A 144,179-nucleotide genomic window follows, 5' to 3' on the forward strand; every position below is an offset into this window, starting at 1 on the left:
GAGAGAAAATTTCCCAGCTTGGGTCTGTCATTCTATGGGAGAAAGAAGGCCCTGATCTGCATTTGAGACAAAAGCAAAGATCTTTGCAGGTTTCAGTGTAGAGGTGGGATGTTTCATTCATCAGAGTTACAAAAGTACCAGCACATCGCTGGAGGTTCAGCTTGTCTGATGCAATTTGACAACACCACACCAGGCTTCGCTGCTCAGTCCTGAGACTTCACATCTTCACATTTCGTGCTACTCAGCCACAGATGACCCGCCCTGTGCTTCAACAGGAGGAATCCAAAAGGCAAGTTAACTGGCATTACCTTCCCTGGAGCCTCCAGGGAGCTGAGGTCTTCTAAGGCAGCTCGCTAAAGGAGCGGGTGCTGCCTGCTCCAGTGCCTCCACGGAGTGACATCAGCGAACACGGGAGCATGCTCATATATAACAGCAAAAATACAAGAAGCGGGCTGCTTGAGTACCATTGCAGCTAGTAATCATGGGCTATGATCCATCCAAGAGAGCCCTAAATCCTAGGGAAAAGAATGACAGCATCCCAGGAGGTTGTAAGAGTAAGGATTAGCAACTACCTTGCGAAATCTTAGTACCTATTGGACAATTTTTTTTTCTGCCTAAAGACTGTATAAATTGCAACTTTCCAATTGGATCTGTTTTAGTAAAGACTTTCTTTTTTTAAATTGGGAATGCAGCATCTTTTTTTAAAGTGTTCCCTAGGTGCTATACATCTACATGCGACCTGAATCAGCAGGATCTCTCAAGGGGGCGGGATTTGGGTGTACCTTCCTTCCATGCTCCATGCTCCATGCTCTCGGGTGACTCCAAAATAAAACCACGCGATTCACTCCAATTGAGTCTAACCATCTTGTTTATTTTCTTGCACATGTATAGCACAGCAGACAAAGGTTCCAGTTCAGAGGTAGCTTTTACAGTTCAACAAAACCCCGGAACCTGCCAGGATATCAATGGACACAGCAATACTGTCTGATCTATGCAAACCGAGAGTCCACTTCAGGTAATGCCGCTCATATAGCTGAGGTTTCACTACAGAGTGGACTGATGTGACCCCCATGACGCTTACATAAGGATGGGTTGCCCCATGCAAGAGAAGTCCCATTAAATCAGTTGGCATTTCCCTCCCTGCAGCTTACAAATAAGGCCCTACAGGGAGCTGGTTCCTCTAGGGCTGTATATTGGAGAGGAAGATCTTGCCTGCTCCGGTGCTTTCCAAGAAGTGACTCAACTAAAACTCGAGCATGCATGGATAAAACAAGAAAAAAAACATTAACGATCCCACAAGAGGCACTAGAGAACCATTTTAACAAGTAACCATAGGTCACATAAACACCGTGGGCCATGGAAAAAAAAAAATCCTTCTCCCCATCCTGGGATCCTGCCAGGGTCCGCAGGACTGAGTCCTAGAATGGAGTTTTCCCCCAGTCTTATTAGTGTACCAGGAAGGGAGGCTGCAGATAAAAGTCCCACTGTATAATTTGACAGCCGGATCCCTGGGCATTATTTGACATTTGTCGCCATTTCTTCCTTTGGGATCAGCAATAGCCATGTAACTGCGAGGAAGTCAAGAAAGAAAAAAAGAGCAAAGCAGAGAAAGAGTCTGCTTTATTTTCTATTTCTGTATTTATCTATTTAGATTTAGATTCTGGTTTTTTTTGCACTTTTTTTCAGTGCTTCAAAGCGGATTACATTCAGGTACTGTAGGTATTTCCCTGTCCCCAGAGGGCTCACAATCTAAAGTTTGCACCTGAAATGTACGGCAGGGTAAGCAGTGCAGACCAGTCATCTAAGAAAGAAAAATGACTTGGCGATACAAGACAAAACTACAGCACCGGTTCAGTAGAGAGCTGTAGTGCCAGAGATTGATAAGGGCGACAGAAAATAAAAGGGATGCAGATAGATCCACAAGCAGCTCATTACAGTGGGCATAATGACATCTTGTACGTCTGTTGCAAACATGGCTTAGACTTCTCCTTTTCAATTAAGGCTTCCCTGGATGCTTTTCTCTTTCTGTGAGTGCAGTGCCTTCTGCTTGAAAGGAAGGATGACCCTTATTTTCCTTGGGTTACTCAAGACAGGATGGTCCCAATTGTTGAAAGTTGTTGAACGCGCCGGGCCTTTCAGACGGGCGGAAAGTACACGTCTCCTCTTCCTCCTGTGATCTATGGTCAACAGCAAAGCCAGCGATGGGACTTTGATGTGTGCGGACACGTTGCACTGTGCTTTCTGGGCAGAAGAGAGAAAGCTTTAGTCAGCACAGAGGCGACCGTGCCGGGGAGAGGAGATCTGCAAGAACACATGAAACCTGCATTTAAAATTGTGTGTGTGTGTGCGTGTGCGCACGCGCGCGTACGTTTTTTGTGAAAATCCACCTTGGCCCCAGAGTGCAATAATGGAAATTGGAGAACTGAATGCATGCTGCAGGAAACAAGAATAAATGGAATAGAACAGCGTTATCTTTAAAATACCAAGCAAATTTGTCAGCTGGTGATCTAAGCAAGAGTCCGCCAAGCATGGTATAGGAGGCCTACGATCCTTTTGTTATCTCTCTGTCCTCAGATGAGCTTGAGCATGCCTTCTCTTTGAACTTCTAGCACATTTCAAACTCATCCGAGGAATGCACTGCACATTTTAATGTGGCGTGGGAGGCAGCAACCACCAGTTCAGCACAGAGCACAGGGTGGGAAATGCACAGACCCCGCTTTAAACTAAGATCCAGTGTGAGACGTGAAGATCGCATTTCAGCCGGTGCTTAGCACTCAGGAGCGCTAATGTACTAAAACACCTAAAGCCGCTCCTCCACCATCAGGAATTCCGAACAGTTCTACAATCCCTGATCTTCAGCAGCTTAGACTACTGCAACTCAATGTTATTAGGTCTCCCCAAATCCACCTTAAAACCGCTGCAGTTACTGCAGAATGCCGCTGCAAGAGTACTGACCGGAAATAAAAAATCGGATCACATCACCCCAATACTAAAAAGCCTACACTGGCTACCAATCATTCAAAGAATTGAATACAAAACCCTGACGATCATCCATGACGCTTTACACAATTCAGTTAACTCCGCAGTCAGTAAAATGTTCCACCCCCACAAACCTCAACGGAACACCAGAACTTCTGAAAAACGTCTACTCGAAATACCCACATATCCCATGGCTAAGCTTACTAACACCAGAAATAGAGCTCTCTCCATAGCGGGGCCTAAACTCTGGAACGCCCTACCATGCTACCTCACCACTATCATCGAAAATAAATCATTCAAAAAAGAACTGAAAACCTGGATCTTCAGCCAGACTTTCAATGATGATTTAAGCAATCCACAATTGTGATGCCTCATGCTTCCCATCCTTCTCCCCTCTTCTCTTCTCCGCTTACCTACCCCTTCCTCCTTCCATTACCTACCCCATCCCCCCCTCATTTCCTACTTTTCCCATTCAGACTTTCTTGTATTCAGAGCACGAGTTTGTACATACCTTCCTCGTTTTTCGTTTCTATTTTCTTTTTCGTTATTTGAATTAAATTATTTTTTAGTTATTCCTGTTACTTCCTTCTCCATATGCTAGTTGCATATACTTTTGTTTCTCAAATTGTTCTATGTATCATTGTTTCGTTCCAATGTAAACCGGGGTGAAGGCATGTGCTAAACCTCGGTATATATAAGCTTCAAATAAATAAATAAATAATCAGAACATTGGCAGCCTGATCACAGAAAGCTATTTATTTTATTTATTTATTTTATTTAACACCTTTATATACCGAGGTTCTGGTAACAATGTTACTAATCACTGCGGTTTACATACAACATTGCAATGACTTACAAATGTCTTACAGAGAACCAGGAATGAAGAACTAGGATATAACTCATTTTAAATAACTCATTGTGAATAAATCATTTTAAATAACAGAAATCTAAAATACAAGAGATAAGGTTCAAACATGTAAAAAGCGAACAAGCGTTGGCAAGAGAAATTGTTATTGCATCTAGGATTATAAGCAGTGGGAGACATAATGAGATGTCCAGGGTTGGAAGGTGCGAGTAAAATCAAACTATGATAACAAGGATGGGATTAACCTAAGAGACTGATTTACTAAAGGCATTTTCCTGTGCAAAATGTCTTAAGTATGTAAGGGCTTAAGCCTATTTGTCTCAGTACAAAGCAAATATACAGTGGTGTCGACAAATTCCCATTTCATTCAAAATAAGGTTCAATCTCAGAACGGATGCCCGTATCCATCAGAACAGGAATCCGGGCCTCTTGCCTACAACCGCTCTCTGCACGGCACACAAATTCAGTTTTCAGTGGCCCTCAGCTTTGCCACCAACCTTATTCAGAGCCCCTCTGGCCTTCGACTCCTTGACGCAAATGAGGGTTTCTGCAGCATTTTGCATGGAGCCCCTTTCCTCGTGTAAAATGAGAACCCAGATTTAGCAATTGTGGATACCACATCAAGGCCACTATTGATCTTCCACTTCTCTTAGGAATCAGGCGGAGGCGCTCCATCCAGCCACCACCAGCATGTTGAGCTCCCTCCCTTGCTCTTTCTTTCCTGGCCGTCACGTAGACAAATACGGGCAAACAGTAACCTAAATGCAAAGTGGACGCAGCCTTTGCTGCTGACCCTAGCTCTTCGTGCCACCTTTGTATCATGTGGTTATTTAAAATTAAGAAATGATAGTGCATTAATAATCTAGAGCTGATTGACAAACACAACCATGTTTATTCATTGCTTTCTATTATTTATGAGGCTGTTAATAATTAATTACAACATTATTGCAGAAGGACCACACGGCGACATGGGAAGGAGAGAATGCAGGACCGCTCAGAAGGGTGCGGAAAGCAGATTTATGTTACGCAGTTCTTTGCAGGGGAAAAGAAAGCAGCTTAAATTCAGCCAAATAAAAAAAAAAAACCAACAGAGCCGCGGTTCAGCTTTCTCGTTGATGAATGAAAAAGGTGCAGAGGTGGAGGTCACAGGGCCAGGCTCTCTGGAATCTGTCTGTCCGCACAAAGCTGGACAGGCAGCAGGCAGTCGGATGGAAGAGAGCTCTCACAGGAGTCAGTTGCCAGCTGCTGGAGACCCTGGTCCTTTCGGCAGACCAGCAAAGACGACCCTTCCTCTAGGCCTTTCCTCTCCCTGGTGGAACATCAGGCTCCTGCTTGGAGTCTCTCTGACACGGGTTGTGCAACAGTCGGCCTCAGCTTCTCTCTCTCTTACAGAGTTCCAAACTGTTATCAGTCTGCGCCCGCCTGGAACATGCCAAGTCATGCTAAGGGTTACCAACGTATTTGTTTCTATTTTGCAACCTCCTGATTGTAGGTGTGCCCGGCACAGCTGATCACATATATCTACAACTGACTGTATCACAACTCCTCTAGCGATATTCCCAGGTATGTTGGCCGCAGCGTTATCAGGAACTTCTGTAGCCACGTGATTATTATTTTATACCTAGGAAGCACTTTTAAACCAACATTGAAAATATGCCGTGATTTACTTGCACCAAACATACATGGAAATGGGAAAACAAATAAACGAGTAAGTCAGATTCGCTTGTGTGGTGATGCCATGCAAGAGCAGTGGGGAAGGGCGACACAGATTATCCAGAGAGGGAAGATGTGGTTTAACAAAAGAGCGAGGGCTCTGGATGCCTGTGAAATTTCAGCGCCTGCTGATTTCTGACTGTGCCTTTTCCCTTACAATTCCCATCAAGTAGATTCTTCTGCAAGGTAACTCCAGGCGTACTGAGATGTGACTCGAGTATTCTGTTAATTCACTAACAATTTGTTTTTCGGCTGGGGACGGGACTAATGCTGTTTCAGAGAAGGCTTCCTCCAGAAACTCTGAAATCCTTCAGCCAAGCTGAGTGTAGGAGGAACTGCACTGTGCCCTGAATCTTCCTGCCATGGTGACCTGAGATCATTGTTCAAGGTCATTGCAATTGGCCTCCTGCTTCTTGGCAATCACAGTCGATTGTTTACTAGAGAGGAAAAGGGAGGAAATGATCCTGGAATAAGAAAATGTTTCATGGCTGGAACTGGGGACTGAAAAATTCCCAGGACAGGGGCCCCCCCCACAGCTTCGTCAGAGCGGCCCGTCTTCCTGCCCCTGTCCCCTTCTGTAGGCGTGTGTGCACTTGTGGCTCTAGGAGTCAGCTAACAATCTGCAGATGTCACTTCAGTATATGACTGAAGGCCTGTCGGATGACATTTTCCAACCTAAGTGCTGTCAGGCCCTATTAAATGTATCAGCTGGGCCTACACCTACAAAATTACTATGTGAATTACTTCCTTTGCCAGATGAAGTTTAGAAGAAAACTCCTAAATCAATAGGGCTCAACCGGAACTTTGCATTCAAACGTCTTGCTATACAAGAAGAAATGATTTGCTGATGTAAGCACTGAGAAATTTACCTCTGCCTTGTGATATGCTAATAATAATTTGCACTAATCGGAGCCTTCCTCATCCAGACTAAATTCCAAAGTTACTTTATGAAGAGAGACAATTAACCACTGGAAGTGCAGAGAAACCTGAAAGCGAATAGAGCGATGGAGTTTTCAATGCCTAAACAGTTCGCATATGAGGCAGGATGAAGACCTGAGTTAATAGTTTCTGTCTAAGCAAGCCCACGCGCTGTGTCATTAGGGAGTGTTGTACGCTAGCAAGTATGTGCTAATAAACAAATCACGGATGGAGCAGTGCCAGAGTAGTGAGGACTCCATCAGGGATTCGCCTAATATCCCAAACACTTTCATCCTTCCCTGGCCATCTATCAGTTGGAATATATCTCCTCTCCCTTGCATAATCATCACTTGTATTCACTTCCAGGCAAGTGATAAAGAGGTTAGAGGTCAACTACAAGCCAGCAAATCTACCCAACTCTCCTCCCCCACAAAAACCTACATCCATATCAAGGGTTGCACTCCTGACTTGATGTCTCTCCTTGGTCTGGCATTTCCCAGCCTTTTCAAGCCCAAGCTACACCTACACTCACATAAATGCTGTGTGTCACCAAAGCTTCCATGGACAAAGAGAGGATTCTTATGGTCGAATGAACAGCTAGGGAAGCTTTGAAAGCCCCGTCAGTCTCTTTTCCAAATAATAACAAAAGATGAAGAGAGGAGGTGGAGACACGAATGAACCCATCACAATGGACCTGATCTCCCTCTAGGTACAATCACAGGAGAAGAGAGAAGTTGGCAGCCGGCTCAGTTAGTTACCTTGGCTGCCACATGTGACTGGCAGAGCTCATCTACTGCTGCTGCTCCCAAAATTCAGAGTAAGTCATAGCCAGTGCTCAGTGCAAGCCTTCCACGTCTCACTCAGCTGAGGATAGGACAAGAGGCTGGAGGACTCAAGGGAGGAAGCACTGAAGTGCTAGATATCCAAATATCTAGCTGATATCATCAATTGTTCCCTTACACAAGGATCATTCCCGGACGCGCTCAAATTGGCCACGCTCAAACCCATACTCAAAAAATCCAACCTGGACCCGGAAGACCTCAACAACTACCGTCCCATATCAAATCTCCCATTTGTATCTAAGATCATGGAGAAAATTGTAAATAAGCAACTTTCAAATTACCTAGAAGACCACAATATACTTCACACGTCACAATATGGTTTCCGAAAAGAACACAATACGGAAACCCTCCTCACCTCCCTCCTGGATCAACTATATATTGGTTTTGATAAAGGACAGTCATTTCTTTTAGCTCTCCTCGACATCTCTGCGGCTTTTGATACGGTAAATCATAACATCCTCCTAAACCGACTCTCAGACATAGGAATTACAGGTTCAGCCCTCAGATGGTTCGAATCTTTCCTCAGTAATAGAGGCTATAAGGTAAAAATTAAAAACATGGAATCACCTCATACTAATGCTCCTTTTGGCGTCCCCCAGGGCTCCTCCCTTTCACCCACCCTGTTTAATATCTACATTCTCCCCCTCTGCCACCTACTTTCAAACCTCAAACTCAAATTTTATATTTACGCAGATGACCTTCAAATTTTAATCCCTATATCCAAATCATTGGACTCAACACTCAGGTTATGGAACTCTCATCTACAAACTATAAACCACTACTTATCCAGCCTCAACCTTGTGCTCAACACTTCTAAAACCGAACTCTTGCTAATTACTCCAGAAGGTAGTCCCATACTTCTCCAATCACAAAATATTCCACATATATCACACGCCAGAGATCTTGGAGTCTTAATCGACAGTCACCTGAACCTAAAGCATTTTATAAAACACACTACTAAGGAGTGCTTTTACAAGTTACAAGTACTCAAAAAACTCAAACCGCTCCTATTCCACTACGATTTCAGATCCGTCCTCCAAGCTATTCTGTTCTCCAAGATCGACTATTGCAATTCCATTCTGCATGGTCTTCCAGCCTCTACTATTAAACCTCTCCAGCTGCTACAAAATGCAGCGGCAAGGATTTTGACAAATACCAATCGGAGAGAGCATATTTCTCCCATTCTAAAAGATCTCCACTGGCTCCCAGTAAATTTCCGGATCCTCCATAAATCTCTCACAATCATTCATAAAAATATCCACCATCAAACCCCGCTTGACCTGTCTCATTCTCTCAGACTGCACTCGACAGCCAGGCCTTTAAGGGATGCTTACAAGGGATCTTTACACGTTCCTACAATCAAATTAGTGCACCACGCATACCTCAGAGACCGGTCTTTTTCTACCGCAGGCCCTTCCATGTGGAACGCCATGCCTCCGGACCTCAGACTGGAGACTTGTCTAACAACTTTTAAAAAGAAACTAAAGACATGGCTGTTCAGCCAAGCCTTCCCCACTACAAACCCCATTGCCTGATCTAGAATTGTCCACCACACATCTCTGTAAACAAAACTCTCCAAATTTTTCATGCATAATATCCATTAAAGAGAGGTTGGCCCCTTGCCCCCTCTTCTGTATATAGTATTTATTCTATTTTATTTCATTTTATTTATATATTTATTACTCCGTTCACCCCTTCTTTATTTTCCTACTCCAAGTTAAGGCTTCCTTGTTATAATGTAACTGTATGCTCTGTATCTCTTGTTGATTGGTTAATTGTATATTCTGCTTAGTTCATTGTAAACCGAATTGATTTGATTTGTATCAAGAAAGTCGGTATATAAAAGCCTTAATAAAATAAATAAATAAAATAAAAGGGGGAAATTGAGGAGGTTCTGTTTGCACTGTGTGAGTGCTGCACAAAATAGGACCTGGCTGTCTATGCCCCGTATACTGTGCATTTATTGCCACACCCCATGGTTTAAGCTGCAGGTAGGAAGAAGAAGCAGGCATGAGTGTTCTCAGAAAGGAGCTCCGAAATGTTTAATTGCCACCGTTGGTGTCTCTTGTTGCTGTGAGGTCAAGATAGCAGAAGCAAGGTGCTGATCTGGATCTGAGTATCAGGCAGTGGTGACTTTTCCGTGGCATGCCTGATCAGATCTGAAGGCACACCAGTGTGCCATGGCTCATTTGTTGATAAACAAAGAGACAGGGTAGTCTACCCAAAGAGACGGTGTAGGCCAAGATAAGATCCCATAACAGAGATAGCAATTCACTAATTAGGTTAGGTTCCTAATATGGAACCTAACATCGTGCTGTAGTTACATAATGTTAGGTTCCATATTAGGAGCTTCCACCCAGGAAAACGATCTAGGCATCATTGTGGATAATACATTGAAATTGTTGACTCATTGTGCTATGGCAGTCAAAAAAACAAACAGAATTTTAGGAATTATTAGGAAGGGAATAGTGAATAAAACAGAAAATCTCTTAATGCCTCTGTATCGCTCCATGTTGACACAGCCCTTGAGTACTGTGCACAGTTCTGATTGCCACATCTCAAAAAATATATAGCTGCGATGGAGAAGGTACAGAGAAGGGCAACCAAAATGATTAAGGAGATAGAATGACTTCCCTGTGAGGAAAGGCTAAAGAGGTTAGGGCTGTTCAGCTTGGAGAAGAGACAGCTGAGGGGGGATATGTTAGAGGTCTTTACAATCATGAGAGGTTGAGAACAGGTAAATGTGAATTGGTTATTTACTCTTTCAGATAATAGAAGGACTAGGGGACGGGGTTCACTCCATGAAGTTAGCAAGTAGCACATTTAAGACTAATCGGAGAAAATTCTTTTTCACTCAATGCACAATAAAGCTCTGGAATTTGTTGCCAGAGGATGTGGTTAGTGCAGTTAGTTAGCTGGGTTTAAAAAAGGTTTGGATAAGTTCTGGAGAAGTCCATTAACTGCTATTAATCAAGTTGCCTTAGGGAATAGCCACTATTACTGGCACCAGTAGCAAGAGATCTACTTAGTGTTTGGGTACTTGCCAGGTATTTGTAGCCTGGATTGGCCACTGTTGGAAACAGGATGCTGGGCTCGATGGACCCTTGGTCTGACTCAGTATAGCATCTTCGTATGTTCTATAACCTTCAATAGTTGTTGGATCCTAGAAAGAGGCATTAGGAACATTTACGAGCTTACTAGGCGAATAAATTGAACTACTCTGCAGTAGAATTACAGGCTCATCATGCAGGGGGGATTTGTTCTAATCCAGTCCTACAAGAGATTACTTTGTGTCCGTACATCGTATGTGTTAGCAACATTGGACAGCTTACGAGGGAAATGTCTGTAAATGGTGTGTGAGAAATGTGTGAAAGATGATTCGGAAAACATAGCAACAACATATGACAAGCATGGCACAGCAACAGAAAGCCTTCATGCTGAGTGTGAGTCAAGAATTTGCCTGCAGTCATCTGCAGTGGATTCATGTATTGGCACCTATTCCAATCTCCTAAAAGTCGGAATGCCTCAAGTTTCGCTGGTAGCGAGGGTACACGCTATCCAGGACCCTCGTAGGAGTGGTGCCAAAGATACAGCTCTCTGTGGGGAGAGCTCCTCTCCTGGGTCCATAGCCATTCTCTGGCTCTCAAGCGATCTTTAATGGCCAGGGCTTGAGGAAGAAGTTCAGAAGTTGTGATTAGGGAGGTGCACTGGAAAAATCGCATTTCTTTTCTTTCCTATCTGGAAGGGTTCAGCTGCATTTTGTAATTTAATTTTGTCTCCTTTCATTACTTGTGTGCATGTAAATATTATCTTAACTGGATAAAAAAATGTAGGCATATCAAAGTAATGTGGAGGGATCAACAACTGTGTGCTCCCATCCATGAGGGATGTTCAAGCAGTTGTGGATGGGGTAGATCCCTTGGTGTCCATTGGTCGGCATTTGGGGTAATGTGGAGTTTTGTGGTGTTGTGTTGGGATGTGTTTTGGCTGTTCATTAAGGGGCAGATTTTCAAAGGGATATGCGTGTACCCCCCGAAAACCTGCCCCAAGCTCCGCCTGCGTGTGCCGAGCCCTTGTTGCATAGGCTGCCGGCGCGCGCAAAGCCCCGGGATGCGCGTAAGTCCCGGGGCTTTCCTGGGGGGGGGCGTGTCAGGGTGTGCTGTGGCCGACGCATCATCGAGGGCGTTACAGGGGTGGGGCCGTGGACGTGGTCCCAGCCCAGGGGCATGGCCGCGGCCTCCGGACCAGCCCCCGGACCGGAACATGGCGGGCTGGCAGCCGGCCTGGCGTGCATAAGTTACGCCTGCCTTGTGCAGGCGTAGCTTTTCCAACAAAGGTAGGGGGGTTTAGATAGGGCTGGGGGTGGGTTAGGTAGGGGAAGGTGCGGGAGGATGGAAGGAAAGTTCCCTCCGAGGCCGCTGATTTCGGAGCGGCCTCGGAGGGAACGGAGGCAGGCTGAGCGGCTCGGCACGCGCAGGCTGCTGATTTTGCGCATCCTTGCGCACGCCGACCCTGGATTTTAAAAGATACGCGCGGCTACGAAGCCACGCGTATCTATTAAAATCCGGGCATACCTTTGTTTGCGCCAGTCGCACGAACAAAAGTACGTGCGGGTGCAGTTTTTAAAATCTACCCCTAAGGAGTTTGGTGAGGGGGTTCCCTTAATTACAATAAGAAGTGATGATTGGTGGGTAGTGGCCTAAGAGAGTATAAATTCTGGGTCAGTCTGGCAAGGATTGCCATTTCCTGAGTATGGAGTGGAGGAGAAGAGGGACCTGTAGGTTACAGGAAGCCTGAAGTTGCCAACTTGTGGGCTTGGGCCCAACCACTACCACTGTCTCCTGCAGTATGCAGGGGCTTTTCCCAAGGGAAGAGGCCCGGGGCTGAGAATTAGGAGAAGAGGGAACTCTTCCATCAGAGGAAAAGGCCAGGAGCTAGGAAAACAAAACAGGGTTGTTCCTAAAAGAGGAGTACCCCAAAAGGCCCAGGGCATAGAGCGGACCAGAAAGCCCTCACAGCGACTGGAAGGGTGAATTCAGGATGGACCAAGGAGAGTAAAAGTGAGGGGGAATGAAGTAAGAGGCCCCCAAGAGTTAGGGACACCTGCAGGGTGGGGAAATTCTGGGTACTGGAATATTAAAGGATGTAAGCCCTGCATTCTGCTAGTGTTTGGAGAGACTTTTGGGAGGTGAGGAAGGGAGAAAACACTTTAAAGAGGGAGATGGTATTCCAAACAGGATACCGTATAATGTTCTTGTGGTTGAATGATGGTTAGCTTGACAGAGTATCTCATGAGCTCTGAGTAATTCAATATGTTCTGTATATCCTCTATCAGTTCTATGCATTCTTGCTGGCTGGACATTCCTGAAATAAAGTTGAGTGTTTGACTGGAACCGGAATGAATTTTGTGGGACCTCAAGAGTGGCCAGCATCTTCTACTCTAAAAAGGGACATGATTCATGGAAGGGAGGGCACTGTAGAGTTCCCTGACCAGTCTAAGTCACGTTACCATCTGCAGGACCCCCCTTTTTGAATCAACCAAATAAATTAGAGAGACTGATGGCTAGTAAAATCTGTCAGATCCTCTCGTTATTTTATGTCTCCTTGAGAGGGTCTACAGTATCGAAATGAAACAAAATGAATGCACCTGTGATTGGGTTGTTCCCCTCACTTTATGGAGTCCTGTTCCATTTTGCTTCCTCTCTCTAGTTTTGGAGCGGTGGAGCTCTTCCTCCTCACTCTGTGGCCTTCTGGTTTGCATTCATTTCCAGGATCACCAGATAGGACCAGTGAGCAGAGAGAAGGCACGCTGTGTTTTCTGCAGAACGGTTCTCCTTGGCGCATCTTTGATAGTGGATATCATGGTATGTGGACTTCTTTGTCAGAAATTTCCTGCTGTTACTTGAGTGGGTCGTGAGACATAACTCTCCTATTATGGATCTTGGGTATAGGAGGTATGTGTTGGTCTAAATTTCAAGACTTCTAGAGATGATGGGCTGCTCTCATGTAAGTGTTCCTTTTCCTGATGCCTTTCTAAATTGTGGTTTGGGAGAAGGTGTGACCTAATGGTTAGAGCAATGAGCTGAACATGAGGGAAACCAGGGTTCAAATGCTGTCCGTTTCCCCAGCTGGCACTCACCTGTGACACCGGGTAAGTCACTATCTCCCATTCCCTCAGTTACCCACTTATTTGCTGCTCATCCAATGAGCAAGAGTCTTCCTACAGCTTCTAGATGCAAAGGTTAGACCCAGCGGAGAGAAAAACATTTCTGCATTTATTTTGGCTTTTATAGGGCACCTTAAACCAGGGCCCCATACATCAAACTGCACCCAAGGGCAACGAATGCCCACACCAGAGAGCCCCCAGTCTAGGTGGGTACCTGCAGCAAGCAAAATAGAGTGACTTGCAGAGGTTCACGGAGAGCATCAGTAAATGGGGACTCTATAACCGCTCCCTTATCCACCACTATCTTATGCCCTCTTTGCAGGATGAACAAACAAAACACGACTCAGCATGCAAACATTAGGAGGGGAAGGTTGACTTTTTAAATAATCCTCTGAAAAGTAGCATAACTGATGGATTCCTCTTTTGTTTACAGTAAAAGAACGGGGACAGCTGAAGGCAATCTGCTGCCTGAGGCAAGCGGAGAGATGCACGCAGGTCAGATCACCTCTGGGAGTCTTGCCCTGTGGATGATTTGAAATGCTGGAGAAGTGGGCAGGCAGGGGGTCGGGAGTTCCCAGAGGTGTGGCAGATAAGACTGGCGGTGATATCTTTAGGAAACCGGCAGCCCTGCCACACTCCTGGGAACTCTTACCATCTGCTTCCCAGCCTTCTCCAGCACCTGCACCCTGGGGAGGTGGGAGATGGGTGAATGGGGAGGGTCTGTGCGTGACGCACTCTCTCAGGGCCGGTGCTTGACAAACTCTACAGTCTTGCGCCTGTCCCCGCTCACACAACACATCATTAAAAATTATGCATTAACAGATTTTACATGAAAAAAAGACATTCAAAGTACAGTCTTCTAATATAAAAATATTGCTTACAACAACATGGATATTATAGTTATATGCACTGCAGTAAAAACCCTACCCATGAACATGCAACACTGCAAACATTACACCAAGCCCTAAAATACCAATACATCTCCTATTAAAAAAAAACAGAACAAGACAGACTGCTAACGATCCCTACCCAGAAACTACACAGTAGCAGAACCCCTCACTTCTGTCACACACCAGAGCACAGACGGACCCTCACCAAATACAGACAAAAACTGAACTGGAAATCATAGAAAGCCAGACTCTGCATGCTGTGCAACAATGGAAAAACAGAAACCACCATTCCTTATACAATCAGGAAATATAAAATATCAATCATAATAGTAAAACCATACTAACAAAAATAAATAAATATTTCAATATACCCAACAAATAGAATAGCATTCTGTAATTAAATTCATATAAAAAATGTTTAAAACATTCCCAAAAACAAAATATTTCAAACAGCAGCAGACACATCAAATAACATCCAATAATTACAGCTAAGGATAAAAAAAAATTCCCAGCTTTCCATGCTTGGGAAGGTTTGATTTCCAGTCACCGTGACATTGGCCTGGATAAGTGGGGGAAATGGGTTACACACAAACTTTGCCCACTCTGTCTCATACACACACTTAATAAACACACGTGTGTATTCTCTCATTCGCATCTTTCTCATACACATGCACGCGCACTCTCTCGCAGGTCCCCTCGCTCCCCTCCTTTCCAGCCCCTTTCTCACCCCCTCCTTTCTTTCTCAATCACCCCACTTTCTCTTTCATCCTCCTCACGCACTCAGCCCCCTTCGCTTCCCTTCTCTCTCACACACTCACTTCCCCCTCCCCCCTGCTATACCATTCCATTCCTTCTCACTCGCCCCCACTCTCTTCCCATCCCTCACACCCTACCGACCGGGTCTCTTCTTCTTCTTCGTGCCTGCGGTGTTCCCATCATAATTCTGCTCCGGCCCAAGGTTTCTTTTTCAGCTCGCGGGGCCTGGGATCCCTGTGGCCGCGGGACACGTAATAATTTTGTGACACTGCCGTTCTTCCTGCCTGCCTGCGGGGACGTCGCAATTTCGCGCCGCCGCTGCTGGACTTCCTTTCTGCCCGTGGGATTAGGATCCCCCGCGGGCAGGTCACAAATCTCAGGTTGCCGCCACGGCTGCCTTCTTCCTCCTGCCCGCGGGCTCTCGTCATTTGGAACCGCGGGTGCTTGCATCTGCAGGCAGGGTGAGGTGGCCGCCACAGAGGTGGGGGGGTTAGCACTTTTTTGCCACCTCAGAATTTTGCCGCCCGAAGCCGCCGCCTCACCCTGCCTCATGATGGAATCGCCCCTGGTGAAGAAGAACTGAAATGCTGTGTTTATAGAACTGTTCCAAATGAGTTCGAATGAAGATTTAGAAAAGAGTTAAACGTATGACCGAGGGATGGGAGCTACGTGGCTGTACCACTGCTTCAGCTAGAGTTATATTTATGCCTAATGCAGGAGTAGGAATGCTGCAAACAGGCCTGGCTTTCAGGATATCCGCAATGAATATGCATGAGATGTATCTGCATACAATTGAGGCAGTCCATGCAAATCTAACTCGTGCATATTCATTGCGGATATCCTGACTTGTTTGCAGCACTTGAGGACTTGCTTACCCCTGTCCTGAAGGATCTCAAAGGGGCATCTATAGCAAGGTTAGGGGGGGGGGGCAACTCCAGTCCCTGAGAGCCATAAACAGGCCAGGTTTTCAGGATATCCGCAATGAATATGCATGAGGGAGATTTGCATACGCTGCTTCCAATTAATATTATTTAGGTTGTTCCAAAGATCTTTGGAGGATTATTTTAATTGAGTCATTCACATCATTTGTGTTTGCTTTATGTCAGCTGCTCCTTGGAAAGTCATCTTCCAGGTTTCCAAACCAATTTGGATGAATGAAGTTTTTTGTTCTTTTTTTTTTTGTGTTCATTTATTTATTTAAAAATTTTTCTATACCGTCGTTACGTTAAATAACCATCACAACTGTTTACAGAAGGGCACGATAAAGAGAAATATGGGTGGTATAGATTACAAATTACTCGTGTGCCATCATAGTACGATAACAATGTAAAATAATTAATTAAGTGTGTAAGTTAAACCTGATTGTTAGGAACAAATTAAGCAGTTTGATTTTAACATTAATATGCTTATGTAGGTTACTAAAAACTTCTAGCTTGGTGCATCCTTATCGCTCAACTATTTTTCTCCTTTTCTTTATCTTTATAAAATGCTTGTTTAAAAAGCCAGGTTTTCAGATTAGTTTTGCATAAATTCAGATTTCTCTGTAGTCTTATTTCGAGTGGCATAGTGTTCCAGAGTTCAGGACCAGCCAGGGACAGTGCTCTTTCCCTTACTTGCGTGAGATGTGCTGATTTGACAGAGGGGACAGTTAGTAGAGCTTTATTTGCAGATCTCAGGTTTCTTTGTGGTACGTGCACGTGCAGTTTCTATATTCTGAAAAGCCCATTTGGTACTAAAACAGCCTTTTGGGTAACCATTTAAAAAAGTTGGCCCAGGTGAGGCATGCGGCTGAGTCTATTGCTTGAGCATAGGGAAAGGCAATTTTCAAAGGCATCGCCAAGGGTAAAAAGCATCGCGGCTGGGTAAATGGTCAGTCTGAAAATGTCACCTCCCTGACATGCAGGTGAAAAGCGCGCGTGTTGTTCCACCAGGCGCCTGCTTCCGCCCGCATCCAAGCGGAGGGGGTTTCCTTGGGGAAAGGAGACCGCGCCCGTAATTCTGCTTTAACAAAACGATGCGTGCCGTTTCGGTCGGAAACAAAGTATCCGCAGAGTAATCAGGCGCACGGGTACTTTTTCCTTTGAAAATCGCCCCAGTTCAAAGTCCATGAAAATTTTCACTTTGAAAACCGTTGCAAAGTCTGTGGATAGAAAAAATATACTCAAACTATTTGCACCAACGCGAGGGGGGGTTGAAAACTGCCCTCTTTATCCTTTGCTATTGAAAATAGAGGGCAAACATTCCTAACTGCACTGCTACCAGCAGGCGCAGTCTTGGATGTGTTCGTCCCCACGAGCTGTTGGTTAGGAAGGAGAGGCGTTAATGAAAAGGAACGGGGCCGGGCTTCTTCTATCTATACCCTTCCAGCTCGTCGTTTTACTTCGCTATAAATTCACGGTGCATTCCTATCGGTCTGCCCAGCTGAAGCGTTCCTTCGGGCCGGTGACGACAGGCGCTGCTTGCAGAAATTCCACCTTGAGCCTGGGACTGGCCTGAAGCAAGCTCGCACCCGGACGTCCCCGCTGGGCTGCGGCCGAGCCGCGTTACAAGAGCCGTGCCGCCGGGCTAAGGAGTCATTCTCCTAGAACAACGCGGGCAAAAGAATAACGAGATGAAATAGTGAAACCCCCTTTCTCTCTCCCCCCGAAAATAAAGACATCGTAACGTTATAGTGACTGTACCTGGTGCGTACTGCGTGCAATGTCTCAAAGATATTCTGGGTGAGTGCTGCAATATCGCTTTCAAGTCTCTCTAAACTGCTTCTTTGTTACTTGCCGGTATGACTAGGAAGCTCCAGCATTTGGAAGAGCTTCACCAAATATCACGTGCAGCTGGCTCCACCACTTGCAAAGACCAGGCAGGGTAAGCTGGCAAAGTGTTAATTGATTTCCACTCGAAGGCTTCATAATTATTGTAAATGGGGAAATCTGCAAACTCATTTCTTCCTTATTCTTTCTGGCCTCTGGAAGTCAAATGGTGGGGGGGAAAACCCCCGAATAACATATAAATAAATATTCAGAAGAAAATCAGCATACATGGAAAGATATATTCATCATGACCTGAAAAAAAAAAAAGGCATTCATAGTGTGCACGGTAGGAGGCATCATGGGTGCTCTTTACATTCCTGTTCACCCAGATACCAATGGATCTCTTATTTGCTTCCAGGAGCCATCAGACCAAAACAGCTCTGCTTCTGCTTCAGGCTAGTGGAAGTCTCTGGCTGGTGCTACCACTGTTAACCCGCCATTGGATGCCCGTCCAATCCCCCGAACCTAATAGCCCCCTCAACATGCAGATGCTCCCTGTCTGAGGGAGTCTGCCTCCCCTTTGTAGAGAGTTAAGGTTTTTGTAGATTTCGGTCAAGCTTTGATAAGTTGTTCTCATTCTGGGGAACACCCTGTGCCTTGGGAAAGGATCAACCCCCTCTGATCCCGCGAGCAGGGGCTGGAGACCTGTGAGCAACCCCCTGTACTCCCTAGAGGAAGCAAGGCCAGTGACAGCACCACCCAGCGTGAGATATCCTGGATAGAGACTTTTGGATTTCTCCCCATTTTGTCCGTGTGGAGGTTTTTGTCCCGCCCTCTGCACAGCCCGGTGAAGGAGATAGAGAGCTGTGAGCTGAACTGGAACATCTGGCCTCTCTCCCCAAGAGGTCCTTCAGGGTTGTACCATCAAGCCTTGAGAGACTCCCAATCAGATCTCCACCCCAAAGGGATCGGGACACAGGCTGTGGGCGTCAGACTGACCTTTGGACTCAGGTAGGACTTTTTCATGGTGTGGGACCCCCCCACTAGGATTCTCCCTGTGCTGGGCTGTTGCACAGATGAGTAGGCAGTGGCACGGCCCCTCCCAGGAGCTGGAGAGATGGACACCAGCACCCCAGCAGAGACCCCGTGTAAATAGCCCAACTGTACAGTTTCAGCTGTTGAATCTTTGTGGGACAGTGATTGACCATTTGGAGTAAATCAATAAATGTGATTTGAACCCCCAGTCTGAACGATAAACACACATCAGGAGGGACAAACATCAGGAGGGACACTTCATCACCCAGTCCACGGAGGATTTCCTATTCTCCCACAGAAAAAGCCCACTCCCTAGGACAGTGATGGGTAACCTATGACACGCGTGTCAGAGGTGACACGCCGAGCCGTTTTTGCTGACACGCGTAGCGTTTTGGGACTATCGATTTTTTTTTTTTTTTTTTTATCGGCTGTGCCGAGCCTTTTTTTTTTTCGGCTGCGCCAACCCTATAAAATTAGTTTTTTAGTTTTTTAGTATCCCTCCAGCCCCCCCCCCCCCCAATGCCCCAGGGCGCAGGGAGGCGCATGCGGCGCAGCGACAGGCAGATAGGCAGGGCCGTGGTGAGGCTCATGTCATCACAGCCCAAACAAAAAGATCGTGTTGAACGCGCTGATGCTCCTCCTCCTTCCTGCCTGTGCGGCCCCGGAAGTAAACGTTGCCGGAGCCGCGTGGGCAGGAAGGAGGTGAAGCATCAGTGCGTGCAGAAGAGGAGCAGCGCTTGCACTTACGGGCCGCCGCGAATCTCAAATCGCAGCGGCCCGAGAAGAGGAAGAGGCCCGGTAGCAGGGCCGCTGCAGAGCCCATCCTGCGCGACCCGCGAAGAGGAGGCCCAGAGGTGAGAGAGAGGCTGAGGGTCTGTGTGTGTGTGCGCGCGTGTATGACATGAGTTGAGAGATTGTGTGTGAGAGTGAGGACCTGAATGTTTGCAGAGACTGCATGTGCTTGAGCAAGACAGCATGTGGGAGTGAGAGAGAGCCTGTGTGTGAGGGTCAGACAGCATGTGCCAGTGAGAGCTGTGTGTGTGTGGGTGTGAGAGAAATGCATGTGAGAATGAGAACCTGACTGTGTGTTTGAGGGAAGAAGATGGAGAGAAAAGAAACAGAAAAAAGACAATATAAAAGGAATTGGCAAAAAAAAAAAAATAAGAAAGGGAAGGTGGAAAAAATAAGAAAGGGAAGGTGGAAAAAAAAAAAAAGCCTGTGACCAATTAATTAGAAAACGAAGATCAGACAGCAAAGGTTAAAAAAAATATATATATTTTTAGTGATTGGCACATGTAATCTTTGGGAATGTGCAAGAATAGTAACATCCCCAATAGTCATGTGGCAGCAGTGACAGTGGCAGCAGAGGAATGAGAGAGGCTCTGAAGTTGCTGGCAAAAGAGAGGGGGGTCTGCCTTTAGTGTGTGCATGTGTATGAATGGGACTCTGCCTGGGGGTGTATGTGTGTGAATGCATAGGTGCCTGCCTGGGGGTCTGTGTGTGTGAGAATGAATTGCTGCCTGCTTGGAGGATGGAGCGGGAGTGGTGTGAAAATGACTGGGAGCCTGCCTGGGTGTATGTGTTTGTGTGTATGTGAGGGAGCCAGTGAGTGTGAGAGCATGAGTGTGTATGAGAAAATCCAGGGGAGTAAGAGTTTGTGTGGGGTGGGGGGTGGAGGGGGAGAGAGTGTTTTAATTGAAGATTTAGCCGACGAAATTCAGCAACAAAAAAGTCACTAAGCAGGCAAGGTAAAGAATTATGTGTTTTTGCTTTATTAATAAATACAGTACATATATAAAAATTATAACTTTGTTATTAATTAGAGCTACAAATATCACAATTATGGATTTTTCTAGAAGTGACACACCACCCGAGTTATGCTCGGTTTTTTTATGAATTTTGACACACTGAGCTCAAAAGGTTGGTCATCACTGCTCTAGGAAGTGCGGGAAGGACAGGAAAGATGGCAAGAGCAGCCCCGACTTATAAATACTTTTATGGCCCTAGGGGAACCACCAACACCCCAGCAAAGGGTTACATGCATTTTTTATATTTCCACTAATCAGGATGAAAGGAAGCACATTTGAGACAATTCAGAGATAACAGTCAGTTACTGCTCTGCCATTTGCTACAGACCGAGTAGGTAACCAAAGCGGGAAATCCTTCAGCATTCGATAATTTTTGTCTAGGCTTATCAGGCCTGCAGAGAGTTAGCGCAGACCTCGTAAAGGTTAGGTTGGAAGCAGCTGATAGATCCAGTGTCACAGAGGCTGAACTGACAGCACCTATCTGCTGTGAAACTGTTGTAGTCTGACACAGACCGGTGCTTTTTAATATATTTATAAATGATCTGGAAAGGAGTACGATGAGTGAGGTGATCAAATTTGCAGATGATACAAAATTGTTCAGAGTAGTTAAATCACAAGTGGATTGTGATAAATTGCAGGAGGACCTTGTGAGACTGGAAAATTGGGCATCCAAATGGCAGATGAAATTTAATGTGGACAAGTGCAAGGTGATGCATATAGGGAAAAATAACCCATGCTGTAGTTAAACAATGTTAGGTTCTATGTTAGGAGCTACCACCCAAGAAAGATCTAAGCGTTATAGTTGATAATATATTGAAATCATCAGCTCAGTATATCTTGGCAGTCAAAAAAGCAAAGAGAATGTTTGGAATTATTAGGAAGGGAATGGCGAATAAAATGGAGGATGTCATAATGCTTCTGTATCTCTCCACGGTGAGACCGCACCTTGAATACTGTGTGCAATTCTGGTCTCCACATCTAAAAAGAAAAAAATATAGTTGCACTGGAGAAAGTACAGAGAAGGGCGACCAAAATGATAACGGGCATGAAATGGCTCCCCTATGAGGAAATTCTAAAGAGGTTAGGGCTGTTCAGCTTGGAGAAGAGATGGCTGAGGGGGGATATGATACAGGTCTACAAAATCATGAAAGGTCTTGAACAGATAAATGTGAATTGGTTATTTCCTCTTTCAGATAAAAAGGGTTTCCTTGTCCTCCCCAACCTGGTTGGTACTTATGACAGATGCAAATCTCCAGGGTTCGGGAGCTCACTGTCAGGAGCTGATAACCCAAGGGCATTGGAAAACTGATGAGACCTACTGGAACATCAATTGCCTGGAAGCCTGGGTGGTCCGGTTGACATGCTTGCAGTTCAGCCTCAGGCTGCAGGATCAAGTGGTCCGTATGATATCAGACAACACAATGACAGTGGCCTACATCTATCACCAGGGAGGAACCAAAAGCCAGCAACTGTCGCAGGGAATACACCAACTTATGGAATGGGTGGAAGGTCATCTACGGATGACATCGGCCTCTCACATTGCAGAAAAGACAACGTAAGAACAGACTTTCTCAGCAGGGAGAGCCTGGATCGAGAAGAATGGGTGTTTTGTCAGCTGAGGCATTTCAGCTGTTTGTGGATCGCTGGGGCCTTCCATTCCTAGATTTACTGGTGACTTCTCGCAATGCGAAGGTTCCTCGATTCTTCTGTCGCAGGAGAGATCCGTGGTCCCTGGGCATAGATGCTCTCGTACAGGTCTAGCCAGAAGACAGGTTGCTTATGCCTTTCCTCCTGGATCGAAGGCCACAGGGAGCTGATACTCCTGATGGCACCAGACTGGCCCAGGTGTCCATGGTATGCAGATCTGCAAAGAATCCTAGTGGAGACCCCCTTCATCTTCTGCCGCACTTGGATCTGTTGCAGCAGGGACCAGTTCTTCACAAGTATCCGATTCTGTTCTGTCTTACGGTTTGGCCTTTGAGAAGGCTCACCTGTTGAAGCAGGGATATTCTTCTGCTGTGTTTTCCACCTTACTCTGAGCTTGAAAATTTTCCACTTCCTTAGCCTATGTGCGGGTTTGGAAAGTATTTGAGGCCTGGTGTGAGGAGCGTGATGTTCTTCCTCATTCAGTTAAGATCCTGCTCATTCTGGACTTTTTGCAGGATGGGTTGAATAAAGGACTGGTCCTTAATTCCTTAAAGGTGCAGGTTGCGGCTCCTTGTCGTCTCATCCTGATATGACCCATTTTTTGAAGGGAGTGAAGCATCTTAGGCATCCCTCGAGGTTACCGGTTCCATTATGGAATATTAATTTGGTGCTGGATTTGTTGGCGCACCCTACGTTTTGACTGCTATGTGGCCTTTCCTTGCATTATTGACCTTGAAGAGAGTGTTCCTGGTGGCTATATATTCTACACGTCGAATTTACGAACTGCAGGCCTTGCCTTGCCAGGAGCCGTTCCTTTGAGTGACTCCAGGGGTGTTACAGCTGTGTACTGTTCCATCCTTCTTGCCCAAAGTGGTCTTGGGATTTCATTTGAATCAGTCCATTTCATTGCCGTCCCTGGGAAAGGTCAGGGATGCGGAAGAGTATTGCCTTCTGCACTCCTGCGCTCTTTCTGGAAGACGGATTGCCTGTTTGTCCTCCATGGTGGAATAGAGCAGGGCGCTCCAGCTTCCTGGGTTTCAGTAACTCGCTGGATTAAGGAAGTGGTCACGGCTGCATATCTGGATGCTGAAAAGCCGTTGCCCAAGCAGGTTCAAGCTCACTCCACTAGGGCTCAGGCAGTGTCAGAGGCGGAGGTTAGATTGTTGTCTCCCGTTGATATCTGCCGAGGTTTGACGTGGTCCTCCTTACATACTTTTTCCAGGATTTATCGTCTGGATGTGCAGGCCTGGGAGGATGCAGCCTTTGCACGTGCTTGGTTGACTGGACCTCAGGCAGCCTCCCATCCTGTTGGGGAGTAGCTTTGGTATATCCCACTGGTCCTGAGTCCATCTGTCTACATGTTAGGAAATGGAGAAATTACTTACCTGATACTTTTGTTTTCCTTAGTGTAGACAGATGGACTCAGCTTCCCGCCCTCGGCTGCCGCATGAGTGTGTCAATAGTCCTTCTGTTGGACTCCGGGTCCCAAGGGATTACTGGTAAGTATTCATCCAGTCCCTAGATTGGGGTACCTAGATTCTTACATGAGTTCAGTGTTTCTTGTTGGTTGGGTACAGTTATAGTTGCCTGTTTTTAATCAAGCTTTTTGCTAGTCTCTCCACAGTTGCTTTTGAAGAGAATACTGGCAGGCTGGGGTCACTGCAGGACTATATATACTGTGACGTCAGCTTGCTCCGTCTCCATTTGCGGGTAGGGGAATGTAGCCCATTGGTCCTGAGTCCATCTGTCTACACTAAGGAAAACGAAATTATTAGGTAAGTAATTTCTCCATTCTTATGGGGACAAGCTGGGTCTAGAGGCAGGGCAGGTGCTGGAGACAAGGCAGGCTCAGGCAATGAGCCAGGAACTGGAGGCACAGTCAGGAGCTGGAGTCTTGTCCTGTCTAGTCCTTGTCTAGTATTGCCCAGCCCTCCCTCTGGCCCCTACTCCCTGTGGGCTTCGAGTTCCAGTCCTTGTCTCTGGTCCCAGGCTTCACCTCCTGTTCTAGTTCCTGTCTCCAGTCCCAGGCCTTGCCTCCTGTTCCAGTTTTGTCTTTGGTTCCTGTCTCATTGCCTGTGCCTGCCTTGCCTCCAGCACCTGTCCTGTCTCTAGACCCAGCTTGTCTCCGGTTCCAGCAAAAGTCCTGCCAGGCACTACAACCTGTGGGCTCAAACCAATGGGGAGGTGGTTGGTCAGACAGAAGTCTGGCTTTGCCCTAGAGTCTGTCCCTGCTCTTGCTGGGGAAATGCCCCATCTACCTGATTCCCCACTCCATGACAGCCCAAAGGCCTCAAGGCAGAGCAATAAGACCAGGGAGGCTGCAGATCAAAGCAGGGAGGGAAAGGAGGCCTCAGGACAAGTCAGGAAGGCCAAGGGGGCCACAAGGCAAGGTACAACAAGAAAGACACGCAGATGGAAAACAAGGCAAGGCGGGCCAGTGTAAAAAGCCAAAGTGACTTGAGGAAGAGGCAACAAGTGGTGGGTGAGGCAGGGCTAAATAGGGCTGGCCCTAGTGCAACATGTGAGCATCAAGGAGCTGGCTAGCACAGGAGAGAGAGGGCAGCTCTGTGAGGACCTCTGGTGGTGGGGAGGCTGCCTAGCAGCCAGGATCATGAAGTTTGTGTCCACCCTTCCTACTCAGCATTTGGGAAAAAGTGGGCGTTTTTTGTTTTTTTCCTGCTGGAATGATTTTTTGGGACTTTCATCCAGAAAGATCTAGGTAACATCTGAAAAGAGAGTAGGGAGTATAATGGATTTTATCGAGAGGACTCCCACTCATACACATGCACACACACACACAAACACACACACACACGAGTCTTTACCCTTGGGAGATGAGGGACTGAGAGACCAGCAAGGAACAACAAGGATTTTGGAAAGGGAGACCCACTTAAGTTAGGAGACCCAATGCATTCCTAACTTTCCATCCCCTGAAGGGCAGGACGTTTTGGAACCAGGTCAAATGGAAATTAGATTTTATATTGATCATGGATGTTTGGTGCCAACTGATAACTATTGATCAAGTAGAATGGTTAACCTTTTGTATGGATCACCCATCCTCAGCTTTATTGGCATTCACCTGCACCAGACCTATATACTGAGCTTGTTCTCTCTCGAGGCTTTCTATATACATCCTGAGTGTTAGGTTTTGTTGGTTTCGTGGACCCTTGGCCTGAGGTGGGAGTTGGTACTACCAGAGGGATAGGGCCCCTCAGGTCTCCACCGTCGGGAGGCGAGGCTGGCCGGGAACAGAGGCAACTGCACCACTGCTGTGGGCCTGGAGAGAAGAGTAGTAAAGGAATTACCCGCGTCACTGCCACATGATCGCAGGCGTCTGCACTGTGCCTGTACTGTAGAGTGCCCGGAGGAGCGGAGCCGAGGAGAGGCAGTTCCAAGGTGACACAGTGCAGGGTAGATCTGAGAGAGGAAATCCCAGAAAGGTTCCCAGTGAGAGAGCGCACTGGGCTGGCCCCGAGGAGCGGGAGAAAATGGAGACAGGCGCCTTGGTGTATCAGCGCAGAGACTACCCCGAGGAGCAGGGAAACGTAGAGACAGGCTCTCTGATGTAACAACGCTGAGACCACCCCGAGGAGCAGGGAAGCGTAGAGTCAGGCTCTCTGATGTAACAACGCTGAGACCACCCCGAGGAGCAGGGAAACGTAGAGACAGGCTCTCTGATGTAACAACGCTGAGACCACCCCGAGGAGCAGGGAAACGTAGAGACAGGCTCTCTGATGTAACAACGCTGAGACCACCCCGAGGAGCAGGGAAACGTAGAGACAGGCTCTCTGATGTAACAACGCTGAGACCACCCCGAGGAGCAGGGAAACGTAGAGACAGGCTCTCTGATGTAACAACGCTGAGACCACCCCGAGGAGCAGGGAAACGTAGAGACAGGCTCTCTGATGTAACAACGCTGAGACCACCCCGAGGAGCAGGGAAACGTAGAGACAGGCTCTCTGATGTAACAACGCTGAGACCACCCCGAGGAGCAGGGAAACGTAGAGACAGGCTCTCTGATGTAACAACGCTGAGACCACCCCGAGGAGCAGGGAAACGTAGAGACAGGCTCTCTGATGTAACAACGCTGAGACCACCCCGAGGAGCAGGGAAACGTAGAGACAGGCTCTCTGATGTAACAACGCTGAGACCACCCCGAGGAGCAGGGAAACGTAGAGACAGGCTCTCTGATGTAACAACGCTGAGACCACCCCGAGGAGCGGGGTAGCGTAAAGGCAGGCTCTCTGGAGAAGTAGCGCTTCTAGTCTTCCCGAGGAGCGGAAAGCATCAAGACAAATTCCCAAGGATGAAAGCGCAAGTGAGCCCCCGAGGAGCGGGTACTCAGCCAGAGTCCAAGAGAGCGCAGAGATCTGCACTGGAACTGCAGGTCCAAGGCACGGAGACAAACACCAGAGTAGCTGAGGGAACTCCTTGCCAAGTCAGTTTGCTAAGGCCCAAGGCGGTGCTTAAATATCTTGATCTTGTGATGTCATCAATTGGGGACGGCCCCGGGGTTCCCGCCATAGGGCCCTTTAAAAGAAGCGCCAATGGAGCGCGCGCGCGCCTAAGGAGGCCTGGAGTCGGAGCGTGGCTCGGCGGCGTCCCAGCAGCCACGTGGGACGCGGAAAGGCCAGCGATAGTGGCAGGCCGCAGCCGCGAGCACCCCAGGAGTGCAGGGCCAGGGAAGGCACGAAATGAGTTGAGTCGGCCGCAGCCAACGGTCATAACACTGAGCCCTGGAGGTATATCCTCCCCCCCCCCCCCCCATTTTGGAGAATCCACGCTGGGGTTGGCAGGACTTAGCCCTTGGACTGAAAGTGACCTCCACCTTCTCGGTGTACGCTAGAAGAGGGGGCTATCCTAGAGATGTGAGCTGGCAATTGTTCTCTTTACTTTCTAAGACTCTTCAGCGAAGGCTTGGGGGCCTTTCCTTTACAAACTTAAGGAAACCGAAAGGAACCGCTCCTCCTCTCTCTCTCTAAATCCAAGCTGAAAATGCACAAAGCCCCTAGGGGGTCACTTGTTGAGTCCAGCAGGGCAGCCTGCGGTGGGGGTGCTGTGGAAACATTGGGCGGCACCTTCCTCTTCTCTGGAGAAGGTGTTCCACCAATTCCCAGGGCACGTTATTGTTATTCGCCCTTTCCAAGCCCAATTCAGGTATCCAACCCCCCTCTCACTGAGGCAGGAGCTCAACATTTCCACAGAAAATGCATGGAACAGTGGGGCTTGGTTGGTAATCTTTCTTTTGGAAACCAACAGAAGTTGATTCTACGATTATTGATATTATTTTGGGGTTGGTTTTTTTTTTTTGGAACCTAAGAGCTTTATGGGTTGCAAAGTCAGGCTATATCAGGATGTTTCAAGGCTTACACCGTCTAGTCGGAAGAAGCCCTCAGATACACAGCAAAGTGTAAAAATGTTTACAGTATGAAAGTTTAGAGTATGGGGAGGGAGGTCCAGACCTGGCCTACGACCACCACCCTCCTCTTCCTCAGTGTCCCTTCTAGGTAAGGGAGGGGGGCAGGTAGCTTCAGAGTCCGTCCCCCCCCCCCCACCTGCTTTAAACCTCACAGGTGTAAATGTACCAGCGCTGGTTGGTGGGAATTATATGGGGCCTTGGGAGGGGGAGGGGTTGTCAATGGGGATAAAGGGCGTGGAGGGCAGAATGATCTCCTCCTTGCTTGCCTCTCCCACCCAGCTGGTTGGCTGCCCATGCATTCTTGTGTAAATGTTTTTTGTTTTATTTTCTCTTGCACGTGGCAACCTTGCTAAGGGGGCTGGCTACCTGAGCCAGCGCTTCTGTAACGATGCTTCGTGAATCTGCCTTACCCAGCTGGCAGGGGACAACCCCTGTGCGGCCCTGATAAGCCGCTCGCGGGTTTTCGCCCCCGTCACCTTAGCCATTACGTTGGGCTTGGTTTTGTTGACGCCATGCTGATAAAAAGTGGCACCCCCCCCCCCCCCCCCCCCCCCCCCCCCCGGTGCTCCCCCGCGAGGCCTGGAGACTTTTCTGAGTGTTTCATCTCCTCCGACGATGGCATCGCGCCCAGCAGCAGCCCCCCGGACTACCCCCGCCACAGATCGGGCTGCTGACTTCCCCCCCACGATAGGTGAGCAGCTGAATTCCGGTCTTCGGTCGGAAAATAAAATGCATGAAGTTTCTCTAATAAAAAGGTGTCCCCCCTATATAAAGAAACAAGTGCATATAGAGATAAATATATATAATTATATATATATCTGTCTGGCTGCAATAGGAGAGAGAGAGCCGGTGCCAGAACGGCAAAGCACAACATGCAGCAGCTCTTCCCCACTCTCTGCCAAAGCTTTGGCCCCTCCCCTCCTCCCTTCCTCCTCCTCCGATCCAGCCCGGGGAACGGCACGTGCTGCTGTTTCCTCTCCCCGGAGAGGCAGAGCAAGTCGGACAGCAGACCCGGGAGGGTCCAGACAAGAGCCACATTCTTCAGAGCCCTCCCCCCACCCACTCCCACCCCACCCCCCCTCTCCAACGCCCCCTCCACCCCTTGCCCCAGCTGTTCCGCTCAATCTACCCTTCAGCAGCAGGCAGAGGGGGATCCGATTAAGGGGGAGGGGAAAAACAAACCAAAACTTTCAATGATGAATTCTGCAAACGACAGCGCTGTGACAGCTTCTCCATGTGAGTAGTACCAGGTTTTTACAGTGATACCGGGAGGGAGGAATTTGACTTTCCGACACAAAAGACCTCCACTGTGCTTTAAGTTCACCCAAAGGTCAGCACATTTTTTTTTTAATGACTGCAAAGCAGGAGATGGAAGTGGTATTCCTCTCCCCTCGCCTCACATTTATTGCCTCTTGTTTAAAGAAGGGAGACGGGGGGTGACATCAGCGGAGTCTTAACTTTTGCTTACGACCTTATAGGTTGCAGCACCCTACCGACGAAACCTTCTAATTATAGTATTTTCCGAGGCAAGCAGAAAGGTTAAAAAAAACAAAAACAATGCAAACTGATAGAATGACTCCCAAGGAGAATTAATTAACTATAAGTTCGGCTTCCAAGAGTGAGGTCCTCCTACTGCTCTTCCTGCAAACTGTTTGCGCTGGGAGCCTTGCAAGCCGTTGTACGTTGATGGGTATAACTTGCCACTAATGCCCCAGAGCTGTCAGCCCCTGGTTAAAGATGCCCCAGGGTTATTCGTGTGTGTACGAGGAGGCACCAAAGGCAGAAGGCCCGATTTCTGTTATGGAGAACTGGGGTTAATAGTTTGTAATTCTGCAAGACGGTAACAAAAAGTGCCTAGGAAGTTACTGCTAAGGCAGACAGCAGAAGTGCTAAAAGAACAGGCAAGATCTATGTTGGTTTGTTTTTTTTAAGGCAATGCTAACTCAGTTCTGCTTTTTAGGCATAATTCACAGAATGCAGGAAATGTGAAAAAATGCATTAAGAAAATGGAATATCTGTTAGTATTTTTATCATACCAAATGAAACGGGACAGGTACTAAGGGCCAGATGCAGTAAGCCCTGTTCTCACAGGCACAACATGAAAAAAAACCATTTAGGATCCCTGAGACTTTTAAAACCGCCTGCCTCTGTGGAAAGTCCCCAGGGTACTTTTCACCTGTGGGTTTTTGTCCCAAAATTTCACTGTGCAAATCGCTGCGGGTACAGAGTATCCGTGGGCCTTTAGCACGGGCAGAATTTCCCCTGTAAAACGACGCGCGCAAATTTGAAACCAGTCTACATGCACAGCCCTAGGAATGCCTACCCCCCCCCCCCCCCCCCCCAGTCCGGCGAAAAGTACGCCAAGCTTGGGCGAAAGTTTACTTTCATAGAGGCAGCCAACAGGTCATCATAAATAAATAAGTACATGAACATGCTGTGCATCCTTGCATGTACTTTTAGCTGGGCTGAGGGAGGGCAAGCTTCAGAAAGTCATTTTGCACTGTTAAATCACTATTATTTACTCAGATAAACAACTTTGAAAACCACCCTCCTGTTGTCACCGGCAGGCAGTTTCCTTCAGAATGAAAACTCCCTTCTTTTGCACCGTTACCTAGAATTAGAGTTGCCCCGCCCTGCACAGTGGATGTGAATATCTTACAATTCCTGAACCTATCTGAGTGAAAAGGGAAGGTGAATGTTTCCTTTAACCCTGAAGAATCATTTCATTGGCCAACTGGGGACAACCTGCCTGCTGCAAGTGAACTGTAGGAGGCTGAGGTCTCCTCCCAGAGTGGGTTGGTGGCTCCTGTGGGTTTGCTTTTTCCGAGCGTTAACTCTGCAAAGCGATGCCTTGGTATGTACAGGAAAGGCTGATGCAGTTCGGGTTGTACAAGAGGAAAGGCCTGTAACCTTTTACAGTCCTCTGGCCTGTCGGGTTTTCGGGCTATTCTCAGTTAATGTGCAAAAGATAAAGTTTTGCGTATAACCAAGGCAGTGCAACACAAATCTTTCTGCTGCGTGTTCATTGTAGATAGCCTGAAAACCCGACTGACCGGGTATGTGCGAGGACCGGGGTGAGAACCACCGCGTCACTCTGTACATTGGGATCCTCTTCTATGGAGAGCTGCTGCCTCACGTAATATATACATATCTGCCATGTGTGAGATTTGCAATTACCATGTTGTGTAGACTCTTTGCTGGCCGAGATGACTTTTACGAGACCAGCATTAAAATTATACTCGGATGTAGTCCATACATGGATCCCTTCTTCAGACGTGACGGCAGGGAATAGGGGAGGACGCAGCAAACTGGAGAGCTTTTAAGGGACCAAAGCAAAAAAAAAAAAAAAAAATATATATATATATATATATATGTCTTGTAAAGGTTGCTTTTAAAAAGTGGATCTGGACATTTCTAAATGTCTACAGAAACCTGTTTTTCCTTGATCTGAGGAAGGGTATTGGTTCTCTGTTGATCCTCTCATTGGTGGGTGCTCCAGACCTGAGTAGTGGACTTGGCCATGGTAAATCAACGAGGAGACGTTTAGAAAGTTCAAAATACGCTAGCATTTTCTTACAACTAGAAAGAATTAATAGTGAAATAGCCTGTTGTTGTTGTTTTTTTTTTTTGTCAAGGTTGATTTGTAAAAGACTTGCTAAAACATAAGTGTTTCCGCTCTCTGCAAACTTCAGAGTAGAAGGCGCTGCTGCAGCTGTTGACGTTCTCTAAACATTATTTCCTTCATATAATGTTAAATTCCCTGCGAAGCAATGATTTTGCTTGTTTGTGCGGTTCCGGGAACACTCAGTGCTTTTGTATCATCGTCTTGTTTTGAGAAGTCTGCCAGTAGATTTCATTTTTCACTTTAGCAAACTAGAAAAATAAATGTCCTTGACCGTAACGGAGCAGTAAGCCAAGAGTAGCTGTGTGGCAAGATAAATATTTACCATCACAAACTTCCTGCCCCTCCTCTCCCAGTAATATGTGAGGCATGAGGTAAAGGCAAGTACTTTAAGCCCACCTAAGACGTGCACTAAGAAACGTGCTCATTAGTGACTGGGCAAAGAAGTCTTGTGCAGAAAGCAGAATGTGGTACCGCCCGGTCATGTGATCCATTCTGCCCAATCGCAGCATTCCGTTTCCAGTCCCCCATTTCATAAGTACAATCTTGGAGGACTTAATTGGTAGGGCCCGGCTTTACCTTTCCAGTGCCTCCAGGCACGAGAGTGAGGGAGGGGGGGGGGCCCCCTCCAGGCACGAGAGTGGGGGAGGGGGTCCCCCCTCCAGGGACAGAGCGGCCCTCTCACTCAAGTTTGGCTCAGCCTGAACAGCGGCAGGGATGGGCCAGCATCGGTTTTTACGGTGCTTCGAATGCTGCTGGCCCACTCCCGTCCATTTCAGCGGGCAGGTCCAATGGGACGCTGCCGCTCAGCCTGAATCTGCCGTGGGGACAGCTGGGAGCCTCTAGGCAGCTGCCCACTCTACCTCGTGGGAAATCCGGCCTGCCAGCTTAAGCACTACTACCAAAGAGTTTGACTGTGAAACACACAAGACAAGCAAAACAGCTCAAACCCAAATATTTAGAACTTAAAATACAAAGAAAATATTTTGTGCCAAAACATTTTACTGGAAATGCCAGTGCACGGTAGTCCTAAGTTACATAAAACGCTTACCACAGCACCTTGCGAGGATGTTTTTACTGCGCGGCATGACTTGACGCAACCACACAAACCGTTGCTCCTGGAAGACTCAGATCTGCAAAATTTGCAGGAGCACAACAAGTTATGCGTAGCAGTAAATCTTCGCGAGAGACAGAGTCGAATCGTCACATCCCCACCATCGTCAGCTCCAACATCTTTTTTTTTTTTATGACCACAAGAGAAGATAAAGACACGAGTGGGATACTTCCAGTTGGTCGCTGTTCGCAGAGCTCTGGAATTTGGTCGGGCTGCGAGAATGATTTCTCCCATTTAATACTCGGTGATGACAAACATCACGAAAATGCCTCCCGTCTCTTGAGGTGATGGAATATGCCGCCCGGCTTGCCTCAGTGCTGTGCGGCAGCTTATGCTAGAGTTACCAGCTGGGTCGGGCTGAGCCCGTCCTGCTTTAACCCCCAGCTGCATGCACAGATTTCTAGCTATAATTACCCTATGACACGTGCATGAAAGTAGGTTAAAACCAGGCCTGAATTGGCCAAGTCTGCCCAGGCCGGTGTTAGGTTTTTGTTTTTTTTTTGCTGCCCTGTGTGCACAATTACCGTGCTTCCCCCCCCCCCCCCTCCCGATTCATTCAGTGTCTGTCCCAGGCCCATCAAATAAAGTCCAGCTTTGTCCCACAATCTATATTTTTAAAAACTGACATGCCTCCCCCCCTAGAACCCATGGAAAGGGAAGGGTATTAGGTACCCCAGGCAAACCTTACAGCCTTGCCACACGCCATATCCCCTCCCACAAACTCCCACACCCTTTGCAGACACACAAATAAATTATGCATTTATAACAAATTTTACATAACAAAGAACATTCAAGAGTGCAGTCTTCTGAGGCAAAAATATCACTTACAACATGCATATTATATTTACATGCACTGCTGTGGTGCCAACCAGAAAACTCTGCAAAAAAGACACTTGGAGCTTCTATGGAATTAGACTTTTTGTAATGCCTGTTGGGTGTGAGCTTGGCTCTCAGAAAGCCATGAATAAACAGAATTGCTATTACAGTATAGTAAACCTCCCACACCAAAACAACCCTAACAACCTTATCCATGAAAAGGCAACACTGCACACATTACACCAGGCCCTAGAACACCAATAGAACTCTTATTAGGAAACCAGGCTGTTATAGATCCAGACACAGAAATTACATGCCAGCAAAGTACCTCACCTCTGTCACATATGCAGAACACAGAGAGACCCTGACCAAATACAGAATAAAGAGATCAGAAAGTATGAAGAGAAACTGTGCTGAGAACTGAACTGGAACCCACAACAAGCCAGCCCCTACATGCAGAGCAACAATGGAAAAACAGAAACAGTACCATTCTTCATAAAATATTCAATAATAAAATCAAGAAATATAAAACATCATTCATAATAGTAAAGTCATATTCATAAAGAGAATATTTCAAGCCAGTTTATGAATAGAATATCGAAAATTTCCCAAACACCAATAAAATATTTCAAAACATCTGATGAATAAAAAAATTAATAATTAAAAAAAGGTTCTACCCCCCCCCCCCAAAATTAACTATTTTGAAAGAGCAGAATCATCAAATTACACCCAATAATTAGAACTAATAAGGATTGAAAAATCTTCTACTGTCCATGTGATCTTCTGATTTCCAGTCACCCTGGATGGATTGGGGGAGGTAGGGCCACACAAATTTTATCTTCTCTCTCACACGCACACTAACACATTCATTCTCTCACACACCCCCCTCTAACATTTACAGGCTCCCTCTCCCTCACAGATACATTATGTGTGTGTGTGTGTGTATGTGCACACAAACACATAGGCTTTCACACAGTTACCACACATAAGACACAAACATAGGTTTCTCAGACACACACTGACTCTCACACACACATACAAGCTCACACACACACACACACAGGGCCTCCTGCTGTCTTCCGGCCATGGTGGGCTGCGCTCCTCCATGGCCCTGTGGGCCTCTTGTTGACTTCAGGATGTTGTGGAATGAGATCCACCATGGCCTACTGACCTTCCTGCTTTGCGGCGGGGGGGGGGGGGGGGGAGCGGAAGCTGTGTGCAGCCGCACGCACAAAAGAAGACCCGGGCTTGTCACTTTCAGCCGCCGGCGGGTTGAATGCCGGCAGCCCTTCTCCTTCTTCGGCTGCCAGCGGGTTAGGCTCTGCCAGCGGCCCTCTCTTGCTGCCGCCGTCCCGCCGAGCCCCCTGGGCGTGCCGCCCAGTTCAACTGCACGGTATGCACACCCGGTCGCGCTAGGCCTGTGTCTGAGAGAAATACAGGCAGTTGTTGGCCTGTGGGACACTCAGAAAAGCGCATTTTGGAAAACTCTGAAAGCTGCACGGATAACAGTCGCTAAAGGCCAGAGGTGTAAGTGCTGATAACCTTGATAAGCTTGCAGCCTGTCACTTAGCTCCTTAGTTGTTCATCCTCCATCCATTCCAAACAGGATGTTCCTGCTTCCTGTTTGGATTTCCAGCTCTATGGATTTCATCTGCCAAAGTCTGAAAAACAGCAGGAGCACTTGTCTGACCCTCCCAGAAAAAGAAACGCAGCCGCATAAGCGCAAAACACAGAGTCATGCACTGCAAAGAGTTGTAACGAAGAGACGAGCTGCTTAATGCAGCCACATCACAGTCACTTGCAAAATCTAAATGTGGAATATCCCTGGCATGGAGGTGGGATCTTCCTTATAGGGAGGGTACTGGGTGGGGGGGGACATTCAATAGAGAGTTTTTCTAAAGGCACAGAACTGGAGACAATCCTTTCTGAATAGGGACCAGTGGCATTTGCCAACAGTCGGGCCGCCCTTGGAAGTAAATGATTCCCTCCCTAGTCCATCTAGTCAGGCACACGTCTCTTCTCCCCAGCAGTTTTAACTGTTCTGGTGGTCTGTCCTTGTTGTGGTGTCTTTCCAGGTGTTATCCGTATTGAAGTGCAAAGCACACATTGCTGTCCCCGGGCCTGTCCATCTCTCTGTCCATCCGTAGGCAGGCGCGTATCAGGGGCCCTCTCAATGGAGGGATCAAGGTGAGGTTTGGGAGGAGAGGCTCAGACTGAGGGCCCCCCCCCCCCATTGATGTACTGGGAGAGCGGGGCAGGAGCAGGGAAACCGGAGCCTAAAACACAAGAAGATTTGGAAAGCCTTGCCAATGCCTTCCTCCTGTACGTCTTCAGCCTCATCTCCCTCTTTCGCCCTCTCCATCCCAGTTGGGAGGCAGCAGTTCGGGATGGGTATCCCATATGTGCGACCCCCCCAAATCTTGAACAGCCCTTGGCGGGGGAGGGTGGGAGAAAGGGGGAATATGTGGGTTTCGTTTTGTTTTGGTTTTTTTGGTCCCTTTGAGAACGGCAGAATTCATTCTGACTTGCAAGTTCCTCCCAGCCCAGTCCTGTTCAGTCCACGCAGCCCATGGGTAAATCACCAAGGGACGGTTAATCTACGGGTCGCTGGCCAGTGGCGTCCGTTTTCTTTTCTCGGCCGTGATTTTGTAAATAAGACTGCCGAGGAAACGGGGTTTAAAAGAGAGTCATTTCTTGACCACCCTTCCAAGAGCATTCGGTGCAGCTGCACAGAAGTCCAGTGTGTTTCAGAAGCACTTAAGAGTGCAGGTTTATGTAGTGTGCGTGGCAATGTAGCAGCCCGCCCGTGAGAAATACAAATAAACTTGAATAAAAACTTGGTTTGTTGTCCGACTGAGGCCTGGCCCTGGCTTTCCTCTGCTGGGTCCCTGGGAGGTTATCTGAGAGCACAGGCATCCTGATCCTGATCAGTGGAGGGGACCGAGCCTCGCTGCAGAGGAGGCCCCAGGCAGACCAGCCTGCTATCTCCCACATCACTCCTTAAGGGCTCGGGCTCTGTAACCTTCCTTCTTTAAGCAAATCTCACCAATGACAAACAAGAGTCACCTCAAAATCTACCAGAATCAAAATGTAACAAAATTGCCAAATTCATCAACGACAGAATTACAAACTTAAGAACTAAACTTCCAAACACCAACAAACAGGAAATTAAAATGCAAAAAAGAGATGTGGACAAATGGTCATCATTTATTGAGCTATCTGAGCTGGAAGTTGAATCCATGCTAAAAAATCTAAACCTGGCCCCACACAAAATCGACTCAATACCAACATTTGAACTAAAAAAAATAGCTAACACAGTCTCTCCAACATTAGCTGGGATCATAAACCTTTCCCTAGAAGAAGGAACTATGCCAGATATATTGAAGGGGGCAATTATAAAACCAATCATAAAGGAAAAAAACGGTGACCCCCGATCCTGAATAACTACCGCCCAGTCTCAAATCTGCCCTTAATAGCTAAGCTAATCGAGAAAACGGTACAGAAACAGCTAGCTGAACACCTAGGTAATAATAACATACTGTATCTGTCACAACATGGATTTCGCAAGCATTACAGCACTGAGACACTACTTCTCTCACTAACAGACAGCATTCTAAGAGGTTTTGATAGCGGTAAACATTACATTCTAATAATGTTAGACTTATCATCAGCCTTTGACACAGTAAACCATAAAATATTACTACAAAGACTAGAAGAAATTGGACTAAACAACAAAACAATAAACTGGTTCAGTTCATATCTAAATAATAGATTCTTTCAAGTTCAAATCAACAACGTATTATCAGAGAAAGTAAACCTCGAAACAGGAGTACAGCAGGGATCAGCGCTATCCGCAACCCTCTTTAACATATACATGCTCCCCCTTTGCCATCTACTAGCAGGACTTGGAATCACACATTACATATACGCTGACGATATTCAACTAATACTACCAATCGAGGACACAATAGAGAAAACGTTAAACCTAGCTAACATTTACCTGGACATTATAAAACAACTACTGAACCGAATGGAACTTGTGATCAACATTGAAAAAACAGAATGTATGCACTTGGAACGGAAAAATATCGAGATCATTCAAACACCATTAATACTCAAACAAGGCCAAAAAATTGAACTAGCCGAAAAAGTACGGAACCTTGGAATAATAATGGACCCAGAAATAAATCTAAAACAACACATATCGCTAAAAGTAAAAGAAGGCTACACAAAACTCATGATCCTCAGAAAACTAAAATCACTACTAACACCAACTAATTTCAGAACAGTACTTCAGGCTCTAGTTTTCTCCAGCACGGACTACTGTAATGCACTTTTATTAGGACTCCCAAGTACAACTCTAAGACCCATACAAATACTTCAAAACACAGCAGCTAGAATACTAACTGGAAAAAGAAGGAGAGACCATATAACTGAAACCCTAGCGGAATTACATTGCTTACCCATTGAACAAAGAATAAAATACAAAGCCTTATGTACCATACATAAACTAATACATGATGAAAAAGCTGACTGGTTAAACACAGCACTGAGAGTACACGTCCCACACACAAGCCTTTGTTCAGCGAATAAAGCACTCTTAACCATTCCTTCAGTAAAGACAGCAAGACTAACACAAGTGAGAGAGAGGGCTCTATCCTTAGCAGGCCCCACCCTCTGGAACACAATGCCGGTAGAGATCAGATTACAAAATGATCTCAAAACCTTTAAGAAAAGCTTAAAAGCATGGCTTTTTAAACAAGCATACTATAAAGAGACCGGAGAATAGAAAAAAATACAGGAATAGGCAGAAGAGCACCAACACACTGCACTACTCTCAGAATGTGCAACGCTGTATCACCACAAACATAATTGTAAAATACAGAGAATAAGAATTTTACCAGTGATTAGTACCGTAAAGACACACCTGGGCATGACCTACTTCACTTTTCAATTGATTGCCGGTTCTTTTGATATATTGTAACCGAACCTTTTTGCGGCACCTGTTAGAATGTACTATAAGATGCACTCAATCACCTTAATTTATGTGCCAACATGTAAACCGTTGCGATGGTATTTAACTTAGCAGCGGTATAGAAAAGCTTTAAATAAATAAATAAATAAATAAATAAATGTGGGGGGTGTCCCTTTTTTATTTTTTGATGAACATAAGTACTTAGAGGAAATTAATGTAAAAGCAAAAAAAAAAAAAAGCACAGGACCATCTCAGCGTGCCCTTCTGAGCTGGGCCACCCTGCCAGCTCTGCGGCCAATTCCTGCTAGGCACTTGCTTGCAAAATGATGGCAGAGCTGACTGTTTCTGATAATAACCCAGCTAACCTTCAGAGCGTGTATTTTCTTTTAACAACTGCAGCCGAACATTTCAAGAAAAAAAAATCTCACCGGTGGTATTCGTGGCCTGAACAGCCACGTCAGCAAACGCGATTGATCCAGTCCTGGTATTATCCCAGCGCATGCATGGAGTAGCCTCCGCGCAGAAGGGTGCATCAGAGCGTTTAGGGAAACGCCGAAGGCGTTTTGATTCTGACAGGCTTGTAATGCAGGTTAGTCTACAGCAAGCCTGTAATGGTTTTAATCAGTTCAGGTGATATGTTCTGATATTAACTATCATTATTGTAACCATCTTTTAGACAAGGCAATCTATTTTATGCTGATTTTATTTTGTCCGGCGAGGCGTGTTTTATATTATTTTATGTTTCATATTTGTAATTTGGGGTTCAGCTTGTTTCTGTGTATTTGGTTGTTTGTCACTCAGGAATTTTCTATACAAATTAATAACATTAATAAATAGTTTACATTTTGTACCAGAAAGTAGGGCTACATTGCTGTGCATGCAGAGGGACAAAATCAGGCCTGCATCTCTCGTCTTGGGATTGGCCTGGATGAGTTGGTGATTCCATCCTTGGCAGGAGGACACGGCCTTTGAACGCAAGGCTTACTCCAGGGCTTCTGGGACCCAGCATTGTCAAATGGGACAAAAACGTTTAATAAATCAGGTGCTCCTACTAACAGTGTGCCATAATTATTTTGTATTTCTTACCCACCCATCCAGTTTTAACGCAGAGTCAGAGGATTCTTCAGCCAGGGCAGTGCACATGGAGACCAATTCATTAAGGCTTTTTTTCCCCATTCCCTGTCTATGGGAAACGACCTTGACAGTGCAGCCGCTGGGAATATTGAATTAACTTTTACAAACGGAATACTTCTAGTAGCCACATGGGCCCTAGAAAATGTAAGAAGGGAGCAGTGGGGTCTCGAAAGCTCATGTGCCACAAATTCTTTGGGCAGTTCTTTTGTCGGTCCAATAAGCCTGCTAGGATCACACGGTGATGGGGGGGGGGGGGGGGGGGGGGGTGACACACAGTAAAATAAATTCATCCGAATGGGGTGGCTGCTGATCTCTCCACAGAATACATGAAATCCCCTTTGTGAAATCTGTACCGAACGTTACCGTGTTTCCTGCCGCCCCTCCTTCCTGGCAGTCAGATCGGCAGGCCGGGGGCGTAGGCAGCACAGTAAGCGTGCTCGGCCAGTCTCTGCCGCCGCTCCTTCTCCCCCTCCTGTGCCTTCTGATTACAAAAGAAGCGTGCACCACAGGGGGAAGAGCAGCTGAGGGCACAGGAAGGACACATGTGCTGGTCCCCACCAAGAAATAGAGAAAAGCCTGGGAGAGATTGCTGAGACATTCGTCCTGCACTCATTGGGAGAATGTCTCATCGGGGCGGGTCGGGATGGTCAGATTTCTAGAAGCTTTGTGGAGTAACCAATCCTTGAGGGTCAGGCTCTACTGTAGATCTAGTTCTAGTTCTCACCGGAATTGCAGGATCTAGTGCGAGGGGCAGCAGTGGTAGATGCGCTTGGCGATAGTTGTCATACACGCAATCGAATCTGAGATAATCACTGGCGGGAAAATAAGAAATAAAACAACGGCAATAGCAGATAACTGTACAAGGGCGACTACGATGAGATGAGGAGACGAAAAGGAGCAGTTACAGGGGGTTAAGAGGTCGTACATGCAGACTTTACAGACTATTTTCAGAGTGGTAAGTGTAGCTGCATTTATAAAAGGTTTGGACAAGTTCCTGGAGGAAAAGTCCCTTAACCATTATTAAGGTAGAGTTGCAGAAATCCCCTGCTTATTCTTGGGATCAGTAGCTTGGAATCTCTCTACCCCTTGGGATCCTGCCAGGTACCTGTGACCTGGCTTGGCCACTGTTGGAAGCAGGGTACTGGGCTTGATGGATCCTTGATCTGACTCATATGGCCAAGTGTTATGAAAATACACATGTTCCTCCCCACTGGCCCGGACTTGGACATAACATAACAAACGGAGTTAGGCCAAAGGTCAGTCTAGCATCACAGCCTATCTCCAACAGTGGCAAGCAGTAGGGCCTGCCTAGAGTTGCCCGTGCTCATACTCACAGCTGTCTGCTGACCGTTTTGAATTAAAAATTGCCTGTCGGGACCTTTAGTCACAATTCGTTGCACAGTCCCTGGGAGCCCCCAGATGATACCAGGATACAAAGGACAAGCAAAAGCTGTTTCATTATGCATTCACCATCTGCATAGCTTGCCTGCCTCCAGGCTACGTTCAGCAGTGTTCAAATTGCATCTTATTTAGTTACTGTTTGGTAAGAGTATGTCTAGGTCTTTAGTTGTGAAAGAGGAGATCAGGTTAACTAAATGCCTTTCAGCCTAGCAGCCCACTGCCAGGCATACAAAACAGCGCAGTCACTGTTAGGTCATGGTGCTGACAATGTGCATCTTTTATCATGTAATTATTATTATTATTATTATTATTATTAATAGAATTCACAGCTCTGTCACTTCAGCTGCTCATTTCTAGCTTCCAGCTTAGGTGCCGTGAGCCTCCATTCAAACGTTCAGTGGCTTTCTCCCCTTTCTAGCGTAACCACAGCCGAGAGTAGGATTGCACCAGATATTCAGGACAGGCTGATCCCATCCTGGTTTCGCCCTCTTGCTCTGCGTGGACTTGTAATGCTGGTGCCGCTACTAATTTCTCGAAGGAAAAGCAAGCTGACGAGTCCATGAAGGCAAAAGAGTAAAACCCGGACTGAATCAGCCCATCCCAAAAACCTGGAGCCGATTGGCAATCCTGTCCAAGAGGTGGGGGTGTGTGACTGACTCCCTTTCAGCCCATGACAAATCCCAGTAAGTCATGGGTCTTGTTAGTGCACGATGGCCAACACTTCCTGCCTCTCAGCAGCCTGAGCTCTGATCAGCCCGAGGAGTAGAAGCAGGGTCTGAAAATCAAATCCGGGGGTGGGCCCTCGGGTGGCCCCATCGTCAAACTATTAATTACCAAGTGTGGATACATTCTCTCTCTCACATTCGTTTCTGATTGATTCCTGTTCGCCTCTCTGCCCTCCGTTTGTCGAGCTTTGTGGGGGTTCTGTCGGGAAGCTGCTTTAATCTGGGCACAGAGGCAAAGGAAGGGAGATGAGGCAGATCAGACTGGGAGAGGGCAGAGTGGATGAAGTGAGTGAGGATTTACTCTCCAGGAACAAATCTGGAGTCTGGCAGAGTGCAAGCAAACTGTTTGCTCTCTAAGCTTCAGGTAATAACGCTGACTCCAAGTGATAATCGTGTGCCTCAGATTTACCTCAGAAACTCTGCAGGCATTCCTCCTTTTCTTCATTATCTTACCTTCCCTGTCCCCCCATCTCCCCTAACTTATAGCTCGGTCTTCATCTCTTTCCGTACCTCCTCCTTCAACCCATCCTCTCGTAGACCCTTTCCATCTCCTTCTTCCTTGTCTCCCCTGCTCAGTCTTACCTGCCGGCCTTTCCCCAGTTGCCCCCACCTTGGGAAAATGTCCACCCTTGCAATTTACTAGGGCAGGGTTCGGGAACCTATGGCTCGTGAGCCAGATGTGGCTCTTTTGATGGCTGCATCTGGCTCGCAGACAAATCTTTAATAAAAAAGTAAAAATCTAACAAAATCTCCCACCCTCCTGACACCCCCCAAGACCTCCAAAATTAAATTACTACAACTCCCCACCCTCCTGAACCCCCCCCCCCAAGACCTGCCAAAAGTCCCTGGTGGTCCAGTGGGGGTCCAGGAACGGTCCGGGAGCGATCTCCTGGACTTGGGCTGTCGGCTGCCAGTAGTCAAAATGGCGCTGATGGCCCTTTGCCCTCACTATGTCACTGGGGTCAACCAATGACGGCGGTAGCCCCTGTGACATAGTAAGGGCAAAGGGCCGTCGGCTGCCAGTAATCAAAATGGTGTCGACGGCCCTTTGCCCTTACTATGTCACAGGGGCTACAGCTGCCATTGGTCGATCCCAGTGACATAGTGAGGGCAAAGGGCCGTCGGCGCCATTTTGACTACTGGCAGCCGACAGCCCAAGTCCAGGAGATCGCTCCCGGACCGCTCCTGGACCCCTGCTGGTCCACCAGGGACTTTTGGCAAGTCTTGGGGGGGTCCGCCCCTGGAATGCCCCCAGCACTGCCTCTTTTCATCCAGATAAATGTTGCACGCTCCACGAGTTGTGCACACAACGTGTGGCCGCTCAGTGTGTGCACTGAGGGGAATATTCAGATCTTGGCTTTAGGCCAGCTGGTTCCATAGGTTACAGCTGGTCAAAGCCTGGGAATATCGACCTGTAACTCTTTCAGGCCCTCCGGTGAATAGCGCCTCATGTAACCCCCTTCAGCCCAGCACATCAGTCATCACAAGGGTCACAGAACACATGCTTCCTAAAACAAAAGCTCTTTACGTGAACAAAACAGCAGCAGCAGCAGCAAATATTCACAGTTTGCTTACAGTTGCTCCCAGGGAGGCGGAAGCAGACAGTTTGCGTAGCTGAGTACAGGAGCAGTTCCTCTCCTTTCCTGTCATGGATGAAGCATGAACTTCCTTACTGCTGTAGCATTCACAAGCCTCTCCCCTAGACTCCGAGCGGATGAAAGCCTTTATTTATTTTTATTTATTTATTCATTTTTATATACCGATGTTTCATGAGGACATATCACATCGGTTTACATTAGTTAACAGTCATTTAAAAATATTTGTGTTTCCAAAATTAAATGAAAAGAAATAAATACAATATTTCGTAATAAACTAATTAAAACAATTAAAATAATAAAATAATTATTAACAAATACACAGTTAAAGATACAGACCAGTAAAAGTATAAATAAGATAAAAATAAATCTAGATATAAATATTAAAAGGGGTATAAAATCATTTAGTTAACATTCTTTGAAGGGGCTCACCCCAATCTATTGCTGCTGATAGAAGGCCCGGCCGGTCTCTGCCCCAGCACGATTGGGCTCTCCTCGTGTTCCGCCTCGGACTCCTGGTCCCTGAAGTTCGTGCCAACAAACTTGACTGAGTTCTGTAATGACGTAAAAAAAGTGGTGGATCAGGCACTTCCCATCTGGACTTCAGTAAGGCTTCTGACACTGTTCCACATAAAAGACTGGTTAACAAGTGGGACCATATGGATGTAGGGCCAAAGTTATAAGCTGAGGAAGGAACCGATTAAGTGGCAGGAAGCAGACAGTGGTCATAACTGGAGTCCCCACTGGCAAAAGGACTTCAGTACTGACCCAGGTTCTTTTCAAGATCTTCATCGGCAACATTGCTGAGGAGCCTGAGGGAAAATAATACCTGTCTGCAGATGATATTTAAATCAGTAACAGAGGAGCTATATCTAGAGAAGTGCAGGAACTGGAAGGGGACTTGGAATATTGGAAAAATGGTCAACGGTTTGGAAAATGAGCTTCAGTGGAAAAAAGCATACAATCCCAGATTTGGTACAGAAAAGTTCATTAGCCCCTTATCATGGAAAGTGTCAAACAAGCCAGCGCTTTAAGAGTAATCATCCCATGGCCAGTCAATTCAATAACGCAACTGGGAAGGCTAGCAGTGGGTTAGGTTACACGAGCAGAGGGATTATCGGCAGAAATAAATAGAGTGGCTGGGGTAGGCGAGTTGGCATTCCCATTGAGCTAGAGTCCAAAAGGAACAGGAAGAATCTTTGGAGACACAAAAAAATGCTACGTAAAGAACTCCAAACTCATTTCAATTTCCGAGTACTCAAATAAAAGACCACACGCTCGCAATCCATATGGGGACATTCAATATTAATGCTTTGTCTTGTTGGATCTTGGAAATAGATTCTAGTGTGACTGGACTAAATTGGGTTATTTGGTAATTTATCATAATGTTCAGGTGTGAGGACCTGAAAACAAAATGCAGGTGGCACTTTATCAGGTAATTCCAACTTGTAGCCTACATTTTCAATTGCACCAGTTTTATATACTGTTGTTTTCATGAGAGGTGTTTCAACAGTCAACAGTAGGGATGTGCAAAGCTTTCCAAACCAGTTTGTCAAACCACAGAAACTCCAAGACCATTGAGCTTGTTCCCGACCCTCTTTGCATTTGTTTGCAGGATGCCTGGAAATCGGCTTCTTTGCCCAGTGTCTGCCCCAGACCTCAACAGGTTTGCTGAGACCAGCTTAAACTTCCAGGAAAAAAGTCATGCAACTGCCCACTTTTCACACTCTTCATTGCAAGGGTCTCTAATTGCAAGCGGAGTGAAATGCATCATCTTTTGCTCCACTAACGTTTCAAAAGAATAGTCAACAACAGTCTTTTGACTTCTTCAGATAAGCCCTGAGGTGGAGCAAAGCAGTTTATCAGTAAATTGCAGAGGCTACAAGGGGGAGAGGCAAACACGCAAGCTACGGTATATAACACCCTCAAGCTGCTCCAAACCATCCTTTAACCAACGATAAACAGCTGGGTCTGGGTGCATGAGCAGTTCTATCATTTACAAATATCCTACTTAATAAACCATTCAAGCTAACTACCTAAATGCAAATCAGTTGACTCTTGCAAGCTCTCACTTCCATAAAGAGGGACTCCTGTACCTCGTTGCGAGGTTTATTGTGCAGGCAGTACACTTTGTTTGAAGCTGTATCAGCTACCACTTTCTGTGGATTAAGGCCTGGATATTCACGTCCTAACATATAGGTTGGAGACGAGATGTACCAGCAAAAGCAAATGTACTAGGATAGGGCCAGATGGAAACTACTGGTCACTGAAAGTAATTATGCATTCAGCTGTCACGTGCGCAGATATGAACTGCAGACACTGGAAGTCACCGTATTTCTGGGGGCATTTGAAGTATAAAATCATGTGAATATATTTTTGGAAACCCGTACCTAGAACCAGAGAACATGATGAAAGCTGATGACTGCAAGGCCATCCTGCCTGCCTGTTGCCCCTATTTCTGGCTTGATCTCTGGCTTTGCCATGATTTCCCCACTGCTGAGGATCCTCTGTGCTGCATATCCAAGGCTTTCTTGAATTCTCAGTTTCTTTTGGCCTCCACTGCGGACTAATTCCTGCATCTGTCACCCTTTCTTTGAAGACGCGTTTCCCAGTATTGCTACTGCTTATCTTTTCTATAGTCCCACCAAACATTCTAATATTAGGAAATATTTTTTAAAAACCTAATACATATTCATGCACAAACACTTTATTATCATAGCCTCCCAAAACCTGCACTAAGGGAACTCATGTGGGCAGTTACTGGTCGATGTATTCTATGCTAAGTAAAGGAAGCTTTGAATTACAGCAGCTTCTGACTTTAGGGTCTGTGCATTAAAATCCAAGCTTAAAAAAGTCCGGTGCTCATGAGCTGAAAATGTAACGTGCATGCTAAAATGCTACTTAATGACGTGTGCGTTAAATGTAGCTCATTCATGCAAAACATTTGTCTCCTTAGCTCACACGTTGGCTGTATGCTGATCCCAAATGGTTAGCAGGCCTGTGCTGGATCACCGTATCCCCCATTCCAGCCAGCCCAAAGTGAAATGAGCAATTGGCAGCCGCAAGGGAAACGTCTCCCTCCGACCACCGCTGACAAGCAGCCCCTCGGCTGCTACCTGAGCGCCAACACAACACCCTTGGTAGTCATCAGCATCCAGACTCTCCCATCCCAAGGAATTTTGGCCTTCCTCGAACCCCCTTCCCAGCTCCTCCTTCAACATGAAGCACTCTCTCCTCTCATGAAGGCCCAACCTCTCACCCCTATAGAACGAGGGTTTACCATTCCGGAGGATCTGGTTCTTCACGGGAAGGAGGGGACGTTAGCAGGCTCCAGCCTTCGCCTCTGCAGCCGCCAGTTGGCACTATTGAATGGTGCTTCACCCTATGATAGAGGAAGCGCCACCCAGCAGCTTCATTCAGCAGCTTCCGCTGTGTAGACGGTAGGGCTCTCACATTCCTCCCGTCTGCGAATAGCCAGACTCTCTGGATTGCAAAGATGCTTCATAATGTGGGGGCTGAGAGGACTGATCATCTTTGGGGGATTGAAGGTCTAAGGACTTACGGAGGGAGGATCAGGGTCTGATGTCCATTGGGTGGGATAGTTGATGCCTATTGGAGAGGTCTGGGGGCTCATGTCTGTTGGGGGGGGGGGGGCTGATGCCTTTAAGGGGTGGGATGGTGCTGAGAGGTTGGTGGCAGAAGTGCTTGTTATCTGCAGGGTTTAAAAGGAGAGACAATTCCCCACCCCCACTAACCAGCCTTTTCACTTTGAGCCAGTTAGAGAGAGAGAGAAACACTTTTAGGCCTTATCATGAAAGCTAAAAATATTACATCTGCTCCAAGGCAGATATTATGTATTCGGCCTTAGTGGGCAGCCCCAAAATAGCACGTGGGGGACAGCATGCCACTCTGTTTCACATGCGCCTGCCGCAGCATCATTTTCACACAATGCTCCCTCAGTCGCATTTTATGCATGGGTGCATTACATTTAGCACACTCATGCTAACATCGTCTGACCCTGGTTCAGTGTGCGCACACTAAGCATTTGGTGCATAACAGGCTGCTTTAAGTGTGCACACTAAGCGTCAGTGCCTAGGCCCCTTACTCATAGGACTTTTAGCTGTCCGAAAAGCCACCGAATAAGAAGCACAGAAAGAAAAATGTCTGATGATTAAGACTCATCAAGGACTGCCACATGAGTTCATGAAAGCAAAGTCCTCTTTCCCAGGGCTTGAACAATGTAGACACAAAGGGAGGGTCATGCTGTGCTGTGCCTCGAGGTGTTAACAATATTATCCAGGCGGAAAGCAGCACCCTTGAAGAGCACACTTACAAATGTCACATGATAGCAATAAAGTAAACAGTATTATGCTGAAGATGCCCAGGGGGGCTTAAATAGCAGAAACATACTGAACTCCTGTTTACTGTAAAAAAATAAAAAAAAAGTTCACTGCATCCGGGATTTCGTATCAAGGAAGACCCAGTAGCTCTCTATTCACTCTGAAATATGGAAGAAAATAGTCCCATTGAATGCAAAGCATTGACCCCCTCCTTCCCACCCCAGATGGGGCACATAAAATATAAGAGGAGCAAGCACTAATTAGTGGCTAAGTGCCAGTCTCTCGGTAGGGCTGTGTGCAAAATGGTCAAACAGAGGCCCATGGGCTGCACTGTTCAGGTGGATAGGGAATTCTCTCACATACCGCCCTGAAGGAGTCCCATCCGTCTCAATGCAAACCCTGACCCATTTCCCCTCGCAGCAACACACAGTCTCACACCTCAGATACATTGGAATAGCTGCAAAGTTTTATTTCTGGGCGGTTCAGTAGTCAGAATGAAAATAAAAAAAAAAAGGTATTGAAACAAAGGTAGAATTAGGTTACAGGTAACCTCAGCAGAATGTAAAAAACAAAATGATTGCAGCAGTAACCATATAAAGCAGAAAAGAACAACAGGTTTATTTTTACTCCGTAACTCAAAGAATACCAGGAAGTATCTCCTTTAACAGAGAATATTACTCCCACTCCCTTTCTACATTCGCCTTAGCTCCAATTACATCAGTATCCTGCTTTCATATACAGTGGACCTAGATTTTTCTCTCGATTCCTTAGTTAACTGCAATATCTGTTTCCACATGTACTCACTCCCCGGACCAGGAGATCTCCTCGCCAGGCATCCAGGAACTTGGTCGGCTTGCTCTCTCCAGTTTTCACTCTCCTTCCAAACGATGGCCAACGTCTTCCCCACTGGAAAACTTGTCACTCCTTAGACGTACACAAGTTGGATACTTTTTCTCTGAGGAAAAGCAGGATGTTAGTCCTCACACATGAGTGACATCATCAGATAGAGCCCCCAATGCGAAAAACTCATGTCAAAAGTTTCTAGAACTTTGACAAGGCACACTGAGCATGTCCAGCATGCCCTATGCCACGCATCCACGTGAGGTGTTGCCTTCATTTTGGAACATTTTTTTCTGGATTAGGCATAAGGTATCCACGATCTCCTTTATGATTTTATCCCAGGAGTCAAAGGATGAGGAGGCATTATCGTGATCAAATTCATTTATTTTATTTGTAATTGTTTCTTCTAGTATTTCTGGTTGTATCTTTTTTCTGTATGTGAACGGTTGATTATTATGCGCATTTGTTTGCTGTGTGGTGAGGAGAGTTACTTCTGCTTTTATTAGCTGGTGATCAGACCAAGGCAATATCTTGTGAGAGTAATTGATTACGCAGTTATTGTCATTGGCAAAAATTAAGTCAAGAATGTGTCCTGCTTTATGAATGGGTTTGGTTATGAATTGAGACCAGCCCATGGCTTTCATAGTATCTTGAAAGATTTCACAAGCTGTAGATTTATGTATACTGTCTACATGTAAGTTAAAGACCCCTACAATTGGAGATGATTCAGGAGCTGGAAATGCTTTAGTGAAGATTTTGATATTTTCAAAGCATTTGCACAGCTAACATTTGTACCTAGCAGGAGAGACAATGCAGCATTTCTAAATTTTCCCCCAGTTCCCCCGGCTAACTTTTAGCCAGATAAGCCATTAACTGTCCAAAATTTAGCAGCAAAAACTGAAGTTGTGCAGGGGAGTCAAAGGCTGGTTGTAAATTTACCCGGCTGGTGCTGGACATTCAGCAATACCCTGACTCCGGTTGGAAAAAACTGCTGCCCTAAAGTTAGCCGGATAACTGAAAAAAAAAATGTGTGTGCTGAGTGGGTGTCAATTTGCACCCCCATCCCACAACCCCCAAAACTGGACTAAGGGGGTCGATATTCTGCGCCACTTGGCTGGATAAGTGGCGGTGGCTGAATATCCAACTCCATAAACCTATCCAGCTAACTTTAAGATAGTCATGGCTATTCAGCAGCTAACTTTGCAAGCCGGCCAGTGTCTGAATATGGACCTGTAAGTGGGATATTACTGTCAATCAACAATATAAAAAAACCGCTCCTCGCTTGTTGTAAATCAAATGTGGATACACACTATACAGGCCACCAACCTATCTTTCCCACAGCTCACTAATTACCTTGTAACAAAAACATAAATCACCATTTTAAAGAAGATACAAAACTTTTTTTTATTATTAGACCACAATTTCTTATATAAATATTATCCTATAAAGAATATTCTATAAAGCTTCCAAATTGAAGTATGTATTACTCTCTCCAACAACCCAATACATTCAAGAAACATATCTTGATTTTTCTTTCATACCAACATACTCCATTCACACCTTTACCCCATTCATACACACCTCCATGTGAATGGAGTATGTTGCATGCATATTTCAAAGCTGGATAACTTGATCTGGGAAACTGTAGCCAACTGTAATCAGCAGTTAAGTTGTGCCACACCGCACTCGGTGAATTGCTTAGGCATGCTAGGGGCCTGCTGCTGTTCTTCTGTTCGCAACAGTGAATGGGACTGCTGTCCTCCCGTGGAAATTCGTACCGCCTGGTCCCATCACACGTTCCCGTGTACCTGTGCCACGTTTATCATTTATTTATTTATTTAAGGCTTTTATATACCGATGTTCCTGTACTAGTACATATCATGTCGGTTTACATAGAACCAAAGTTGGAAATTACATCAAACAAGAGGGTACAGATAACAGGGCTAACTTCGTATGAACTTATAGATAAAGCAGCGAACGACTTAAAATAAAAATAAATTATTATAAATATAAGTATAAATATACAAAATATAAATAAACATAAACAAACTTGGATTTACAGTAGACTTGAAAAGCATGAATACATTAACATACAGCTAGCTATCATGAGGCCATGAGCAGTGTCTGGGTTCTCTGGCCCATTGAATGCTTGGGCTCTTACAGTGCCTTCCTTAGGCCACTCTCCGGGACAATCCTGGTTGGGCTTGGCCATCTCTGGCTCGCCTGATGCTTCATCAGGCTTCAGTGTAGCGCCCTCTTTAGGCCGCTCTCGGGAATGCTCCTGCTCAGCGTTGGTCATCGCTGGCTCTACTGACTCTACGGCAGCGCCATTTTCAGGCCTGTCTCTGGGATGAACCAGGTCAGCCTTGAGCGAGCCGCTCTTCTCTCCTTTCTGTAACTCCCAGCCTTTGTGCTTCGGGAGGGTACCGTTCCCATCAGGCACCTCATAGGGTTCCTGCGCTTCCTCCGCTTTCAGGCCACCCAAGGTCTCCTTTATGCAAGCCAACGCCGCTTCCATCTCGTTTTTGTTTGTGAGGTAGGTAGACTGGCTCTATATGAGGCTGGCCTCTAGCCGCCTTTCTCCTTCCAAACCGGCTGCCTGGGATTCAGAGGGTCCCGCCCTGCACAAATTATTTTTCTTTGCAGCCAAGGCGCACACACACACACACACACAAAAATGTTTGTTCCAATAAACAGAAAATGTTTCTCTCTCTGTCTCTCTTTTTCCAGAAAAAAAACCCCCTGCACGTATCCCTCCAGGGATAGGAGAGAGAGGAAAACAATTAAAAAAAAACCTGCTGGCCTGGCCTGCCCTTTCTCACTGCGTGACCCCTGACTATATAGGTGGGGATAGCTCCCTCGGCAGGTTGTGCCAAAGCTGGGCATAGAAGTGGGAGGCCCCTGGAAGAAAAGAAAACTCTGCAGGGATTTTTGTTCTTCTTTCAGTGTGCTTTTGCTCTAATGTTCCTCTGGGCGCTGCTTAGAGCAAAACACTTTCTCAAAAAAACAAAATCCCTTTCTCTCTACCTTCAGTTTGAAGCAGAGTTCCTGCTGGTGCAGACTCTTTCCTTTTCAGTCACTTTAGGAGGTTTGGACTTCTGCCTGTGCAGATGCTTAGTGCAGAAAATCCCCACGCTGACACCATATGTCACACGGTACGAGCGGTCTGTGCCTGCCTGGAGGACAGATTACAGTCTGGACTCCAGTTTTCTCTTGCACTCTACAGTCAAATAGTATACACAGAGGTAGCTTACCGCAGCAATACTTCTTACCAAAACACATCAACTAAGCAGTATTTAAATGGAGCTGCGTTCTCCTCGTCTTCTCAGAGCCTCCCTTGCTCTCCTCTGAGCCGACGCTTTATTCCTGCTCAGACAAGCCACCCTGCACCCAGAATCCCCCATGTTAAAGTGCTCTGGGCCCAGGCAGCTGGGACCAATCTTTTAAGATGTTCTGAGGGTTTCTACAGTGCATTCTGCTACAGTGCTGCTGAATATCCACGATTAAAATTATGCAGCTAAAGTTAGTCCAATAACCTGCTGGATATCCCAGCAGGATAAACGAGCCACTGAATATCCACGATTAAAGCTATCCAGCTAACTTTAGTTATCTGAATATAACCAGTTAGGTTTTAAACACATCCGGCCTTGTGTGACCAGTTAACTTAAACACAACCGACTATATTCAAAAGGATTTAGGCAGTGAACTGGCAGTGTTTAGTTAAAAAAAAAATTGCCCGCAGCACAGTTCCCACCCCCTCCTGAGTTTGTCATAAATGGCTTTGCCAGGCCGAGCACCCTCCCTCCAAACCCCTCCGATGTGCTTAAAGATGATGCAGAGTCCGCAGGTGGCTTCTCCCCCCCCCCCCCAAGCCCTTTCCTATTTTTTAAAATTCTGTTATCTGGCTCCTTCCTGCCTCCCACATCCACCCTTCCCCCACCCGATAAGTGCCCCGATGTTCCAAAAGTTGCCCTTTAGCTGTCTGACTTGAGAGCTATCCAGCTAAATGGCTTTGAATATTGACCCCCCACCCCCACCCCCCTGAAGAACAGTCGTGGACAGGAGAAATGAATAGGATGCTGTGGTCGGTGGCAGAAGGGGAGGGGAGCTCGCCAGTTTGATGAGGTTGGCAACAGGGCCTGACGTGGTGAGCCTGCCGGCCACGTTAGGCAGCTCAGTGCCCAGAGAAGGGGGGGGGGGAGAGAGACCTGAGAAGTAGCCACGCTCCCCTATTCACAGAAATGAATTCCCAGAATCCCACGTGTCGGTGAAACTGCATAATCACCACATTAGATCACTTCAAGCCTTCCATCTCCCCGCCCGCCCCGTAAAATACTGGGACTGGGTCACAGCTGGGTCGGCTTCTTGGAGCAATGTATTTTGACTGGACTCTGGGAAGAGTTGGCAGGCTGCACTGTGTGCGTAACTGGAGAGATCCGGGCCAAACCACAGCTGGAGTGATAATCAACGCATTTGTCTGCAGTGATCTCTGCTCGAATGCTGAAGTCAGACATGAACTCCTCACAACAATTATGGGTCCGGCAGGCAACACCACTGAAACTGTGGCTTCTCGCTGAAGCTGCCAGCGTACACCGTCATGGCTACCTGTAGCAGGAGCCTACCACTGGGGGCCAGTGCTAGCTTTTTCTTTTTTTTTTTGCTGCCCTGTGCGAACAATTACTGTGCTGCTGCCCTTCCCCCACTCCCACCGCCCTGTTTATTCTGTCTCTGGCTGACCTCTGCCCAAAAAAAACCCCAGCTCCATCAAGCAATACAAACCAAAAAACTGACAGCTCCTCCAACCCCAGGGTCTTAACCCCTTCCCTGGAACCCATGGCCACTGCAAGGGTATTAGGTGCCCTAGGCATAGCCTTGCACGCTCCTCTCCTGTCTCCCCCGGCCCTCGCCACCCCCCCCCCCCAACCCCCCCCCCCCCCCCCCCCCCCCCCACACACACACACAGTTAAGAGTTATGCTTTGATGATATATTTTACATGAAAAAAGATCAGACTACAGCATTCTGAGGTAAAAATATCACTTACATTATATTACATTTACATGCGCTGCTGTAGTGCCGACCAGAAATCCCTGCAAAAAAAGCCACTTGGATCCCCTATTAGGCCTATTGTAACATGTATTGAGAGTGGGCTTGACCCTCCGAAAGTCCTCAAACACTAATACACTTCCTATTGTCACACATGCAGAAGATTTGTTTCCCAACAAGAATTTCGGTATATAAAAATCCTAAATAAATAAATAAATAAATACAGAATAGAGCAACCGTAAAGTAGAAATACAAACACGCAGAGAAAACCTGACCTGGAAACCACAAGAAGCCAGACTCTCTAGGCAGTGCAACAATGAAAAAACAGAACCATCACCATTCCTCTAACATCAAATAATAAAATCAACAAATACAATAAATACATAATCATAATAGTAAAAACATACTAATAATATTATTTCAAGAAAAGCTGATGAATAGAAGAGCAAATAATTAAAAGCATTCAATTGTTTTATTTTAGTGAGTGCACATTTCCTTTGGATTGAAATTCATGTTTATGATTTAAAATTCAATAAAAATATAATTTAAAAAAAACCTCATACAGTTTTTTGGTTTTTTTTTAATATTCCAAACTCCAAGAAAATATTTCCAAATAGCAGACACATCAAATAACATCCTAAAAGTAAAACTAAGGATAGAAAAAAATTCCCGCTCTCCAAACTTAGGAGCTTTTGGTTTCTGGTCACCCTGAGATTGTCATGGATTATGGGAGTGGAGTGCACAAATGTTCTCCTCTTTCTTACATATATATATGGCATGTTTATATACACACATAAACTCACACCCATACATGCTTCCTCTCCCACATACCTAGCATCTCCAGCTCTTCTTTGGTTGAGATCTGCCAGCAGCCCTCGGCCATCCTCTTCACTTCGGCTGCTGCCAGATTGAGTTCTGGCTGCTTCCCAATTTTCTCACACATGCAGACAAACCAGGCAGGCTCCCATTTTCTCTCACACAACCCAGGGAATTTCCATTCTCCTTCACACAAACACACACACACACAGACACACAACCCAGACAGGCTCCCATTCTCTCTCACACCCCAGTCCCCCAGGACAGGCTCACATTCACACTCATACACACACCCATCTCAGGCAGGCTTCCATGCACACTTATCCCTCACCCATTCATCCATCCATCCCTGGCAGGCTCCCACTCATACTCACCCTTCCTAGGCAGACTCCAGTTCACATTCACACATCCACCCCAGGCAGGCTGTCATTCACACACACACTCACTCATCCCAAGCAGGTTCCCATTCACACACACATATACTCATACATACACACCCATCCTAGACAAGCTCCCATGTACACCCACCACCCATCCATTCTAGGCATAAGAACATAAGAAATTGCCATGTTGGGTCAGACCAAGGGTCCATCAATCCCAGTCTCCTGTTTTCAACAGAGGCCAAACCAGGCCACAAGAACCTGGCAAGTACCCAAACACTAAGAAGATCCCATGCTACTGATGCGATTAATAGCAGTGGCTATTTCCTAAGTAAACTTGATTAATAGCTGTTAATGGACTTTTCCTCCAAGAACTTATCCAAACCTTTTTTGAACCCGGCTACACTTACTGCACTAACCACATCCTCTAGCAACAAATTCAGAGCTTTATTGTGTGAAAAAGAATTTTCTCCGATTAGTCTTAAAAGTGCTACTTACTAACTTCATGGCATGTCCCTTAGTCCTTCTATTATTCGAAAGTGTAAATAACCGATTCACATCTACTCGTTCAATACTTCTCATGATATTAAAGACCTCTATCATATCCCCCTCAGTGGTCTCTTCTCCAAGCTGAACAGCCCTGACCTATTCAGCCTTTCCTCATAGGGGAGCTGTTCCATCCCTTTTATCATTTTGGTTGCCCTTCTCTGTACCTTCTCCATCGCAACTATATCTTTTTGAGATGCGGCGACCAGAATTGTACACAGTATTCCAGGTACAGTCTCACCATGGAGCGATATAGAGGCATTATGACATTCTCCGTTTTATTCACCATTCCCTTCCTAATAATTTCTAACATTCTATTTGCTTTTTTGACTGCTACAGCACACCGAGCCAACGATTTTAAAGTATTAACCACTATGATGCCTAAATCTTTTTCCAGGGTGTTAGCTCCTAATATGGAACCTAACATTGTGTAACTACAGCAATGGTTATTTTTCCCTATATGCAACACCTTGCACTTGTCCACATTAAATTTCATTTGCCATTTGGATGTCCAATCTTCCAGTCTTGCAAGGTCCTCCTGTAATGTATCACAATCTACTTATGATTTAACTACTCTGAATAATTTTGTATCATCTGCAAATTTGATAACCTCACTCGTCGTATTCCTTTCCAGATCATTTATATATATATTGGAAAGTACCGGTCCAAGTACAGATCCCTGAGGCACTCCACTGTTTACCCTTTTCCACTGAGAAAATTGACCATTTAATCCTAATCTCTGTTTCCTGTTTTTTAACCAGTTTGTAAACCACGAAAGGACATCACCTCCTATCCCATGACTTTTTAGTTTTCTTAGAAGCCTCTCTTGAGGGACTTTGTCAAACGCCTTCTGAAAATCCAAATACACTACATCTAACGGTTCATCTTTATCCACATGTTTATTAACCCCTCCAAAAAAATGAAGCAGATTTGTTAGCTAAGACTTCCCTTGGGTAAATCCATGTTGACTGTGTTCTATTAAACCATGTCTTTCCATATACTCTATGATTTTGATCTTTAGAATATTTCCACTATTTTTCTTGGCACTGAAGTCAGTTACCCGGATTGCACCTGGAGCCTTTTTTAAATATTGGGGTTACATTGACCACCCTCCAGTCTTCAGGTACAATGGATGATTTTAATGATAGGTTACAAATTTTAACTAATAGATCAGCAATTTCATTTTTGAGTTCCTTCAGTACCCTAGGATGCATACCATCCGGTCCAGATGATTTTCTACTCTTTAGTTTGTCAATCTGGCCTACTACATCTTCCAGGTTCACAGTGATTTGGTTCAGTTCGTCTGACTCATCACTCCTGAAAACCATCTCCGGTACTAGATCTCCCCAACATCCTCATTAGTAAACACGGAAGCAAATAATTTATTTAGTCTTTCTGCAATGGCCTTATCTTCCCTAAGAGCCCCTTTAATCCCTCGGTCATCTAATGGCCCAAATGCCTCCCTCACAGGTTTCTTGCTTTGGATATATTTTAAAAGTTTTTATTATGAGTTTTTGTCTCTACGGCCAACTTCATTTCAAATTCTCACTTAGCTTGCCTTATCAATGTTTTACACTTAACTGGACAGTGCTTATGCTTTTTCCTGTTTTCTTCAGATGGATCTTTCTCCAACTTTTGAAGGTTGTTTTTGGCTAAAATAGCCCCTTTGACCTTACCTTTTAACCATGCCGGTAATCGTTTTGCCTTTAATGCATGAAATACATCTGAACTGCACTGCTAAGATGGCATTTTTAAACAATGTCCAAGCCTGTTGTACACTTTTAACCTTTGCAGCTGCCCCTTTCGGTTTTTTTGGTTTTTTTTTTTTCTTTTTATCTTTATTAATTTTAAACATAACATACAAAGCATCCACTTTGTTGTGAATATTCGGTTTTTTTTAATTTTCCTCATTTTATCAAAGTTTCCTTTTAGAAAATGTAGTGTTAGAGCTGTAGATTTACATACAGGCCGATACAGAAAAACGTGCGGGAAAGCTGGCAAGCGCCCGCTCTCCCAGTGCGCGCACAGGCCACTCTCCTGGGTGCACGATTCAGGAGGGTGGCTTATGCAAATTAGGGTCCGCAGTAAAAAGAGGTGCTAGGGATACTAGCCCGTCCCTAGCACCTCCTTTTTGACAGGAGCGGCGGCTGTCAGCGGGTTTGACAGCCGATGCTCAATTTTGCCAGCGTCAGTTCTCAAACCCGCTGACAGCCACGGGTTCAGAAAATGGATGCCAGCATAATTGAGCGTGCGTCTTCCGACCTGCTTGCCGAGTTTTAATTTTTTTTTTTTAATTTTAACTTTTTTTTTACTTTTGGGGCCTCCGACTTAATATCGCTATGATATTAAGTCGGAGGGTGTATAGAAAAGCAGTTTTTACTGCTTTTCTGTGCACTTCCCCGGGGCAGGCGTTAATTTCTGAAAGTAAAATGTGCGGCTTGGCTGCACATTTTACTTTCTGTATCGCGCGGGAATAACTAATAGGGCCATCAACATGCATTTGCATGCTGCGGGCGCTATTATTTTCGGGGGGGGGGGGGTTTGGATGCGTGTTTTCGATGTGCTATTACCCCTTACTGTATAAGGGGTAAAGCTAGCGCGTCGAAAACACGCATCCAAACCTGGGCTAACCATGCACTCCACCGGCGCACACCGTGCTGTATCGGCCTGTTATTGTCTTCTTTCCAGTCATTAGTTCAAATTTGATCTTGTTATGATCACTATTGCCAAGTGGCTCCACCACCGTTACCTCTCTCACCAAATCCTGAGTTCCATTAAGAATTAAATCTAAAATAGCTCCCTCTCTCGGTTCCTGAACCAACTGCTCCTTGAAGCAGATGTTTATTCCATCCAGGAAGTCCATGTCTCTAACATCTCCTGAGGTTACATTTATCCAGTCAGTATTGGGGTAATTGACATCTCCCATTACTACTGCACTGCAGGCTCCCATTCATGCCCACCCATCTAAGACAGGCTTCCCTAACCTCATACCTATTTTCCTAGAATCCTTATATTTACCAGCTCTGTTTAATTCAGTTCAGTTAAGTTACACCTAAATGATTGTATTGTTCTTAATTGCTCCAACTTGTTTATTGTTCAAATACCTTTATATTAACTACTGTTAAATGTACAACGCTCCGGCGTAAGTTCTTGTTCACTGTACACCGACGTGATATCTCTGATGAGCGGCGGTATATAAAAAACTATAAATAAATAAATAAATAAATACAGGCAACCTAGGTAGACTCCCTTTTACACAGCCCCTTTAATCTGAGCCAAATTGGGTTTGTGGCTTACATAAATAGGAACTGATCCAAACCAACCTCCCATTCAAATTTAGAGAGGGTCTGAAGTTGATTCAAGACTATTCAGCCGTCCTTCAGGTTCATTGGACTTGATTGTTAGTGTAATGACCCACTGGAGTTCACTACTGATATTGCCCTGGTAACTCATTTAGCAAGGAACAGCGAGGTTAGTAATTAGGGGAGGCACCATTAATTACAGCCCCTCCCTTTGAGGGAGCTGGTAAGGATACAAAAGCAGCTCTCTACTGAGAGACTGGAGGCAGTACCTTTGAGTTTCAGAGTTAGGTGGCTGCACAGGAACGTTTTTCAAAGTTGAATTTTGGATCTACTTGGTAGAACCATCAACCCTGCATCGTGATAGTGAGCAGGGTCGGTAAGATGTCCCACCAGTCCACTAACTGGCTGGTTGGGTCTGCATCCAGGGTTGTTTTGAGCATTGGACATTTTTCATGGTAGGAAGCCGTGTGAGACCAATGGGTATCGCCTAGGTAGAGGGCATGGAGGAACCCTTTCCCTGGGGGGGGGGGGGGGGGGGCAGGATAGGGAAGACCTTCCCCTGTGCATCTTCTTGGATAACAGAGGAATGGAGGTGATCTGACACAAGGACATTCTGGTGTTTTGAACTCTGTTTTTGGAGAAAGCGATTTTTGGTTAGAAGAGCCAGAAGGAAGAGTTTTGCAGCCCCCTTCCTGCCTGAAGAGGAACGTCAAGAGCTGTGTGTTCCAGAGGGGATCCCTTCCATTTTGGGATCTGAGAGAGAGAGAGACATTGGTTGACAATGAGTGATACCAATCTGAGACCATTTGAGGACACCTTTTTGGAGTCTTCACCCCTGGGAAAAGAGAGAAATTTAGACTCTCTGTGCAAAGACATTGTTAGCTACTTTTACCAGTTTTGGAGGGATTTTCCTGCCCACTTGGGAACCTTATTTGTCCAAGCCCTGGAGGGTGAGAGCTTCCCCTGTGTGCACAGATAAAGACGAGGCACGCACTCATCTGACTTACCTTCAGTAAAGTCTATTTTTGGACACTTAAACCTGGATCTTTGGTGTTTTATTGGCGCTTGCAGCACTCACAGAGGAAAAGGCAGCGAACCTCTCCCAGGGAAATGTTTTTTCAAGGCCCCCCCCCTGTCACTCTGGGTCTTGGAGGATATCCCCCCCCCCCCCGAAAGGACTCAGGCCCTGGAGAAACGAGACTTGTGTGAGAGGGAGCCAGTGCAACCCAGCCTCTAGGAGCACAAATTAGTGTTAAGTCGGCAGCGGGAGATGGGGTTGCATTAGTTACAAGCAAAAAGTATTCTTACCAGTTCTTATTCATTCTCCTGTGCTCTCCTGACAGTAAACCCTGGGAAACATCTTGGGTTGTAAAGGCTTCAGAAGAAGGAATTTCACCCTTCTTATTGATTTTAGTTCCTGTCACATAATGCCGCCATAACATTACTGCTAGCGGCAATCATACAATATTAATCTTGGACCAAGATGGCAGTCGAGACAGAGGAAGCTGTGTGAGAAACTCCTGTGGTGGTTTCAGCAATTGTTCCTCCTATCAACATGGACAAAAGGAAGGGGAGTTTCCGAGGATATTTTCCCCCCCGTTTAGCTGGCGACCCCAGAATTGTAGCAGAGCTCCATTCCCAGAACTCCTCCATCAACACTGTTGGACGGTTCTGTTGCCGTTTGCGCTTTGGGAGCGGCCGGATAGTGATGTCTCCTTCCAGCATTCACAGCAGAGGTGCCATTCGGCTTTCCAGGGGGGAGGGGGGGTTTGAGGGGGTGAGAAACGGCGATAGTTATTGGAGGTGCTCCTGCGTCATCGACCATGCGACATGAGAGGTCATCAACAGAGCAACAGTCCTTGCAGCCAGCAGGAAGGAACGGAGAAGTAAGGATGGCGTCGCTAGGAGGGCCTGGAGCTACTACAAAATGGAGGAGTTGCGGGTTCTGCTCTAGGAATAAAGATAATGTCCTTCTCCCGACCTTGGCTGCAGCTCCTGGATGCAGGATATTTGTGGCTGGGTCCTCGCCGTGAGCTGTTCTGCGAATCCCACCCTGGCGCCATTACTTTCAGGGGTGCCATCTGTTACCAGGCCATCCCCCAGAAGCTGAATCATTCTACCAATGCTACGCTGGTTACAGTTATGAAAGGAGCTTTTACAACATGTGCCGGGCACTTTTCCCACTGGCACAGCAGTCTGGGTTATGCCGTTCACACTGGCGTAAAGCTTCCATTTTTCCCCGATAATAAGACATAGCTTTGCTCTAACAGTCTTAGGGGAGGGTGATTTCATAACTGTGTGTGATGGTGTGAAGTCTGTACGTATCTTTTACACGGAGACTTTTCCACAAATTTTCAAAGCAAATTTATGCGCGTTAATTTGCTTTTCAAATTTGTGCGTAACTACCCCCAATACATGTCAGATTAACTCCTCTTTGGAAGGCGTCACTTAGCATGCAAGCTTATGTCCGGACATTTTAAAATGCAAACATATGTGCGTTCATTTCCAGCTTCACCCCTGCTCGACCCTCTCAGTCCCCTTCCCCCCAGAATGCCTCTCTGCAATTCTCATAAGAGTCTATACTTTTACCCACACTGAGCCCTGTGTTTTTATAATAGACATTTACATTGAATAAAACTGGGTTTTATGCACACAAAAGGCTTTGAAAATCAGGCTCTCTATGCTGAGTCATGGCCAGTCATGAAATATATATATATATTTTTTTTTCCAGCAGAATGCTTTATGTAAAAATCATTAAACTTGTTGACTTACACCAAGTCTTGATGCTACATTAATCAGAAACACAACATACTACAAACAGTCCTGAGAATAAGAGGTTTTTTACCAGGGAAATTTCCCATCAATTACGCTCACAAAACATTTTACTTCAAGTACTGTGTTTGCATAATTAGAATGCTGTATGTATGCTAATTTGTCCTAATTGCATTCTTGATGGTTGGATGCCTACGGATACCACTAGACAGCAGAGGGCCTATTCTTTTAGCTTAAGACTACCATTTCAAATTTCTCTCTTTCCCTATCCTTCCTACTGCTGTCTGCTCTCCTCCTTCATTACTGCTCCCCCTTCCCTTCCCTGTTTTATTGTATTTCTCTCTCTTGTTATTTTGTTACAATGTAAACCGGCGTGATGTTCCGACGAATGTCGGTATATAAAAACCAACAAATAAATAAATAAATAACAAATACATAAATTCCCAAGATATAGCACGGTATTTGAAATGAAACATAATAATAATTTACAACCAATGCTCAGGAAGGATTACAGCATTGTTAGCATTCAGGTACAACAAGTCCCTGCACCAACGAGCTTACACTCTTAACTGGTTGCCTGAGGTAGTGCTAGATAAAGTGACTTACCCAAGGTCACAAGGAGTGTCAGCGGGGGAAATGGGATTTGAATCCTTCTTTCTCTGACTCTCAGGCTTGCTTTAAACACCTAGGCCACTTATGGAGTTGTGAACAGGATTCATTCTCATCTGCTTGGGTTTATATAACCGTGCATACAATATAGGATAGAGATGAAGTCCACCTTAAAAGATGGATAGGTTATCCCATACAGCTGGGCTGAGTTATTCAGACTATAACCTGTTTAGTTATAGAAAAGAAACAAAAAACTAAAATGCAGAATTACAAGATCATAGGAAGGATAGCTTGATTGAGGTTATTAATAATAATCTTAGATTGTAAGCCCTCTGGGACAGGGAAAATACCTACTACACCTGAATAGGAGCATAGCAAAATAGTAAATGACAGTAGACTAAGACCAAAATGGTTCATCCAGTCTGAGCGGCAAAGTGTTAAAGGCTGTAAGTGCTGCGCCATTCAGGTTACCCCCATGCCTTCATTTTAGGATTGTAATTCGCCTTCAGCTACATCTAAGTTATGGAGAGGAAAAAAGAGATAGGGAGGGGAGAAGAAAAAGGAATGAAATATAGGCGCAGAGTCAGTAGAGAATGGCCATTCTGTGCCTATGGAATAAAAAGCTTAAGTCAATCAAACCCATAGAAATAAAGAGAAAAGGGTTCCATATCACTCTGCAGTTCCATCTACGGCCCCTGAAAAATGATAGCCGTGTAATGGGGGCTTCTTGCAGCTGCCGATGCATTTATATTTATCCTCACACACGCTGGGTGATGCCAGTTGGGGATAGGAATCTTCTGGTCCTTAATTGGCTTATGTGTTGACAGCATCAATCAATGGCCGTTATCTTGCAAACAGAAGTTTACAAGGTTTGCACAATAATTAGCCTGACTGGTTTTCTATCCCGTGATGGTTGGCGCCTCTTTGTTGCCTGTGGGGGGTGTCCTTCCCAAGTACGCAGCATGTGGTCTCATTAGCAGTGAATGACATTCCTATTTTGAAACACGAGCTTCTTTTAATCAGGACCCGCTTGGTAAGCAGATGGATAAAACTTCTTTACAAGACTCTTCTTTGCCTTTGAACTGCTGTTAAACACGACTGTACCACAGATCCGGTGCATACACACACATACCACAACTACAGTGATTCGCTTCCACTTTGTCCCCAGTAACTTTTTACTGTAAGTCTTATCATGTTGGAGCACCCCTGTAACTTCCATGCTACGTACTTGGGAAGGACACCCCACGCAATCTGTTTTCCACGCAATCTGAGTGCAATTTTGGCTTAGACTCGCACCCTTGCATGCAAGGGCCTTAACGTGCATGCTAAGGTTTATTGCATAGACCCTTTACTATTTAGTTTTCCCCACAGTATCTTTAGATAGACAGATTTTTTAACCAAGATGAACCTTTGTACAACAGGAATATTTTCTGCTTCGTCTTTTTCTATTCTTTTATAAATTCAGCAATTTTTCAGACTGTCCCTTTGAGACAAGGCTGTATTGAGGTTTTAAGATTTTTGTATCTTTGTGAGATTTTTTGCAATAAGAACGTAAGACATGCCAAGCTGCTGAGTCAGACCAAGATCCATCGAGCCCAACATTCTGTCTCCGACAGTGGCCTGTCCGGATCACAAGTACCTAGCAGATCCAAAAAGGTAGATCCATTTCTTGTTGCTCACTCCCAGGGATAGCAGTGGCTTTCTCCTTGTCTACCCGATTCATATGCTTTATGGCCTTTTCCTCCAGGAGATTGGCCAAGCCTCTTTTAAGCCCTGCCATGCTTGTCGCCTTGACCGTGCCCTGTGCTAGCAGATTCCGCAGCTTGACTGTGTGCTGAGTGAAAAAAAGGGCTTTCACCAATTTGATTTAAATCTGCTGCTTGTTTCATGGACTGTTCCCTAGTTTAGTATTGCTTGAAAGGGTAGATAACTGTCCCCTGTGTACTCATTCTACCTTACTAATGATTTTATGAACTTCTATAATATTTCTCTCAGTTGTGCCTTCTCCAAGCTGAAGAGCCCTAACCTGTTTAGCCTTTCTTCATAAGGGAACTGTTCCATCCCCTTAATCATCTTTCCCAGTACCACGATAACCTTTTTTGAGAATGGGTGACAACAATTGCATGCAATACTCAAGGTGCGGTCGCACCATGGATTGATGTAGAGACAATATGATGTTTTCTGATTTAGTCTCCATTTGTTTACATTCTATTTGCTTATTTGACTGCCACACTGAGTTGAACATTTCAATGTGTAGTCCATAAGGACAACGAGATTCTTTTCCTGGATGGTGATTCCTAATGTAGATCCCAGCATTGTGTCTCTGTAGTTGTGTTGTTGGGTTTGTTTTTCCCTATGTGCATCATTATGCACTTTTCCTCATTATATTTCGTTTGCCATTCAGTTGCCCAGTCTCCTAGACTCACCAGGTCCAGTTCCTCACAATCCACTGCTTTTTTAAGAACTCTGAATAATTTTGTGTCATCTGCAGATCTGATCATCTCAGTCATCATTCCCTTTTCCCAGATCATTTATGAATATGTTAAACAGCACAGGTCCCAGTACAGATTCCTGGGACAATCTACCAATGATCTTTCTCCATTTGGAAAACTGAGCATTTAGTCCTACCCATTGTTTCCTGTCATTTAACCAGTTACCAGTCCATAGCTGTACACTGCCTCCTATCCCATTACTTTTTCATCTCCAGAGTGTTATGAACGGCACTGCCCGCGGGTCTCCCCGCGAGCAGGCTCCGCTTACTCACCCCATGCTGCCTTTTCTTCGCGGCGCGATGCCACCGATGTCGGCCCCCCCCCCCCCCCCCCCCGCGTGGCAGGAGCCGCGGACTTTCCTTCCCCATGCGGCCCGGAGGCCGCCCATGCTTCTCCTCTTCACCGCAGCCTGAGCCGCGGACTTTCCAGCCTTCTTCGCGGCCCGGGACCGCCCCCGACGCTGATGCCATCTTTGCGGCGCTAGGCCGCAAGCCCCGGGATCCTCCTGGTGGCTGGAGCCGCCCTCGGGGCTTCCTGCAGCAGCAGGAGCTGTTGCTGATGTCAGGGCCTGCATTAGGCCCAGCCCTGCCTCTTCCCACGTCGATGTCGGTGCAGGCCGCTGTCCGCAGTCCTGCACAGTCCTGCTCCTGCTCTCTCCTTAGGCACCGGCGCGCGCCTCTCTGCAAGATTTAAAGGGCCAGGCACAGGAAGTGCCTGGCCCTACCTGTAATTGGATTTCCTGCTCTAGCCGTATAAAGGGCTGCTTCGTCAGTCTGTTCTTCGCCTTGCATCGTGATGACTTCCCTCTGGAGGCTCCTGCCTGCCGGAGCCTTGTAAGGTCTTCTGTTCTTCGTGGAGCTCCTCGTCTCGTCTGCCTTCGTGCCACGTCTTCATGTCTTGATGTCTTGCCTGAGGTCCCTAACCATGTCCTGATGTTCCGCCATGATCTTCCTCGTCCTGATGTGTCTTCCTGTCCAGGATGTTCTTCCCTGCGTCTTCGTCTGGTGCTCCTGAGCCTTCTGTTCCTGTAGACCGGTGGTCCTTGGATGGAGTATTCCCGAGCTTGCTGCGGTCTGCAGGTGGGATTGGTCCCTGCGCTCCTGAGCCCCCGTTCCTGCCAGCCATGGGGGAAAGCTTCGGATGACACCGGTTTCGTCATTGGAGTTCCTCTGTGCCTGGATCTTCCCTGCGCTCGTCCCATTCTCCTTGTGGTCCGTGACCAGCTTGCGAGGGCTGTGTAGGGCGCGTAGTGGGACAGGGTGGTCCGTGATTCAGTCCCGCGGGTGGGCTAAGTAGGGCGCCCTGAGAGACAGTGCCATTGTCCATGCCTTGTGTCATGTCCGTTTGGATATTCAGTTCCTCGTCATGTCCGAGATGCCGATGCATCAACCCAGTGTTGTCAAGTTCCTCTTCATGCCCGTGATGCCGTTGCATCAGTCCTGTGTCTTCGTCCAAGGATGCCATTGCATCAATCTTGTGTCTTCGTCCAAGGATGCTGTTGCATCAACCCTGTGTCTTCGTCCAAGGATGCCGTCGCATCAACCCTGTGTCTTCGTCCAAGGATGCCGTCGCATCAACCCTGTGTCTCCGTCTAGATGCCTTCACATCAATCATAGTCCCATCTACGTGTCAAGGCCTCCGTCTGCCCTCAACCTCAGGCCAGGCCTGCTGCTCCAATGCCGATCAAGCGGCAGGACCGAAAGGGCTCGGAACAGTCGGAGGACCGTTCTCTTACCATCATCCTCGGATGTTGGCCTTTGGGAGCTTGCCGGCCTGGCAGAGGGTAAGACCATCAGCCATGCAGAGCCACCGTCAACCCTTGGCTCGGCCCTGGATTCGTCTGGGGTCGGGCTGAGGCCCATGGACACACTAAACACCCAGATGTAACACAGAGGAGTCTCTCATTAGGGAACGTTCTTAAAATCCAAACACACTATATCATCTGGCTCACCTTTATCTGCATGTTTACACTTTAAAAAATGTTTACACTTTAAAAAATCTAATAGATTTGTAAGGCAAAGCTCTGTAATAATGGAAGTTGTAATAAATCATCCTCATCATCATTTAGATATTTCGTGCTCTTCCAACAGATGAGTTTAAAGCGTGTTACATAATAAGGCCAACAAAACAAATCACAAAATCACAAGGCCAAGGAGGTACAAAGCACAGGGGTGCAGGAGGTAATGCACAGGTAGGAACAGGTATAGGAACAAGCAGTAAATTTCATCTCAGTGACCTGGTAGAAGGAGGATAACCAATGGAACACTGTGATACCAGGGTACAAATTATATCGAAATGATAGGAAGGATCAACTTGGTGGGGGTGTGGCACTTTATGTCCGGGAGGGCATAGAATTCAAAGGATAAAGATTGTATAAGAGACTAAATGCTCAGTAGAATCTATAGGGGTAGAAATCCCATGTGTGTTAGGTAAGAATATAGTGATAGCAGTATAATACCATCGATCTGGCCAAAATGATCAGACACATGATGAAATGCAAAGAGAAATCAGGAAAGTTAATCAATCTGGAAGTGCAGTAATAATGGGAGATTTCAATTACCCCAATATTGATTGGGTAAATGTAACATCAGGACATGCTAGAAACAGGAAGTTCCTGGATGTAATAAATGATTGCTTCATGGAGCAATTGATTCAGGAATTGATGAGAGAGGGGGAGCTATTTTAGATGTAATTCTTAGTGGAATGCAGGATTTGGTGAGAGCGGAAACGGTGGTGGGGCCACTTGGCAATAATGATCATAACATGATCAAATTTAAACTAATAACTGGAAGGGGACAATATGTAAATCTACAGTGCTAACACTAAACTTTCAAAAGGGAAACTTTGATAAAATGAGGAAAATAGAAAAAACTGAAAGTTTCAGCTGCAAAGATTAAAAGTGTGCAACAGATGTGGACATTGTTTACAATACTATCTTAGAAGAACAGTCCATGTTGCGCTGGAGGTGGACCCTTGGCCTGGTGCAGGATTGGTACGGCCCTCTGGCCAGACCCAGAGAGCGCCTGCCACCAGGAGGCGGAGCACACAAGGAGACAGAGGCTAGCTGGAGCTTCACCAATAACAGTCCTGGATTTCCGCAGGTTGAGCCCTTGGGTATCCAGACCACCTGGACTTAGTTGGGCCTCCAGTGGTCTCCCGGAGAGATATCAGAGAGGTATGCCCACCACGAGCAAGGGTGTGTGGTTGATGCAGAACAGTTGAGCTAGACCTGAACCGGAAGCTCTGGAGCCCTCGGGAAGGCAACAGTTCAGAGAGTTCCTCCGGATGAGACAGGCAGCACGCAGGTCTAGCCACATGGAGGCCGTGGTTGTTACATAAGAACATAAGAAATTGCCATGCTGGGTCAGACCAAGGGTCCATCAAGCCCAGCATCCTGTTTCCAACAGAGGCCAAACCAGGCCACAAGAACCTGGCAATTACCGAAACACTAAGAAGATTCCATGCTACTGATGCAATTAATAGCAGTGGCTATTCCCTAAGTCAACTTAATTAATAGCAATTAATGAACGTCTCCTCCAAGAACTTATCTGAGTGCGTTGGTCCAATGGCCACTGGGGGCCAGAAGAGAATGTCCGAGTGAAGCGCAAGGGTCAGAGCCAGAGTATCAGTCCAAGAGAGGTCAGCCAAAGCAAGGGTCAATACCAGAATCAGTCCGTGCATAGTCATGACAAGCGAGGGTTGGTTCCAGGTGGCAGACAGTAGAGTGGTCAGGCAGGCAGTGGTCAGTTCAAGGCAGCAGGTAAGAGAATGGTCAGGTAGGCAGTAGTCGGTTCCAGGCGGCAGGCAAGAGAATGGTCAAGCAGGCAGAGATCAGTACCAAGAAGTCAGTCTGGATGGGTACTACCTGGGAAGGAGACGCTGGAACAGGAGACACTTGGAACAGAGGCAAACTATCACACCAACGGTGTCGACCCGATTGCCAAGGCAGGGATAAGGGGTTTGAGCCCTGCCTTATATATGGAGCCTTAGTGATGTCATCAGCGTGCGCCTCCCGGGGTTTCCCCGCGCTGCTCCCTTTAAGACTGGAGAGGTCAGCCATTCGCGCGCGCCTAGGGGCGGGGCCGAGCTGTCCGAAGACATGGAGCCCCAGCGGGAGCTCCGCTGTGAGGCCTGCAGGGACGGAGATGCCGAGGGCGGCCACAGTGAGCGAAGGGGGCATCAGGGGTTCGCGGCAGCAGGCAAGCCTGCGCTTGTGGAAGGTAACGCCAGGTGAGCAGGCCCGGTCGCAGCACAACAGTCCAGGTGTTTTCCATGCATTAAGAAAGGTGGAAGGAAGGAAAAACGATTACACGGTGGGGTAAAAGAGGCTATTTTAGCCAAAAAAAAAATCCTTCGAAAATTGGAATAATCCATCTGAAGAAAATAACTTGACAATGCTTATGCTTTATCTTAAGTGTAAAACACTGATAAGACAAGTTAAGAGAGAATTTGAAATGAAGTTGGCCGTAGAAGCAAAAACTCATAATAAAAACTTTTTAAAATATATCTGAAGCAAGAAACCTGTGAGGGAGTCGGTTGGACCATTAGATGACCGAGGGATTAAAGGGGCTCTTAGGGAAGATAAGGCCATTGCAGAAAGACTAAATGAATTCTTTGCCTCAGTGTTTACTAATGAGGATGTTAGGGAGATACCAGTTCTGGAGATGGTTTTCAAGGGTGATGAGTCAGACGAACTGAACCAAATCACTGTGAACCTGGAAGATGTGGTAAGCCAGATTGACAAACTAAAGAGTTGCAAATCACTTGGACAAGATGGAATGCACCCCAGAGTTCTGAAGGAACTCAAAAATGAAATTTCAGATCTATTAGTTAAAATGTGTAACCTATCGTTAAAATCATCCATTGTACCTCAAGACTGAAGGGTGGCCAATGTAACCCCAATATTTAAAAAAGGCTCCAGGGGCAATCTGGGAATCTATAGACTGGTGAGTCTGACTTCAGTGCTGGGTAAAACAGTGGAAACTATTATAAAGATCAAAATCGTAGAGCATATAGAAAGTCATGGTTTACTGCAACACAGTCAGCATGGATTTACCCAAGAGAAGTCTTGCATCACACATCTGCTTCATTTTTTTTGAAGGGGTTAATAAACATGTGGATAAAGGTGAACCGATAAACGTAGTGTATTTGTAGTTTCAGAAGGTGTTTGACAAAGTCCCTTATGAGAGGCGTCTAAGAAAACTAAAAAGTCATGGGATAGGAGGCGATGTCCTTTCGTGGATTACAAACTGGTTAAAAGACAGGAAACAGAGAGTAGGATTAAATGGTCAATTTTCTCAGTGGAAAAGGGTAAACAGTGGAGTGCCTCAGGGATCTGTACTTGGACCGGTGCTTTTCAAAATATATATATAAATGATCTGGAAAAGAATACGATAAGTGAGGTAATCACATTTGCAGATGATACAAAATTATTCAGACTAGTTAAATCACAAACAGATTGTGATAAATTGCAGGAGGACCTTGTGAGACTGGAAGATTGGGCATCCAAAAGGCAGATGAAATTTAATGTGGACAAGTGCAAGGTGTTGCATATAGGGAAAAATAACTCATGCTGTAGTTACACGATGTTAGGTTCCATATTAGGAGCTACCACACAGGAAAAAGATCTAGGCATCATAGTGGATAATACTTTAAAATTGTCGGCTCAGTGTGCTGCAGCAGTCAAAAAAGCAAACAGAATGTTAAGAATTAATAGGAAGGGAATGGTGAATATAACGGAAAATGTCTTATTGCCTATGTATCACTCTATGTTGAGACCGCACCTTGAGTACTGTGTACAATTCTGGTCGCTGCATCTCAAAAAAGATATAGTTGCACCGGAGAAGATACAGCTATTAATTGCATCAGTGGCATGGGATCTACTTAGTGTTTGGGTACTTGCCAGGTTCTTGTGGCCTGGTTTGGCCTCTGTTGGAAACAGGATGCTGGGCTTGATGGACCCTTGGTCTGACCCAGTATGGCAACTTCTTATGTTCTTAAGTTTGTGCCAAAAAGAAGTACGGCACGAGGCAGCATAAACAGATTTGACCTCAGTCCAGGTTTAGGCATAAGTTGTCCAGGAGATGTATTAACAATGTTTCCATGCTGTGGTGAGGTCTGAAGCCGGATTGGAAAGGGTGCAGAATGTTGATGGGAGATCTGATGTACTGAGGTTTAACGCTGATCTGATACTGGTGATCTTCTTGGAAAAGAATTTGGCTAATTTATTGCAGTGGTCAAGGGTGTAGGGATGTGGTAACACCTATGAGCTTATTGGTGAGGCGGAAGAATTTTCTAGCTGAATTTTTTGCTTGAGAGATTGAATTTGAGAATATATTTTTGCATCTGAGACTGCTTTGGTAGTAGGTTGCCTGCTGTCTCTTGCAGTTGTTTCTGTTTACTTGGATTTTGAGTTTTTCCAGCTGTATTCCATTTTTCTTCCAAAATTTTTTAATTCCTTGAGTTTGGGGTGACATAGGGGATGGGGTTAGAGTTCTTTACAGTTGTGATCTTCCTGGGGACAAGGTCATCCAGTGCTTTCTTGAGATCACAGTTCCACATGTCCACTCAGGCAGAGTTTTAATTTTTTCCATATATGCTGGTCATGTTTGAACTCAATTTGGACAGCTTTTGAATTTCCTGTAGGAAGCTTTCTGGGTTTAGGTGGGAGGTGGTCTGACCATCTTTGAAGAGGCTACCTTAGTGCATGGGTTTGTTGGGAATGACCTCAGCTCCAGTTGAATCAGATAGTGTTCTGTCCATGACACCAGGGTGACCTGGGTGACTTTGATTGATTGCTCTTGTAGGAGTGACAGTGGAGCAAGGACCAGGTCAATGGTGTAGCCTGCTTCATCGGTAGGCTACTTGACCAACTGAGAGAGGTCTAGTGCTTTCAGAGAGGCTAAGAAGTCATCTGCATTTGATGTGCTTGGGTCAGCCACATGAATATTGAAGCCACTCAAAAATAAGGTCCTGGGGTGTTTAAATATATCTGATATTATAAGAGTAACAAATCACCAGGACCAGATGGTATCCACCCTAGAGTCCTGAAAAAAACTCAAATATGAAATTGCTAATCTGTTATTAGTAATCTGTAATCTATCATTTAAAACAGCCACAATACCTGAAGATGGAAGGTACTCAATGTAATGCTGATTTTTTAAAATGACTTCGGTTCTGGGCATAATGGTTAAAACAATTCATAAAAATTAAATGACTGGCCCTATAGACATGGCTGGAAGAGTCAACATGGTTTTAGCAAAGGAAAGTCTTTCCTAAAATATATCCAGTGAAGCAAAACAAAACTCTTTTGGGCCAACAGGCTCAATTCCTCCTCTCCCCACATCCCCTCAAATATTTCAAAAAGCAGTTGGAGCTTAGCACCTGATTTCCCTTCTCCCAGCCTCCATAAATAAAAAAGGGGAATTGGATTCATTGGATACCACTGTAAGAGGGGGCATTATGAACTCGGGGTGAAGTATAGGGGGTAGGGTGGGTTTTACATGCACAGTCATAAGTACGAACAGCACAGTTGCCATCAGTGAAGATTTACTGTCATTTGGAGTGGTGCAATCAAGCCAGATAGAGAGTAAATTGTACTATATCTACTCTTCTTTTACCTTTCATCGCTCTAAATCACATAAAATCTTCACTGATGGCAACTGTGCTGTTTGTACCTCTGACTGTGCATGTAAAACTGCCCCCCAAAATCTACCCCACCCCCCAAACCTCACCCTGAGTTACTAGTGCCCCCTCTTTCAGTGGTGTAAATAATTAACTTATATGTAAGTCTCTCTCTAGCAGCCCGCACCGCCATTCGCCATATTTATAGCAATTTGATAAATCTAGGTCTAGATACCTGTCTAACTTTTCAATATCTGCCACATGTTTTAGGGCTGAAAAGAAAGAGGAGCAGAGGTGAGAAAGTCACTGGATAGATCTTGAGGCAAATGCAGCCTGGGAATTTCATCACATTATATAATAAAGGGATGTCACTGGCCACCTGGGAGGGAAGGCAATCCCCGAAGGCCTGGTGTTTTCTGTCCTCAGCTTGCTATGTATCAGGCGAGCGTTCTGTGGCTAACGATTTGTAAGCGTTCGTTAGGAAATGATGCTGCTGCGCCGTATCGTTCTTTAATTGCTGTTATTTTTCCGCATCTAACGCTGTGCGTGTTGTGGTCTGTTTATAGCTGGCGATAGTCCCAAGAGTGGAGCTGATGCTGCAGTGATTGGAGGTAATGTTTTCCATTTTCTTATCAAGATCTGTGTCCCTTCCCCTCCACATCTTTCACCCTTCTGAAATCCCTGCTCTCAAAAGGGCAGAGTTCAGAACTGGGCGGGCAGGCGTAATGCCCACCGATACCTTTTTCCCTGCAGATTTTGCACCAGTACTTTGAAAAAAAAAAAACCTGCCTAACGAACAAGTGCCCACATAGATTTGGACCTCCTTATCTGTGGGTACTTTTGACAGCCAAAACAACACACGCAGTTTTGGAAATGCAACACCATGTGCATTGTTGCACCAAAGGCCTAACCTCACCCTGGGAACGCCTCAAGGGACGTGCGGATAAAAGGACTTGCGTCGCGGCATGAAGCATACGCATTTTATCCACAACCAGGGTCATGGGAGCCAAGTTTTTCAAAATGATTGGAGCTGCTAAACTCAACGGAAATTACCCTTCCCCATTCGCAACAAAGGAGTTTGTTCAGTGCTAGGATTTGCTCAAGTATCCACCACACCCACAGATCTGATACCGAGGTACAGGATGGGCAATGCTGAAAAGGCCGTTTTACGTGGGTAAATGGCTTAAGCATTGCTCTCTTTAATGTCTCTTGTGGCATGCTGTCCGCTGACTCTTAATTCCCACTGACGGGGATAATATTCAAAGGGACTTCTATGGATAAAGCGATATTTTACGCACAGAAATGGCCGTTTACAAAACGGCCTGCCAAACACGTGGGTATAATTATGTGCATATTTATTTATTTAAGTTCTTTTAATATACCGATGCTCAAGACCAAGTCTTATCGTACTGGTTTACAGTGGAACAGGGGGAAACCATTAAACAATTGTATAGAAGATAAAGTTACATTAAACAGGGAACAAAAAACATGGGCTTTGGAAGACAGGAAAGATATCAAAATATAATAACTGGAGAGTACTGAAAGTAGTCATCAACAAAAACAATTAAGTAGCAAGATAAATAAAGGTTAACAAAAGGTTAAAGAATTTGGCTGGTGATTTATCAGAGGCAATTATTAGGAGTAAATTTCCTGTGAAAGGGAGGAACAGGGGAGGTGGGTGGGGGGGGGGTGGAGGCAGGGCAGGGAACGGGTCGGGGGAGGAGATAGGGAATGGGTAGGAAGGTGAAAAGAGACAATATTGGTTGATAGAGGCAATATCAACCATAAGCTTGGACGAACAGCCAGGTTTTCAGTTTCTTTCTGAAAGATAGATGGCATTGTTCCTGACGTATGTCTGGGGGGAGAGAGTTCCAATGGAGCGGACCCGCTGTCGAAAGAGCTCGTTTATGGATGGAGTTGTGGACCAAGAGTTTGCTTGGGGGAGCCTGGAGAGAGCCTTTGTATGCGGATCTGATCGGCCTTGTGGAAGCATGAAGTTCGAGGGGGATAGAGAGTTGGAGCGCGGATTGCTGGTAGACAGATTTGTGAATGATAGTGAGAGTCTTGAAGAGTATTCTATAGTGGATTGGTAGCCAGTGTAGGATTTTTAGAATTGGTGTGATGTGGCCTTTCCGACGCGAGTTAGTAAGAATCCTGGCTGCTGCGATTTGCAGCATCTGTAGAGGTTTAGTAGACGAGGCATATTTCATATTCGCATCCTGGGGCGGAGCTGGGATGGGGTTAGGACTTTTACTTTGTAAAACTCCGACCATGTGTGTGTACATTTTCAGGAAGAGCAAATAACAGCTGCAACTTCAGTGGGAGCAGATTTGGCAGGATAATTTTTCAAAGCAGATTTGTACGTGTTAAGCCCACTTAACACTGGCATAACTTGCATGTGTACGTGCTGCCTGAGTTATGCGGGATGTTTGAACGTTACCCTCCCTCTGTCCAGAGGATCAGTAAGTACCTCTCTAGCATTCCTTGCCAACAGCAGTGCAATCCAAGAATCATCTTCCAAGTGCCCCTAATCTCACTGGCCTAGACGACTGCAGTGCTGAAGGTCTTCATCATCCAATTTTGGCTTGTTTAAGAAATGAGCCATCCATTCTACCAAGATGGACTCAAATCAAACTCTCTCTGAATGGAAACTATCTCAGGAGCATTGGTTAAAATCCCATCACTTTTAATCCCAGAATAGCTTTTTTTTTTTTTTTTAAATTCAAACCCTTGATAATTTTCTGGGACCTGGCCATTTGACATGGCTGTGTGTGATTGCTAGACAGAGCTTTATATTTCTTCAAGCCTTTCAAGTTTTCACCATGATACATTTATATAGCCCATGAATGTTTCAATACAATGGCACCAGTTAAAAATTGGCAGCGCTGAACGGCATCTGACGGTGTCCTGTAGGTTGCTGATGGGCTTTGTTGATGTTTGTTGGGCTGCAGTAGATTGCACATCTGAGGAATGGGCATGGATCCTACTTGGTTTACCTTAAAGAAGAAGCCAGTGGACATCTTTTTAAGTCACTCTATATAGAGACCCTATTTTATCCTATTGGGGTGATGCCAGGAAGTCAGCCAATGACCCCTGTGTCTCAGAAACTTGTAGAATCAAGTGAAGAAATTACTCTCAGAGAAGTGCAAACAATCCAAGGTCAAACTGGAACCTGATGAATTTCACCGGGCAGAATATCTCAGTCCAATCGAGGGTGGGTTTTCTCTGCTTTGGGAAAGATATGTTTATATTGAAATGCAGTTGTATTGGGGGTTTTTTTGGCATACTGTATAATTTTTTGAAAACAGAATTAGTGGAGTGCCTCAAAGATTGGTTCTGGAGCCAGTCCTGTTCAATATCTTTGTGAGATATATTACAGAGGGGTTAGAAGGAAATGTTCCTATTTTTGTAGACGACAATAAAATTTGCAACAGAGTGGACACGCCCTGAGGAAGTAGACAGAAAGAGACGGGATCTAAGAAAGCTTGAGGCATGATCGAATGCTTGGCAGTTAAGATTCAATGCCAAAAAGTACAAAGTAGTGCATTTGGGATGCAAAAGTTCAAAGGAGCTGTGTGTGATGGCGGGTGGGAGACCAATGAGGATGGACCAGGAGAGAGAGACCTTGGGGCGATAATATCTGATGGACTGAAGGTAATGAAGCAGTGTGACAAGGCCGTGACTATTAGGGCCAGAGGGATGCTAGGCTGCATAGAGAGAGGCATAGCCAGCAAGAAAAAGGAGGTGGTAGTTCCCATGTTCAGGCCACTGCTGAGGCCTCACTATGTTTCGTTCTGGAGGCCCTATGTCGAGGACCAAACTATGTATACCCTAGAAGAGAGGAGAGATGGGGGAATACAATACAGACTTTTAAGTACCAGAAAGGTATTAAAAATGCAGAAGAGGCAAACCTTTTCCAATGGAAGGAAGCTTTAAAACCAGGGGTCATGATAGGAAGCTCCAAAGGGGGAGACTCAGGAACGCCATAACGCATGCGATAAATACCGCATCGCAAAATGCGTTTGCAAATTTAAAATTAGTAGTCGAGTGGGGAGGAGTAAATGGAAATGAGAACTGGTTAATGTTGCGTGCAGTAACATAACACAGAATTTAATGCCGGAAATAGGAAAGAGAGAGCTTCTCTGTGGAGGGTTACTTATAATTGAACTTTTTATTCCACTGGAAGAGGGGGTATTATGAACTCAGGGTGAGATTTGTGGGGTGGGGTGGGATCTGGGGGCAGTTTAAAATGCACAGTCATGCGTACGAACAGAACAGTATCACCAGTGAAGATTTAATGTGATTTGGAGGGATGAAAGGTGAAAGAAGAGTAGATTTGTATCATGCTCTCTCTACCTAGCTTGATGCTCTCTCTCTCTCTAGCTTCAATCAAGGTAGATCGAGAGTAAAGTGTAAAATTCTGCTCTTTCACCTTCCATCTCTGCAAATCACATTAAATCTTCACTGATGGTAAATGTGCTGTTCATAGTTATGACTGTTAATGTAAAATTGCCTCCTCCTCTCTCTCTCGCTCTCTCTCTCTCACGCACACACCAAGCCAAATCACAAAATGCAATAAAAGCCTGTCCAGTCATAACACAGCATGCAATAAATTTAACTCATGTTGCAAAAAAAATAGCTATGCAATGCGGTACCCGGAAAATTTACCTAACCATGCCCCTTTTTTTATTGTGGGCACTATTTTTGCGATATTTGTAGCAAAATGATGAATCTAGGCCTTAGATAGCCCGCTGTGGTTTGAATATCTAAGCCCATATACTATATATTATGCAACTGTAACAGATACTCAGAGATCAGTAAGACTTAGCCGGCTATCTTAGCCGGGATATTCAGTGGGGTGGCCATGCCACTGAATATACCTGGGTAAATTTAGTTAGCTGGATAAGAGAACCGGCTAACTTTAGACCTGCTCAATAGGAGATCTAAAGTTAGCTAGATAAGTTTGAATGTTGCAGCTTATCTTGCTAATTTAGCCAGATAAATAATTCCTTCCTGTTACATCCCAGAATCCCTCTTCTCTTATCTAGGTAGATTTTAGCCAGAAAATGACATATCTGACTAAAATCTAACTAGATAAGAGGCTGAATATGCTAAAACTTGCCATTTAATCAGATAACTTTAAGTTATTTGTCTAAATGGCTTTATAATTTCTACCTCTCAGAGTTCAATTCAGGGTCTGGTCTATTTTCATTTTTCCTTTGGTAGCCAATTACCAGGTTCTCAGGAAAAAAACAGAGAGATGGGAAACCGTTATTTGTTTTAACCAAAGACATAACTTTTTTTCTCCTAAGACAAGCAGGATGGTAGTCCTCACACATTGGTGACATCATCCGATGGAGCCTGGCATGGAAAACATGTGTCAAAGTTTCTAAAAACTTTGACTGGCACACTGAGCATGCTCAGCATGCCACTATCCTCGCGACCACGTGGGGTCCCTCTTCAGTCTCTTCTTTTTCCATGGAGTGGTCATCTCACGGTTGTGGAGCTCCTGCTCTAGTTTTTTTTGGAAAGCTTTTACTCAGTTGGTTCTTTGACTTTCCTGCACCGGGTCCCTCTCCATTCCCTCAGCTTAGTTGGGCAGCATGGTAAGTTTTTCTTCGTTCTGTGCGTTTGATTCCTGGTAGTGTTTCCTTCCTTCCTGCCGGTCATCAACCGTTTGTCGAGTCTTCCTTTATGGCGTTAGGTTTTCAGCGGTTCCCCCAGTGCCCTCGAACCATGACTCTCACAGATCCGCACAAGGTATGAATCTTTTGCTGGGGGCACCACACAACGTTCAAGGGTGTCGATTTTGTGACCACATGACCCCCAAGGGCTGGTGCGCCCGCCTGGATAAAATGGAGAAGCTCTTCGGGTCGAAGAAATCCAAACCTTCAACTCCAGCTTCGGAAGCATCGACTCCGAAAGGCTGAGGGGAACCGATGGACACCGAGCCCTCGATGTCCACCCCTCCACCAGGACCTTTGTCGGTCTCTTCTTGCTCAAGGACTTCTGGATCATCTCCTTCTTCCTCAACACCAGGGAAAGATCAGGCCGAGCACCATGGGAAGTCCAGGAGCATCACCACCGGTCTCTGTCTTCACATGGTGCTGGGCTCCGGTCGGCATCAGCGTCTGCTGTGATGCCCCCGAAGCGACCCTGTGGCGAGGAGGCACCACCCTCCATCAAACCTGGTGCCAGGCACCAATCTCCCTTGGGGCTCCGGAGGAGATCCAGTTTCGCCTCCCCCTTCTCCATCCAGCCTGTCTTCGGCGAATTTCCAGGAGAAGTTGGAACGCAGAGTGCAACTGGCAGTTATCTAAGCCCTGCAGGGCCTCGAGTCACCGGCCCCAGCGGTGCGGGAGCCTATGCCCTCCATGTTGGCACCGCTGCTGGAGTGCCTCGACGTCCTTCTCAGCGTTCTCCCCACACAGCCGCTGCCAGTGCCCAGGGGTCCCTTGATACCACAACAGCCATCGTTGCCTCCTCCTTCCAGTGCTATCTCCATTGTGGATTTCGAGGAGGATGAAAGCCCTTCAAAGCCCGCTGCACCATCAAGGCCCTTGGTTCCACAGCCAGCATTGCCTGGTCCACTTTTGGGTCCTTTGGGGCCCTCGATGCCCTCGGCACTCAAGCTGCAGGGTCTGGGAGGTGGCTTTCCACTAGTGTCTCCAGGCGATCTCAGCAATGACCCATGGGGGGATGATACCTCCAAGTCTTCTTTCAATGACGCCAGTGACCTTCCCTCTGACCCATCTCCTCTGGAGGAATGGCATCGGTCCCCGCCTGATGATTTAACTTTTGCTGGGTTCATGCGGACCATCGCAGAAACCATTCTGTTCCAACTGCTAATGGAAGAGGATGCCAGACACAAAATGCTAGAGGTTCTCCAGTTTGTGGATGCTCCAAAGGAGGTGGTGGCTGTTCCTGTCCATGATATCTTTAAGGAGCTGCTCCTTCGGATTTGGGAACACCTCATCTCTGTGCCTCCAGTGAATAGGAAGGCTAATGTGGTTTATTGGGTCCAGCATGCTTTGGAGTCCGAGAAGTGTCAACTTACACACCAGTCAGTTGTAGAGGAGTCCGCCCTTAAGAAGGCCAAGCGTTCTCGCACCCATGCCTCCGCCCCTCTGGGACGGGAACACAGGGCTCTGGATGCGCTGGGTAGGAAGATGTTTCAGGATGCCATGCTGATCGCCCGTATCCCCTCTTACCAGCTGTACATGACCTTCTGTGTATTGGCAAAAACCTCTTTGGTGACAAGGGGTTCCTTTTCAGTCTCCCCCTGCCCAGATTGTGCTCATTATGGATGCATCCACCCTGGCTTGGGTTGCCCATGTGGAAGGACTCCGTACCCAGGGTCAGTTGAAGGATCACCATGAGACCCGGCAACATTTCTCTGCTAGTACGTCTGACCCGCCATCTTCGGCCAGGAAGTCTTCTTGACAAGGCCCAAGGAGATCCTTTTTTCACCAGAGGAAATACTATCCTCCTGCCTCTCGTGCCCGTTCCCAGCACGTGAGCTCTAGGGGCCCCCCTAGACAGGAGCAGACCACCAGACCTCAGCTGAAGCCCTAGACAAGCCCTGCTAATAGATTTTGACTGGCTGTGAGGGAGCATCAGCCAGCTGCCCTTGCCCATGATGCCGACCCTCCGGTCGGAGGCCAGCTGTGGTTCTTTGTGAACCATTGGCCTAGTATCATCTTGGACCAGTGGGTTCTGTCCATTATTCATCGAGAGTATTGGCTGAACTTCCTGGGTGTCCGGTCAGACTCTCCCCCATCCCCCTTTTGGGGTCCATCCTGGCATCAGGAAATACTTTTGACAGAGCTCTCTGCCCTTGTAACAGCCAGGGCAGTCGAGCCCATTCCCCTGCAGCAGCGGGGGCAGGAATTCTACTCCTAGTATTTCCTGATTCCAAAGAGAACTGGGGGATTCCGTCCTATTCTGGACTTGAGATCCTTGAACGAGTTTCTAAAAAGAGAAAAATTCAAGATGGTCTCTCTGGGCACCCTCCTGCAAAGTGGGGACTGCCTTTGCTCCCTCAATTTAAAAGACGCATATGCCCACATTGAGATCTTCTGTGGTCACAGTAGCTCTGGTTTGTCATGGGTGAGCACCATTTCCAGTACAAGGTGTGCCCTTCGGCCTTGCCTCGGCCCAGTGTGTCTTCACCAAGTGTCTGGCCATGGTGGGTACGCACCTCCGCAGACTAGGGGTGCAGGTGTTTCCTTACCTGGACGATTGACTGGTCAAAAGCTCCACCCAGGAGGGAGCGCTTTGATCCCTGCAGGTGTTGGAGTCCCTGGGATTTTATCAACTAGCTGAAGTCCCAGCTGTTGCCTCAGTTGAGTTTCATCGGCGCCCGATTGGACACTGCTCAAGCCAGAGCTTTTCTTCCCCGCGATCGGGCTCTCGCACTGGCGTCCCTTGCAGGAGTGGTCCAACGGAGCCGGCAGGGCTCGGCTCACCGCATGCTACGGCTCCTGGGTCACATGGCTGCAACTGTCCATGTTACCCCCTTTGCTTGCTTACATATATGCAGAACTCAATGGACCTTCTGATCCCAGTGGCAACAAGCCATGCAGGACCTCTATGTTCGCATCTGAGTTACTCCACCTCTCCAGGACTCCTTGTCATGGTGGGAGATTCTGCCCAATTTGGAGCAGGGGGTTCCTTTTCAGTCTCCCCCTGCCCAGATTGTGCTCATTATGGATGCATCCACCCTGGCTTGGGTTGCCCATGTGGAAGGACTCCGTACCCAGGGTCTATGGTCCGCCCAGGAAGCACAGTGTCAAATCAACTTCCTGGAGCCCCCCCGATCCGATATGCGCTCTGGGTGTTCAGAGATTGGCTGACCAACAAAGCAGTCCTGATCCAGACCGACACCCAGGTGCCGATGTGGAACATAAACAAGCAGAGAGAGGTACAAGGTTGTTCCTCCTGTGACAGGAAGTAATTCAGATTTGGTCATGGGCTCTGTCCCAGGGTATGGTGCTCCAAGCCATGTATCTAGCCAGGACAGAGAATGTAGTGGTGAACAGGCTGAGTCAGGCCTTCTAACCCCATGAATAGTCCCTGAATCAGGAGGTAGCAGATCAGATCTTCTGTCTCTGGGGCACCCTAGACATGGATCTCTTCGCATCCTCCTACCACAAGAAGGTGGACCAGTTCTGCTTCCTATACTGGGGGGAAGGCAAGCCAGCTTCAGATGCCTTTGCCCGCCACTGGTGCAAAGGCCTTCTGTACGTATATCCTCCACTTCCTCTGGTGACAAAGACTCCCCTGAAGCTCCAACAGGACAAGGGGATCATGATCCTTATAACCCTCCATGGCCGAAGCAGATCTGGTTCCTGCTCCCCAGACCTCATCACACAGGATCAGGGCAGCCTGCACCATCCCAACCTCAGGGCCTTGTCCCGGACGCCTTGGATGTTGAAAGGTTAATTCTACAGCCTGTCGGATGAGGTGTGTCGGGACCTGGTGGCTTCCAGGAAGCCTTTCACTAGGAAGTCTTATGGCCTGAAGTTGAGGAGGTTTTCCATGTGGTATGAGCACCACGGCTTTGACCTGTTCTCCTGCTCCACACCAAAACTGCTTGACTACCTCCTGAACCTTTCAGATACTGGCTTAAAGACCAACTCAGTTAGGTGCACCTGAGTGCTATAAGTGCCTACCATCAGGGTATGGATGTTTTGCCCATCTCTGTGCAGCCCATAGTGAGTCGCTTTATGTGGAGTTTCCTGCAGTTGAAGCCTCCCCTGCGACCTCCTGCTGTCTCCTGGGACCTCAATGTGGTGTTGGCTCAGCTTATGAAAGCTCCTTTTGAGCCGCTGCATAACTGTGACCTGAAGTACCTGACTTGGAAGGTTATCTTTTTGGTCACGATCACTTCAGCGAGCAGAGTCGGCGAGCTTCAGACCCTTGTGATGTATCTACCTTACACAAAGTTCATGATAGGGCGGTTCTGTGCACGCACCCTAAGTTCTTGCTGAAGGTGATAACGGATTTCCATCTTAACTAGTCAATCGTCCTGCCCACGTTTTTTCCCAGACCTCATTCTCACCAGGTCTGTATTGCAAGAGAGCCTTCTACTTAGAGCGAACAGCAGGCCATAGGCAGTCTACGCAACTCTTCATCTCTTTTGACAAGAATAGATTAGGAGTTGCGGTTGCTATGCACCCCCTGTCTGACTGACTAGCGGATTGCATTTCCTTCTGGTATACTAGGGTAAGACTGCGACTTGGAGGCCATGTCAAGGCTCATTCGGTCAGGGCCATGAAAGCTTCAGTGACCCACTTGAGAGCGGTCCCCTTGGATGAGATCTGCCTGGCTGCGAGGTGGAGTTCCCTCCACACTTTTGCCTCTCATTACTGTCTGGATAGGGATGGCTAACGTGATAGCAGCTTCTGCCAGTCTGTCCTCCAGAATCTCTTTCAGCTGTAGAACCCAACTCTTCCTGACTGGGGTCCATTTTTTGGGTTCAGGCTGTCTCCCTTTGTTACCAACAGCACCAGTGTTGTGCCCATTGGCATAAGGTTGGTTGCCTGTTGGTCTTGCTTATTGATAGGGAACAGCCTGTATCTAGGGATTCACCCATGTGTAAGGACTACCATGCTAAGAACATAAATTGCCATACTGGGTCAGACCAAGGGTCCATCAAGCCCAACATCCTGTTTCCAACAGTGGTCAGCCCAGGCAACAAGTACCTGGCAAGTACCCAAACACTAAGTAGATCCCATGCTACTGAAGCCAGAAATAGCAGTGGTTATTTCCTAAGTCAACTTGATTAATAGCAGCTAATGGACATCTCCTTCAAGAATTTATCCAAACCTTTTTTAAATCCAGCTACACTAACTGCACTAACCACATCCTCTGGCAACAAAATCCAGAGCTTAATTGTGCATTGAATGAAAAAGAATTTTCTCTGATTAGTTTTAAATTGCTACTTGCTAACTTCATGGAGTGTCCCCTAGTCCTTGTATTATCTGAAAGAGGAAATAACTGATACACATTTTTCCGTTCAAGTCCTTTCATGATTTTGTAGATCTGTAGCATATCTCCCCTCAGTCATCTCTTCTCCAAGCTGAACAGCACTAACCTCTTTAGCCGTTCCTCATAGAGGAGCCGTTCTCTTTATTATTTTGGTCACCTTCTCTGTACCATTTTGGTCGCCTTCTCTGTACCTTCTCCAATGCAACTACATCTTCTTTGAGTTGCAGTGACCAGAACTGTACACAGTACTCAAGGTGCGGTCTCACCATGGAGCGATACAGAGGCATTATGACATTTTCCAATTTATTTATTACCTTCCTAATAATTCCTAACATTCTGCTTGCTTTTTTGACTGCCGCAGCACACTGAGCCGACGATTTCAATGTGTTATCCACTATGACGCCTAGATCTTTTTTCTGGGTAGTAACTCCTAACATACAGGCCGATACAGTAAAGTTCGCGGGAGCGCATGCACAGGCCATTGTCCTGTGCGCGTGATTCAGTAAACCAAAATATTTAAATTAGGGCCCATGGTAAAAAGAGATGCTAGGGACACTAGCGCGTCCCTAGCGCCTCTTTTTGGACAGGAGCGGCGGCTGTCAGCAGGTTTGACAGCCGACGCTCAATTTTGCCAGCGTCGGTTCTCAAACCCGCTGACAGCCACGGGTTCGGAAACCAGACGCCGTCAAAATTGAGCGCCGGTTTTCAAGCCGTGGGCTGATTTTTTTTTTTTTTTTTTACTTTTTTTTTTAACTTTTGGGTCCTCCGACTTAATATCGCCATGATATTAAGTCGGAGGGTGCACAGAAAAGCAGTTTTTCTGCTTTTCTGTGCACTTCCCCAGCGCTGGCAGAAATTAACGCCTACCTTTGGGTAGGCGCTAATTTCTTAAAGTAAAATGTGTGGCTTGGCCGCACATTTTACTTACTGTATCGCGCGAGAATGACTAATAGGGCCATCAACATGCATTTGCATGTTGATGGCGCTATTAGTCTCGGGAGGGTTAGACGCGCGTTTTCGACGCACTATTACCCCTTACTGAATAAGGGGTAAAGCTAGCGCGTCAAAAACACGCGTCCAAATGCCGTATCGGCCTGATAGTAACTACAGCAAGGGTTATTTTTCCCTATATGCAACACCTTGCACTTGTCCACATTAAATTTCATCTGCCATTTGAATGCCCAATCTTCCAGTCTTGCAAGGTTCTCCTGCAATTTATCACAATCCACTTGTGATTTAACTACTCTGAATAATTTTGTATCATTCACAAATTCATCCTAGGAGAAAGCAGAGTTGTTTACCTGTAATAGGACAGCAGGATGTTAGTCCTGTTACGAAACCCGCCCGCCACCCTGTGGAGTTGTGTTTTTTCTATGTTTATATTTTATTTTTCATAATTCTATGTTAAAAGACTGAAGAGAGACCCCGCATGGACGCGTGGATAGTGGCGTGCTCAGTGTGTCAGTTAAAGTTTCTAGAAACTTTGACATAAGTTTTCCATCGGATGATGTCACCCATGTGTGAGGACTAACATCCTGATGTCCTAGGCGAACACCTGTTACAGGTAAGCAACTCTGCTTTATGAGACTTACATCTGAAAAAGGAAGTTGTTTCTTCAACAACCATGAAAATAATATTAAATCAAGTATTCATTAAAAGAATGCAAATGATCATTTTACTACAGTTATCGTTCTGATGTTTTTGTAACAGGAAAAGAACATAAGAACATAAGAAATTGCCATGCTGGGTCAGACCAAGGGTCCATGAAGCCCAGCATCCTGTTTTCAACAGAGGCCAAACTTTAAAATCGTCGGCTCAGTGTGCTGCAGCAGTCAAAAAAGCAAACGGAATGTTAGGAATTATTAGAAAGGGAATGGTGAATAAAACGTAAAATGCCATAATGCCTCTGTATCGCTCCATGGTGAAACCGCACCTTGAATACTGTGTACAATTCTGGTCGCCGCATCTCAAAAAATATATAGTTGCGATGGAGAAGGTATAGAAAAGGGCAACCAAAATGATAAAGGGGATGGAACAGCTCCCTTTTGAGGAAAGGCTGAAGAGGTTAGGGCTGTTCAGCTTGGAGAAGAGACGACTGAGGGGGGATATGATAGAGGTCTTTAAGATCTTGAGAGGTCTTGAACGAGTAGATGTGAATCGGTTATTTACACTTTCAAATAAGAGAAGGACTAGGGGGCACTCCATGAAGTTAGCAAGTAGCACATTTAAGGCTAATCGGAGAAAATTCTTTTTCACTCAACGCACAATAAAGCTCTGGAATTTGTTGCCAGAGGACGTGGTTAGTGCTGTTAGTGTAGCTGGGTTCAAAAAAGGTTTGGATAAAGACTAATCGGAGAAAATTCTTTTTCACTCAACGCACAATTAAGCTCTGGAATTTGTTGCCAGAGGACGTGGTTAGTGCTGTTAGTGTAGCTGGGCTCAAAAAAGGTTTGGATAAGTTCTTGGAGGAGAAGTCCATTAACTGCTATTAATCAAGTTTACTTAGGGAATAGCCACTGCTATTAATTGCATCAGTAGCATGGGATCTTCTTAGTGTTTGGGTAATTGCCATGTTCTTTTGGCCTGGTTTGGCCTCTGTTGGAACCAGGATGCTGGGCTTGATGGACTCTTGGTCTGACCCAGCATGGCAATTTCTTATGTTCTTATGTTCTTACTCCATCTGAAAGGAAAGTTTCCACAACTTGAGTCCCTTAACCCACTCAGACTTCCACTGATCTCCAGCCTACAGCTCTCCCATTGGTAGCACAGGTTTGCTGTCTCCTCTATGGGATCTGTGCATGACTGAGAAAACCCCATCCTCCTACTGGCTAGATGCATTTATTCCACCTGCAGTTTCTCCATCTACTGAGCATGTGCATTGCCTTTAAACATGGCTGCTGTAAAGCCACATCATGCAACTGAGCATGCTCTGTACTCTTCACGTTCTCCAGGCTTCTTAAAGAGAAACTAACTGTGTAAATACAGTCAGTGGGAGTTACATAACCCAACCCTAACTCCCTCCTCCACCCCCCAAGTCTGTCCTCTCAACCCTTTTGCCACTACTATCCCAAGCATGCCCCCAAATCTGCCAAAGTGATGACCTCCACCTTGTCAGCTTGAGTAGGCCATCTTCAGCTTTGTTTCTCGCAAGACTAATATCCAAGCCATCCCCCCAATGCTGCAATACCACTGCTGTTTAGAGCAGTAACTGCCATTCTGTGTGGATTACTCCAGTGCATTCCTGGAAGTACAGACCACCACTGCTGTTGTGGCTGAAGCACCGTTCATCCAGGACTTCATTACCATGCTTTGTCTCCACTGTGTTTATCCCAATGTTTTTTTTAATTGCATTACTGCTTTTATTTCCACCGCCTCCTCCGGAAGGGTATTCTAGTTATCCACCACTCTCGATGAAAAAAATACTTCCTGACATTGTGTCTGAGTCTCCCTCCTTGAATAGAAGCACTAACTATATAAAGACAACATAATAATGATCATTTATTATATTACAATGGCTCTCAACTCTGGTCCTCGGAGTCCTTCAGTGCTGGTTCATGCAACATTTAAGGATATATTTGCTTTAAGTACAACCAGGACTGCAGTTGAGGCCCACTGTTTTATTAGAGCCAGCACAAGAAAAGTTCACTATATCCTGTAATAATAAAATTACATTGCCATGAATTGCCAGGAAATTTGGACCATCCTAAAATCCAGCTGTGATGAAAGATGTTGCCAACCTGATAAACTGTGATTTCTCTTTGCAGGTGTGATAGCAGCTGTGGTAGTTGTTCTCATCTGCCTTCTGGTGGTGATGCTGCGTTATATGTACAGGCACAAGGGCACCTACCGTACTAACGAAGCCAAGGGAACAGAATTTGCCGAGAGTGCTGATGCGGCACTGAAAAACGACCCAGCTCTTCAGGAGGCTGTTGACGAAAGCAAAAAAGAATATTTTATCTAAAAAAAAGAGGAAAGAATAGAAGCAGCATATATATATATATATACATATACATACATGTGTATTCATACTTTTTTGTCATTGCTAATGGGGAAAAATTGAAACACTAACTCGGAGATGCAGGATGCAGCATTAATAGGGTGTCCAGTTTGTTCTGTAGCATGGCAGGAAGACAGGCGGGGATGGTTTTGGTTTTACCCCATTATGTAAGTGGATTGGTAGTTCCGCTAGTCCTAGAGAAAAAGGAACTACCAGTCCGTGAAACTCAACGGGACTAAAGCCAGGAGTGGCTCTGCCTCTCGCTCATGAAACGGGGCCAATGGGTAACCCTAAGCATTAACGCTGGAATGCGGGAGAAAGAATAAGCTACAGTCCTAGTTCAAATGCCACCTTGTTCTAGGAGAACTCAAAGCCAGATACTGGGTTATTGACCTTGTGATTGACATAAGCTGGCTTGAAGTCAGAGTCAAGCAAGAAGAACCTAGACTCAACTCTGAGACCCAAGACTGGGTAACGATGATGTATCAGTTGACAACAAATGCAGGACGATAATGGAAACCAACCTTCTAGAATGAAGGATATATTTCTGTTAAGCAAGAGCTACTTGAAAACTAATAAACTCTGACAAGTGAATGTCCTGAAAAAGACTCACACATGGGGCCGTGCAATCAGATCTGCCTAGAAAATGCATCCCATATTTTGTATACTCTCATCTGTGCTGTCACAAGTGAGACCATATAAATATATTTTTGTCTAGGTGGGAGGGGGGGGGCAGCTTTTGTTTTATTATTTACTCTCTAAACCTTTTCAAGTGAACACATGCTTTGGGAGGACGTGCTCTACCTTGCATTTTCTTTTTATAATAAATGTGGGGTTTGACTTAACACTCCTGAGACAAAGTTCCGGCTCGTTCTTTCCAGAGCCGAAACCAGCAGGCAGCAGAATGGCAGTGATTGATGCTATCCACTCGGGGCAGACTCATCTTAAGACCCAATGCATTACTTTTCAGGTGTGAATGTGTAAATGCGATTTCTCACCAGTAAACCAAGTAGACGTGACTGATAAGTCATAGAGCAGGCTGATGCAGATGGCCTGAAGGTCTCATTCTTACAAAGTGACTTTAGTCACTGGAAGCCTGCACTAAGTGCTCCGTAAGTGATCACCACTAGCCTGGAAAATATGATCCCAGCTGGCCATGAATGCAATCCGGGGTGCCAGTACGGTGCAAACCTGGAAGCACAGGCCATTGAAGATACTGGCAGGAAAAGATTAAAAACCACTCGGTGCACCCAGTCTGCCCATTTGCACCTGTCACGGGCCTCATTTGGTCCATAGTCTTCTCCCTCTGCAGCTAAGATTCCCTTGTGTCTATTCCATGCACGCTTGAATTCTCTAGAACGTGGGCGTCTGTGAAATCAGTCCTTTTCCATAATAATCAGCAAATACAGAGCCTGGTCTATACAATGGGTCTGGGCGTCAGCGCAGGCTTATAGGAAGGGGGTGCCTGTTTGTTATTTCAAGCCACGGAGCAGCAGATTTTGAACAAAGCTAGGTTCCTGCTGCTCTACTATGTCCGTTCTATAATTGCTGAATGGCCCGCACCAACTTAGCTTTCTTTCTCTTCTCTAATGTCCTCCATGTCATCCAATCCAAGAATATAAACCCCTGAACCAGGCAAATATGCTAATGTGAGTTGAGCTGTGCATGATTACGATTTATAACTAGATGATCCATGAATTTCCCCTTATTTAGTCAAGTCACTTAACAGCCTAGCCCAGCTTAGCTTTGGTGATCCTAAATTTACTTCTGCTTTAGAATTAGTTGAAACTCGTTTGCTCTACTTTATATGTGTGGCTTTTTATAGGGCTTGCAGGAGTCATCAGTTCGGCACCCTAGGTTGAGTCAATAAAGCATAAGCCTAGAATTTATGAGGCCAAAATAGTTCTGTCTCTCCAATCCTTAAGAATCGTTACTCTGACAGCAGAAGGACCATCACCCATTAATGAAATAGAGAGGCTACCATTAGGCAATACATGCTCATACAGTCATTAGAACATAAGAATTGTCATACTGAGTAGACCAAGGGTCCATCAAGCCCAGTATCCTGTTTCCAACAGTGGCCAATCCAAGTCACAAGTACCTGACAAGAACCCAAACATTAAATAAATCTCAAGCTTCTATTGCTTATTAATTAATAGCAGCTTATGGATTTTTCCTCTAGCAACTTATCCAAACCTTTTTTAAACCCAGCTATATTAATTGCTGTAACCACATCCTCTGGCAACAAATTTCAGAGTTTAATTGTGCATTGAGTGAAAAAGAATTTTCTTTGATTTGTTTTAAATGAGCTACTTGCTAACTTCATGGCGTGGCCTCTAGTCCTTCTATTATCTGAGAGAGTAAATAACCAATTTGCATTAACTTTTTCAAGTCCTTTCATGATTTAATACATCACTATCATATCCCTTTCCTCATAGGGCAGCCGTTCCATGCCACTTATCATGTTGGTCGCCTTTCTCTCCACTTTCTCTAGTGCAACTATATCTTTTTTGAGATGCGGCGACCAGAATTGCACACAGTATTCAAGGTGTGGTCTCACCATGGAGCGATACAGAGGCATTATGACATCCATCATTTTATTTGCCATTCCCTTCCTAATAATTCCTAATATTCTGTTTGCTTTTTTGATCGCCACAGCACACTGAGCCAACAATTTCAATGTATTATCCACTATGATGCCTAGATTTCTTTCCTGGGTGGTAACTCCTAAGATAGAACATAACTTTGTGTAACTACAGCAAGGGTTATTTTTCCCTATATGCATCACTTTGCACTTGTCCATGTTGCATTTCATCTGCCATTTGGAAGCCCAATCTTCCAGTCTCGGAAGATCCTCCTGCAATTCACCACAATCCGCTTGAGATTTAACTACTCTGCATAATTTTGTGTCATCCGCAAATTTGATCACCTCACTCATTGTACCCCATTCCAGATCATTTTTAAATATATTAAAAAGCACCAGTCCAAGTACAGATCCCTGAGACACTCCACTGTTTACCTTTTTCACTGTGAAAACAGACTTGACTGTTTACTTTTTTCACTGTGAAAACAGACCATTTAATCCTGTCTTTAAACCAGCTTCTCTCCACAAAAGGACATCGCCTCGTATCCCACGCCTTCTGAAAATCCAAATACACTACATCTACTGGTTCACCTTTGTCCTCATGTTTATTCATCCCTTCAAAAAAATGTAGGAGATTTGTGAGGCAAGACTTCCCTTGGGTAAATCCATGCTGGCTGTGTCCCATTAAACCATGTCTATCTAAATGTTTTGTGATTTTATTCTTTATAACAGTTTCCACAATTTTTCCCAGCACTGAAATCAGGCTCACCAGTCTGTAGTTTATGGGATCACCACTGGAGCCCTTTTTAAATATCAGGGTTACGCTGGCCATCTTCCAATCTTCAGGTACAATGGATGATTTTAATGATAGGTTACAAATTAATTAAATAGGACTGAAATTTCATTTTTTAGTTCCTTCAGAACCCTGGGGTGTATGCCATCCGGTCCATGTGATTTGCTACTCCTCAGTTTGTCAATCTGGCCTACTACATCTTCCAGGTTCACCATGATTTGGTTCAGTTTATCTGAATCATCACCCTTGAAACCCATCTCCGGAACGGGTATCTCCCCAACATCCTTTTCAGTAAACATTGAAGCAAAGAAATTGTTTAATCTTTCCACAATGGGTTTATCTTCCCTAAGTGCCCCTTTAACCCCTCGATCATCTAACGGTCCAACTGACTCCCTCACAGGCTTTCTGCTTCAGATATATTTAAAAAAATTTTTATTGTGAGTTTTTGCCTCTATGGCCAATTTTTTTTCAAATTCTCTTTTAGCTTGTCTTATCAATGTTTTACATTTAACTTGGCATTTCTTATGCTTAATCCTGTTTTATTCGGATGGATCCTTCTAATTTTTAAGATCTTTTGGCTAAAATAGCCTCTTTCACCTCACTTTTTAGCCATGCTGGCAATTGTTTGACCTTTCTTCCACCTTTCTTAATGCAAGGAATACATATGGACTGTGCTTCATGCCTGTTGTACACTTTTTACCTTTGTAGCTTCACCTTTCAATTTTTTTTTTTTTTTTTTTACTATTTTTCTCATTTTATCAAAGTTTCCCTTTTGAAAGTTTAGTGCTACAGCCATGGATTTACTTACTGTCCCCCTTTTAGGCATTAATTCAGATTTGATCATATTATGATCACTTATTCCATCCAAGAACTTTATCTCTCTAGTATGCCCTGATGTTTTGCTTACCCAGTCAATACTGAGGTAATTGAAGTCTCCCATTATTACCGCCCTCCAAGTTTGATTAGCTTCCCTAGTTTCTCTTAGCATTTCACTGTCCATCTCACCATCTTGGCCAAGTGGACAGTAATATACTCCTATCATTATTCTCTTCTCCAACACACAAGGGAAATCTACCCATAAAGATTCAGTTGTGCATTTAGTCTCATGCAGGATCTTTATCCTGTTGGACTCTGTGCCATCCCAGAAATAAAGCACCACTTTGCCACAAAGATGTTCTTTTCTATCATTGTGATATGATTTGTTCTCTAGTATAGCACTATCTCATTGGTTATCCTCTTTCCACCATGTCTCTGAGATGCCAATTAAGTCTATGTCATCATTCACTGCTATACATTCTAATTCTCCCATCTTACTTCTTAGACTTCTGTCATTAGCATAAAAACATTTCAAAGTGTGTTATTTGTTTATATTTACATTCTGCTTTTCAGTTGACAGGGATAAATTGGAATCTTTTAGCTCAGGTGAGTTTTTAATTATAGGCACTTGGACTACTTTTCTTATTATTGGAACCTCACTGTCGGGATGCCCTAACTCTAATGCTTCATTAGTATCCTTTGAAGATACCTCTCTCCGAACCATGCGCTGCTGAGCGACTGTCGGCTTTCCCCTTTGTTCTAGTTTAAAAGCTGCTCTATCTCCTTTTTAAAGGTTAGCGCCAGCAGACTGGTTCCACCCTGGTTAAGGTGGAGCCCATCCCTTCAGAAGAGACTCCCCCTTCCCCAAAAGGTTCCCCAGTTCCTAACAAAACCGAATCCCTCTTCCTTGCACCATCATCTCATCCACGCATTGAGACTCCGGAGCTCTGCCTGCCTCTGGTGACCTGCGTGTGGAACAGGGAGCATTTCAGAGAAAGCTATCCTGGAGGTTCTGGATTTAAGCTTTCTACCTAAGAGCCTAAATTTGGCTTCCAGAACCTCCCTCCTACATTTTCCTATTGTTGGTGCCCACATGTACCATGACAACCGGCTCCTTCCCAGCACTGTGAGGTCTGCCACCTTCGCACCAGGTAGGCATGTTACCAGGTGATCCTTATCCCGACCAGCCACCCAGCTGTCTACATTCCTAATAATCAAATCACCAGCTATGATGGCCGACCTAACCCTTCCCTCCTGGGCAGTAGGCCTTGGGGAGATAGCCTCGGTGTGAGAAGACAATGCACCACCTGGAGAGCAGGTCCTCGCTTCAGGATCATTTCCTGCTGTACCAGGTTGATGCTGTCCAATCATGAGACCTTCGTCCTCCAAGGCAGCACCAGGGCTGCCAGACTGGAGTTGGGACTTGGCTACAATGTCCCTGAAGGTCTCATCTATATATCTCTCTGTCTGCCTCAGCTCCTCCAGATCTGCCACTCTAGCCTCCAGAGATTGGACTCGTTCTCTGAGAGCCAGGAGCTCTTTGCATCGCATGCACATGCGATGCAAAGAGCTCCTGGCTCCTGCACATGTACAACTTCTCACCGGTGGGTAAAAAATCATACATGTGACACTCGATGCACAAGACTGGGAGGCCCCCCTCTTGCTGCTGGACTGCTGCCTTCATCTTAAATTTGTTCAGTTCCTAGTTACGTTTTAGGTTGCTATGGGAGTAGGACTGTATACAATTAGGGTCCTTTTAATGTATTAGTGTAGTCACTATGTATCTGGCAGCGACCTACAAGGGAACGATTAAACTCTTGATAAGGTGTGGGGAATTTCTGAATTTAAGTTAAAAGGCTGATTCATTTTTTTTTCAGTGTGCGAAATTGTCGCCTGCCTATAAATTAAAGGATGAGCTAGGAGTGGGTGGGAGGTTTGGGAAATACAAACACAAACTTCTGTTTTTTGCTTGCCTTTCTGACTACCTATTTAATACAAAACACACAAACTTCTGGTTTTTGCCTGCCTTTCTGACTACGTATTTAATACAAAACACACAAACTTCTGGTTTTTGCCTGCCTTTCTGACTACCTATTTAATACAAAACACACAAACTTCTGTTTTTTGCCTGCCCTCTGACTACCTATTTAATACAAAACACACAAACTTCTGTTTTTTGCCTGCCCTCTGACTACCTATTCAATAAGACACACAAACACACTAAATTATATACCCCAATTGTTTTACTTCTCCCAGTACTTTTAAGTTTTAAAAATTTCCCCAAGCACTACTTACTGATTCTTTTCAGCCGTAAGCAAAGTGATCCTCTCCTCTCAGCACTCCCACTTGATCAGAAATTCAATTGTCATAAGAGAAACTCATGGGGAAATCTGTCTGAAAATTGGCCTCCCAGTCCCGCGCCCCCCCCCCCCCCCCCCCCCATGTGTGGGTAAAATTATCCGCAAGGATCAGCAATGCGCGTCCTTTTACCTGTGGGGGAAAGTAGGCGGGATCAGAGGCAGGGTTAGATCGGGAGACGCAACGACGGGAGTAGTTTTACACTTTCAGAAGCGCGCGTGCTAATTTTCAGGGGAAAAAGTATCCACAGATAAGGCAGGTGCAAGTCTCTGTAGGTAACTATTGCTCTAGAGGACTTTTCAAAGGAAAAGTAAGTGCACCCTTACCCTCTGAGAACAGGTGCAAAGTCAGCGGGGGAGGAGAGGGAGCACCCTTGGACTTTTCACCTGCCCACGTAGTTTTGAAAATTGCCCCCTTCAAATAGAAGCATATTTTAATGTTTGTTTTCTTTTTTTTGGTGCCTTTGTTAATAGAATGGTCGAAAGAGATCAGTGGTCAGAAATGTAAAATAAAACGAACAATATATACTTTGAGTGCCCTTCATATAGTGGTATCCTACTTAATTTTACAAGACCATTATTAGAAAGGACCTTTTTGCATTTAAATGAATCATTTATACCTGCTAAATATTTTTTGCAGAAATTGAAAAAAAATGTTCTGATCATGCTCAAAAATATTTTTAATGCATATGTTATAATGCAAATGTTTATTTACTGTGAATATTAGAAAAATGTGAAAAAAGTAAGTGCTCGCCTCAAGAGGAAACCTAAAGAGAAACTATGCCTTGCAAATACAGAGCCTGATCTATTATTTGGTATGTGTGTGTGTGTGTGTGTGTGTTCTGGCCTTCCCTCAGAGTTGGTTTCCGTATTTAAAGTCACAGAGCAACAGGTTTTGCTTGAGGCTACGTTCCTGGTGCACTATTGTGGCAGTTCTGTAATTGCAAATGACCCAGACAAGCTTAGTTTACTTATTCTGCTCTGATGTCCTCTTACCCTGCCCATCAACAGATACCAGATATTCCCATGAGATGCTGAAAGTCTCCATCATCAATAAGGTTTCTTTCCACTCAAATCAGATAAGAATAGGTTTTAATTTCAGCAGCATTGGCAAATCTTCTGTTGTTGGCAGCTCCACTAACTAATCATATCAGTTAAGAATGGGGAAGGGAACTCATTCTGCATCCAGATTTAGATCGTTTAATTGTCTCAAATTTATTTGGGTAACCAGATGGTAGGCTTCATAGGGCAGGGATTGTCTCGTGTGTGCATCTGTACAGTGCTTAGTAGTGCTATCAAAATTAGGAGCACAGGAGTGGTCAACTCCGATCCTCGAGAGCCGCAAACCGGCCAGGTTTTCAGGATATCCACAATGAATGTGCATGAGATAGATTTGCATGTGCTGCCTCCACTGTATACAGATCCTTCTCGTGCATATTCAGTGTGCTGATTCTGAAAACCAGGCCGTTAGGTGGCTCTTGAGGACCCAAGTTGGCCATCCCTGAAATAACAGTAGTGGTATATTTAGCTTTCATTTCTTTGTTCATCACTTATTTATTCACGTTTTCAAACACAGATTTATAAAATCAAATATAATGTTCCTATCTATAAGAAAGTTACAGGATACATTCTTTTATTTTCTATTTCTGAGCATTTTGTATTTTTGTGGGTTGGGTACCTCCTGTTACTCTATTACAATAAAGTAGTTCAAACAATAACTGCATGTGAACTAAAGAACTGCTGGTATTAGTATTAATGTTGTTATTGTTAATTAGAATACTGTAATGAAACTGAATTCATAATGCTAAGCTCATCAGTCACTATCACAACAGATTAAATGGTAGACTCTAAATACAATTAAGTGACACAATACCATTGTCTAACAATTTAAATTAACTTGTGCTAGGCGAAGTATCCTTTAAAGCAGTGGTTCTCAACCTTTTTTTGGCCGGGACACACCTGACAGATGGTTCTCGCATGCGTGATACACTGAACATGTGACCATCACGGGGCTAAATGTAAACATGCACTCTGCATCCACAGGAATCCCCTCAACCCCCAGCAATGAATGCAGAGCAGATCTAGGGCATTACCCTGTACAACTAGCCATACAAAAAAGATATTCTGGTTCTGATGACATCCCAATAGCCTTCTTTATGAAAAGACAGTAATTTACCACTAATGTATATCCTATTGAGAAAACACAACAAATAAGATTGATACAAATGCCTACATGCTAGTAAAATACCTCACCTCGGTCACACACCCAGAACTGACCTTCACCAAGTACAGAAAGACCACAAATTATAAATATGGAGACAGAAACTGGAATGGAAACCAAAAAAGCCACTCTGCATGCAGTGCGAACCTGGAGAAATGGAAAGAGAAATATAGCACCTAACAGACTCTCAGGATTTGCAATAATGCACACAAACTAACCTGCACAAAGTTATACCTGTATTATGGAACATGCTCAAACAGTAACAATCCTATCTAAGAAATACAACTATTAAACCAGGACCTAAACACTAATACATTTCCTAAAAATGGCACCGATGGCCCTCTGCCCTTACCATGTGACAGGGTAACCGTGCCATTGGCCGGTCCCTGTCACATGGTAGGAGCACTGGATGGCCGGCGCCATCTTTAAAAATGGCGTGGGCCATCCAGTGCTCCTACCATGTGACGGGCCGGCCAATGGCATGGTTACCCTGTCACATGGTAAGGGCAGAGGGCCATCGGCGCCATTTTTATTAGTGGCAGCCGACGGCCTGAGAGCGGGAGAACGCTCCCGGGGCCCACTGGACCACCAGGTAATTTAAAAATGTTTTTTGGGGGGGTTGGGAGGGTGGTGGAGGTAAAGGAGTGGTTTTAAAGGGTTGAGATGGGTTTTTTGTTTATCGGCCGACAGCCCGAGCGCGAGAGAACGCTCCCAGGACCCACGCTGGACCACCAGGTAATTTAAAAACATTTTTGGGGGAGTCGGGAGGGTGGTGGAGGCTAAGGGAGCGGTTTTAAAGGGTCGGGGTGGGTTTTTAGGTTGTGTCCTAACTCCCGTTAGTGTGCACTAACCCGATTAATGATTTTTTTCACGATAAATCGGTGGAATTTCTATTGTATTGCACTCTTTAACGATTAATGACGATTTAAAAAAATATTGGACGATATTTTAAATCGTCAAAAAATGATTCATATCCCTACTAGACTATGCCACTAGTTATTCAGAAGTAGTGCCACTACAGAATATGAAGACCCTGATGGCAACCACACTAATGGAGGTTTTTCCACAACTTGGGCTGCCCAAGAATATCCTGATGGATCAGGGTACCCTTTCGTCTCCAAGGTCATGAAACAACTCTGTACCTTGCTCAAGGTAAAAACTTTGCGGACCTTGGTCGAGCACTTCAATCAGACGCTCAAATAAATGAGGAAATTTGTAAATGAAGACAGTAAGAACTGGGTCACATTACTACTCTATGTGCTGATCACAATCCATGAAGTACCATAGAGCTCAATAGAGTTTTCCCCATTTGAATTATCATTTAGAGACCGGGCTTTCTCTACCGCAGGACCATCTCTATGGAACTCCATTCCACCGGAACTTCGTCAAGAACCATGCCTTCGAACATTCAGAAAAAGGCTTAAGACGTGGTTGTTCAAATAAGCATTTCCAGACCCAATTTGAATCGCATATTAACGACAACCACAATCAGACATTCTTAGAATACTGTAAATAATGGCTCTTTCTGTTAAGTTCCTGTAGACTTTTTCTCCACCCAGTTTTAGTATCCTGTTTTATTGTAACTTCAGAGTTTTTCATTTCATTTGTTACAGTTTTTTTTTCAGTTCTGTTATTTATGTTAATTTGCACCCCCCTGTTAAATGTAAACCGGCATGATGTGATTCTAATCATGAATGCCGGTATAGAAAAACATTACATAAATAAATAAAATATAGAAGGAGACTAAAAGGAATCTTAGACATAGCTTGTGAGACCTGGGAAAATGAAATGAACTCCGGGCAGAATCTAGTGGACTTTGTGTTCTGAGTATAAGATCACCTACAAAAGGCTGGGGAGGCGGCTCGCCAATATCTGGAAAAGGTTTAGAGTTCCCAAGCTCGAGCTTACAGTCCCACAGTCCAATGAGTATCCCAGTCAGGAGGCCATGTCCTTGTCCTCCTGCCATCGTCAGAAAGCAAGCTGTTAGCCTGTTGGCAATGGCCCTATGAAGGTTTGGAGAAAACAGGGCCATGGATTACAAAATAGCTCAGCCAGATAAACAGAACAAAACTAAAATTTACCACATAAACACCCTGAAGAAATGGGTGGCACAGGAGTGTGGCTTGGTACAGGAAGGAGAGTTTGGCCCAGAGGTTGGACTTGAAATAGACCAAACACAAGTTCCTTTCATAGAGCAGCTATACTGTGCACAGACAGCTGGGTTGAAGCAGTTAGTAGAGAAAAAGAAGATCTTCTCAAACCTGCCTGGTCATCCCCACCTGGTGCAACATGACATCATTATGTCTCCTGGAGTTGTGGTTTACCAACAACACTATTGGATTCCCAAGGCCAGGTGCTGCATCATCATGACCTAAGTGAAGGTGTTGCTCCAGCTCAGGGTAATAAAGGAAACTAATAGTGATTAGTCCTTGACCATAGTATTGGTACCGAAGCCAGATGGGAATAGAAGGTTCCGAATCAACTTAAAAAAGGTCAACAAGGTCTCAAAGTTTGATGTCTATCCAGTGCCATAAGTGGATGAACTGATTGAGTGTCTAGAATCGGTCCAGTTCATCTCTACCCTCTCAAACACTTGGTGAAGGAGAAGACAGCGTTCTCGAATCATGATGGACTTTTCCAGTGTTATTATTTGTGATAAATGTGGGTAGTTCCTTGGGCCAGTGGCAGATGACCACGCCCCCAGGGAAAGAACCCAAGAGGGACTACCGGTCAGGCTCAGAGTTGGGAGACAGACACACACATTTTTCTTTTATTAAACTGTTTTAAAGAACCACCAGAGGTGGCAGTAGTGAGCTGGAAGAGCCCGGCTGGGCTGTAGTCCCTCAGGCACTGGAACAGTGATCCCAGGATGGCTGAGCTGTAGAGAAACTGAGATAGTGAGTAGGCAGGGTATGCAGAGTTCAGGAACAAGTCCTTGATGGTAACATTCACACTGTAGTCTCTTGGAACAACCCAGGAGCTGGAATGAAGTAGGCCCTTGAGGAGCGAGTACCTGGTTCCAGGGAAAGCTCTGAGAGAGAGATGGTAACTCACTGGTGTTGTAGGCAGCAGTGACTTCCTAGCAGAAGTTATATTCGGTAGCAGGTATGGGAACATGGGCCCTCGAGGAGTGAGTACCGGTTCCAGACTGCGACCTGAAAAGCAAGAGAGAGAGAGAGTGAGGCCCCTGAGGAGCGGGTACCCCTGTTAAAGTCTGAGGAGGCAGAGTAGTAAGGTAAGTGGAGAGCGAATCCCATCCGCAGCGATACCTGGAGGCAGTTAGGTAGGAAACCCTTTGCTAACTCGATTAACTAGCAAAACAAGAGACCTTAAATATCTGGCGATGATGATATCATCTCAGGGGGACGCCCCTGAGGTTCACGCCACAGCTGGTACTTGAGTCGGGACTGCGCCGCGCCGCGCGCCCTTAGGCCTCAGGAGCACATGGCGGAAGGCAGCGTCTAGCCTGTCCAGGGACGCTAGAGGAGGTCGGTAAGATGACACTGCGGCAGCCAAACTTCCATCAACCAAAGAGGGAGTCACCAAAGAGGTAAGGTGGGCGGAGTGGAGATGTTGGGCAGCGACGGTCGCAACATCCAGTTCATGGTACTCTCTTTTGGCCTTCATGGTGATTGGTCAATGGCTTGCTTTGCCCATAACAAGGGTATGCAGCTACTTACTTGGATGACATTGTTTTCTACAGCCCTGATTGGAAGACATATTAGCCAACTCCAGGATATGCTAACCAGTCTAAAGAAAGCAGGGCTAAAAGCTTGCTGGGAGGGCCAAAGGTCCAATATTTTGGCTACACCCTGGGAAAGGGCAAGGTCCATCCACAGTCCAGGAAGATTGAGGCAATCACCCGGATACCAGTCCTGAAAACAAAAGCAAAAGTGAGAGCATTCCTAGGTCTTACGGGTTATTACAGAATGTTTATTCCCAATTACTCAGAGAAGGCAGAACCTCTCACAAGGTTGTTGTTAAAAAAGCACCAGAGAAGTTCCAAAGGTCAAAGGAAGCAGAGAAGGCCTTCAGGGCCCTGAAGGTGGCAATATGCTCTGAACCAGTCCTGATAAGCCAGGACTTCACCGAACCCTTCACGGTGCAGACCAATGCCTCAGAAGTCGGCTCGGGAGCCGTCTTAATCCAAGAGAAGGATGGCCACACTCGAGGCATTATTCAGTAGTTTAGAAGGAGGCCTTGACTGTCAAGTGGGCCTTAGAAGCCTTGCTTTATTACCAGCTGGGATGGCAGTTTGTGTTAATAATCGACCACCAACCAACCGCTCCTATAGATAAATAGGAACAAGGAATCCAACGTGAAAGTGATGAGATGTTTCCTGGCCCTACAGCCCTTCAACTATAAGATCTGACATAGGGCAGGAAGGGAGAATGCCAATGCAAATTTCCTATCAAGAGAGGTGACCCTTGTACAGGCAGACGCTCATCCTGGCAAGGCTGAGTTAATGGTGAGGATATGTGAGGGAGTGTACAGAAAACTCCCTCAAACTACCTTTAAGGACCAGGCACAGTTGTCTCGCCCGGTCCTCCTTAAGTTTGAGACCCACAGGGAATCCTGGGTGAATGAAGGAGCCCTTTGCCAGAGTATAAGATCTCAGGGCCTAGAAGGGTTAGATGGGCCCCAGGGAACAGAGAGAGAGCCACCGTATGAGAAGACCTGCCATATTTAAGGTTGAGAGCGACTGTTAAAACCTGCTAGCTTAAAGTTGGTCTCTTGCCTGAAGTCAAGGTGAGCTGCCTCCAAGTATTTATTTTTGCTTTGCACATTTCCTTTGTTATTTGTGAGATACGTGTAGCCATGGTTAGCTGCCTAAATTGTTTTCTTTTGCTGTGCACTGCACGTTTATGTGTTTCACTGTAAATAACTGCACTTAAGGAACAGCCAGAGTCCGCCTCCATTTTTCCTCTGGCTGTCCCCAAGCTGCTACCGCTAGAATTACCACAGTCTTCTTTGGATAAAAGCCTCTCTATAAATCCACACTATTTTTCTTATTGTATTGGCTGCTATTTCTTCTGACTTTGTGGCAAAGTGTTTCTGTACTTGTAACCTTCAATCCTTGTACTCAGTATTCATTTTTTTCAGAGTTTTTAGAGAAGCTGGATGTCAACAAAAGCAAAAGAATCAAAGGCATGGGCTACAGAGCTGGGGTAGCACATTTTTGTTACCCAACAAACCTACAGGCGTACGATTTCAGATGCAAAGCACGACAGCTAAAACCTATTCATACCAAAGCCCTGGCTCCTTGCAGCTTTTCATGCACTAGTAATGGTAGACAGCAACCCTGGACATGGTCTTTCCAAGATGCCCTATAATTCGTGGTTCTCAACCTTAACCTGTTGACCCCTCAGCCATTTGGTTCATCAGGATGCCCACACTGAATATGCATGAGATGACTTTGCATAGGCCGGGCCTCCGATCATATTCCTTATGGATACCCTGAGAACTCAAATTGGCTGGAGGGGCACCAGGACAGGATTGGGCGCCACTTCCATAACTAGAGATGTACAAATGTCTCCAAAATAGGTTTGTTGTTACCTGGAAAATATTTGTAAAATGTTGCCAAACTACTCCAAGATCCATTCTTTTAAGAAAATTGAAAAGGGGAATTTAACAGTCATCAGATCCAGTTTGGGATTTTATGAATTTCCTTTAGGCGTACTGTATTTCCTTCAAATTTTACGTACATCCATCAGAGAAATTCTCAATGGATTTCCTCCAGTGGTTCCGGGTGAAATCTAATATTTCCATTGGACTGTAACCGGGCTGAAATATACAACTGCAGATTGTTTGCACATTTAACCGCAATGTATTCAAATCTGGCCCTGCAAGGAAACACCCAAGTTACCATCATAATAACCGAAGTAGAAAGGCTTCTCTGAACCCAGCCAGGGCCCATAAGCTAAGGAGGCCTTCCCATAAGAGCCTGCCCTGGTTACAAGCTATTGCTTTAAAACACAGATTATAGCAGCCTGCTGCCAAGAGGTGCATCATGCACAGAAGCAGACGCTCATGGGGCTGTTCAGACCTGCGTAGGATAAAGCTAGAGCAAAAATGTAATATCAGGGAAATCCTCCAACCTCAAATCATACCCATACCAGCAAGTAATGGAAGACAAATGCCATCATAACAAAAAGGGTGGTCCAGGCAATATTTTTTTGGCAGAGTTGAATTCATGCAGTCAGAACCAGACGCAGAGCTTTGCATGGATCACGCTCCCTTGGGAGGGAGAGAAGTTTAACCTTCTGCATCCTTGCGGGAGCCTTATAGAGGACCTGCTGATATGCTGCATCCTAAGGGAAGATTTACCAATAATGCAGTTAGATCACATATTCCCCCTAAGTGCCAGCCCACAGCTATTAGGCAAGAGGCACGTGGGGGCTTTTCCCAGAAGGCTCTTGGGTTGGATGAGAGGGGCAGACACGGCACAGGAAACTGAACGAGAGTATTCTTCCCTGTATCCGCTGTTGCTCCCTGTCCAGTCTGACTCATTGCTCAATCAGAAAACATAGCATGTGAATAAGGACAGCTTAGAGAACAAACAAGGTCAATAGTGAATAATAGAAGCAATAAAACTAGAACAGAGCACTGGGAATGAATATCCGCAAAGATACAAACAGAAGAAAAATAGCTAAGGCAGTACATTAAGACAACAAGGCATTATTTATATAAGTTAGTGAAAGGAGAACGTACAGGTGTGGAATTGTAAGACTGAGTGGTAGGGGGAGAATTGTGCAGAGGGCAACAGGGGCAAAAAAACAGATGTGATGAATAGAAGGATCCCAGATACCCGACATGACACATGGAAGACAGGTAGACCAAGCTTTTGCAGAACAGAGAGCTCACACAGAAAGTGGACCGGGCAATAGCTTCAGAAGGGACGTATCCTAGGGTACTAAAGGAGCTCGGAGAGACTCCTGCAGCTCCACTGACGGTTCCGTTCGATCACTCTTTGGAGACAGGCAGATGTCATCCCTCCTTACGAAAGTTGGAGTAGGAAAGAGGCCGGTAACTACGCACAAGCGAGTCTGATCCTAAGAACTGGGTAACATAATGGAGCCATGACTAAAGGGCAGGCTGGCAGACATCTTCAGTCCTTCCCATTGCAGGATCCAAGGCAGCACAGTGCTAACAGAAGGAAAAGTGATCAAGCATCGCTAGATGACCAGAGAATTAGATTATGGGACCTAGGTGACTGCAGGGTTAAGGGGGTAGTATGCCCCCCTCAAGATTTTAATGATTAATTGCTTTTTCAAGTATTTCTATGATTTTGCATTTGTACAACTCAGATTTTATTTATTTTTTTTACCCCCAACTAGAAAATCTTTTTTGGGCAATCATACTAGGGAGAATGCTGGATGAGGTCAAATTTGATTTCAGTAAATCCTTTGACAGTATTGCATGCACACGCATGAGGGTCTTTAACAAGTTTAGCTGCCTAGCGTTAGGTCCCAAAGCACTAAGCTGAATTAAACATTGGTTGAGTAATAGGCAGTAGAGGATGGAAGGAGATGGAGTTTACTCCGAGGAACCTGTGTGTGTGTGGGGTGGGGAGGATTATCAGTGGCGTGCCAGAGGGATCAGTCCTAGGGTCAATTCTGTTCAATCTTTTTTCAGATTATATTACAAAGTGGTGACAGGAAAGGTTTGTCTTTTTGAATATGATAAAAAGATCTGCAACTCTGTACACTCCAGATGCAGTGGAAAAATTGAGGAATAGTCTAAGAAAGTTTAGGGTAGTTGAGTTTTACAGATGTGATTTAACACAAAAAAAAGTGTAAAGTGTACATTTGGCAGCCTGCAGGACATCTCGGCAAGACGCCGCCCTTACCCCCGTTGCCACAAAATGCCAGGACTCCTCTCTCTGGCGAAATCCCTTCGGACTGTAGGGTGATATCTCCTGTTTACCAATGATGCACCAGTTATGAATTATGATAGCCGTGCACAGGATAAATTCTGACAGGCCCAGACCCTGCTACAGCAAGAGAAGGACTTTTACCCAGGTGAACTCTATACTACCTTGCATCAGTGGAAAGTAAAAGCCTTGTTCCAAACTGTATTGGAGGCCTTGTTTCCAGAAGTATAGAAGGTGTTATCAGATGTTCCTTTTTGCAGGTCCTATGCAAATAAAGAAACCATACAGAAGAGACAATACGACTTAAGATCCTAAGCAATGATCGCCACCTTTGCAAACGAGAGCAGTCTGAAACAATGCTGACACTCTGACACAGCTTGGGATGGCTACGTGACAATTTCTTCCCCAAAGAAACTGAGGGGGGGAGGACCTGCCAAAGTGGCATAACACCCCCCCCCCTCCCCGAAGTACAGAAAAGACCTGCAATGCGGCAAGAGACCCTCCACCTATTTGCATGAGCTCATGCATATTTATCAGTGGAGAAGTATAAGACAGGGGGGCCACGAGGCTGAGGCAGGTCCAGACCAGTTCCAGAAAGAGTCCAGTTCCAGAAAGAGGTTCAGTTCCAGGAAAGAAAGAGGCCTGAAAGAAGAAGAAACTCCTGGCAGGGCAACCTGGAAGCCAAAAAGGGAGCAGTGAGGACTGGCATGAACCCCCAGAGGAAGAGGAGCCCCAAATCCAGAACGCCAAACTGGGGAGAAAATCCTGAGAGCGAGGAATTGTGCTGAGGTGTTCCTGGAAGTGAAAGGAGGGTCCGAAGTTGGCATGATCTCCCTTCTATCTCGAAGGGAGAAAACCAGCTGTCACTCTGCCAGCCAGTCCATAAAGTAAGCCTCTCCCCTGTCCATGCTCTCCAGGACTCCAGCTGGAACTGCGTCTGAGGTAAACAGAGGAATCGCCTGAACGTCAGAATCAGGGGTAAGTAAGTTAGTCATATGTGTTAGTATCTCAAGCAGGCTAAGGTTTATGGCATGTTTTGTTATCAGATAAACCCACAACAAAGAGTGGAATGAGGGGCAAACACACTAATATGAACACAATCCAACAAGTGTGTTACAAAATCAACTGCAAAGGTCCATGTAAAACAAACCAGAAAAAACAATTTAAACAGGAAAACTTCAATAATTCCAAAATGCCAAATCTTTATTGAAATGTCAGTTTCCCGACATGGATGGTGTTTCGCAAAGGCTGCATCAGGAGGGACCAATTACATGTGGTAAAATAAAGTGGCATTACATTACCATTACCCATTAGGTTCATCAACATTTTCTGGGTTTTTCAAACTACTACCTACCTGGGTATTCCAACAAGGTGGCTCCATTTACAGTCCTTACTAGGAAAGGTGCCGACACCAAAAATTGGTCCTCAGATGCGATTCAGGCCTTTGACCAGCTAAAGAAGGAGTTCACCTTTGAGACCTGCTTACATCATCCAGATCCATCTCAACCCTTCATTCTGGAGGTAGATGCCTCTATCCTCGGGGTAGGCGCTGTCCTCCTACAGCATAACAATAAGGGTAGTCTTGTGACGTGCTACTGTTTCTTAAGAAATTCTCTCCAGCAGAGAAGAATTACACCATCGGTGATTGTGAACTGCTAGCAGTCAAGCTAGCCTTGGAAGGGTTGTGACCTCTGTTGGAGGGGGCCCAGCACCAAATAGCCATTTAGATGGATCACAAGAACCTGGAATGTTTGGCACAGGCCCAAAGGCTGAACCCCAGGCATGCTTGCTGGTCTTTATTCTTTAATCGATTTCACTTTGAGTTGTGATACTGACCAGCTGGCAAGAACCATCGAGCAGATGTTCTTTCCCAGTCATTCCATACTGAGGGGACCCTGGAACCCCCAAAGCACATTATTGACCCAGCCAAAATTGTGGTTGCCACCACATTCACAGTTCCTCCTGGCAAGGCGGTGGTACCCCGAGTGGGTGCATGACTTCCGGCTATCCTGGCATTACCTGGGCATTGGAACTAATCATGCAACTTTCACACAAGCAGGTTCCTTCTCACTCTCTCTTACACTCTCTCTTTCTTCTTTGGCCACCACCAGCCTGGGCTCCAATGGCGGCCCTCAGCCTCTCTTCTCCAGTTTTGGCCCCACTGGCCGGATTCCATCCTTTTTATCATTTTGTTTGTCCTCCTCTAAACCTTCCCCAGTTCTGCTATATCTTTGTTGAGATACGGTGACCAGAATTGTTCACAGTGCACTAGATGCGGTCGTACCATGGAGCGATACGGAGGTTTTGTGATTTTCTCTGTTTTGTTCTCCATTCCTTTTCTAGTAATTTCTAAAATTCTGTTTGCTTTTTTGACTGTCACTGCACACTGAGCAGAGGATTTCAACATATTGTCCAGGTGATGCATAGCTCCTTTTTCTGGGTGGTGACTCTAATATGGAACCTAACATCGTGTAATTAGAGCTAGGATTCCATTTCCCTATCTGCATTACTTTGCACATTAAATTTCATCTGCCATTTAAATGCCCATTCTCCCAAGGCCCGCCTGCAACTTCTCACAATCCGCTTTTGATTTAACAACTTGGAATAATTTTGTGTTGTCTGCAAATCTTTTCACCTCTTTCACTGTTCCCTTTGCCAGATCATTTATAAATATATTAAAAGGCACTGGTCCTATTATAAGTCCCTGGGGCACTCCACTATTTACCTTCCTCCACTGAGAAAACCAATCATTCAGTTCTACTCTCTATTTTCTATCTTTTAACCAGTTTGCAATCGGCAATAGGGATGTTGCCTCCTACCCCTGACTCCCTATTGTGTGGAAGATTTGCAGTGACTGTAGCTTCTGGACAATCTACTGCCTTTTGTTTTTCTGCATGGATTGCACTATTCCTCAGTGTGGCATCAGTTATTCCCAGTAAAGGATTATTTTCGACTGACACCAGGCCTCCAAAGATTGCAACTTTCCCCCTGTCAGGAAAGAACCCGGGAGCATAGGACAGAAGCTCTGACATGAACCTCTGAGCCCAGTGAGATGATGGAGCAGGGGTTGCAACAATAGAAAAGGTCTGAATGGTAACTGGCTTTTACTTTACTCAAGTAAGTGGACGTATGATAATTGCTATGAGAGTAGTTTTTGGTTTTTTTTTTTTTGTTTTTTTTTTTTTATTCTTTATTTATATATTTCACATTACAGAATCAAGAACAATTTTGCATATTGGAAAAAAAATCAGATGGACAAGATTGAGAAACAATTATTTTCCAAAGCATTAAGTAATTTACACTTTCTCCATCTAACTTAATTATTATAAATCAATAGGGATGTGAATCGTGTCCTCGATCGTCTTAACGATCAATTTCGGCTGGGAGGGGGAGGGAATCGTATTGTTGCCGTTTGGGGGGGTAAAATATCGTGAAAAATCGTTAAAAATCGAAAAATCGAAAAATCGAAAAACCGGCACATTAAAACCCCCTAAAACCCACCCCCGACCCTTTAAATTAAATCCCCCACCCTCCCGAACCCCCCCCAAATAACTTAAATAACCTGCGGGTCCAGCGGCGGTCCGGAACGGCAGCGGTCCGGAACGGGCTCCTGCTCTGAATCTTGTCGTCTTCAGCCGGCGCCATTTTCCAAAATGGCGCCGAAAAATGGCGGCGGCCATAGACGAAAAAGATTGGACGGCAGGAGGTCCTTCCGGACCCCCGCTGGACTTTTGGCAAGTCTCGTGGGGGTCAGGAGGCCCCCCACAAGCTGGCCAAAAGTTCCTGGAGGTCCAGCGGGGGTCAGGGAGCGATTTCCCGCCGCGAATCGTTTTCGTACGGAAAATGGCGCAGGAGATCGACTGCAGGAGGTCGTTCAGCGAGGCGCCGGAACCCTCGCTGAACGACCTCCTGCAGTCGATCTCCTGCCGGCGCCATTTTCCGTACGAAAACGATTCGCGGCGGGAAATTGCTCCCTGACCCCCGCTGGACCTCCAGGAACTTTTGGCCAGCTTGTGGGGGGCCTCCTGACCCCCACGAGACTTGCCAAAAGTCCAGCGGGGGTCCGGAAGGACCTCCTGCCGTCCAATCTTTTTCGTCTATGGCCGCCGCCATTTTTCAGCGCCATTTTGGAAAATGGCGCCGGCTGAAGACGACAAGATTCAGAGCAGGAGCCCGTTCCGGACCGCTGCCGTTCCGGACCGCCGCTGGACCCGCAGGTTATTTAAGTTATTTGGGGGGGGTTCGGGAGGGTGGGGGATTTAATTTAAAGGGTCGGGGGTGGGTTTTAGGGGGTTTTAGTGTGCCGGCTCACGATTCTAACGATTTATAACGATAAATCGTTAGAATCTGTATTGTATTGTGTTCCATAACGGTTTAAGACGATATTAAAATTATCGGACGATAATTTTAATCGTCCTAAAACGATTCACATCCCTATAAATCAATATAAATTTCTACATCAGACTTTAGTGATCTGAAACCTTCAGAGAGAACATAGGTAACATTGAAAATCTTAAGCATTCACGGCATGCTACAGCATATTTCATTAATTACTGGGTGTTGATGTTAGGGGTATTTTCAATTTAAGAAACTCATTTAATTGTTGAGGAGTAAAAAAGATGTTAATCTCGGCTCCTTTTTTTATTATACATTTGCATGGAAATTTTAATTTGAACTCAAAACCCAAAGTAGTCACTTGCTGACGAAGAGTTAAGAACTCTCTTCGCCTGTCTTGAGTAATAGGAGAAATGTCTGGAAAAACTTTTACATTTTCTCCATAGAAATTAGTAGGAAATTTATTAAAGTAACTTTTCATAATAAGTTGAAGGTCCATAGTTGATATTACTGACACCAATAATGTGGCCCTATCCACCACTTCTGCATTGGAATCTTCCAGAAATTCGGTCAAATTTTCTTGAATATTTATTTTATTGGCAGCGGACCTGGATTTTGGTAAAAAGAAGCACTTATTTATCGACGGCAGTTGTTCTTCCTGTAAGCCAAGTGTCTCTCTCAAATATCTTTTCAATGAAACATATGGATTTTCCCCCAAAATTCGGGGGAAATTTAAAAACCTTATATTCAAATGCCTAGAGGCATTTTCCAATGTCTCAATTTTTCATGCCATGAATAAATTGTCCTTCACTACTGCAGCTTTGAAGTTATGGTTTTCAGTTTCTTTTTCCTCCAATTTCTCTACCCTCTTCAGTATTGTATCATGTTTATGCTGATATTCTAGAGAGTTTTGAGATCCTTGCAAAGCCAATGTCTCAACTTTCTCACTCACTCGGTTCACCATTGCTGCGACCCCCACCATCGGGTCCCACAGTGCTGCATTGGTCACATTTTCAGGTCTCTCTGGGATTTTCAAAGGGATATCTACTTGGGGAGTTAACTGTGGTAATGGCAGAAATATGTCCACAGGACTTACCCCAGGATTCCTTTGCCCCAGACCGATAGAAAGTCCCTCATTGATAGTTGCTTCAACCGGAGCTGCAAGTGCGATGTTCCTTGTTGTAATCGCTGTACTCAGCGCTGCTGCTGCCTCTTCTTGCAACCCGGAAGCAGTTCCCTCAATCAATGGTCCGGGCTGAAACTCAGAGACCGTTCCTTGCGAAGGTGCAGTCCTCAGTTCGGGACTCAGGCTCGTCTCCTCCGGCTGGGCTTCCTCTCCCTGTTGGAGCCGCGCCAAGGGCTCCTCGACTCCTGGAAGTACTGTAGCTGAGGAGGTGAGGAATCGGGTAATTTCTTGTAGAACCGCCGAAGATGGTGGGGGTGTCGAGGGGTATACCCTGACTTTCCCCTTTCTCTTTGGGGGCTTAGTTGATAGGAAAAAAAGGTTTTTCAGAGGCAATCAAATAAACGCCCGATGCCGACTCCTATGCTGTCGCCATCTTGGATCCTCGAGAGTAGTTATTTTTATTTATTTTTATTTATTTAGATTTTTGTATTCTGCTTTTCGGCACTTCAAAGCTGATTACATTCAGGTACTGGAGGTATTTTCCTGTCCCACATGGTGTTGTGTGTCCCATCCATGCTCGGCCTGCACCCGGGCCTGCTCAGCTCTCTAAGACCTCCGCAGGTCTTGGATCAGCCTCCCCAGAAGCGGCAGTGAATCCAGCCAGGCCTCGGTGTCCCGCAGCGGCAGTCACCGGGCCTTCCTCTTCCAGCCAGGCCACACGGTGGGGCTTGGCGTCCTCCATGGCGTCTGTCCTGTATCTAGGCACGCACGCACGCACGCGCGCGCAGACCGCCCAGCCACTTAAAGGGCCAGGGGTGGATCCCTGCTCCGCGGCGCACCCTGATTAGCTTCAGCTTAAAAGGAAGTTCCTGCCATCACTTCCTTGCCTTGGCAATCGGGTCAATCACATTGTGATTTCTAGTTTGCCTCTGCATTTCCAGTCTCGTTCCAGTTCTGTTCCAGTCTCGTTCCAGTTCTGTTCCAGCGTCCTTCTGTCTCCTCATCTCCCCGGGTAGTACCTCTTGGACTGTCTTCTCGGTACTGATCTCGGCCTGTTCTTGACTACGTTGATCGCTACCTGCATCTGACCTTCTGCCTGATTACCGACCTCGTCTGCATGCTGCCTGGAACTGACCTCTGCCTGATCTCGACCACGTCTGACTGATTCCTGGAACCTGACCTCTGCTTTAGCTGACTACCCACGAACTGACTTCTGGTATTTGACCCCTGCTTTGGCTGACTATCCACGGACTGATCACTGGCATTGACCCTTGCATTGACTGGCCACGATACCTTTACTCTGGCCTTGATCCTTGCCTTACATTCAGAGACTCTCTTCTGGCCTTCTCAGGCACCCTGGACTTCAGGCCTGAACATCGACCGTGCACCCTTGATCGTGGTGGCACCTCTGATCTTTCTCTCAAGGAGATCCTGCGAGGCCCACCTAAGACCAGGCGGCCAGGGTATCCAAGGGCTCAACCCGAGGGAACCCCGGGTTGCTAGTGGTGAAGCTCCAGCCAGCCTCTGTCTCCTCCTGTGCTCCTGGTGGCAGGCACTTTCTGGGTTGACCAGGGAGCCTACCAATCCTGTACTGGGCCAAGGGTCCACCTCCCGGCACAACACAGGGCTCACAATCCACGTTTGTACCTGATGCAACGGATGGTAAAGTGACCTGCCCAAGGTCACAAGGAGCAGCATTTACGCGCACAACTCCTTTTGAAAATTGCCCCCATGGTCAGCACCAGACGGGGGCAATTTGCGCGCGCTCTCTCTCTCTGTACTTCCAGGTTCTGGAAGTACAGAGAGAGAGAGCGCGCGCACGGCTAAGGATCCTTTCCTTGGAACCCAGGAGAGAAAAAGCGGGACATAGGGCCGGGGCATCCTCTTCTAGGGCCACAGAGAGCTGAAAGGGCAGCGCGTGCAGGGCCAAGGGATCCACTCGCCTTATCCCAGAGGCAGAGTGAGCAGAAAACACCCAGGCTTTTGGAGGCTCCCACTTCTAAGGAAATATTGGGTCACTGATAGGACGGTGCACGTACGATGCAGTTTAAGTGGTGCAGGCATAAACAGTATTAGAAGTCAAGAAAGCATAAGACAAACTCAGGGGATCTTTAGTTTTCGGGAAGGAAGTGTCAAGCCAGAGGCCAAATGGGATGTGTGGTTTTACATCAGGAAGGGAAGACTGACTAGATGAGCCATACAGTCTTTATCTGCCTTTATGAACTACGTATCAGACCTCGGACAGAACATAGGCCGAAAGTAAGACAACAGCTCTCGGGTTTTATGCTTTCCACAATCACAGGACTGACTGACTCGGCGCAATACAATCCTGAGGGCAGAAAACGTTCGGGATCCTGGATTGCAATTTTCTAATGATAGGAACGCCAAAGTTGTCGAGCTTCTGTTTACTTGGAGAAAGCATCAAAATGTATTCAACTTGGTTCACAAGAATAGGAATCCCAATGAGAAGGTTCCAGAACAGATTAAAGACTTCTGCCTTGCTCTCAGTACGGTCCCAGACCAGGAAGGCCAGGCTTAGCTGGTCTTGGAATAAATTCTAACACAGAACTTTTCCATTTCCATATCCCAAATGATAAGAAGCTAACTTGCACTAGGAGCCTTACCCTCATCTCCAAACAGATTTACAGTTTGCATTACGGGGAGCTCCTAGATTAGCACATCAGTAACATATGCAAATAGAAATAAAAAAAGAACAATTACCAAATAATGTTCAACGTCTCTTGTGCACCTTTAGTACTTTTATTATTGCTTAAGTATTTTAATAGACATAGCAATGCCAAGCTCGGTATTAAAAGCATGGATCAAAGTCCTGTGGTACCAAAATGTAGGTTATTTAATGATCTAATTTACCTTTCCAGTCCAATTATAATCTGCAAGGGACAAGTCTAGACCCCTAGAGCTCGCAGTGCGATTCACCAAGTAATCCTGGGGTCCAGGAGATGCGAGAGCACTAAATGGCCTGAAAACAAACGCCTGTTGCCCACGATACAATTTATCATTTCACTGTAAAAAAAAAAAATAAAATCTAAAACTGCTCTCCTGGTTTTTAGTACTGTACTTAGCGTTTTGCACATAGAGATGGCCTTTTACGAACCTGCCTGCCTGATATGGGGGTGAATTTACACACCTAGGTCTCGTGTGCCCGCAAGTTTACCCGACTGAGCAGAGGCATTTCCTGAGGGGGGGGGCAGGGTTGGGGACTCACGCATACACTTTTCCATTTCCAAAAGTCTGTGCGGACGTTTTCGAGAAAAACACTTCCGCGTGTATTTTAACAGAGGTAGATATATATATATACAGTATATGTATACCCTAGAGCAGGAATGAGGAACCTGGGAGGGGGCTTGAACAGTCCGGGGGGGGGGGGGGGCACATAGTTGCCCAGTCAGGCAAGCAGTCATGTCTATGCTGAGGAGTCTTGGTGCCGTGGAGGCACTGCATGCTCAGGAGGAAAGGAGCTGCCAGAATGTAGTGATATATTTGTGAGCCTGCAGGCTGCCGTTTAGCCATGCGTCTCTTTCAGTGAGCCAGGGGGAGGGTTTTTTCCCTAGACGCTGGTTCAGAGGAAGGAAGCAGAGCTGTTAGACCATGCATCATAGATAAAGAGACTATGGCATTTGGACTGATGATTTTTTGGGTTGCTGGGTTTTATTTTGTCATATTAGCATGGATTTTATTTTTCAAATGTAAGTAAATGTTTTGAGTTGAACACCACAGCTGACTCCTTGTAGTGTTTTGGGGCTGCTTTCGTCAAGAGGACTCCTCTGCATGTTAGAGCACACTGATCACTGTTTGTAAGTGGGGTTGAAAGTAAGTGATTGTGATGTAGATCCCCGCTATTGCACCAAAGGCCCCTGGAGATGTTTGCCCCCTCCCCACTGGTGAACCCCAGTACCCGGGGCTGAGATATGTCACATTTTGAGCAAGTTAGAAATCCAGGAGAGAAACTGTACCCTGGGATTTTGCTGTAACCCTTCGATTAGGTGGCATACTGTGGGATTACACTTGCACACTGTGTGGAAAATGTGGCCATTGAGACTCAGATGCGCAACATGTAGCTCGTCTGAATAGCAGCGTCTGTGTGTGCTGGATGGGGTTGCTGCCTCTTTCTTGCTATTTACGTTTCAGTTTGGCTTTTCATCTTCTGGGAGAAGAGGGTTTAGTGAGCAGCAATGTTTATCTTGCAGTGCATCAGGCTGTCTAGGTAACTGAATGAAAGCATGCCCCTAGGTGCATTTGAAATAGAAGCTATAGGTCAGCGCATCCCAGCCTCACAGTTTTTGAAGAGCATTCCCTGTGATATGAAGAATATTTTAAGGTAGTCTTTTTCTTTTTCTAGCATTTAAACCTGCAACACATATTTGGCTCACTCATTAGCACACTGAACACTTGGATTCCTTCAGTGCTGGAAACCTTCAGATTTAAAACAAATCGTAGGAAGCATTTTTTTTTTTTTTCACTGGTAGCTCAAGGCGAGTTGCATCCTGGTACTGTAAGTCTTTCCTGTCCTCAGAGGGCTTACAATCTGCATTTGACCCTGAGGCAATGGAGAGTGAGGTGACTTTTCCAAGGTAGCAAGGAGCGTCAGTCGGATTTGAACCCTGGCTTCCCTGGTCCCTATGTGTAATTAGAAGGGACGGTTATCCGAACATGTTCCTTCATCAAGCCATAAAGTCCTCACTGTTCAAAAATCCAATAATCATGACATGGCTGGTTGAGCTGGAAAAAGATATTGTTCAGCAAATCCGGCCCTTTCTGAATTAGGCACATTTGAGTAATTTATTGATGGTGACGATTCAGTTGATGATGCAAACTCTGTGGAACAGAAACCAGTTTAATTCCTGAACTTTACCTAGGGTGCCTGGCATGCATCTCTAGCTCGAGAGCTATGGGTTCGGACCTTAACTAATCTAAATTCTCAGTCATAATGCCATGAGCATCTAAGAACTGGGCCAAATGAAGTGTCTGATTCCAGGCCCAGATTGTGAACATCTGGAGCTCTCAAGTCTGTTCTGACCTGATAGCGAAAGAATACGAGACGTGCACCAGTTCATTGAACACCTATTAGCGAGGATGGCACAAGGCAGCCTTGCAAAGCCGGCCTAAAAGTGTCATTTTTACAGATTGACTTGTGGTATCCAAAGACATCCTGCATTTGTCGTTTTGACATTTTCTGTCAGCAAAGTGCACGCCTGCCTGGCTTGGCAGCTGTATTAAAGCAGCCCTCCATGTACTGAAGCCACATTCGCAGAAATTCCACTTCCTGGTTACTGGGATGTGACCGCTTAATTCTCTGGTTGAAATTGCCTTTTTTTTTTGCAAGTTTGGGATGCATGCTCCCACCTGCATGGAAATCTTCAGCCATCACGGTGGTCACAATTTCTTGACATCTGCCCAAGAAAGAACAATAGGGATGTGCATTTGTTTGAAAAGAAGAGGTAAAAATGCAATGTGTGAGACCAGTTTCATTTCCTTCGTGGATCCCCAAAATGAATGGGGGGTGTGAATATTAACAAACATTTCAGTGTCATTCGTTTATGTTTCCCATTCAAGGCTGTGGCACATTCAGAACCGCTCTGGTCAGAAAGCTGCAGGCACTAACTGCTTTCTACGGCAACCAACCCTTGCCTGTGACATAGGAGCCGGGCCAGTGCTAAGAGAGACCTAGAGAAATAGGGCAGAGGACGATTGAGCTGAAGCATTTTTTAACTAGTCTGTAGCTGCCATCTGGATCAAGTGATGTGCCTAACAACCCCTGAACAGTTATACCGATTACTTCCGCTTCCAGCATAGCTGTTCAGAGCTACACTGGAAGCCCGCAGGATCATTTCCTATTGTGATCCAGGGCCTGCAAATGGGGCTCTGATTGAGGGACTGGGGGCTGGGTGGGAGGAGGGCTTGGGGAAGGAGGGGTGCGTAGCAAGGGTGTTGGGGGGGCTGAGGAGCCTGTATTTTTTTTTATTCTCCAAGGAATCTGACGAACTTAGCCGATTATAGTTAAAAACTGACTAAGTTAGCCATATGAGACCCAATTGGAAGCCCCGCCTCCCCCCCCCCCCCCCGACGTCATCAGGGGCAGCTCCGACCGTTGAAAGGCGCCCTGCCACCGGCGCCCTCGAACTGGAAGCCCACCCACCACCTTTGGGTGCCCTGTGGCACTTCTCCATCGCCATGGGAACAGAAGAGAAGAAAAATATATCACCTGAAACTGAAAAAGAAAACACAGAACTACAACGTGAGGGAGAGACCAGATCGAAGCCCCCCTCCGCCCCCCCCCCCCCCCCCGACATCACCAGGGGCAGCTCTGACCGTTGAAAGGCGCCCTGCCACCAGGAGCCGCGCGCCGTGCGTCGCGCGCCAAAGGGGTGTGACAAAGGGGCCCTCCCCTTAGTGCAACCTATAGTGCAAATGCCAGTTAATATCTTTGCAATTGAATATCTCTCCTTTGTTTAATATACTTCCTGTTATCCCTTTTTGCTCAATTGTTAAAAATCCTGCATTTTGAGCTTTTGTAAACCGTTGTGATGGCTTTTTCCGAATGACGGTATATAAAACTCATTAAATAAATAAATAAATAAATAAATAAATAAATATAACATATCTCTTCCCTGAAATGTCTCCAGAATGCCTATTTTTTTTATCCAGATAGATTTTTAGCCAGATAATAGCTTATCTAGCTGGACAAGGGGCTCGTAATTTCAAAACTTGCTATTTAGACGGATAACTTGTAGGTTATCTTTCTAAATGGCTTTGAATATTGACCTTTAGAATTAATTCATTATCTCTGTCTTTACTGAGAAGGATGTCAGGCCAAACCACACTGAAAAATGTTTTTTTTGATGGTGATGACGCTGAGTGACTAAACGATGTTCTTGTGGACTCAGAAGATGTAAGATCGACAGACTAAAGAATAACAAATCACTGAAACCAGATGCTATTCACCCAAGAGTTCTGAAGGAACTCACACGTGACATTGTAGATCTGTTTCTCGTGGTTTGCAACCTATCATATAAAACAGCTATGGTACCAGATGACTGGAGGGTGGCTAATGTGAGGCCAATTTTTCAAAAGGGCTCCAGGTTGATCTGGTATGCTTGACTGGCATGCTATTCTTAAAACAAAATTACTACTGAGCACATAGATAGACGTGGTTTAATGGGGGAGAGTCATCATTGTGTTTGCAAAGTAAAGTCTCGCCTTACCCATTTAATAGATTTTTTTGAAGATGTAAATAAACGTGGAAAAAAGATGAGCCAGTTGATAATAGTATTTTTGGACTTTCAGAAGGCATTTGAAAAAGTCCCTCTTGAAAGACTCCTCAGGAAATTGGGTCATGAGATCACAGGCAGTGTCCTATTTTGGATTGGTAACTGGATAAAAGACAGGAAACAGAAGGTAGGACTAAATGGTCAGTATTCCAAATGGAGAAAGCCATTAGCGTGCACCAGGAGGTCTGTATTAGGCTCTTATGATATTTAGCATATTCATAAATGATCAGCGAGTGAGCTGACCAAATTTGAAGATGACACAAAATTGTTTTGAGTCGTTAAAGCAGCAGCAGCAGCAGATTGTGAGAAACTGCAGAAGGATCTTGTGAGACCAGGAGACTAGGAATCTAAATGGCAGATGCAATTTAATGTGGACAAGTGCAGAGTAATGCACGCAGGGAAATACAATCCCGACTGCAGGTGCACCACGCTGGGTTCTGTATTAGGAGTCACCAACCAGGAAAAGGACCTCAGAGTCCTTGTGGATAATATCTTGAAATGTTCAGCTCAGAGTGCAGCGGTGATCGAAAAAGCAAATTGTATGTTAGGAATTATTTGGGGAGCAATGAACAACAAAACTGAGAATATCATAACGTCTTGGTATAGATCTGCAGTTCTGATCATCCCAACCCAAAAAAGACATAGAAAGGTACTGATAAGGGTGACAAAAATGATAAAGGGCTTGGGAAAGCTCCATTATGAAGAAAGGCTAAATGGATTAGGACTCTTTAGCTCGAAAAAGAGACGACTGAGAGGGAAGAAGACTGAGATTATAAATCACCAGTGGGGTGGAATGAATAAGTAGGGAGCGGTTTTTTTACCCTTTCAAATTACAGTAGGACTAGGAGACACCCAAAACTAGCAACTGGCAGCTGTAAAACAAAAGTGCACAATCACCACCAGAGGATGTGGTCAAAGCTGCTAACCCAGGGGCCGATGCAATAAATCAGCACAGAAAACGGGCGCTCAGTATTGAGCGCTCGCTTTCCTAACGCGCACCCAGCGCCTCTCCTGGGCCCGAGACTGAATGTTTAAATGAGGGGGGGTCGCGCTGCCAGGGAGGCACTAGGGTCAAATGTGCACCCCTAGCGCCTCCTCTGCCACGGGCATCCAGGAGAGATGGCTGTCAGCGGGTTAGGGAAAACGGATGCTCGTTAATTGAGTGTCCCTTTTCCTAACCTGACTGCTGTCAGGTTTTAAAAATTTTTTTTAAACCTTTTGGTTCCTCCGATTTAATATCGCCACGATATTAAGTTGGAGAATGTACAGAAACGCCGTATTTTCTGCTTTTCTGTACACTTTTTTGGGCTGCTCAGAAATAGACGCCTGCTCTGGGCCGGCGTTAATTTCTGAGCGTAAAAATGTGCAGGTCAGGCGCACATTATTTTTGGTTCTGGGGAGAATAGCTAATAGCCTCCTCAACACGCATTTGCATACGATGAGCACTATTAGTTTCGGGGGGGGGGGGGGGGTGTTGGACACGCGTTTTGAATGCGCTAATCCCCTTGTAGCACAAGGGGGTGGTGGATGCGTGTCCAAAACGCACGTCCAACCACGGGTTAAATGGTGCGCCCGGCTGAGCGCGCTGTATTGCATCAGCCCCGTAGGGGGGGGGGGTTCAAAAGAGCATTGGGCAAGTTCGCGAAGGAAAAGTCCACAAGCAGTTATTAAGTTGGTAAACTTGGTTAGATTTGTGGCTGAAAATCCTCCTAAACCTAGCCACACAAAATCTGGATGCAGCAGAATATCCAGTTGGTTATCTGCCGAGAAGGGTTTCGAAACTTGATCTGCCTGGCACCAATGATCGGGGCACTGGCAGAGTATGTGGGAAGCTACTGAGAGCTGTGCAGCCTGACAGCCTGAGAAGAGCCACGAGGGAAGACGAAAGGGATGACCCCCCCCCTGCCGGAGATGATATGCAGAAGGCAGAAGTCAAGTAGGAGTCAGGAAGACAGCTGTAGAGATAGACAGGAGTAAACATGTGTATGAAAAGCATAGTTTGAGTAATTGCATGAGGACGCCAGCCTGTAGCTGCCGAGGCCTCAATTATAATGTGTCTAAAAAAAAAAAAAATAGGGCGCTAAAGCAGCGTCCGTGCCTGGGGCTATTTCATCAGCACAGGGGGGGGGGGGGAGGGGAGGGCTGACATGGTCACTTGGTGGCAGTGCCGCCTCTGCCAGGCAGAAGCCCTGAGTTTGACTCCCGGGTCAGGTTCTGCCGGAGCTGGGGAAGCCACAGAGGCAGCATTTACAGGGCCCCCACCGCACAGCGGCAGCCCCCGTGCAGGTGGCGGAGGGACTGGGCTTGAGCTGGCGGGTTCGGGGCGGGGGGGATAGAAGAGGGGAGAAGATCCCCAAATGGGCGTGAAGGAAGGATCGTGGCACCAAAGGGCCACCAGGAGGCCACGGCACTCACTGAGCTGGTAGCCAGAAGCAGCAGAAGGAAGCTCCCGAGCCAAAAGAAAACGAGCGAGACAGCAGGATATTTCTGCTGCGGTGGCATCTCAGGAATGGTTATATATACTCGTCTTTCTTTTCTCTTTCATCTGTGCTCGGCAGTGAATTCTAAGCTCACAGTAACTGGTGTTCTTGTTTAACTTTATCTGTTCAGCTTTGCTGGCCTTTCCCTTTAAGAATCAGCACCCAATTAGCATTTACTCTGCCGGGGAAAACGGCATTTGCTGGATGCGGTGACTTGAGGGCCTCGGCAGGTTGACGTGTGCTCGTCTCCTGTATTAAGACGACAGAAAGTTCCAACATCTGGAGGACATCCGCAGCTGCTGCACCGCAGGAACCTGCGCGCCGCGTGCTGAGAAGCCCATTTCAGCTCCCAGGAGCAGCTCATAGCATCGAATTGCTTGTGCAATTAAGAATCACAGCGATTCTCCGCCGGGCCCTGGGAATGCTGCAGTTAAATCAGAGGCAGTGGCGTGCGGTGACATTTATAGCAGGGAATTCAGTCTCGCTCCCTCAGCCCCCTCTCTCCTCCCACATGTGCCGCCCGCCCCCTCCTTCCCCGATCTACAGCAGTCTCACTCCCTCAGCCCCCTCTCCCTTAGAGACAATCGACACAGGGAACCCCTATGGCATTAGGCCTGCTCTCAGAAAGCCATGAATAAACAATTATGATACAGTAAACCTCCCATACCAAAAACAGCACTAACTTGCAGCACTCTAACTACCTACGAAAAGGCAACACTGCAAATATTACATCAAGCTCTAAAGCACCAACCAGCCATGCTGCCTAAAATATTTATTTATTTATTTGCTTTTATATACCGACATTCGTTGGCGTACATCACATCGGTTCACATTAAAACAGGTATAATAGTATGACAGGGGTGTCTTACTATTTCGACATTGTAACCTTAAACCTTAATGGGTCAACACAGAACAAAAATAACATTATAAATTGAGTATAGGAAGTTGCAAAAGTCAGAAATAGAACTGGGCTAGGGGGCTTCTTAAAGGATACTATGACACAATATATACAATGTAGCATGAGATAGTTATAGTATACACAGGATGGCATGTAACCGATATTTAACTTGCAATTAAGGAGTCTTAATGATGGTACATGGGGGGGGGGGGGGCAGGGGGAAGGGAGTATGGCAGAGAAAGCAGAGAAGGTGGGATGGGGAGAGAGGGGATTAGTCTGTGAGTTGGTAGGCTTTGTGGAATAGCCATGTTTTCAATTGTTTTTTGAACGATTGGGTGAAAGGTTCCAGTCTGAGTTGGGAGGGTAGCTTGTTCCAGAGGGTGGGGCCAGCTACTGAGAAAGTACGTTGTCTGGTGGAGGTAAGGCGGGCTAGTTTTGTGTGGGTGATGGCAAGCAGGCCTGTGTTTTGGGACCGCAGGTTTCTCTGGCAATCGTGGGATTGGGGAGGGTCTTTAGACCAGTGGCTTTTTTCATTGTTGATGGTTTTGTGAAGGAGGGTGAGGATTTTGTATTGTGCATTATGGGGAGCCAGTGGAGTTCTTTTAGAATGGGGGTGATGTGTGATGAGCGATTGGTGTTTGAGAGAGATCTGGTTGCAGCAGCTAGAGAGGTTTTGTGGTGGAGGCAGGTAATCCGAGGAGGCTTGCCCCAGGAGGCAGGTAATCCGAGGAGGAGGGAGTTACAGTAGTCCAGCTTGGAGAGAATGAGGGACTGTAGTACTGTGCAATAATCGTGGTGGAATAGAAGTGGTTTGAGTTTTTTGAGGACTTGGAGTTTGTAATAGCCCTCTTTGATTGTTAGGTTGATGTGTTTTCTCATGTTGAGTTCGAAGTCGAGGGTGATACTAAGATCTCTGACTTCATTGGTGAGGATGGAGTTAGGTTGACTGGCGGTGAAGTCTTGGATGGTTTTTGTTGAGGGTTTGTTTGAAATGTGTAGGATTTCTGGGTTTTTTTGTGGTTGAGGGTGAGCAATAGCTGAGTGAGGAGGTTCCTTATTTGGATGGAGAGGGAATCCCAAAATGAGATGGTGTCTGGTATGTTTTCTTTGATGGGTAGAAGAATCTGGACGTCATCTGTGTAGATGTAAAATGAGAGGTCCAGGCTGGAGAGGAGTTTACAGAGGGGGAGCATATATATATTGAACAGGGTGGAGAAGAGAGATGATCCTTGAGGTACTCCATTGGGGAGTGGGAATTGTTCTGATTCACAGTTGTTGAGGCAAACTTTGTAGGATCTGTTGGATAGGTGTTTTCTCTTAGCCCAATCTCTGTTAGTTGTGTGATTAGTATGTCATGGTTTACGGTATCGAAGGCGGCAGAGTTGTCTAGAAGGATGAGGAGGTAGGAATGGCCGGCATCGATGCCTATTACCCCTCTTACTGTTTGTTCTCGCCCTAGAACCGTTGGCAGCCAAACTACAAGCCCGTCGCACTTTTCAGGGTTTGCAGATCAAAACCAAAACTGTTCAGGTTTGTCTCTTCGCAGATGATATGCTCCTCTATGTGGGGAATCCAATTGAGAGCCTAGGGGACATTTCAAGTGTTATTGATCACTATGGAGTCTTTTCAGGGTTCCGGATAAATTATAGGAAATCTGTGGCTTTTTCACTATCTCCCACTTTGCAAGCTTGCTGGGATGGTCCTTTTCTGTTTGTGTGGGCCGGGACTCATTTTCAGTACTTGGGCATTCAGGTGGCTCGAACAGCCCTAAATATTGATGCTACCCTGCGCCATGTTCAGGCATTATCGGTGCGCTGGAAAGCCCTCCCCATCCTAGGTAGATGTGCCCTGGTTAAGATGATAGGTCTCCTCAAATTTCTCTACCCATTACAAATGCTCCCATTATGGCTTAAAACCTCGACTGTATGGGTCTACCGCTCTATAGTGAACTCTTTTATATGGCGTAATAGAAGAGCGTGGGTGAGCTTTGATGTGTTGTGATTAGATCCGAAGTTTGGTGGGATTACTCTCAAAGATTTACAGCTTTATGATGCTGCTTGTCTTTTTTGTCACTTGCAAGAATGGGCATCTCAACGTCCTAAATTTGGTGTAGAGGGCCTAATGTCCGACTGGTCTGCCCCCTATTCTCTGATAAATCTGGTCCATTTCAGTCCCAGTAAATAACACTTTCAGAAGGTTTCTGCATTCTGGCTCACGGCCTTACACAACGCCTGGCTCTGGTGATGGAGGTTAGGGGCTTGCAGCGCGTCTCTCTCCCTTCTTGACATTGACAGGCAATCCATTTTTCAGGGTTGCGCTTTAAAGGGAATTCGTAATCTGCCTCACTTGCTGGGTTCTGATTCTTCCTGTTTGCACTCCTTTGAGCAGTTGTGTGAGAACCGGGGTTTACCGAAGCAACACTTTTTTGCATATTTACAGGCCCATCATTAGCGCTTTAGCCTTTCTAGGGGCAATTTCTTTCATGTTGTCCCCACAGAGGATGAGGAAAGTTTTTCGGAGACTCCGCCCAAGTTTAACAAGATTGCTATCTGGTCAAAGCAGCTTATTTTTGCTTTACCTACTCCTCATATGACCCGCTTAGCCGAAAAATGGTGTGTGGACCTTGGCATTGGAGTCTCCCTGGACTTGCTATCTCGTGCCACCATGGCTGCCACCATGAGAGAAATCCAGTTTAAGATCCTGCATAGAACATATATTACCAGGGTACGGGGAGTTTGGATGAAATTATGGGATTCTGACCCATGTCTGAAGTGCAAAGCAGCCCCAGGAGACTTCTGTCATATGTTTACAGGATATCATAAACTCCAGTCTTTCTGGAACCAGGTTATGGCCTACCTGGATAAGATGTTGGGTTGTTCTGTTTCCTGGTCGGGGATCTCTGCATACTTTTGTTTCTGGGATAAAGGATGCTCGAAAATTTCTTGCTGTGACTCCCCTCCTTGCTAAGAAGTTCATTTTAATGTACTGGAAATTGGAAGAGGCACCTTTGCATGCTCGATGGAAAGAACTGATGCTTCACACTGCGCAGTTAGAACTACTTCGGAAAAAGGACATAGCCAGTCAGAAATTGTTTGTTTTCTTGAAGGGTTACTTTTCGCTTTGGGATAAAGTACTTTTGGCTCAGTGATATATATCCCTTGGCCTGAGCATTTCCGTGCTCTGTGTGTTCTATCAAGTGGTGGGCGGTCCTCGGAGGATGGGTGCTTGTAGGGGTTTTTAATGTGTGTGTGTGTTTGTGAGTCTGAATGGTGATTTGTCTGCAAGGGGTGTCCGCTTTTTGTGGACAGGGGGAAATGTAAAAATGGGTCATACTGTTTGTACTAGTGGCTAAAAAGAATGCCATGGTTATTTCTGACACTGTTATTATATCTTGTTTTTGTAATTTATGACCCAATAAAGATGAATTAAAAAAAAAACAAAACAAAGGGGGACCATTACAAATCAAACCAATAAATGTGAATTGCACACAGAAGGCAAAAGCAAAAAGTGGAAAAGTTGGTTCTTTCTAACTGGATTTTCCACAGGAAGGCAACTGTGAGGCATCACCTGTAATCTCATTTCCAGTTTCTACTGCGCATTTTATTAATATCTTTTTTTCTACAACATTACGTCTTTATAAACCCTCGCGCCAGCTCAGATCATCGGACAAAAAACTTATTAGAAGTACCAGCAGTCAAGTTCACAAGACTCAAAATCACAAGAAACAAAGCCTTCTCTGTGGCCGCTGGTACGGCACTGATTTTGCTGGCACAAATATTGCTTGAGCGTAGGAGCCTAATTTTTTTTTTTTTTAATTCTGTAATTTGATATTGAAGTTTCCAAGAGGCTGTTTAACAGAGGATTTCTCCCACCCTGTGCTCGTCTTCTCTTTCCCTAGAGGAAGGGTTTTTATTGTGGTTTGGGTCTTGTTTTGTTACTTTTGACTCTTAAGCTTTATGAGGCATTACAGCATTTCAAGCAGGCTGCAGATGAATAAATGAGCTCCAGGACCGCTCCGTTTGCTCAAATATAAACTTGTTCCCTTCCCTTTGTAATCCCCCCTTGACCGAGTGCATAAAGAGCCCAACGCCTGCTTCAAAATGAACAAGGGTTCAACAGCAAACATGTTTGAGCAGATGGTGCAGGGAACCCAGCTCGGAGGCAAGGGATGTATTTACTAAAATGGACAGGGAGAGCTCTGACTACATCCCTTTCCCCTCTGTTCCCCATCTTCCTTTAGCATTGATACCAGCCTCTATCGGACCCACAGTTTGGGATGAAGTAGGGCCTCACTCCCAAGGCTTATCCATATAACCAAACTTTTTATTTCACAGTCTGGGCAGTCAGAGTAAAATTACAGAAAAATCACTGAGTTGCTGATTCACTAAGGGGTTTTCCCATAGAAAAGCCTCAATGAATTTGGTCCTGAGTTTGTTAGGGTATACATACATTAGTAGCCACATCAATAACTGCAACAACAAAATGCTCCTCCTCCAATCTTCATTTCAGTAGGTAGGCAGATCAAAAATGATGCCCATTCTCCCTCAGTTCAGGACGAAATTCAATATTCACTTTGCTCACATATTTTTTTTTTTCATCCGTGATCCCACCAGCACAGTTCAAACACTCCCAAAAGGGTTCTAACCTGGATGTTGTGGCTCACAATCCCCTCAGGCTGCCCAGTTAAAGGCTCAGCAGTCTCCCAGGTGTAAGCCCCACTGGACCGCTAAGACCGGGAAGAGTATAGTGCCCCCCACCCCCCCACAGCAGGAATCTCCCCAAATCCTCTATTCCCGTGCTCAAAACCCTTGTACTGCTACAAGGAAATTTCTGTAAGGGAATGCACCAAATCCCCTTGATAAGCTCTACTGGTGGGTGGTTGTGACAGAGGTTAAGTGACATCCTCCCAAAATCTAGTTCTAGTGTCCCAAAGTTTAACTTAGGGCTCCATCACACTTTCTTTTTGAGTTCCTTTTTGTGGTTTATTCCTATGCTTCCTTTTCTCCTGTGTCTTAAACCTTTTATTCTTTTGTTGCTGTTGTTCTTTTCATTTGCCTGGAACATAGCACGTGAATTATTTATTCATGGTCAAGAGCTTATTTTTTTCCCCTTCTTATTATTTTCCCTTCTTATTATTTTCTTATTATTTTCCCCTTCTTATTATTTTCCCCTTCTTATTATTTTCTTATTATTTTCCCCTTCTTATTATTTTCCCCTTCTCGGACACCATCCAAACGGCTCTACACAGCTGGGAATCCTGTCTTTCCTCTATCAACCAGCTCCTAAAGGACATGCACCTAGCGCTTAACTCCAACAAAACTGAGCTTTTAGTCATATCGAATAAGCAGCCACTCCCGGTCATCCCCCCTGCCTACTCTGCTACTAACTTCCCACCTCACACTCGCAACCTAGGAGTTATTATTGATAATCACCTCTCTTTCAAACCATTCATCAAATCCATTATAAAGGACTGCTACTTTAAACTGCAAACAATAAAGAAGCTCAGACCCTTGCTACATTTCAATGATTTCCGTACAGTCCTTCAAGCTATTATCTTTTCAAAGATTGACTACTGTAATGCGCTCTTTCTTGGCATTCCCGCAATTCACACTAGACCACTCCAACTTCTACAAAATGCCGCCGCTCGCATACTGTCAAACACAAAGAAAAGAGATCACATCACCCCCGCACTTATGGAACTACACTGGCTCCCTATACAGTCACGAATTCTTTATAAAACTCTCTCAATCATACACAAAAGTCTATTAAACTCCAACCTCAACTGGCTCAACCCCCCCCTCGTACCCCGTACCTCCAAGAGACCTACACGCCCAGCACTCCAAGGAACACTCCAAGCCCAATCTATTAAATCCTTTAAGCTTTCCTCCACTATTAACAGAGCTTTTTCTCTGGCCGGCCCCACGATATGGAACTCTATGCCCCATGATATTCGCACTGAGACCTATACCCCCACTTTCAAAAAGAAACTTAAAACCTGGCTCTTCCAACAAGCTTACTCCATCACACCCCCTATTACATAACTCCCCCTCCGACCCTTACCCTTACTCGGATTTCCTGATATGACCACCTCTATGCTTGTCGATTTGGTACTGTGCACTAATTCTGTATATATTTTTGATGTAAATAGTTTTGATGTAAGGGTTCCCCCCTAATTTCAATTATATGTTTCCTAGTTCAGTATATTATCTGTTTTATGTAAGGGCCCCGCCCAATGGTTTTGTGTTCACTGTAAACCGATGCGATGTGCGAACGGTCATCGGTATAAAAGAAACGTTAAATAAATAAATAAAAAATAAATAAATTTTTAAAGATTATCCTCGCACATGAGAATAAACAATTGATGAATCCCAGTGAGGATTCTCTGTTGAGGGGAAGGATTTACCTTCAAGACCCAAAGCACCTCTCGTGTATAAATGACAACAGGAGGTTTCCATACATACAGGTATGTACCAATTTTAAATAAATAATATGTACGCTACAAAATTTAAGAAATATCAGCAAAAATTTTTTTATTACTTTCTAAACCAACTTACCTACTGTTTTCACTAAAAATGTACAAAATTCAGATAAACCTTGTATCAATTTTTAGGCTACCTTTAACATATACCTGCAATATCCATATCTCAATGCATCTTTACAAAAAGCACTGCAAAGGACCCATTATTACATCATACAGTCAATCATACCTACACATCCAAAACGCTTCAATAATATCCCAGCACACCCAATCAATATACCCAACAGTGCTCTACTAAGACAATGGGCTAGGAACTCTCAAAATAATCAATTACCCTCCAATGGACTTTTCAATTTTAACAGCATTTCTAATATCAATTGAATACAAGTCCCACTGAATATCCCAAAACCGTATAGAGTTCACTCTATTTAATTAGCAGCTGTCCTCAATCTATATAATTGAAGACTTCTTTCTGAAGCAATGACTTCTCTTTGTAACAGAAGACTTTTTATTGAGAGAAAAAAATAACATGTCCTTTGTTACTTACCCCTTCCTAATTGATACGAATATTTCTCATCAAAATATGGAGGCACTTGAGAAATTTCAACAGTTGAGTGAAACTCTTCTCATGGACAACACATTGTACAAACGCTGCTAGCCCAACAGGGTTCACTGACCTAGCTTCTTCAGGGCCTCAGTGATTTAACCAAAGTCCCCTGCAGTGTTATCATGTTTTGAAGGGAGTCAGGTGGCCTACTCGCAAACAAAATGCTCACCCGCCATTTTGTGAACACCATGTTCACAAAATGGTGGGTAACCGTTCAGTATGTGTTCACAAAATGGTGGGTGCAGGTTCTGTTTGCAGGTAAATTGTCAAAGATTCTCTGATTCCACATTATCTTTCTTGTAAATCGGTGAAAATATGCCATTTATTTTGCACGAACTCATCACATTAGATTTCAATAGCTTTCCACTCATTCTTAGTAGCATTGCTTTCTGACTGAATAAAGATGCTTTGCCTTCCCTTGACTATGATGTACCACAAAGGTTCAAATTGTTTAAATCGGTGAATTGTCAGTAGGGCCCCTAACTGCAAAGTTAGGCACATACTCGATAGCCCATACAAAATGGGGTCATTTTCATGCACAAGGTGTCTACAAATCGGGTTGTTACATGGGCAAATATAAGTGCATGCATTTAAGAAAAGTAAAAGCAGGGTGTGTAGCTAGCAGGAACGCTGGTGTCATGCCAGCTACATGTCTACATTTTGGAAATGTAAGGTGACTGCATGCATCTCACGCACTCCCCCCGCCCTCACCTCCCACAATGCCTCTTTCCTAAGCAGTGGTGTGTGTGCATGTTATGAGTACGAGGGTACTTTCAGGCGGCTGAAAATCCACTCACCTGCCTATGGCCGGCTTACCCGCAGGGGGGAGGGGTAACTATTTGTACCCATGTAACAGGTGGCAAAACGCTTGCTTCACTAAGGTTTTTCTCCTAGGCTCTGAATATCAGTTTACAGCTTAGTGAATCGGGCCCTGCTTCTTTAAAAATGTACCCCTCAATTTCTAGTATGCTTTACATTTTCTACCATATTCGCACCACAGCAAGGAGACTCAAGTACATCGAGAACTGGTGCAAGACCTACACCCCCCCCCCCCCTATCACCACCACCCCACATCCTGGAAGCAGTGGCAAAGCCTTGGTTGGACCTGGGTGGGCCCTGACCCACCTGCTTTGAGCTCAGGCCCACCCACTTAGCTTTGCCCAGCGGCCGGAGAAGAGAGGCCCTGTCGCAGGCTCCCGCAAACAGGCCAGGTACTGCCAGGCGTGCACGCCCAGCGGAGCAGCGGCCGAAGAGGGGAGGTGGCACGGGAGGCCACTGGTGGACCCTATCCCACCGGTGACCAAAGAGTGGAGGCCCATATGGACACCGGTGGCTCCAATCCCACCGGCAGCTGTGAAGAGAATGAGTCCCTGGAGGCCGCCACTGGACCCCCTTCCCAGTGTTGGTCAAAAAAAAAAGAGGCCCGAGAGGCTGCCGGTGGACCCCATCCCACTGGCGTCCAAGAAGAGAACCCTGGCAGGAGACAGCCCGTTTGACTGCTCCTCCAAGTTGCTGGCCCTATGGAATTCCAAACTCTTGTGGCTAGCATGTGCTCTATGCTGATCTCGTGATACTCGTGATCTCGTGATACTTGAGATCAGCATAGAAGAAGTACTAGCCACAAAGAGTTTTGAATAGCACAGAGGCCAGCACATGAGAAGAAGCAGCAGAGCAGGCTCCTCATTCTGCTCCCAATGGGGAGACTGCTTGGGTTTTCTGTTTGAGAGTGAATGGCAGCCTGCCTGGGTGTGTGTTTGTGTGAATGGGAGCCTGCCTGAGGGGGGATGGTGTGAATGGGAAGGTGTCTGGGGGAGGTGTGAATGGGAGCTTGCTTGAGAGTATGTGTGAATGGGAGCCTGCCAAGTGGTGGGGTTGTGAATGGAAGCCTGCCTGGGGGGTGAGAGGTGTGAACAGGAACCTGTCTGGGGGTGTGAATGGGAGCCTGCCTTGGGTGTGTCTGTGAATGGGAGCCTGCTGTGGGGTGGGATGGGGTGGGAGTGAGAGGCTGCCTGGGGGGGATATGTGAATGGGAGCCTGCCTAGGGGTGTATGTATGAGAGAGAACATGTGGGAGTGGAGAAGCTGTGTGTATGTGTGTGTTTGTGTGGGGGTGTTTGAGAGAGAGAAAGCATGTGGGAGTGAAACCCTGTGGGGCAGATTTTAAAAGGTACGTGCGGCATACATTTGTGCGCACTACCCAGTGTGCACAAATGTATGCCCGATTTTATAACATGCGCGCACAGCCGTGCACATGTTATAAAATCAGGGGTTGGCGTGTGCAAGAGGGTGCACACTAGTGCACCATGCGTGCACCGAGCCCTCGGGGAGACCAGCTGACTTTCCCTGTTCCCTCCCCACCTTCCCCTCCCTTCCCCTACCTGTCCCACCCCCCCAGCCCTAAATAACCCCCCCCCCCAATACCTTTGTTGTGGAAGTTACGCCTGCCAGAGGCAGGCGTAAGGTGCGCACACCAGCCAACTGCCGGCGCATAATCCCCCAGCCCAGCAGCCTTGTAGAGGCCTCTGGCCACGCCGCCGCCCCACCCCTGGACTGCCCCTTTTGTAAAGCCCCGGGACTTATGCGCGTCCCGGGGCTTTACGCGTGCCGCCAGGCCTTTTGAAAATCTGCCCCTGTGTATATGTGAGGGAGTAAATCTGTGGAAGTGGGAGCCTGTTTGTGAGAGAGAGCATGAGAATGGGAGCCTGTGTGTGTGTGGGATGGGTAGTCTGCTTGTGAAAGTGAGAGTCTGTATGGGTGTGGGAGCCTGCATGTGAAAGAGAACATGTGAGAGCCTGTGTGTTTGTGTGGGAAAGAGAATGTAAGAGTGAGAGCTTGTGTGAGTCTGTGAGGGGGGAATGGGAGCCTGCATGTGAGAGAAAGCATATGAGAATGGGAGCCTGTGTGTGTGTGTGGGATGGGCAGTCTGCTTGTGAAAGGTAGAGCCAGTATGGGTGTGGGAGCCTGCATGTGAAAGAGAACATGTGAAAGCCTGTGTGTTTGTGTGGGAAAGAGAATGTAAGAGTGAGAGCTTGTGTGAGTCTGTGAGGGGGAATGGGAGCCTGCATGTGAGAGAAAGCATATGAGAGTGGGAGCCTGTGTGTATGTGAGAAAGAGAATGCACGAGTGAGAGCCTATGTGAGAGAGAGCAAATGTGTTAGAGAGCGCATGTGAGAGAGAGACTGTGTATATGCATGAAGGAGGAAGAAAAAAGACAAGAGGAGAGAGAAGAAACAGAAAGAATAAAAGAGACCCTGAAACACAAATTAGGAAAAGACAGACAAGGATAACAAAGAGACTGGGACCAACCAGTTACAAAAATTAAACAGATTAGTCAACAAAGGTAAAAAAAACTATATATATATTTTTTGACTTTGATTGAAACTTATGATACTAGTTGAAGCCCATTGCAGGCAAGAGCCTGTAGATTACAAGATCTTGTTAAGAACATTTTTATCTGATACCATTTCCTATAGAAGAAATTATAATTGGAATATTACCCTGGTTATTTTTTGAATTTGAGTGATTGGAATACGCCATCTTTGGGAATGTGCAGTTCTTATATATTTGTATTTTGCTTTTTCTTCAGTATTCCAGTGCTCACAGAATGTGGTTTCTCAGGCTTTCCATTTCAGTTTTGTCTGCATGTTTGTTTCTAATTTGTAGTCCCTCATTCTGTATTGGGGAAGGCTCAGTCTGTGTTGTGCATGTGTAACACTTACTTCACAAAGGGTTTGGCATTGGAGGGAGTTTGTTTTTCTATCGCTGAGTTATTACCAGCATTTTAATATATATTTTTTGCATATCCTAGTTCTGTTCTGCACCTGTTGCAAATCTTAAATTCTTATGATGATTATTATGATTATTGCTGTTTTAGGGTAGTTATTTATTTATTTTTTATTTATGATATGTTATGATATGATATCATATGATAGTTATGATATTCTCTGCATTTTTGTAAAGAGGATTCGTAAAAGAATACATTGATATTTGTTTTATTACATGATTGAATCTGATGTTTCTGTTAAGTGTTTTTTTTTTGCGTGATGTGTATTTATAAACTACAATAAATATAAACAATTAATACAGATTAATAAGGTATTTTTAATGCTGGTAAGTGCTTGAAATAATAGAGTTAAAAAATCTTAAAGCGTTACTTATGATGAAGCTACTTAGAAACCCATTGTCAGGTGCACTCTAAGGCATTGTTTATCGATAAGAGTGCAACTAGTAGGGCCCAGTCTGTATGTCAACTGCCCACCCGTGATAACTTTGGGCCCCTCCAAAAATTCATTTCTGGCTACATCACTGCCTGGATAATCTTGGTAAATGGAGCAAAGCTCTCGGGCACTTTTGTGCTCGTGTATCCTGCAGGCGATTTTCAACCTGAAAAGTACACACCTTGCTTCTCTTTGAAAATTCAATACATGGTCCATGGACTCAAAACAGTGCCCGTGTGCTTTGCACTACTGGGAGCTCCTGAAAACTGCCTCTGAAGAGCCCTGTGGACTAAGCATTTTCCCAGAGATTCAAAGGGTCCTACAAACACTAAAGCTTGCATGAAAAATTGTTTTAGCACGTGCACACAAAAGATACTTGATATAACATAGCTTAATGTGTGATACAATCTTTTTTTCTTTTTTTTTTAGCACATTAGATGCATTTAGGTGCCCGGGGGGCCAGAGTAACAATAAGAAGTCATCATCTGGTCATGTTTTTGTAAAAAAGTGAGTGAAAGTTGTAGTGCATCTGCTGCTTGTTAAATTTTCAGTCGAACCAAGCAGCAAGAAAACCCTTTCACCTAATCCATTATTTAAAAAAGAAATGCACGTCGCATGTCACCAAAGCTTAACTCCTGGGTCCCCTTTATCTCCTCGGGGGCAGCAAGGATCACAGTTAATTTAGCATTAATGAGCAGCTAGGTTCCTTCTCAACAGTGTTTAGCTCAAATAACTTCTATACTTAAGACATAGCACCAGCTCCTTGTTCTGTCTCTGGATATGATCAGTACTGGCGAATCCTGTAAAACACAATCTCTGTCTTTTCTTTTGTGACGTGTGTGAATGTCTTTAATGGAAAACAGTACTGGGATAATCACTCGTAGCGGTATTGCACATACAGTGGGGGGGGGGGGTGTTTAATCATCAAGAGAGAAGTTTCCTCATTAGTCTATACGGGACCCATGAGCAGGACTGATCAGATGCATGCAACATGCAATAAAGATCACAGATATGTGTGTATCATTTTCTGCCTCATGGGTTATATCTTCTTCAGTAATTCAATTGAAGATTTCTGTTCTGCCTTCCGTGACTGGCCAGGCAGATTACAGTATTAAGAAGCGCTGCACAGGAAAAACCCAACAACCGGGCATCAATGCCTTCGCAGTGGAGCAAATTAGCATAAAATGAAAGGTTTCAGAACAAGTGGGAAGCATGGAAGCGAAAGAATTCAAAACCAAATTATTACACAGCAGCCCACCAGCAAAAAAGGGATCCAAACAAAAAAAAAGCGTTACAGTGCAGCAGAGCTGTAGCCACCCTACAGCCAACATGGTCTGGACCATAGGTGCCACTGTTAGAAGGCTCCTGACCTCCGAGAGGTGGTCAGCTTTAAAGCAGAATAGGGCAGAGATGCTCATTTTATGCACCGAAGTCCCAGCTATGCTTTTCAAAATGTACCCCTATATCCTAACAGTGCCATCTTTAATCGTGGCTTGGCTGTAAGATAGATGAAATGCTTTTGATAAAACTTAGATCTAACCCAGGGGAGGAGGGAAAACGTATCCAAAATTCAGCCATTATTATCAAAATTGAAAAATATTACAGCAACTAATACCGTTGAAAGTGTCCACGAGAGGGCTGTGCAGACAATCTTACGTGGCATCCCTAACCGCTCCGACGTTTCACCTGTACCATCTCTAGACAGATAATCCTCTTTGGATAGGCAGAAAAGGGTTGAACCTTGCCTTTTTACTTTCAGTTGCTCAGTTTGTCATGTTTCAATTTTGCTGTGGCCCTGTAACATATCTTCGCAAGTCGCCGCACTGGCTCCCTGTAAGCTTCTCTTACTTGCCTACAAATGCCATGCGGTCTGCAGCTCCTCATTGCTTCCCTTCTCTCTTCCCTGCACCCTTCCTCGTGAACTCTGTTCACCAGGCAGGTTACTTGTGTCTGGGTCCTTCTCCTCCACTTTCCATCTTGCTGGGCCCATCTGCCTAGAATAGACGACTTCTTGAGTGGGGCGCCTCAATCTCCCTCTCTGACCTGTACTCACCTTCTGGAAACCGCCTTTCAAATTCTAGATAACTTCTCTGTTATGCCCTTCTTACAGATCCTCATTCGTCCTGCCTGTTTGCCATGACTGGAGTGCAAGCTCCACGGAGCAGGGACCGTCTCTTATGTGTGCCTGTGCAGTACTGCATACATCTCCTAGCGCTTTGGAAATGATACATAATAGTCATGCCAGTGTAAGGCATTGCCCTCAGTGAATCATGGAGAACAATGAAATAGTGAGTCCAGGTGAAGCCACAAAAATTAGTATTGAGTCAGGAAGGGGTTTTCCCCTATTGGAGTGGGAGAATGGGTTCCAGAAGGCAAACTGGGCACCATCACTCCAAGGGGGTTGTGCCTGTGTGAAAGGAGGGTGAACCGGTTTAAGTGAAGGGGTTTCTTTTTGATTGGTTTGACTTCTGAAGACTAAGGCCTATAGCATGTCTCTACTAAAAACTGTTTAAGCTCATTCTGGTGCCTTAGGATAGGCAAAGGCTTCCCAGACTGAGAGGGAACAGATATCACAAAGGCATTTTTGAAGGTGCTATCTTGTTCTGGTGCTCTTGATTTACTCGCCAGTGACTTGTCATGGCTCTGATTGATAATAGCTGCTGAGTTGAACACTTTTGGGGAAAAAACGTTCAGGTGTGAGCTGATCGGCATTGTGATAAGTGGGAGTGAGCCCTTACTGCAATGCGTAGTTGATGCAGCCTCGTAGGCAAACCTACAAGGCCTATGCCAACAGTTGGTGAACACCCCCTGAAGCAGGAGAGACTAGAACTTCACCTATACCAGTTGTCTCCCCTGCAGGTTGGGCCCTTAGGTTCCGGCAGCCGGCAGGACTTAGGTGGGCGGTAGGGTGACCCTAGGGAGGTTGGGTGAACAAGAGTCCAAGAGCATGCCGGAGTCAGGACAGGCATCAGACTGGAGATACCGGGAAAAGGCCAATGGTTGGGGCAGGTGCCAAGCAGGTTCAAGATAATGGTCAGGTTTAGGCAGTAGACAAGCATGGACAGATCCAAGACAGTGGTCAGGTCTAGGCAGAAGGCAAGCATGGTCAGGTTCAAGGCAATGGTCAGTACCAGGAGGTCAGGCCAAAGGATGGATGAGGACAGATGAGGAGACACTGGACGAGGCAGACTGGGCAAGGCAAGTCTGGAATTCAGGAACGTAGGAATGCAGAAGCAACACGCACTGCTCTAGGCAGGATACCTGGTATTGAGGCAGTGACTGGCAGTGCATGAGACCCTTAAATACTCCGGGGCGGGGATGTCATCAAAAGCACCACAAGGCTTTTCCCACTATAGGCCCTTTAAGGTTTGGTGTGCACCGTGCATGCGTGCCTAGCAGAAACCCAGGAATGGGCAGGAGCATGGTGGCATCTAAACGGTGTCAGAGCTGCAATCACTGTGAGACCTTGCTGATGAGTGCAGCCGGTTGCGGGCTTATCCTGCGGCCAGCCAAACGTAACAGACATCTTATGATGTAAACCCATAAAAATGGAACAGGGAAAGGCATTACTTATAAAATACTAAAAGGAAGTAATAATAATTACATGTTTTGGATTGACCAGTTGTGAACGTGGCTTTAAGTCCAAGTAAATAATTATTTAATTTAATGGAGAAGGCCAGATTGGTTTCAAGGAGGTACAATGACTTTCCCAAGTTTTACACAGTCTGAAGCGGAGAAGAATCTTGTAGCTCTTGTCTAGTGCTCTTAAGAACATAAGAAATTGCCATACTGGGTCAGACCAAGGATCCATCAAGCCCAGCATCCTGTTTCCAACAATGGCCAATCCAGGCTATAAGTACCTGGCAAGTACCCCAAAATTAAGTCTATCCCATGCTGCTAATGCCAGTAATAGCAGTAGCTATTTTCTAAGTCAACTTGATTACTAGCAGGTAATGGACATCTCCTCCAAGAACTTATCCAAACCATTTTTTAACCCAGCTTCACTAACTGCACTAACCACATCCCCTGGCAACAAAGTCCAGAGCTTAATTGTGCGTTGAGTGAAATAGAACTTTCTCCAATTAGTTTTAAAATGTGCCACATGCTAACTTCATGGAGTGCCCCTTAGTCCTTCTATTATCCGAAAGAGTAAATAACCGATTCACATCTACTCGTTCTAGACCTCTCATGATTTTAAACACCTCTATCATATCCCCCCTCAGTCGTCTTTTCTTCAAGCTGAACAGTCCTAACCTCTTTAGTCTTTCCTCATAGGGGAGCTGTTCCATCCCCTTTATCATTTTGGTCAACCTTCTCTGTACCTTCTCCATCGCAACTACATCTTTTTTGAGATGCAGCAACCAGAATTGTACACAATATTCAAGGTGCGGTCTCACCATGGAGCGAGACAGAGGTATTATGACAATTTCCATTTTATTTGCTTTCCCTTCCTAATAATTCCTAACATTCTGTTTGCTTTTTTGACTGCTGCAGCACACTGAGCCAACAATTTTAAAGTATTATCCACTATGATGCCTAGATCTTTTTTCTGGGTGGTAGTTCCTAATATGGAACCTAACATCATGTAACTACAGCATGGATTATTTTCCCTATATGCAACACCTTGCATTTGTCCACATTAAAATTCATCTGCCATTTCGATGCCCGATCTTCCAGTCTCGCAAGGTCCTCCTGTAATGTATCACAATCCGCTTGTGATTTAACTACTCTGAATAGTTCTGTGTCATCTGCATATTTGATCACCTCACTCATCGTATTCCTTTCCAGATTATTTAGCTCTTAGCTGCTAAAACATGGATATCATCGGCCAATAATACAAATGAGCCCCCAGCAAAGAAGAAAAGGCAATGAAATTTCCCAAAGACTCACACAAGGCCTAGAAATGTGTCGAGTACTCATGGAGCAATTTTCAAACTCTCCGCGGGAACGTTTAGCTTGTAGACTTGACAGCAATTTTCAAAGCAAAAGTACACACAATACTTTCTTTAGTAAACTTACCACTGGTTAAAAGTATTAATGGACATTTGCACCTGCGTTTTCCTGCTGGAGCATTTTTTTGAAAATGTCATACAGAGAGCTGAAAATATTCCGCATTCATTTTATGCACATTTTTTTCTATTCTTTCTATATTTTATTTATTTATTTATAACTTTTCTATACCGATATTAGTGGGGACATCATATCGGTTTACATCGAACAACAAAGCATAAAGAATGGAAATTACATAAAATAAAATAAAGCATGTATACCAATCTACATGCTTTATTTCCCTCTCCCAACCCAAACACGTCCTTTGGGAATGCCTCCCCTAATTGCAGCTAAATAATGCGCCGACTTTCAGCCGCACTGAGGAAAAAGCAATTTGTAGACGGCTGATTAGTGTGAGTAAAATGCTTTTTTTAACCTGCACAAATCACTTAAAGAACTGTCCTCTCCAGTCTAAGAGATAAGTTGACGCCAAGGTTGGCAAAGTCAATATGCCCTCACTGTATGGAACCAAATGACAACATTGCACAAGCCCTAAAGGGGCTTGTAAAGGTGACTGCTTTCTGTCCCAGTAACAGGGTAGTGTATGTCCCATTTAGGAAGGTCATGGAGGTATGGAATTGGACTCTTGGTGGCAGGAAACCCAGAGTAGATGCAGCCATTCATTTTGCACACCAGGCTGAGGTTTCCAAGAGCAATCTGATCAAGGACTTGCATTCCTTGATGAACCGAGGTGGCAGCGAGGTTATTATTTGCAAAAGAAGCAAAGCAGTTACTTGCAGTTCAACAAGCAGACAGGCACAGTTCACGCCTTTCTTCAAATACTAAACAAACTGCAGCTCTAACTCCTCACGCAATGCAGGTAGAGGGGAAATCCCTGCTCCTTAAACAAAAGAGTGAAGGTCCCCTCTGAAATTCTGTGTGATCCGTGAGGTCAGTGGCCCCGTGCTTGTCCTCTGCGGGGAACACAAGCCATGTGGGTCCTGCCCACGGAGTTCAATCCATCGGTAAGAACATAAGAACATAAGAAAATGCCATACTGGGTCAGACCAAGGGTCCATCAAGCCCAGCATCCTGTTTCCAACAGTGGCCAATCCAGGCCATAAGAACCTGGCAAGTACCCAAAAACTAAGTCTATTCCATGTAACCATTGCTAATGGCAGTGGCTATTCTCTAAGTGAACTTAATAGCAGGTAATGGACTTCTCCTCCAAGAACTTATCCAATCCTTTTTTAAACACAGCTATACTAACTGCACGAACCACATTCTCTGGCAACAAATTCCAGAGTCTAATTGTGCGTTGAGTAAAAAAAAACTTTCTCCGATTAGTTTTAAATGTGCCCCATGCTAACTTCATGGAGTGTCCCCTAGTCCTTCTACTATCCGAAAGAGTAAATAACCGATTCACATCTACCCGTTCTAGACCTCTCATGATTTTAAACACCTCTATCATATCCCCCCTCAGTTGTCTCTTCTCCAAGCTGAAAAGTCCTAACCTCTTTAGTCTTTCCTCATAGGGGAGTTGTTCCATTCCCCTTATCATTTTGGTAGCCCTTCTCTGTACCTTCTCCATCGCAATTCTATCTTTTTTGAGATGCTATGACCAGAATTGTACACAGTATTCAAGGTGCGGTCTCACCATGGAGCGATACAGAGGCATTATGACATTTTCCGTTTTATTCATCATTCCTTTTCTAATAATTCCCAACATTCTGTTTGCTTTTTTGACTGCCGCAGCACACTGAACCGACGATTTCAATGTGTTATCCACTATGACACCTAGATCTCTTTCTTGGGTTGTAGCACCTAATATGGAACCCAACATCGTGTAATTATAGCATGGGTTATTTTTCCCTATATGCATCACCTTGCACTTATCCACATTAAATTTCATCTGCCATTTGGATGCCCAATTTTCCAGTCTCACAAGGTCTTCCTGCAATTTATCACAATCTGCTTGTGATTTAACTACTCTGCACAATTTTGTGTCATCTGCAAATTTGATTATCTCACTCGTCGTATTTCTTTCCAGATCATTTATAAATATATTGAACAGTAAGGGTCCCAATACAGATCCCTGAGGCACTCCACTGTCCACTCCCTTCCACTGAGAAAATTGCCCATTTAATCCTACTCTCTGTTTCCTGTCTTTTAGCCAGTTTCCAATCCACGAAAGGACATCGCCACCTATCCCATGACTTTTTACTTTTCCTAGAAGCCTCTCATGAGGAACTTTGTCAAACGCCTTCTGAAAATCCAAGTATACTATATCTACCGGGTCACCTTTAGCCACATGTTTATTAACTCCTTCAAAAAAGTGAAGCAGATTTGTGAGGCAAGACTTGCCCTGGGTAAGGCCATGCTGACTTTGTTCCATTAAACCATGTCTTTCTATATGTTCTGTGATTTTGATGTTTTACTGTATGCTGCTTTCACTTCAGGCGACCTTGCTGACATACTGGGGCTAGCCGTATTTTTCCAGTTCTTGTTAGACCTTACGGATTATCTCCAGGAAATCTCTCCCTATTGTTGCTCCTGTTGCTTTAGTGAACTGTCCAGAGAGAGGCTCCATGACAGAGGTAGGCATTAAGGGGGTTATTCTGACTCCATAAACTCCCTCCTGACTCTTTTGGAATCCTTTATCGTAATAAAAAAAAAAAAAGGAAATCCTAAAGGAGCTTCGCTGTGCTCAGAAATGTTTTTGAACATCAGGTTGTAAGTACTAAATCAAATCAAATTCTTTTGCAATAGGATGGCAAGAAATCTCTCTGGGTGGCTTTTTGCCCTGATCTCTGTGCTGCCCCATGCATGCTTCTCCCCCTCTCAACTCATTCCTCCAACTCCTTTCAAAACTCATCTGAAAAAAAAGACTCTGGAATTTTCTCTACATTTCTGCATCCCCTGCGGTCCCACTCCTCACCTTACTCCATGGGTGATAAGGATCAGCCCCGTCCCCATGAGAGGGTGAAATGGTTTACTTTTACATTAGGGCAATGCTGCTTTCCAAAAGTAAAAAGCGAATTCTCCATGGCTGGACGGTACCCAGATGGCCTCTAACCCCAAATTCCATGAAAACTTCATTCGTGTCCTGTGCTGGATTTTGCCATCAATCCCATAAATCCTTAAGAGGTCCACTTGCATTGTAAGGGTTCAGCATCGATGAAGGCTTCACTTCCAGTCCTTTTCAGCTCGGGGAATTGAACTGCATAGCATAGTGGCTCAGGCCAGGAGAGCTGAGGTTGAAAGGAAATAAAACAGAAAGTAAACTCTTTCAGAGAAAGGAGCACAGCGGCACGTCCCTTCTCAATGCATCAACCAGCAATGCTCTGGATTGCGCCTGAAAGGTTGCAGGCTGTGACTGAGGCTTTTAACCTACCACGTCCTTTAATTGACTTATGCAAATTAATACTAAAATCAATTATTGCTCAATTTTAGTTTTGTTACATTCATGCAGATTAGCTTTGCTTAAATTCAATAGCTTCATCATTAGTTTTATTCAGCTGAAATGACGCTAACAGGAGAAGAAAGGAGTTTGCAAGAATTGGTCATTGGCGACATGCCCAAAACATATTCACCTGGAATGATCTTCCCAAAACCTTGAACAAATGTTGGTCTTGTGGGAGATGAGCCAAATAGTTTCAAAGCCTTGCAAGAGATTCTCAGGGGAGAGAACGGCTGCTTTTGCTCAAGGCTTGGTTATGCTAAATGGATTCTTAGGTGTTTGTTGTGTCCCGCGCCCGTGGACAGCCACGGGTGCAGCCCCCTACCTCCACCGCGGCAGCGACCCGCCGCGGCAACGCCTGAGGCACTCCCCGGGGCCAGTGCCCATCATCCTGGGGATGGTCCACAGTCTGGCCGCCCGCGGGGGAGCCATCCCTGCTTCTCCCTCGCGGCGCTCTGTTGGCTTTCCTCCTCGGAGGAAATCCAAGATGGCCACCGCCATGTTTAGGCACGAGGCCATGCCCCTGGCTGGATTTAAAGGGACCTGATCCCCTTAATGATACTCACCTGCTTCCAATGATCCAGAGCAGAGGAAGTATTTAAGGAGGCTTCCTCTGCTCATTCCTCGACTTGGCAACGTCCTCCAGCACTGTCCAGTCTGCTTGCTTCGGTGAGTCCTTGAACTTTGGATTCTGTTCTGCCTTGGTGTTCCTGACTTCGGCTTGGCTTCGGTGATTCTCTGGCTCCTGACTTCGGATTGGCTTACGGTGATTCTCTGGTTCCTGACTCCGGATTGGCAAGCGGTGATTCCCTGGTGCATGACCAGACTGGTGAGCGACGACCCTCTGGCACTCGACCTAGGACTCCTTCAAGACTCTGTCTCCAAGGGCCCACCTAAGTCCCAGCGGCCTGGGTCCCTACGGGCTCCTCCTGGGGGGACCGTGGGCTTCCAGGGCGAAGCTCCAGTTGGCCTTTGCACCGTTGCTTTGACCTCCCTAGGTCCACCTAAGTCCCAGCGGTCGGGTCCCTACAGGCTCCTCCCGGGGGGACCGCAGACCACCAGTGGTGAAGACACAGCACCTTATCTCGTCTCTTCATCGTCTCCATGTTCGCCTCAGTCTCCAGTGCCATGGGTCAACTGGTCCTGCCTCCTGTTCTGCCTCGCCACCCGACGAGAGAGCCTACGGACCCTCCGAAAGGTATACCATCCTCTCCTCGGCCAAGGGTCCACAAGCCTGAGCATAACAGTTTTGAAGCTGGAGACATTAGCAACATGCAGACCGCAGGAATTAAACATGACGACAAGCTTCTGAATTGTGTTCACTTGCCTTCATTTTTAGGGACATGCATTAGAAATTGAGAAGGACCATAAGTAATGGTAGACCAACTAGCAATGAGGCTATCCAAGTCCATTTGCTTTGTCTCATTGGCCCAATGGCATAAAGGTGTCTTGCTGAGCATCATCAGTTTTTATTGCTGTCCACAGCTTCTCAGTACCTCTTAATTCACCTCACGCGAGTTCTTCAACTAATTGCTTGAGAAAGATTTCTTGTACAGATTCCAGTATTCCCTTACTTCTGCATGATCCAGCAGTTGGCACGCTCCAGTCTACATTTGGTGGATATAGGCTCAGGCCTGGTGCTATCGGGTGTGCAAACCATGTAATTGCATGGAGCGGCACATCCAGAAGGGTGGTGACTGCAATGGAAGGGGGCCCAACAATGGGAGCAGCGAGAGGCCTATGCAGCCGCTGGTGGACCCCATCCCACCAGTGCGTGGCAGAAGAATGGAAAGGCCCGAGCAATCACTGGTGGCAGAAAAGGAAAAGGGGAGCTCGTTCTGCAGTTCTTCCTTGTGTGCAGGCTGGCCCCATGGTACTCAACACTAGCGGTGCTAGAACTTCCTGTATGTTCATCTTGAGTGTGGTGCTAGCACTTCCTGTATGCTCAATTCGCAATACATGAGATGAGCATACAGGATGTGCTAGCACCACAAGTGTTGAGTACCGTAGGCTGGCCTGCACATGAGGAAGAGCCACAGGAAGGACTCGTATAGCTCTGTGATGAATCCTGCTCTTCCTGGGTGGCAGCAGCAGCAGCAACAGAGAGCCGTAGACCCTGCCTGCATAGAGGTTATGTGTGTATGTGTGTTAACGGAAGCCTGCCTGGGGGCAATGGGTGTGGTTGTGTGAATGAGAACCTGCCTGAGGCGATGTGTGTGAGTGAATGGGAACCTGCCCAGAGGGGTGGGGGTGTAGAGGTGTGAATGGGAACCTGCCTGGGGGGGATGGGTGTGAGTGTGTGAGTGAATGGGAACCTGCTGAGAGCCGGCCTGGGATGGATGGGTGGGTTGGTTGTGAATGGGAGCCTGCCTGGGATGGATGAGTGAATGGGAGCCTGCCTGGGGGGTGGGGCTGTGAAAAATTGTTGCCATCCACTCTAATGCACGATAAGCTCAAAGTGACTGAAAATCAAAAGCTTTCAAGTATGGGAAGTGGGGTATTTTGCCCTTCTTGTTTTAATTATTAGGTGCTTGATGTGTCTGTTATTTTGAAATATTTTATTGCTGTTTGGAAATTTTAAAAACTATTTATAGGAGTTCTTAATTATTGGATGTTATTTCATTTGTCATCTTTTTGGCAATGTTCTTTTTATTAGTATGGTTTATTATGATTCATTTATATTTCTTGATTTTATTGTTTGATTTATAAGGATTAGGGATGTTTCTGTTTTTCCATTGCTTCATAATATACATAGTCTAGCTTGTTGGAGTTTCCAGTTCAGTTTCTGTCTACACTTTATGGTCTGTTTATTCTGTATTTGATGAGGGTCTGTCTGTGTTCTGCATGTGTAAGCGAGGTGAGGTATTCTGCTAGCATGTATAGTTTCTATGTAGGAATTTAGAGCAGACTGGTTTGTTCTGCTTTCCTAATGGGAGGTGTTTTAAGGCCTGGTGTAATATCTGCCTTTTCATAGATAGGGCTGTTCCCGTTTGAGTGCCTGCAGTTAGTACTGTTCTGGTATGGGAATTCTACTATATTGTTGTCATTCAATTTGCTGAAGGCCGTCCAAGGGCCAAACCCACACCTAAGATGCGTTACAACAGGCCTAGTACTAAATGGGTTCTAAGTGTCTTTTTTTGCAGGGTTTCCTGGGTGGCACCACAGCAGTGCATTCTTTTCTGTACAACAAACTGGTGCCGGTTACAGGGCCCAGCCGGCATCAATTTTATGTACCGGTGGGTGGGGAAGGAGCACCTGGGGATCGTTCCTGCACAGTTTAGAAATTTTGGACCTGTGGATGGGGTAAAATAGGTTTGGAGGAGTGCGTTCATTTTCATAGTTTCGATTGCCAGAGGGAGCAAGGGGCTTTTTTTTTTGGCAGAGAAAGGGGGCTTGGGACAGAGTGTGAGACTTACAGTTTCTATTGCGTGCTGGTTATTGGGGAAAAGAACAAACATTTTGTGTTACGGAAAACAGAATGGGAGGTGGGGAGGGGACAGCAGTGCAATTTTTCTCACAGGGCAGCAAAGATGCTAGCACCAGCCCTGATCGGTGGGATCCCTGACAACGTTACAATCAATCTGTGAAAAAAAGGAAGACATCATTTGGGTGGAGAAAGAGTAAATTGTAAACCTCAGAGATTCCTTGGTTAAAAAATGTTGCTGCAGCATGTCTCCTGAATCAGGAGGAGGATCTACAAGAACATACGAGCACAAGAAGCTGTCATACTGGGTTGGACTGAGGGTCCATCAAGCCCAGGATCCTATTTCCAACAGAGGCCAAACCAAGTCACAAGTACCTGGCAAATAACCAAACATTAAATAGATCCCAAGCTACTATTGCTTATTAATTAATGGCAGTTTATGGACTTCTCCTTCAGGAACTTATTCAAATCTTTTTTAAACTCAGCTATACTAACTGCCTTAACCACATCCTCTGGCAATGAATTCCAGAGCTTAATTGTGCAATGAGTGAAAAAGAATTTTATCTGATTTATTTTAAATGAGCTACTTGCTAACTTCATGGAGTTCCCCCTAGTCCTTCTATTATCTGAGACAGTAAATAACCATTTCACATTTACCGGTTCAATTCCTTTCATGATTTTGAAGACCTCTATCATATCCCCCCCTCAGCCATCTCTTCTCCAGACTGAACAGTCCTAACCTCTTAGTCTTTCCTCATAGGGGAGTTGTTCCATGCCCTTTATCATTTTGGTTGCCCTTCTCTGTACTTTCTCCAGTGCAGCTATGTCCTTTTTGAGATGCGGCGACCAGAATTGTACACAGTATTCAAGGTGCGGTCTCACCATGGAGTGATACAGAGGCATTATGATATTTTCCGTTTTATTCACCATTCCCTTCCTAATAATTCCTAACATTCTGTTTGCTTTTTTGACTGCTGCAGCACACAGAGCCATTTGGATAAGCTTCTGGAGGAGAAGTCCATAAACTGTTATTAATCAATAAAGAATAGCCACTGCTATTACTGACATTAGTAGCATGGGATCTATTTAATGTTTGGGTACTTGCCAGGAATATTATTATTAGTATGTTTTTACTATTATGATTAGGTATTTATTTTATTTCTTGATTTTATTGTTTGATGTTCTGTTTTTTCATTGTTCCACTGCATAGAGAGTCTGGTGTCTTGTGGTTTTCAGTTCAGATTTTGTCACATTTGTATTTCTAGTTTATGATTGTTCTATTCTGTAATTGGTGAGGGTCTGTTTATGTTCTG

The 144,179-nt window shown here is 45.6% G+C and overlaps 1 protein-coding gene across 1 annotated transcript; it reads left to right on the forward strand.

Annotated features, from left to right (window-relative positions):
* The first annotated feature begins 28,766 nt into the window (after positions 1–28,766).
* GYPC (glycophorin C (Gerbich blood group)) lies at positions 28,767–87,774 on the forward strand. The gene is made up of 3 exons (XM_029586056.1): positions 28,767–29,021; positions 72,498–72,542; positions 86,688–87,774. Exons 1-3 carry the CDS (start codon positions 28,979–28,981, stop codon positions 86,882–86,884), a joined length of 285 nt encoding a protein of 94 aa, XP_029441916.1. The 5' UTR covers positions 28,767–28,978; the 3' UTR covers positions 86,885–87,774.
* Positions 87,775–144,179: the final 56,405 nt, after the last annotated feature.

Source organism: Rhinatrema bivittatum, unplaced genomic scaffold (genome assembly GCF_901001135.1).
Source record: "Rhinatrema bivittatum unplaced genomic scaffold, aRhiBiv1.1, whole genome shotgun sequence".
NCBI classification, from domain to species: domain Eukaryota; kingdom Metazoa; phylum Chordata; class Amphibia; order Gymnophiona; family Rhinatrematidae; genus Rhinatrema; species Rhinatrema bivittatum.

Coding starts and splice junctions, on each gene's coding strand:
- GYPC (XM_029586056.1), top strand. CDS start 28,979: ATGATGAATTCTGCAAACGACAGCGCTGTGACAGCTTCTCCAT. Junction 29,022..72,497: donor CGCTGTGACAGCTTCTCCAT/GTGAGTAGTACC, acceptor GTCTGTTTATAG/CTGGCGATAGTCCCAAGAGT. Junction 72,543..86,687: donor TGATGCTGCAGTGATTGGAG/GTAATGTTTTCC, acceptor TTCTCTTTGCAG/GTGTGATAGCAGCTGTGGTA.